Source organism: Meles meles, chromosome 1 (assembly GCF_922984935.1).
Source record: "Meles meles chromosome 1, mMelMel3.1 paternal haplotype, whole genome shotgun sequence".
Classification (NCBI taxonomy): Eukaryota; Metazoa; Chordata; class Mammalia; order Carnivora; family Mustelidae; genus Meles; species Meles meles.
Genome location: NC_060066.1, coordinates 17,084,559 through 17,228,737, shown reverse-complemented (window position 1 = coordinate 17,228,737; position 144,179 = coordinate 17,084,559). Strand labels below are relative to the sequence as shown.

Here is a 144,179-nt window from a genome sequence, read left to right as displayed (position 1 = left end):
CCAGACCTGGCTGACCAACTATTTGGCATGTCTGTAAAATGGATGGTAAACCATTACTCCCCGTGGAAATGTGTGTAGGAATAACAGTTATGGTCTGAGGTACAGTGTGTACTGTTCCATTGAATTGTTTTCTTCTGGCCTCCTCTACCTCCTCGGGAGTCCAGCTGACACCATGTTTTAGGCGTTGGGCTGAAAACCAGATCTTGATCTGTTCCTCTGTGTATTTTGCTTGAGCGGAAAGAACAGTAATTTCTGACATTGTTGGGTAAGGGAATTTGTTGTAGGTGTTGAGCAAAAGGGGGTTGTTATCCAATGCAGCATTGTAGGTGGGAATGCTATTAACAGGGATTAAGACTTTGGGAATCAGACTGGAATTCTGCTGAGCTGATACAGCAGTTATCACCTGAGCTAACCCAGGGAGAACTGCCGTGGGGGTCACGAGTGTGCTGGCAGGATTCGGATGTATTCTGTTTACAATGGAAGTACTTGTATTAGATTCAGAAGCCGAAGAACTTGGGTTTTCCACAGTTTCTTCACGGTCTGGTTTGATTTCGTTCTCTTTGTCTTCGGGAACGTCCTCAGCTGAGTTGTGGTGAACTGTAATCCGTTTGTTCTCCACTTTATTTTTCATCATTTTCATGATCGGAGTTTTACTGATAGATATTCCTGAAGACGCAACTTCTGCAGGTTCAGCTTGCTCTGAATTCTCCTCTTTAACAAAACTACCATCAAAAGTCAGATCATTTATTGTCTGCTCAAAGATTGTCTGGTTATTTCGTTTCACCATAGTCAACTTAAAATTCTCTTCTCCTGGGTGATGTTTCAGATTATGCTCAGAAAGTGCATCATACCTTTTGGTAAGAAAATTGCATTCAACACAGACATAGGATGAATTTAGTACGACGTTGGGATGTTCTGAATCCACATGGAAAGTAAACATATTTAGATCTGGGGTTTGAAAAGTACAATATTTACATTCATAGCCACCTTCAACTTTTTTATTTTGCTGATTGTCAGAGTCCACAGATTCATGAATTTCATCACTTGAGACGCTCTCTGCTCTGGTGTTTTCTACAGGTGTCAGTACAGGAGGGCCTTCATCCAAGTCTGATATCAACTCGAGGTCCGGATCCTGTTCACTGGCAAGGACCATGCAGGGGGTTGTGGATTTTCGCCTGCTTGCCATTCTGATGTTATGAGGAAAATCTCAGCAGTGATTAAAAAGCATTGAGGCTTAAAATTGTTCAGTATTCTTCATTTGAAAACAATGGCTTTTGGTTCTTCAAGTCCATTTTTGTGTTCAACAAGTTTCATTAGCAGCTTTTTCATGGTGCAATCAAGTAAAGAGCTTATTCTTGGCAGATAAGATACTGTTGAACTGCTGAAATTTTTGAAGCCCAACTCCAAACACCTATATTAGAATAAAATTAAAAATGTTTTCAATGCATGATTTTGATCTTGTAAACAAACTGCAGTTATATTTCACTTACCTGAAGTTGTTGGATAGCTCAGTTATAAAGATCTAGAATAAGACCAGAACCAGGAAAAAAGTCCTCTAGGAGCAAAATACATGTCTCCAAGCCAACTCACTGAAGGTCACGTACTGTACTCACGGTCAGTCCCCAGGCCTGCTTACTTGGATTTTCAGCCGGCCCTATATTGACAGGGAAATGGGAGAAGGGTTGGCTTTGGCAAGCACACTATTATCATTGTGAAATGATAATGTGTTAATAAGGGAGGAAACTTAAAACTATAAAAGGAGTCACAGGTACTCAGAGACTATGGCCTCTTCCTCCTACTGGTCTGTTTTATCATTCCAGTAGCATAGCCACGTACGACAGGAGCAGCAAAGATGGATATGAATGATCGAAGTTTTAGAAACATTATTCTTAATCCTTTTTCATGGTGTTACCAGGATTTATAAAACATATCTGATCCTAAGAGTCTCCTGATTTAAAGTTTCCCCAGTACTGGAAGAATGAAGCCCAAACTCCTTGAGCCACAAGCAGTTCTCTTCATACCTGAACTCCGGTATGAAGAGAACTTCCTGCCATCTTTCTCCTGACTCTTATTTCTTATGCTTTGGGCACAGCAGACCCAGTTGTTGTTCCAGGGGCACACAATGAGGCTGTTCCCTGTGCCAGGAGCCTTGTTTGGGCATGCACTATGATATCTTTGTTTGCCCTATAGATCACGTCCTCCCTTTAACTTGGATCCGACCTCCTCCTCCTCAGTCCATCTTTTCGTCTAGTACTTACCGTATTGTGCCAGAGTAGTATTACATTTCTGTCCCACAGCCTATCCATACTCCTGGTCTCCTTACTATAGGTGAATCTCATTCTTCCAAGGACCTTTGTATCTTCAGTCTAATGCTCTTCTAGCTCACCTATCCTGGCTGACTTCTCATGCATTTCTGTATCCCCTCTGCATACAAAAAGCCTAGAATAAGGGACTCACTAAATATTTATTAACTTGAACTAGAATGAATAGGAAAACAGCCCTATGAAATTCAACATGCCCTGCCAAATTATGGAAAGAGCCCAAATGTCCATCAGCTGATGAATGGATAAAGAAGATGTGGTATATATATACAATGGAATATTACTTAGCCGTCAAAGAGAATGAAATCTTGCCATCTGCAGCAATGTGGATGGAGCTAGAGCTATTATGCTAAGCGAAATAAGTCAGTCAGAGAAAGACAAATACCTTATGATTTTACTCATATATGGAATTTAAGAAACAAAACAGAAGAACACAGGGGACGGGGTGGGGGAAGAGAGGGAAGCAAACCATAAGAACTCTTTTTTTTTTAATTTTTAAGATGTTATCTATTTATTTGACAGAGATCACAAGTAGGCAGAGAAAGAAGGGGTAAGCAGGCTCTGGAGCCCAATGCAGGGCTTGATCCCAGGACCCTGGGATTGTAACCTGAGCCAAAGGCAGAGGCTTTAACCCACTGAGCCACCCAGGTACCCCCCAAACATAAAAACTCTTAACAATACTGAAGGTTGATGGAAGGAGGTGTGGGGCACATGGGCTGGAATGGGTGATTGGGGTTTAAGGAGGGCACTTGGTGTGATGAGCACTGGGTGTTGTATTTAAGTGAAGAATCACTACATTCTACCCCTGAAACTGATATCACCATATACATTAACTATTTACATTAAAAAATAGAAATAAAGAAAAGAAAGTCAATAAGCCCCGAGAGCATCACAATAGAAAACCATAGCTGAAATTCACAAGAATGACTGTGACTTATCAAGAAAAAGTGAATTATGCTCATATACACACATTTTAATAATTTTGTACCCAAATACTTATGCTACACCAGTGAAAGGTATTGTGCTTCTGAAGTCTAAACCAAAGGAAAATGAATTAAATGAGTTAAGTGGTTTATTCTCTATCACAAATTAGAACTATTTTCATTTATTTGTATAATCCTTGTCCTAGCTGAACTGAGGAGAAAAAGTTTACTTCAAATACTATAAAGCAAAACCTGGTCTGTATGAGGAGATGTACTGAGTTTAGGAAAAGGAGAAACATTTTTAGGAAACAGAACTGTCCAAAGAGAGAGAGTGCCCTGCCTTTGAAAGGGGCAAGATTCTCCTTACTGGGATTATTTAAATATATACTATATATCCATTTGATGGATCCAAGCAATAGATGGGATGGCCTAAATGTCCCCCATTCCCCGATTTCCCATATTATAAAGTAAAACGCATCAGATTAGTAGTAAGAGTATCCTATTTTCAAAGAATCCCGGTTCTTGAAGGTGTCATTTTCACCCCCACCCCCGCCCGCCCTGGAAAAAGCCTTTGATTTCTAAGGGGATATGAAGAAATCACTTATATTTAAAACTATTTCTTAACTGAATATTTTACACTAAGCTAATGCCATCTCTCCCATTCAATGCAGTAGGATTTTAACTATTTCGTTCAAGGGCTAGTGCAGCGGTTTGATCATTTCTTTGTCATTAGAAACAGGGAATTCCTCAAATAGCTTGAAGTAAGGAAGAGTAACAAATGAGCAGCACCCACATTTTTGGCAGTGAAGGAGAACTGTTGAAAAGCAGGGGAGTAAGCTATTTTATAACTGTTATTCTCCTAGAATCTCTGATTATATTTAATTGGGAGTATACTATAGTTAGAAATCAAAGGTAGAAGGTTTTTCTTTTTTTTCCTGAAACTACTTTTCCTTAGTGATGGTTTTCAAAACTTTTTGTTGTAAGCAGCAGAGCCCCTTCTTCAAACAAAATTCTATGAGAAGCCTTGGGGCAAAACAGATAAAAGAACAGCTGTCTGGCTGGAGAAGGAGAGAGGCAAAACTACTTCCTGATCCCATCCCATGGATCCTACAAACCCTACTTCTACCTTTGAAGGGTTCTGAGATGTGTCTGAAAGCCTGTGCCTTAAAAACTACTTTCAAGACAACGTATCAGTGTCACCAAAAATCCTTCTCGGTTTATCACTACTGAGACATGAAATTTGAAAACTAACCTAAACTGAATTTAATGTGTCCTTCAGGTTGTTTCACTGTAAAAGGCAGGGCCTGGACAGCCAGGGGTAGAACAGAGTAGCCAGGACTATTAAGAGATACAGAAGAGAAACTTGAGGAGCTAAGATACCTTTATTATTTTGGCTCTCTAGGTCTTATGTTAAACTGCTTATTTTTCATTTTGTCTTGCTTAAAAATAGGAATTTGCTAAATTATTATTTTTATTTCTCTTCCTTATAGCTTACTAGCTCAGAAAGATCAATTCATAAGAACTTACGCAGATATAAACAAATTTTAAAAGCTTAAATATTTTTTACTAAAGTCATAAAAATTACAAAATATTCATAGGTTATTTTACAATCTAATGATGTATATGCACCATTGTGTGTTCTCCTTTGGAAGCACTGGTTTTGCAATATAAACTTAAAACAAGCTACTTAAATGAAACTTTTAAAAAATAAGTCTTCAATAATGCGAAAGACTCAAATCTGATTATCTTGGTATTAAATACAGCCTCAAGCTCAGGTGACTTCTACACTCAAATACACAAAAAACACTCTGTCCACTTTCCTCCTGGAACTGTTTACATTTACCTAACAAAACCAGAGTCACTGTACTGTCTAACATATTTCTAAAGGGAGATTGAGAGTTCCCAAAAGAACCTCAAGATTTGGACCAGTGGCTCAGTTCTACTATAATGTATACAGTTCAAAAACAGGCCAAAGTGCAAACAAAAGCACCTTCAGGGTCCTGATTATATAAAGTCATGATCTGGGGGGAAGCAGGGAACTCAGTACAAATACCCTGTTTTTCTGGCAGAAGAAACCCAGGCCCAGAGGAACACATTCACAGAGGCACTGTGATATAGGATCAAACCACAGTTTCTGGAGTCTCCTCTGTCACTCAGTGGTCCAGTGACTGTAAAAGTTACTCAGTATTGACCTCAATTTTCTCACCTATAAAACCAGCATTCTTCAATTCAACAAATTCACACAACTATTTGTTGACTGTCGACCATGGGCCAGGCACTGTGTTAGGCACTACTGTAAAGCGATGAGTGCAACAGATTGCCTTACGTCTGTCAGGTACTGGCAGTTGAACGAGAGAAACAGGCAGTAAATAATCACTTAAAATACTGTGATCAATGCAACAAGGGGAAGCATCAGGAACTCTACGAGCACACTGCAGGAGGTTTCTAGAAAGGAAGCAGAACCAGCTGCCCTGGAGAAAATAAGAAGGGTGCTATCCACCTGAGAGGCTGATCAAATAAAAATGCTTCACACACTGTGATACACAGGGGATGCCTAATTAGTGTTATTTTCTAGTCTCTGAAAAATTCTTTTGGGAGATGAAGAAATACCACTTATCTAGTATTATTGTCTCTCTCTCTGTATCTCAACTTAATCAGCTGACAAGGCACACAAACTGAATGAAAAAGCAGAAAGGGTAAAAAGAATAAGAATGTCTTTGGGGTAGGTCCAATTTATCTCCTTTTATCATTAAAGTGCAATGAGATAGGAAAATTGCCATACAGAAATCGCTATTAGCTGACAGGCATCTCATCCTCTACTTGAAGGTCAACTAAAAACAGAGCTCAAAATTTGGGGAACCTGGCACTACTTACCTGTAAAAAGGGGGTAGAGTTCAGTTGCACAACTGACTAGTTAACTAGCTAGGTGGTTTTGCAATTAAAACACAAAGTGAAGACCGCCAATAAGATAAAAAGTTATGGGGGCGCTTGAGTGGCTAGCCTGTTAAGCGTCTGCCTTTGGCTTGGGTCATGATCCCAGAGTCCTGGGATCAAGCCTCACATCAGGCTCCTTGCTCAGCAGGGAGCCTGTTTCTCCCCTGCCTGCTGCTCCCCCTGCTTGTGCTTGCTCTGTGTCTCTCTAGCTCACTCTATGTCAAATAAAGTCTTTAAAAAAAAAGATTAAAAAATTATGCTCTAAATGCATCCAGCACTGTAAATATAATTATATTTGAAAGCTATTTCAGTTAACTTTTCGGTAGAAAAATGGAAACAAAACAAAACAAAACAATCCAACCTGATCAACTAACTGTTATATGATCACTAAAAAATGGTAATCAAGAGTAATTAAAGAATATGGAAAAAAACAGCTTCTCGGCCTTTTGGCTAAGATCAAGTGTAGGAATATGAAAAAATATTTATTCATTTACTGTTAAATTTAAAAAATCAGAACAAAATCTACATATTAATTATAAAATAACTATGGGAAAATATGTAGGCATATGGAAAAAACTAGATGAGAATATAAAGAAATGAAATTTTCACATGATATTATGGGTGAAATTTTTATGAGTGCTATTTACAAATTTTCTTTAATATTATTACAATATTGCTTTATTATAAAATACAACAAACAAATAATTTCAAGGCCTTAAAATTGCAAATAGACTAGAATATTCTGATGGTCATTTGGAGCTGGAAACAATATTTACTTTCTATTTTTAAGGCAAAAACATGTGCTACATAAAGGTTTTTTTCAGGGGAAGCAGAAATCCCTGAGTATGTAAAACATTCAAGTGTATTCCACACATTTTTGAGAGCTGCTCCATGGTTTGAGAAGTCAAACTAGTTCTACAAACCCTCAAGAGTACTCAGAATCTGCAGTGTATGGATCTAGGTCAAGCCAATTTCCATAGTTCTCTCTGCATCTTGGCTCTTCTCCTGAGGGTAGGATACCCCTTAAACAATTCATGATTCTTAATTCATCAAAATAATTACAACAAGGTTTCCCTACAGTAAAGCATTTCATGAAAGCAAAATTCATTGTATCACAATATAAAAATTGGGGCCAATTCTAACAGCAGTTCTTAGGTGAAAGAATGTCTGCTTAGCTCTCTACTATATATCCCCAGTGCCCAACACATGGCCTATCAAGGCCTCATTAATACTTGCAGGAAAAAGAAAACTTTTAAAATTGTGTATTATAATATTTTACTTCATTAAACACTCATTTATAGAGGAGTTATAAAGAACAACTGTGTTTACTTTATAGTAGATTACTTCCAATGGTAAAATCCTTACTAATAAAATTACCTTAGCCATTAGAATATTAAAACATCTTTATTTATAGAACATTCTATTTATTAAAATATAGCAATGAATATGCAACAAATATTTACCAACATCTATAATTCTGTTGTAACAAATCAGCTTTATGTATGAGTAGTATATGTTTAAATTTGTGGACTATTTAAGAATGAAACAATGGAGATAAATTCATTCAAAGAATTAGTCCTGTGGTGAAATTTAGGAGAAAAATGTTCCTGTAAAAACAGCAAACACAAATCTCAACTTAGAATCATTATTTTTGTTCCCAGAGAAAACTATACTCTAATGGTGTTCTACATTTTTAAAGAGATTAAAAAATAAGTTCTCAGCGTAATACACTATAATACTACATTGTTTCAAATTCTATGCTTAGAGCTACAAAAAGTCTAAAATTTTGTATAGTTAAGCAGAGCCATAACTATACTGAATTTCTATGCCTCTGTTTCCTTGGCTGTCTCATACTTCAAATTAAATACTTAACAGACAACAATTTGCCTCGTTAGCCACAAAAGCACATTATATTGGTAAGACTTTATGTGAATAAAAACAACTTTCATACCGATTCTTAGTCAAATATGAACACATAAAATAACTATAATTTTTAAGGATTATGTTAGTTTTGAGACGGTACCAGCTAAAAACTGTTCTCAGGGTAGCTAAAACATAAACTGAGAATCCTTTGGCATATATATTCATACCTATACTGAGAATTCTTAGAACTCTGTATTCTATATAGTTTCACTTCTTATTCTCTGAGTCAGAGTTCTGTTTAACCTGAAAATACTTATTTTTATATGTTTGTATTCAAACTAAAAGTTAAAAATCCACCAAAATCACAGAATGCATGAAATAGTAATAGAAATAAAGAATAACAGGGTCAAATTAAAATAAAGAATATCCACCATGGTAAAGAAAAAAGTGTCTAAGAAGACGCTTTCTTTAATTTAAAAAAAAGGCCATTTTCAGGCCATTTTCAAAGCCAAAATGTAAAAATACTTAGAAACAATGGTTAAGTTCCTTAGAAAATTAAATGAGAAATGTGACAACCTAAATTTGTACCCACAGCAAATGTTTTTAAGAATTATGGTAGCCTAGAATCATTACCTAAGAGATATATCTCAAGAAAACTGACAAAATGACAAGACAATCAAAATTTGAGTATGAAGGTATACATAGACAGGAGTAAATGTGATAAAAAATGAAAGCATTGAAGAAACTGTGGCCAAAAATCATCTAATTTCAGAAGATCCTTTTGCTAATGCTAAACTAAGGCTTAAGGGTGTAGAAATTCTATCCTCTACCTGTTTTTTTCCACCTGAGACAGCCAACCTTAATACTGCTAAAGATTAAAAGAAGAATCCAAGTCGGACAGATTTCTCCTGATAAGCACTGACCCCAGATTTGAGGAGTGAAATATCTTTTTGAAGTGTCTCTACAACACTAACATCCTGTTTTTCTGCCTTCTGCTGGCATGTAAGTACGTATGTAAATACTGAGAGTGATACATAAAAAAGTACTATAAAGAAATCTCCTATCTTTATTATTAAAGTTTGTAGTATTACCCCAAAGTAATTTTTTTGCTGGAAATAGTTTTCCCCTCCTTTTCTCAAGGAGGTATGTTAAATCTTTCACAGACAGTCTTACACAAGAACACTATTCTTGATTACAAGTGAGATTATCATTAAGAGGCTGAAAAATCATTTATCTGTTAACTTCCCTATTTATAAAATAACTGTTACATGTTTCACTCAAGATATAATCATTCAATTACTAAAAAAATACTTGGAGAGATAATTATGTCAGCTTGTAAGGACTCTAACAATTTTTTAAAAAATGAAAGTTGAACCACCACATTAATAGCTATGGAATCCAGGGCTCCTTGGTAGCTCAGTCCATTAAGCGTCCAGCTGTTGGTTTCAGCTCAGGTCATGATCTCAGAGTGGTGGGATCAAGCCCCGGTTTGGGCTCCACACTCAGTGGGGAGTCTGCTTGAAGATTCTTTCCCTTTGCACGCACCCCCTGCCACTTGTGTGTGCACATGCATGAGAGAGAGTTCTTTCTCTCTCTCTCTCAAAAATACATAAATAAGCCTTTTTAAAAAAAATCTTTCCTAGTATGTTCTGGAATTATCTAAAATAACAATTGGACCAGGGACGCCTGGGTGGCTCAGTCGGTTAAGCGTCTGCCTTTGGCTCAGGTCATGATCTCAGTGTCCTGGGATCAATTCCCACATTGGGCTTCTTGCTCACCGGGAAGTCTGCTTTTCCCTCTGTCTGTTCTGCCTGCTCTGCCTGCTGCTCCCGATGCTTGTGCTCTCTCCCTCTCTCTCTGACAAACAGATAAATAAAAAGAAATAAAATAACAATTAGACTAAAGTGTAACTATTTCAACACTACAGCATGTGATCTAATGCTTCTTATAAAAGCCAATTTATGTCAGTTAACTAAAATATAAAATCATATGCTTAACCTAAAACAAAGTACTTAATCATCAATATCCTAATTTTTAGAATTATAATTAACTATTATTAGTAGACTATATATTGGAAATATATTTTCAGGAATTGTTCTTTTGAAGAATTTTTCTGGATACAGGTGAAAGAAAAAACAGTAAAATTTCTAGATCAGTTACCCCACAAAAGTTCTCTGCCTTCATGACCTTCATTTGTCTTATTTACCACTGTTATCACTCCACCAGTACAGTGCCTGACACACAGTGTATTTCAGCAAATATTAATTGAAAAATCAATTATTAATATACCCACAGATTTATCATGAATTGTGATGCTGCTTCCTTTGACATTAAAGCAGCCAATACTCCTATATCTTTAAAGTTTAAAAGTATACTTCTTAACAAAGCATCAAGACTAAGTGCTGCTTTTTTAAGGAAAGCTTTTAAGACATTAGCCAAATATAGTATCATGGGATCTAAAGTGAGCATATTCAGAATCTGAGTTTCACCATATCCTATGAAACACATACTTGCCATAGCTTCTTCAGCATTCTGTTCTTTGACATGGAGGGTGTCCCTTCAAATTAGGTGTTTAGCTCAGGCCATCATTACCAACAGGTCTGAAGTACCTATCTGCCATATCCTACAAAAAAAAAAAAAAAAATCATTTGAATATCCTGGATATAATTCAGTCTTAGGACTTTAAAGTTTATACCTTGGCTTTTTAAAAGTAAAGTAATTTTTAAAAGTAAAGTAATTTCCTCATAAAATTGTAAAAGAATCATTTAAATGTCAGACTCAATATTAATAAAAAACACAAAATTTAAAAGACTCTCAAAAATTCTATTTATATTATATAAAACAATCAAATCCTATTTTCACTATTGTATTATTTTCAATAAAAATTATCAAAATGTGAATATATGCAGGCTGTAGTATAAATGCTGAGATAAAGAAATTGGGAATTGTGAATATTAAGTACACAAAAGTTATGAAAGACAACTTAGTTAAACTAAGAGGTGGGGGGAGATGTATATTCCATATATTTATACATAAACTCATTGATATCTGTATCCTAGTTTACAATGCATTAATTGGAATGGAGTGGATTATTAATGCTGGCAATAAGCCAATACAACTTAAATAAACTGGTGGTACTCTACCCCAAAACATGTAGTATCTAATAGAATGACCTGTGTTTATTTCATTTTTGCAAGAAAGCTACTACCAAATGGCATTTCAATTGGTGTGTTGAGAAGCAAGAGATTATACAAACAAACGAAAATCATTCTCCAAAAATTGAGATACATGTCCAAAAATGTGGCATATTATTCAGAGTACTTAAACCAATCAGGAAAATTTAATGAAAACTATGATTGCTTCTCTTAGTAAATAACAGTAAATAGTGCTTTTGAAGGGTTGAAGCATTTTAGCTGTTGTTCTTTAAGCACTGAAACTGTAAACCAAATGAATAAATATTAAGGAAGATGATTTCTTCCAAATACCTTATCCTGTGATTCTGCCTGTTATTATACACACGTTCATGAAGAGGCTCTTAAGAAATAATGTAAATACCCCAAGTCTTTAGTAAAATACTTCTACGTTAAGTTAAAGCTTGGGCTGAATGGCTACAGTATTTTCATGAAAAGGAAAAGAGCATTTTCCCAGTAGGCTCAGTGGAGCATCCTGTGATCTGCAGCCTGGGCTCCTACAGTTTCATTTCCTGGTATCTCCTTGTTTGGAAACTCCTTTGCTATCCATCTACAGGATGTGGACTAGAAGAGAAGATAAGAAACAGCTGCCAAGGAGGGGAAGTTATTTTCCAAAATGAATTATTAATACTATAGGAAATTGGTAACCTATTTGAATCCATTCTTGAATCACACAGTAATTGCAAGATGTTTTACCGAACGAGAGTCTCTTGAGAAGAGCGGCTGAGACAAGTAAGGGCACAAGGCAACTAGAGGAGCAACAAATGAGCTCCTTGATACTTCTGGATGGAAAGCATACTTGCCTGATGTTATTTCAGCTCCTGATACTGGCATTATTTTAAAATACTTCTCTCTAACTGAAAGTATTTTTGTTTAATTTTAAGATTAGAATGAACTTCAAAAATTAAAGAACTCATCTCAGCTATATACATTCCATAATAAAACAGATGAGTTGTTTTGGCAGAAGATGGACTGTAAATAAAGATGAAGAGCTTGGGCTCTGGAACCAGACTGCATGGATTCAGATCTCAGATCTGTCACTTACTAGCTCTGTGGCCTTTGACAAGTGACTTGCCCTGTCTATGACATCATCCCTTCATCTAAAATGGGGGCCTACTATGATGTGTTTAAACTAACTCATGTAAAGTGTCTGGAATATTTTCTGGCACTAGTAACCCCATAGTTAGATTTCCCTGACTTTTATTTAAGGCATTTAAGTTATACAATGAAGGAAGTCTTCACATAAACTTTGTACAAAATATTTTAAAGCTCTGGGCAGCAATCAATCAATTTTATTTTCCATTTCATACCTTTGAATATATTAAGAAACACTAGAATAAGTTGGCTTTAACAGGTAGACATTAATCAATCATAATTTATATCCCCCACCCCAATATACACACACTTCCTCTGACCTTAACTTCAAGGAGAATCATTAATGTACGACACATTTGAAAAGGTGTTTCATAGTACTAACGAAGTTCTGACATAAATCATCTTCTTGTAGTCATGAAGAGAAATTGTTCTCTTCTCACCATGCCCTCATTTTCAAATACAGTCCGTGTCCAGCAAAGTTTTCTTTCTTTTTTTCTTTTTTTAAAGATTTTATTCATTTATTTGACAGAGAGCGACAGTGAGAGAGGGAACACAAGCAGGGAGATTGGGAGAGGGAGAAGCAGGCTCCCCGCTGAACAGGGAGCCTGATGTGGTGCTCACTTCTTGAGCCACAGGCAGACCCTGAGCCAAAGGCAGACACTTAACTGACTGAACCACCCAGGCGCCCCTGCCCAGCAAAGTTTTAAACAAGCTTCTTTTTGACAATATTTGAAGGTAAAAAGGAATAGACTTAGCATAGAAGAAAAACACAGTTATGAATGAAGTGCTTAGAAATATCAAAATCTGGGGCGCCTGGATGGCTCAGTGGGTTAAGCCTCTGTCTTTGGCTCGGATCATGATCTCGGGGTCCTGGGAACGAACCCCACATAGGGCTCTCTGCTCAGTGGGGAGACTCGTTCCCCCACCCCTCTCTCTGCCTGCCTCTCTGCCTACTTGTGATCTCTCTCAGTCAAATAAATAAATAAAATCTTAAAAAAAATCAAAATCTTTCTATCTCTTTTCATTCCTCATAATAACCAAAAAAAAGAGAAAGAAAGACCTTCAGGAAGGGGGAAAAAAGAGTCAGAAATTCTATGGGAAATATGAAATCACTAAAATTTAACAAAAACAAAATTCTTTTATTTAAAATAATATGCATATATAAACTAATTTTTGATTTTTCCAAATAGGCTTTGAGAATACTATTTTTTAAAAATCTAAATCTAAAAACTGAAAACAAAATCCTGCATAAAAATTTTGATACATTGGGTGCCTGGGTGGCTCAATTGGTTGAGCGAGACAGACTCTTGGTCTGGGCTCAGGTCTTGATCTCAGGGTTGTGACTTTAAGTCCTGTGTTGGGCTCCACACTTAAGAAAGCCTACTTTAAAAAAATAAAAAATAAAAAAATAAAAAATGTTGATTGTCTTGAATAAATGTCATTCTTAACCTGCTCATAAAACTCCTTTTCCGAAGTATATCATCATATTTTTATTTAGATCAAAGGTATAAAAGACCATCTTACTACCTCTTGAGTACATCATAGAATAGTGATTGTATAAACTGCAAAGATTAAGTGTCCTTTAAGGTCAAAACCTGGTAACTATAGAAACATTTACATAAATACCGTAAAAATTAACTCTATGGAATACAGATTTTCAACATGTAAACTCAAATGTATATCCTGATTAGTAATCTAAATCAGCAGCTTTAGCCATTCAAATTTGGTTACTCACAACCACAAATATATCAGAGCAATAAGGATATAATAATATAAGATCAGTAATATTATGGAAACATTGGCTATTATTGAAAAGATAGCATCACAGTCTATCCCCCCTTCAATTAAATGTAATTTAAATTACTTTTGAGATTACATAGGATGATTTAGAAGGATTTTAAGTTAGAAGAAATTTAGAAGTAAAAGTGAATGTGTTACACCGGCTACAGTACAATAGATATTTCCCAACAGCTCCCTAAATTAACGAATATGATATTAGATTAAAACGTAGGTTAGGCACTGGAGTTTTAACACTGCTAATATTTAAATAAGTAGAGGTCTTGAGCCCAAATCCACATGATGCAATGTACATAAAAAGGTTATTTCCTCAGCTACATTTATAATCATTTTAGTAATTTTAATAGTATTTCCATTTAAATATAAAGCCATGATTTACAGCAAATTAAGTCCCAAATAACCCGTTTCTGTGCCCAATTAACATTATAAGAAAGAAAATATAAATGCCTGATAACATCACCTTTCAGTCTTAATGTAAAATATAATACAAAAGGGAGAGAATCTCCAATATGAACCACCTCACCTATGCTATTAAGTTCACTAATAAAATAACTGTAAAACTTTATTCACATTTAATGAAAAAAAAACTCACAAATATCACCAGAGATGAATAATTGCTACATCATTCACGAACTGTCCTCCCAATCCAGTGAAATAATAAGCTCGCTATAAGCGAAAGACATCTACTCTTAATGAGTACAAGCATAGCACAAGCGCATTTATGTTTTCAGCCTTAGCATATTTTCACACCATCTGGCATCAGTGCCACTCTGGTTGATCCAGCCTGATCTGTTCAGAGTTGAATACAGAACTGGAGCTACATGCACTTTGGGGAAACGTAAGAATAGCTCATATGTATAATAATACTCCAAATGCACGGCCTTCAACTAGTTTACACTTGAAATGTGTCTGAGAAGACATTTCCATGAAAGACAGGAGAGCTCTTTTAAAAATACTAGGATGGTTCAAGAAATCTGTATGAATCATAGCTGTCATCAGGTACCCAAGGCTTACTTTTTTTTTTTCTCATTTTAATCCTGATCATTAAATGAAGCATTTGAAGAGGTACTTCTACAAAAAGATTCACTAAGGGAAATGCTATCATTTCTATATTGAAACAACCCAAGACTTTACATTTTATTTTGCATAAAGATTAGTCAGCTTTGCCCTAAAATGCTTAGAGTAAGGAGAGACGGATTAAGAGGAAAAAATATTCATGAGGGCCCTTTTACATCTTGTTAGTATTACTGGCTTTGGCAGCACCCACATTTCTTTTGCTTGAAATAAGGAGTCAGAATTGTTACTTAAGAAATTCTTAAAAATCTATATCCCTGTTAAAACCAATTCCCGTTCATCCTCCCTGATGGAATAAAAACAAACGACTTTTTTGGGGATAATTTTTCCGAAACGAAGATAATTCGTGCAACACCATAAAGCACAAGTTAAAGCTTCCAGACAAAGACTGAGATACAATGACCAATACCAATGACTCTAAAGGTGCGTTTGGGTAGGGGGGCACACACATGCACTGCAAACCCACAAACAGGCAGTCTTCTGGAGGGAAAGCTGCTGCTTCCTCCCTGGGAACCCTGTATCTCCCAGTCCTGTCATTCCCCCTTTTCTGTTATCCTCTTAACCTCCAAGGCAAAGGCTTTTTCAAGTTACGTGGAATCCCAACCTAGTCCCATCACAAACTATCAGCTTTTTCTTTTTTCTTTTCTTTCTTTTTTTTCTTCTTTTTTTCATTTCCCCTCCAGAAAGATTAGCTCCCTCTCATGCTTTTCCTCAGCTCTGGGGAGCGATGACAGTAGAGCGCTGTGGAATTCCCACTCTGCCCCCTCTCTCCCCTGGATTCCTTCTCGATCCCCCTCTTTCTCCGCTTCCTACTTCCCCCGCCCCAGTCTCCCTCGCTGAAGCCCGGCCAGAGCTCGCTGCTCCGTTAACCTAAACTAAGGATACCAAGCGGAACCTTTCCTTTCTCTGGGGTTTGGCTCTTTCCTTACTGTTACCTACAGAGGGGAGAGGTGGAGGCAGATGCACAAAACAAAGAATTTCAAGTCCCTTTACCTAGAACTTCGGTGTAAATCCACAGGGAAAGGGCATCCGCCAGGGCGCTTCTTCGCTGCCGGGAGAGCCGGCTCCCTGGGCCGTCACACCTCCTTCCCAGCCCTCCATTCCCCGCCACGAGTAGGACAGTGCTCCCGTTAGGCCCCACGGCTCGGAGGAGTCCCCGGTCGGCCTCCCTTGTCTCCCTTCTGGAAGGGACGGACAACGTTTCCATTCTCCTTAATTAACTTCTAAGTCCCAGTCTTCCTCAAAACGCAATACAGTTCTTAAGGACTCAATTCGGAGTCTTGCCCCAAAGTGGAGGAACGGCCTGGCCCCGAAATGGGTGCTTAGCCTTCTCTGCAGTGGGGGTCAGCCCCCCCCCCCCGGAAGGTTTCCCGGGGCTCCGACCCCAATGCCAATGCGTTCAGCTCTAGCAGGAGGATGTCTCCTTCCCGTCCGGGAGGCAGTCCCCACGAGGCCACGCGCCCCCTCAGGGCAGGCCTTCCGACCTCCTCCAGGACCCTCAGCAGCGCTGGGCTCCTCCGTCCCTGCGGCGCCCCCGCCCCAGCCCCCGGAGGCCCCGTCTTCACTCCCCTCAACAGTCCCAAGTTACTCAGTGCTCTTCCTAAGGACTGGGGCTGAGATTTTCCCCTCACGGAGTCCACCCCCAGCTCTTTCCACCGCCGCAGACACCCCGAAAGCGCGAAGGAGCCTCAGGGGCCCTCCCTCGGTGGCAACTCCCCGGTGCAGGCAGGCCGGGTCCCTCCCCTCGGACGCCCCGCGCCGTGGCCGCCTCGCCACCCCGCCGCCGCCGGCGCGCTGAGTCCCCGGGGTCTCTGCCCCGGGGCCGCCCTCCTTTGGCCGGCCCGCGAGCCACTAGCCTGGCCCGGCCGCCGCGCCGCTCGCGGGCTCAGCGCTGCCGGTTCCCCCCCGCAGTCCCCGGGCGTCCCGGCCCACTCGTCCCGGAGCCGGCTCGCGCCGCTACCTGCAGGGGCCGCCGCGCCTCTCAGCGCCCCGCCGCCGCCATCTTGCATTTCAAACCGGCTGCACTTTTCAGGGAGTCAACTCTGACCTGTGAACCCTACACCCGGAACCGCTCGGCGGGCCGGCACACGGCCCCGGCAGCTCGGCGAGGCCCGCGGAGCGTGGAGGGTCGGGGGTGGGGGTGCGAGGCGAGGCGCGCTCCCCAGCGGCCGACCGGGAACGGGGAGGGAGGGAAGGAGCCGGCCGAGGCGGGGCCCTCCCGCGCGCGCGCCGTCCGCGCGCCCCCACCCCGCTCCGCGCCAGGCTCTCCACTCCCGGACCCCGCTGCTCCCTTGGGGTTCGACCCGGGCCTCTACCGCTGGATTGGCCCGCTACGAGGTGGGAGCCGCCCCGCCCCTCTGTCAACAGAAGCCCCGCCTCGGCCCGCGATAGCCCCGCCCTCTGTCAGCAGAAGCCCCGCCTTCCCCAGGTCTGGAAGCGGCCCCGCCCGTTGCCGGAGGTAGCTCCGAGAGCAGGCTCTTCAATACTCAGATCAGTCCCCGCCTTCTGTCATTTGTGGCCCTGCCCTCTGGGCGCTCCGCCTTGCTAATGTCACCACGGGATCGCAAGAAACGCCCCTTGTCATCCTAAGCCCCATCTCTTGGTGGCAGTCCACCCGAGCCCCGCCCCTTCCTCCGAATCCCCGCCCACTGTCAAAAAAAGCCCCGCCTCTCCGAGACCTGTCTGGATTCCAGCCCGAAGCCCCACCTTCTGTCAACCGCTGCCCCGCCTCTTCTCGCCTTCGGGTCTTTACTCCAACCCAAACCGTAGCTCCACCCGCTAACCCCGAAAGTTCAGTTCAGCTTCACTAAGAGCTGCCGTTGAAGATGGAGCCACCCTTTGCTCCCCGAAAGCCCTCCTTTGCCCCTCGCGAGCCACTCTGCTCAAGGGCTTTCTTTTCAAGCCATGGTCTTCAAATTTGGACAGTTTCCATGGGAACTAGTCCCGCAGAGGGGGCCCGCCAAGGACCCAGGCTTTGGGGAAAACAGAACGGCGTCACCGCCCCTCCTCACCCTCCCCTCACTTTCAAAATTATGAAACTTGCAAATCAAAGCGCAGAGAAACGTCTCACCCTCCAAGCTACTCTGCACAGATTCATGGGCCTGGACGCTGGACCCTCTGTGCTTTGACAGCAATGCTCCCCTGAGCCACGTTAATCCTAAAACGTGCAGTTGCTTAAAGTGAAAGCCTGATTGTTGAAATTCATGTACACCAGCTTCTCTATTTTTATGTTTCACTTTAGAATCCTAGAACTTGGGGAAGCAGAAGCAAGTCAAGCTTAACGATCCTATAAAGAGAGGTACTCAACCCTACTATACTAAACATCCCTTATTTACAACACAAATGTACCACCACCACTTTAGTCTCCTGGAATTAAATTCATAGATAGTGTAAACTACGCAAATAAGTTCAATAAACCAGTGTAATGTTATAAAGGCGGAAAAAGGGAAAGTCGTTTATTCTAAAATACTAATATCAATAAGAATAATAAAATACGTTTTTCACTATGTAAATACTCTGGCCCCAATGTGAGAACTACAGAACAAAAACTGCCCCTACCAAATTTCAGGACGCCCCCTAGGGGGCAGTACTGTGCCCACTGAGACACTGCTTAGGACTTTCTCTGAGGAAATGCTTCAGATACAGAAATTGATTCTTTTGTTCATGCACTTAACAGCCAGGTTTTTGAGCACCACCATTCGCCAGGCACTTTGGGAAATGCAAAGCTGATTCAGGCAATATTTCTGTCTTCAAGGAGGCTACAGTCGAGTAACCAAGTGAAAAACATGAGCATAAAAACATCAATCAAGGTGAGAGGGGAGAAGAGATCATGATGGAATCCAAAAAGAAATCCCTTTTAAGGGTATGGACTGATGAATGTAAATCTCACTCTCTCTCTGCCTTTTCCCTCTCCTTCCCTTCCTTTTCCCCCTTCTTTTCCTCCTCCTCTTCATCTTCTTTAGCACCAGTTAACAGAGTCACCTCCTTCTCACTATAAGCTGTCTGCCTGGTTCACTGCCCAGTGCCAGCAGCCCAGAGTCCTCCCAGTTTAGGGCCATGCCCACAGGGCAATTCTGTCCAGGAAAACAACTTCAATAGCACAGTGCTTAGAACAGTGTCCTTGCCTGAATTGCTGCCAGTTATTTGGTATCCTTGTACAAAGCAAGACTGTTATCACCCTTAAAAAAAAAAAAAAAAAAAAAGCTGCTTGCAGACCCAAGCAATATGAATATATGTTTAGCATAGCAGATTGTGCTAGCCCACATAAATCTGTTTAGAGATCATGCTCACAGAGTAACTTGTTTTTATTAAAATAAACTCATTTGTAAAAATTGTAAATATGACTGATTTCAACAGCTGTGTGGCTCCAGAAGTAAGTTTTGCGCCATGGATTGGCACAATTAGAAGAGTCTAGATTTTTTATGCATATGTTTTGCAGTTTGTCATACACAGTCTGGTATGGCAAAACTTCAGTGCTGCTAGAGATGAAAAGTTGTCCAGCAGGTTTTTAAAAAGCACAGCACTTTTGCTATTCAGAGCTTCTTCCGTATTTGGAACAGTGAAAAAAAATATTTGTAGGAAATGAAGAGCTTTGAATCAAAAGTTCTAAGCTCTGGTGTCCTCTGAAGAGGAATAGGCTTCCAACAGGCCTTTTTTGTAGTAGTTCCTTCTGTTGTTATTTTTCCTTTTTCTACTTTTGGTGACAAAGTCTAAAAAACATGATACTGTGAAAACAGATCAGCCAAGAAGACGTCAAACGAAGACACTTTACACTTTTAATTAAAGGTAGGTGAACTCAAGAATTTAGCCGGAGTGAAATACGCCCACAGTTCTCTCCGATGGCTAGTTCCAAAGGTAAACAAAAACGTTCTGGCTGAAACTGGTTCAGACTGAACAAACTTTCAAAGTCAGTTTAGGGTCAAGTCATTTCCTATTCCTCTGAATGCATGCTTTGTGAAAATAGGAATGTTGTTGATAATAACAACAGTAAAAACAAGGTAATATTCTTAGTAATGCTCTCCCCAGTCCCTTCCTCCCCTGTTTCTACATTTAACATAAGATTATACATACAGGACTATGGAACTACAGATGCAAAACAAGAAAAACAGGAAAAACTGATTTCCCAGTATTTATTCAAGGAGTAACATGTTGATACACTTTTTTTTAAAAAAAATCATGACATCATCTGGGTTGGTTCAATCCTTGCTATGTATTTTATTTTCACCAAAAAGTTAGTGGTTAGGTCAGCACTATCTCTGAAAAAAAAATGGTGCCAATATTATCTTTTTTGACCTAAAATTTTAGGACATAAGTAACCCTAGAGGAACACCCAACTAAAAAGCAACTAAAGTGAGAAGATGAAACCTTTCACTGTATTTCAAGGTCTTAGCAGAGGAGTCTAGGGCAGCGACTCTTAGACGTTAGTGTGCGAGAATATTACTGGGAACTTCATTTAAGATGTAGATTCTCAGACTCTGCTCCTGGAAGAGTCTAATTCAGTAGGTCTGGGACGAGGCCATGAATGTGCCAGGCAGCTGGTGACGCTCAGGTAAGGGACGTGTAGGCTTCACTTTGAGAAATCGTGATCTAGAAAAATGCTTATAATTGAGGAAAAGTTATTGCATTCTTGTAGAACTAAGGGTTACAAGCCATCAAAGGTCATTATCTCTGAGACATGCATTCCTACACCTGTCAGGTGGTTGGACATCAACACTGAAAGCAGAATCCTACTTCAGTCTTCATGAACTTTTAGACCCATTGCAGACGTCCATCTTCCAGGAAAACCCTCGCGGCACACTAAACCCTGGGCCTTTTAGATATACTATCTCATTTTACCTCCTGGTGTCTCTGCAAAGTAGTTGCTATTGCTTGAAGGTAACATAATGAGAATGCCAAGGCGTGGAGAAGTTAAGCTGCTGGTCAGTTGCCCAGTTACCTACAAGGTAAGGGGTTTTGAACCCATCGTGACCAATCCTACAATCTAATGAAGATGCTACATGTACTCCTTGTTAGAAGGGGAGGAAGGTATTGCCTTAGCCCGGCTACAGTGTGCACAGGATTTAAGAGCATTCCTGGGTGTTGAAGTCAGACAGTGTTCCATTCAAGTCCCAGATCTTTTGCATCAGCAGCTGTCGCTTCATCCCAAACCTATAAAACCTTAGTGGCTTGAAAGCTCAAGCAGTTAATTTAGCTCATAAGTCTGTGGGTCACCTGGGTGGTTCTGCTGATCTGGGCCAGGTTTGGTTGATCTTGGCTGGACTCACTCATGCACCGTGGTGAGCAGATGGGTCGTCCGGAGGCTGCCTGGTCCAGGATAGATTCGTTCGTGTAGCTGGCAGTTGGCTGATGGTCAGTGGCTCATCTAGGTGCTGACTCATGTAGAATGGCCTCGGTCATGGGCCACCTATTTCTCATCTTCCAGGAGAATGTAGCCTGGACTCCTTTGCATGCACAGCTTTCGAAGCCAATTGAGAAGCGGTGTATAAGACTTCTTATGGCTAGCCTCAGAATGGACACACGGTCATTCCTGCCACATTCTACTAGTCATAGCAAGTCGCAGGACTTGCCCAGATGCCACCTCTCTTATTATTATTTTTTAATTTTTACTAATTTATTTGATAGAGAGAGATCACAAGTAGGCAGAGAGGCAGGCAGAGAGAGTGGGGGAAGCAAGCTCCCTGCTGAGCAGAGAGCCCGATGCGGGACTCAATCCCAGGACCCGAAATCATGACCTGAGCCAAAGGCAGAGGCTTAACCCACTGAGCCACCCAGGTGCCCCAGATGCCGCCTCTTGATGGGAGCATCTGCAAAGTCACACTTCAAAGGAGGAGGTTACAGGAAGGGTAAACGATTGTGACCACTTTTTGTAATCGACTTTCCACAATCAACTACATGACTCAAGGCAGGTTTCTTAACTTCTACTTCCACTCATCTTCAAAATGGAGATAATATTACAATTGTTACTTTAATTTTTCAGAAAATATTGGCCAAGATAATGCTGATGCTGCCCTCTAGGGTCTTCCTAGCCTGAAAGTCTTATGAATGTGCATGGCAGAGAGAGAGAGAGTAGGCGGATTTTTTTGGTGACCTCTTAGGGCAAGATCTTGGCCCTGATTTTCTCTGTTGATTTCATGCTGTTCCACTTAGTACTCATCGGGCTGTGGTACAGAAACGCATTCAAGATAGCTCAAGAAAAGAAGCCAAAGCTACTGTTTGCTCCTGCATGTTCACGCCATCCTCTCCTCCCTTGACTCTCCTTTTAAGACTCCTCTAGAACATGCCCCAGCCAAGTGGCCTGAGCCCTGGAGTCTAATATGTCTGTTCAGCTTTGTTCATTAGAGCTAAATGGCCTGGTTCTCAGTGTCCCAATTCCAAAATCTACAGAGAGAATCTGCTTGGTCCAGCACATCTCTTCTTAAAAGGTCAGTTCAGTCTAATCCACCATGGCGGGAGGGGTGGGCAGTCTTGGGGTGGGGGAAGGGGCAGTTTTATGTGGGCAACAGAGACTGGGAGCAAAAGCAGTTCCTTTAGGAGATGGCTCTGAACCAGCAGACACAATGATTCACATTTCCTGGAGCCAGGCAGCCTTCTCTAATATTTTAAATTACCTTCCCATCAAACAGTTGAAGTACACAAGTTCAAGGACTCTATAAAAATCCATCTCCTGGGGCACCTGGGTGGCTCAGTGGGTTAAGCCTCTGCCTTTGGCTCAGGTCATGATTCCAGAGTCCTGGGATCGAGCCCCACATCGGGCTCTCTGGTCAGTGGGGAGCCTGCTTCCCCCTCTCTCTCTCTGCCTGCCTCTCTGCTTGCTTGTGATCTCTGTCTGTCAAATAAATAAAGAAAAATCTTAAAAAAAAATCCATCTCCTTTCTGAACATCTCTAAATGAAGGGGACGTAGGTGGCTGGGATCTGTTCTAGGTTTCTCTCTTTGACTTGCGGATGGCTGTCTACTCCCCAGGTCTTCGCGTCATCTTTTCTCTGTACTTTTCTGTGTTCACATTCCTCTCTTATAAGGACAACTATCATACAGGATGAGGGGTCGACCCTAATGCCCTCATTTTACCTAATTCCCTCTGCACAGACCCTATCTCCAAAGCCAGTCACATTCTGACTAGGTTAGAACTTCCAACACATGAGTTCTGAGGAAGACACAGTATTTCAGCCCATTTTAGCCTGTTCTTTCCATTGCAACATCACTGCGCTTATCTCCAGTTCTGCTTATCGGAATGCCCTTCGGTTCCTGAGAGCATCCAGTAACTACTGACTGACTCTTTTCATCTGTCCTTTATAAATATGCCTTCTTTAAAACTCCAGCTCTGTGAAAAAGCGGCCATACAGTGTACTTTTTGAAGGCATTTTTGAAAAAATTGTTATCAAACAGCATTTTGCTTATACAGTGCCTAAGAAAATGGTTCTCAACCCGGCATAGACAGTAGAATCATCCGGTGCTTTTAAAAAACAGCCCCCTTCAACCATTCCTACCTCTAAAGATCTGGTTATTTGGTTTAGGTTGGGATATAAGCACTGATTTTTTTTTTTTTTTTTAAAGCTGACCAAATGATTCTAAAGTAAAGTGAGTGTTGAGAACCAGTGACTTCAGATCAAACATAGGGGAGGAAAACAACTCTTATAAAAGCACCTCAACCTGCCAGGCCCTGAGCTAAAGTGCTTTGCTATGTAGTTTAATTTTCAAAACAACCCTATAAATATTAGTACTACGTCCTCCATTTTCCTAGACAAGAAAACTGAGGCTCGAGAAGGTTACCTTACTCAATTCCCATGAGCTGTAGAAGCAGAGGGTTTAAATACTGGGTCGTAGAAGCCTGGCTAGAGCAGGAGGTTGGTCAGGCCTTTTCCATTGCAGAGACCGTCAGCACAAAAAAACACAATAATTTTGGCCACTTAAAAAAACACACACGCAGATCTGGGGGTGCTGGATGGCTCAGTCAGCATCTGCCTTCAGCCCAGGTCATGATCTCAGGGTCCTGGAATCAAGCCCCGCATTGCGGGGGGGGGGGGGGGTCCCCTGCTCAGCGGGGAGTCTGCTTCTCCCTCTCCCTCTGCCCTTCCCCCCACTTGTGCACGCTCTATTTCTCTCTCTCAAATAAATAAAAAATTTTAAAAAAAACCAGATCTGTCTTACTTTCACACTGATTTTTCCATGGCAAGACTCAACCACCATCAAAGGATTATATTCTATTTGTCAGAACAGATGAGGCTATGCTGCTGTAACAAATGCATGTAAATCTTGGTTTAACATATCGTGATTTATTTCTCATTCATCAAGTTTCCTTATAGCTCTCAGTACCTCTCTGGGTCACTTCCTACCAAATGGTTACTCACTCGGGGTTCTAGGCTGCTCCCTCTTTCTGGCTATACCTTTTGGAATACTTGTCTTCTAGGTTGCTCAGGCAGGAGGTGGGAGAGTGTGGGTAGGAGATTTCTACGAGCTATCAAATATTTCGGTTTACAAGTGACACAATGCCCTTCTGCATAGAGCTCTTTGATCAGCCCTGATCACAGGAAATGTGAGGGAGCATGAGGACATTTTGGTGAGCAGCAAATGTCTCTGTGATGTTACCTTAACAAAAGGCATCTTTTTTTGGAGAACATGTTCAAGAAGATTGAAACCCATGTTTGACTCCACAGGCCATCCTTCTCCATTCCACAGTGCAACCTACAATCCATTCTTCTGTAAAGGCAAGCCTAAATTCTTAACTGAGGTATGAGGCACTTAAGGTGTGTTAACATGTAATTTTACCATATTATACATTTCTTAGGGGGCAGAGATCATATCTCATTTTTCTCTCTTCTGATGCACACAGTAGGTCCTCAATAGTATGTATGTACACATAGACATAAATTCAGCAAATGTTAATTGGGCAAGACAGACATAGTCTCTGCCTTCATGACTACAATTAAAATATCCTAATAATAACATACTGGTTTTATGTCTTGTCATTAGTAGTATGCTTTATACCATTATCTCATTTTAATTATGAATGTCATAAATTAAAAATATAGACCAATTAGCTTGGGCTTCTCATTAATTTCTCAGCTGTTTTGTTAGATATTTTATTACCTACCTACTTACACACTTCTTTCCTTCCTGTTTCATAGCTGGATGAGAGATGTATGTCGTTTACAGCCAACAAGGTGATATAATGCTATGCTTATGTTATGCATGTTATATACCTCTTTTCTGATCATGCAGAGATATGTAGGCTCTTAATAACTTTTCTGAGATATACTTGCCCAAAGACAGTTGAGGGACAATACAAAAATATAAGAAATACATAATTTTTCAGTTTAGATACACGAGGATTTTTTATTTTTGCCTGCCTTTAGATAGCTCACATTTCATAGTTAAGAATTATAGCTTAGGGGTGCCTAGGTGGTTGGTTCAGTGGGTTAAAGCCTCTGCCTTCGGCTCAGGTCATGATCTCAGGGTCCTGGGATCGAGCCCCGCATCGGGCTCTCTGCTCAGTAGGGAGCCTGCTTCCTCCTCTCTCTCTGCCTGCCTCTCTGCCTACTTGTGATCTCTGTCTGTCAAATAAATAAGTAAAATCTTAAAAAAAAAAAGAATTATAGCTTAAAAGCAACTTTAAAATTTTTATATTTTCATTACCAAAGGAATATAATCACTTTCAGAAATTTAAAAAACAAAAACAGCGGTAAGAACCCATCTACAGTTCCCCTAACCACTATTAGCATTTTGGTGTATTTCCAGATTAGCTATTTTTAGATGAAAGAAAATACCTTATCTTTGTTTTTTCTCCTGCAAGTTTATTTCATGTAAGAAATTAGAAAACTGTCATTTTGGATAGACATTTTCATTTAGCTAGTATTTTAGTGATTATTATTTCATGCAACAGCTGTGAGGTGAAGGTTCAGAAGAAACCAGGCAATTCATTTGAGTGATGATGGTAAATTACATTTTCTCCCTAGTGGGGTGCGGAAGGAGACTTAGGAAAAATTTGCGGAAGACACAGAAGAGAGACATATGCTGTGGTCCTAAATATAAAACATGTAAATTGAATGAAAAAAATAATTACAGAACATAAGATTGGGGTAACTTATTTTTCTTCCTAAATAATTAAGGCAAAAGCTTGTGTCTTTTTTTAAGACCCTGATTTTCCTCAATGTTCACCACGGTAAATAGCTGCAATTAAGATTCATCACACGTAATCAGTTTCCAAATTATTTCATGAATACATTATCTACAGCAACAGGCCCCTCCTTTTCTCCCCCAAGTCAATCTTTAAGCAAGTTGAAGTTTCACAATGGTCTTTTAAACCAGTATTTGTAGCTCGCAATGTCTGCATGTCCAGGGTACCCATGTTTGGCACTCTTTGATCCAGTAACAGTTTTAGTCCCATATATTTTGGATGTTTAAATCACTTTGGTTTGGCATGCGGTCTGAAGGTAGTGGTATTCCAAGAGCCCTCTCACTGCATGTTAAGTGCTGTTCTCTGACTCTCAGCCAGAGCTCGGATGTTGGCAGGGTTGACTGCTCAAATGTAGTGATTTCATTTCCAACCTTTGCATACTAAAATTACATAGCCCAAACATGAAGCTTCCAGATTTTTCCTCTTGAAAACAGAATAGAGACATAATTTAACATTGCTACAAAATAATTAAGACAATCTGTGAAATGGGAATGCATTTGAAAATTGTTAAGCTGTCACAATACTGAGGAAATTAATGCTGGTTTGTGAGGTTCAATACTATCTGAGAAACAAAAAAAAAATGTGTAGTTGTTTAGGGAATTTTGTATTTTTCTACTTTTACTTTATAAAGGGAGTGTCATAGATTCAGTTCTCCCTAAGGTAGACCCTGAACAAAGGATGCAAGAGCAAGTGGTTATTTGGGACGTGGTGCCAAGAAGTACGGTCAGGGGAGAGAAGCAAGACAGGGAAGGAAGCCACTAGTAGAGACTGCGGTTTCAAGATCTAGGGCCCAAGCCCAGTGGAGACTAGCGACAAAGTGTAGGGGCAAGGGAGGTCGGGTGTTATTATTCATCAACCTCTCTGGTAGCTATTCCCAGGGATGTTGTAATTTCTGTCACTCCGAGCCAACATCCAGCACGGCCCGTGAAGTCGCCTTCAGGTGGGGTCACAGGTGTTGGCAGGAGGTTACCAACGGCACACACCAGAAGGCTGAGTGCCAAGACCGTATGAATAGGGCACCACAGCGTCTGGTTAGGGGAGGTGCTTAAATAGGTTTCAATGACACACACCTAGTGGGGTCCTGCTTTTGCCACGTGTGTGTGAAATTGAGTAGATTACCTCATCTATCCATTTCATTTGTAAAATGAAAATAATACAGATTTTTACCTCCTAGGGTTTTTGTAAGGATTAAATCAGATACTGGGTATATACTACATACAACATGAAAAGTCACCATATGTATCAAAGGATGGACCCAAACACAGATTAGAAATTATGTCAGTAAATTGTGACTTTGTTAACCTGTATGACAGACAACTCTTGGGGTGCCTTCTGGTTTTGCCCTTCCTTGTCATGGCGATTTTAACAATGTCGGAATCATGTGGCCCTGGCCTCTGGCCATGGCTAGGGGGAATATCAAAACCAATTCAATTCTTTGATGGGGGGCACTTTGAAATCTGAAATGGAATTGGGATGCCTGCATGGCTCAATCAGGTGAGCATCAGACTCCTGATTTTGGCTCAGGTCAGGATATCAGGGTTATGGGATTGAGCCCCTCCCCCCCATGCCTGACTTTGCACTCAGCGGAGAGTCTGCTTCTCCCTCTACTTCCACCCCTCCCCCTGCTCGTGTTCTCTCCCTTCCTGAAAAATAAGTAAATCCTTAAAAAAATCAAATGGAATCAGTAAGCATGGTGTCTTTGTTGTGTTACATTAATTAATAGAGACTATTTTAAGAACTGCAAAAGCTTGGAGTAGCCATGATTCTCTCCACTGACTTTTGGTTGTTCTGACCATTTGTGAGGTAACTTAAAACATTTTAAAAATATGCCTTTTTGCTAAAGTTAGCCAGAGAGAATTTCTGTTGCTTGCAACCAAAACAATCTCAGCCAGTAAAATCCATCTGTTCTTAATTCAACACTTTGATCCTGCTCTCTCATCAACATTTATATATAAACATAATTTTAAAATACACATGAAACAATTTAATTACATATAAATGATATATTTTCATGCATGAATATAACTCTTATTAAATACGTAAATATTATTTTATATATGTAAATGCCCCAGAGCTAGTGAAAAACAAAAAATGAAAAACCCCACAGCCTTCCAGTCTCTCCACAGTCATTGTGCTGATGACCTGGAGCACCAGTTGCAAAGCTGAGATACAGTCCTTAGATGGGTTTCAGTTCCATGAGAATGCCCACTCTGTGGACAATTAACTGTTAGCACACTGAAGTGAAAAATCTCTTTTCACTTTTTAAGATTTATTCATTAGAGAGAGAGAGAACATGTGCAAGCCACTGGGGAGGGGGCTGCAGAGAGAGAATGAGAGAGAATCCTCAAACACACTCCTCACCCATTGCAGAGCCCAATGCGGACTTGATCACATGACCTTGAGATCATGACCTGAGCCAAAACCAAGAGTTGGGATGTTTAACCAACTGAGCCACCGAGGCGCCCAAAAATCTGTTCTTTTACAGTCCTGGAGCTGTATAAATCTAAGAGAAGCGGCTTCTAAAAATATAATCAGGAAGATTTTGTATCTTTTTAAAACTTAGATGCTGTTAACTAGACCCTACTTTTTCTGAGGTATGGGGTTCCCTTCACTGTAACCCCCACAGGCCTCCATTTTCTGTCAACTTCAGATCTTCCTATTCAGCTCCTTATCTCCAGATTTCCTTTTCCATCGCCCTGGCATTTGGTCAACTGATATTTATTTAGTGTCAGCTGTGCACATTATGTAAATGCTGGATCTATGATCATAAAACAAAATGGGGCGCCTGGTGGCTCAGTCAGTTAAGTGTCTGCCTTTGACGTGGGTCATGATCACAGGATCCTGGGATCGAGTCCTGCATCAGGTTCCATGCTCAATAGGAAGTCTGCTTCTCCCTTCCCTCTGCTGCTGCTACTCTCTGTCTGTTAAATAAATAAATACTATCTTTAAAATATATATATATGGGGCACCTGGGTGGCTCAGTGGGTTGGGCCTCTGCCTTCGGCTCGGGTCATGATCTCAGGGTCCTGGGATCGGGCCCTGCATCGGGCTCTCTGCTCAGCAGGAAGCCTGCTTCCTCCTCTCTCTCTGCCTGCCTCTCTGCTTACTCGTGATCTCTCTCTGTCAAATAAATAAATAAATAAATAAATCTTTAAAAAATATATATATATACATAAAAAATCATAAAACAAGGGGCGCCTGGGTGGCTCAGTGGGTTAAAGCCTCTGCCTTCAGCTCAGGTCATGATCCCAGTGTCCTGGGATCGAGCCCCGCATCAGGCTCTCTGCTTGGCAGGGAGCCTGCTTCCTCCTCTCTCTCTCTCTCTGCCTGCCTCTCTCCCTACTTGTGATCTCTATCTGTCAAATAAATAAATAAATAAATCTTTAAAATAAATAAAATAAAATTATTAAAAAAAATCATAAAACAAAACAAATAGTTCCTGACTTAAAAAGCCTATAATCTCGGGGCACCTGGGTGGCTCAGTGGGTTAAAGCCTCTGCCTTCGGCCCAGGTCATGGTCCCAGGGTCCTGGGATCGAGCCCCGCATCCCTGCTGAGCAGAGAGCCTGCTTCCCCTCCTCTCTCTCTGGCTGCCTCTCTGCCTACCTATGATCTCTGTCTGTCAAATAAATAAATAAAATCTTTAAAAAAAAAAAGCCTATAATCTCACGGTGAGACAAAATGTTAAGTAAACAATATAAAATACATAGTTACAAATTGTGAAAAACATCATGTATGAATATTGGGGATTAAAAATGGAAGAGTAAAATAGGAAATCTCATTTACATTGAAGGGCATCAGGAAAACTTCTCTAAGATGATAACTTTCATGCTGAGAAATGGAGGATAGGAGTAGGAGTAAGACATGCAGTGGTGGAGGGAAGGGCATTCTAGACAAACAGAATAGCATATGAAAAAGCCCAGAGGTGGGAAAAAAATAACTGAAAAAAGGCTAAGAGTGGCCGGAGTGTTGTAGACCAAGAGTGGGGAGATGAAGCTGAGAGGTAGGCAGGAGCCAAAACGAACTGCGATGGGAAGCCCTAATGAGTAGGAGCAAATGATATCCCAGATCTAAGATCCTTGAAAGAATATTTGGACTACTGAATGGAGAATGGCTGGTAGGGGCAAGAAGAGAAGCAGGGCCAACCAAGAAGCTCTTGCAGTAGCATCGTGACGTGATTATGAGTTGAGAGAGCTAGTGGGAGAAACAGAGAGAACTGAGAGGTATGTGGGAGGCAGAAAATCAGGGCTTGGTGATGGACTGGAAGCTGAAGAAGGAAGCTTTAGGTTTCTGGCTTTAGCATTTGGATGGACGGTAGTGGCATTTTATTGATAATGGGAATTCTGAAGGAACAGCAGATTTCAGGGAAAGATCAAGGTATGTTGTTAGTCTGTAGTTCAGGAAAGTAATTATGGACTGGAGGTACAGACTTGGGAGTTGTTGAAATACAGGTAGTATTTAAAGCCTTAAGAGCCGGGAAGGAGTGTAGAGTGAGAAGAGAGCTGAGGACCAAACTCTGGAGAAAAATATGAAGGTCAAGGATAGAGAAGGGCCATCAAAAAGGCAAAAGGCAAAAATAAATAAAAAAGCAGTCCTGGAATCTGGAGGGAAAACCGTATGAGTGCAGTGTTACAGCAGGCAGGAAAAACAAAAACATAAACTGTTTCAGGAAAGATGTGCTCCATGGCATGGGACGGTGCAGAGATGACAAAGAAGTCCATATGTGATTCAGTGAAATGGCAATCATTGGTCCCCTCAGTTAAGAGTAAAGTATTTTTGCAGGCGCCTGGGTGGCTCAGTTCGTTAAGCCACTGCCTTTGGCTCAGGTCATGATCCCAGGGTCCTGCGATCGAGTCCCGCATCAGGCTCTCTGCTCAGCGGGGAGCCTGCTTCTCCCCATCCCCTCTCTGCCTGCCTCTCTGCCTACTTCTGATCTGTCTGTCAAATAAATAAATAAAAAATCTTAAAAAAAAAAGAGTAAAGTATTTTTGCAACCTATGTATGCCCTGTTCCAAATGTGCCCTAACCCCTGATCAAAAGCCACAAGAAAGCAGAAACTATTCTTTTTGCTTTGAAACTTACACTCCTCCCAGGCGAGAAATTCCTCCCCCTATAAAATTGATTCAGAACCCCTCTGCTTTCCTTCCCCATCCTACTCTCATGACAAACTTATTTCCTGAGGAAAACTCATCTCAAGGAAATATTCTTCTCACCATCGTTCCTTATAGACAATGACATCACCCCTCCAATTCTGAAGGCCAGAAATCCAAAATCAGGACCACCAGGCTCAAATCAAAGTGTTGGCAGGGCCGCATTCCTCTGAAGGAACGAGTGGAGAATCTGCTCCTTGCGTCTTCCAGCTCCTGGGGGTGGGCTGTCAGCATTTCCTTGGCTTGTGGCCGCTTGATGCCAGTCTTTGACTTGATGGTCACATCTTCTAAGATCTTCCAAATTCTCCCTCTGTTCTCCCTTCCATAAAGATACATGATTGCATTCAAGGTTCAACACAAATAATCCAGGACAATCTCCACATCTCAAGATCCTTAATTACATCTAGAGACCCCCTCTTTTTTTGTTTCAGAGAAGGAGACATTTACAGATTCCCGGGGTTAGGATGAAGCTATCTTTTGGGTGGCTGCTTTTCGCAAAAGGTATGACAAGCAGGGACGACAAAGGCTGTATTCCTTTCTGCCTCCTGGCATCCCTACCTGAAAACCAAGTTATTTCCAACTGTATTCAACTCATCCCTAAAACTGACAACTCTTATTGTCAATATAAAAAAAAAAAATCCCCTGGGAGTTCATCTTTACAACTATGGAATTATCTTTAATGTGTGCCGTATTACCAAATAAGGCCTAAGCCTTCTTTTGCCTCTGAGAGCTTCTTTTAGACTCTCTTGCCTCTAGCCTGTCACTTTTCTAGACCATCTAAGAAAATCTTTCAAGTTCACTTGATCATGCCACCTGTGTACTCAAGGACTCACTGGCTCTATTTTTTTAAGCTTTCACTTCCTATGAGCAGCAAGTCCTGATAAGACTTTTTAAGACCTTAAGCATCGAAAATATTAATGTCCCCGATTCTTTATGTATCCTGTATGCCTTTGCTGGCCAAGAATTGCATTCCGTTATCAATAATAGAGACCCACCTAACAGGAGTTTAAACAAGAAAGTGTCTTTCAATTAAGAAGTCCAGATGCAGTTAAGAACTTGAATCACAATCCCCTGAAGTTATTATAAGCCAGGTTCTTTCTTCGTATACTTTCATGAAGTAGGGCATGGGTTCCGTCACCTCATAGTCCAGGACAGCTTCTGGAGTTCCAGCCATTTTATATATATATATAATATTTACACATAAAAATATATAATATACATTATACATATATATTTCTATATTTTTATTATATACATACACACATACATACACATATATACATATATATGAAATACACACACACACACTAGGCAGCAGGTAAAAGAAAGCACAGATAGATGGAAAGTGTTTTCACCCCCTTCCTTCTCAGCAGGTTTCCTAGAAATTGTGCACACTTCCCTTTGTATCTCCTGTGGTCTCATAGCCACATTTTGCTGCAATGGAAGAAAATGTAATTTTCCAGCAGGACAGGTTGCTCAGGGTATTGCTCTAAGGAATGAGAGAATGGATATTAGGAGTCCAACTGACTGTCTTTGCCTCCATGTCCTAATACAGAGTGAGTTTTTAGCCCCACAATATCCTTTGGCAAGAAGTGGACTCAGTTGCCTAAAAGTACTCTGTATGTGTGGTTGGGACAGTAGTGGGGAGAAGAGAAGAAAATCTGATATACCCTCAATTAATCCCACAGTGTATACCTATCAGGATCCCTGATAAAATCAGATTAAAAGAAAGGCAGAAGGGGGAGCAGAAGAGCTTCCCCATTCTCGTGAGTAGGCTGTGCACAGTGATCTTCCAGAGTGCGGTAGACAGAGGGAAGGGAAAGCGATTCTGCAGTGGAGAAACCGGAGAAACATAGTTCTGCCAGGTGATCAAGGTCAGTCAACAGCCATAAATCACATCGGTAGTACGCAACCTGACAGAACACTTCAGTTGTCGTCCTCCTCCCCCAAACCCATAATCCCAGTCGAATCAAGAGAAAAACAGACGAATTTCAACAGAGAGGTATCTTCCAAATACCTCAAAATTGTTAAGTCATCAAAACAACCCTATTTCTGTTACCTTTTGGTTGTTGAGCTTTAATAGTCCTTTGACAGTATTTATAAAAGAGGACTTTTCATTTTGATGAAGTCTTATTTATCTACTTTTCCTTTTGTTGCTAATGTTTTGTGTTGTTTTTTTTTTTTTGCCACATTTAAGAAATCATTGCCAAATTCAAAGTCAGAAAGATTTACCCTTGTTTTCTTCTAAAGATTTTATAGTTTTAGCTCTTAAATTTAGGTCTTTGATCCGTTTGCGTTCATTTTTGTATATGGTGTGAGGCAGAGGTCCAACCGCATTCTTTTGTGTGTGGCTAGCCAGCTTGCCCAGCACACCGTTTGTTGAAGATGCTATACTTTTCCCATTGAATGGTCTTGGACATTATTTTAAAAAATCAATTGACCATAGATTGATGGATTTATTTCTGGACTCTCAGTTCTATTGATCTTTTATCTATCCTCTATGCCAATACAACACTGTTTTATTGATGTAACTTGTATAACTTTTAGAATTGGGAAATATGAGTCTTTTAACTTTCTCTTCTTTTTCAGGACTGTTTTGGCTATTCAGGGTCCCTTGCAATTCCATTACGAATTTAGGAATGACTTTTCCAAATCTGCAAAAAAAAAGCCCCTGCGATTTTGATAGGTATTACATTGAATCTGCAGATTGCTTTGGTGGATATTACCATTGGGACAACATTAAATCTTCTAATACATGAATACAGGATGTCTTTTCATTTCTTGAGGTCTTAATTTCATTCAGCAACACTTGGGACCATTAGTGTACAAGTCTTAGACCTCCTTGTTAAATTTACTCTAAGATGTTTTATTATCTTAGATGCTATTGTAAAAGGAATTACTCTCAATTTTCCTTTTTGGATTGTTCATTGCTATTGTACAGAAATACAATGGATTTTTTTTTTAAGATTTTTTTTTATTTTATTTATTTAACAGAGGGAGATCACAAGTAGGCAGAGAAGCAGGCAGAGAGAGAGAGAGAGAGAGGAGGAAGCAGGCTCCCCACTGAGCAGAGAGCCCGACGCGGGGCTCGATCCCAGGACCCTGGGATCATGACCTGAGCCGAAAGCAGAGGCTTTAACCCACTGAGCCACCCAGGCGCCCCCAGAAATACAATGGATTTTTATGCTGATCTTATATCCTGCCATGTTGTTGAATTTATTAGTTCTAACAGATATTTTGTGAATTCTTTAGGATTTTGTACACATAAAATCATGCCATTCATGAATAGCTTTACTTCATTCTTTTCAATTTGGATGCCTTTTATTTCTTTTTCTTGCCTTAAGTACTATAGACTGATTGCACTTTTAAGCAAAAAATGTTAAACATTCTTGGCCTGCAATTTCAGCATGATTTGGAAAGTCTACACAGGAAATGTACACATACTACTTCCATGTCTGTAGACAGTACATCATGAAAAGTACAGGAAGCGCACTCATCTTTGCAGCTAATGAACATATACATATCAACATTCCAGTGTCAACAGCATTTTAAACTATGCACAGTAACAAAACAGATTTTGTATTTGTTTTGCACTGGGTTATCTTTAGGATATTTTAAAATAATGAAGAAATAGAAACAAGTTTGAGGGTGCCTAGGTGGCTCAGTGGGTTAAGCCACTGCCTTTGGCTCGGGTCGGGATCTCAGGGTCCTGGGATCGAGGCCCGAATAGGGCTTTCTGCTTGGTGGGGAGCCCGCTTCCCCTCCCCTCTATCTGCCTGCCTCTCTGCCTACTTGGGATCTGTCAAATAAATTAAAAAATCTTAAAAAAAAAAAAAAGAAACAAGTTTGAGAAGCAATTCTCACCTTTAAAATTTATTACAGAAGCTGTACATACAAAATGAAACCCTAGTTACAAAAGATGTATCTGGAGTTATAATCTTCAATAAAAATGAGTATGTGTGTATATGTAAGTACAGAAATACACACCTTAAGGTTTTTCAGTACTCCATTGCTTTATGCATTATGTAAGAGAATATCTATTAATTAAGGTATCTAAATTACTAGGTTCTGTAAGGCTTTAAATACAATATCCAGATAAACAACAACAAAAGGCAACTGAACTCTGAAACGATGTTAGAATCCAGAATCTCTCATATGAGATCATTATCTCCTATTCCCTTTGAAGGAAGTTTCCAACTATTTTACAAACTAATTTTAGAATATCTCTGTGAAAAAACAAAACAACAGAATATGCATGGCAGTGAATGACTTTATTGCTTTAAGAAAGAAATGTATTTTTGGTATCATTAATACAAAATTTATAATATTTATATTTATATAATTATATATAAAAGCTATCTATAGAATATAACCTAAACACAAATTTAGAAAGATATAGTTTTCAAATATAAAACCTTTGTGCTATTAAAAAGATATTTAACAAAATAGTTATTAATACATTTGCTGCATGTATAATCACAAAAATAAACCAAAAAATATTTAAAATCTTTATTAACCCAAATTAGAATCATAAAAATTTTTATCTAAATTTTGACATTCAAGTACACAAGTTGTTCAGGGGCCTTCCCACAGATGACTTGAACCCTGGCTTTTAAGTAAATGGGGAGAGAAAGCTAAGAGCAAATGGGAGATGGACACTAAAAAAAGGACAGAAGGATGGCAAAGACAAAGACACAATGCTTAAGTCAGTTTTTAGTCTGATACAAGACAATATTTTTAGGAAGGAAAAACCTTAAAAGTGCTTAAAACAAAAAAAGGTCAATGTCACTAATTACTCTTAAGTGCCATAAAACATCAGTTAGTAAAATAACTTTTATTAAGAGCTGGCCATACATTTCAACTACTAATACGCTACAGAATTACTATTATTACAGTGCCTTGTTCAATCAAACTTCCAATATTTATCAGCTATAGCTGTAATACATCTTACACATGTACATAAATACCAGGAAAGCTTAAATATTTTTATTTACTATTTTAATCTTTTCCTTAAAGATGCAGGATTTCATCTTCCATCAGTTATACGGACATGACAACGGTGACTTAAATAGCAACTGAATATAAAGAATATTCAATACCAGGACATCATGATCTGGAACAACTAAAGTTTTCTACCTCTTGCTCCATTTTCTGTATAAAGGGCAAAAAGGAAAACAGTAACTTTCAGTATGAAAAAAGTTAAAGAAACACTACTCTATTGCTTTTTCTTTTTTTACATCAACAACCTCAAGAATATTAACCCATGTATATATCTGAGAGTTAAAATAGAAATTTAGGTCAGTATTATAATTATCACATAAACTGATATCACCAATGGGACTTCATTATTTAAATCCCTTTGAAATAAGTCTGAGATACATTCATTAAGTTCAAATAGTTATAATCAAGGCACTAGTGTATTTCTAGATACTAATATTTTATATTTATAGGTGTTAATATTACATATCGTACCATGTAGGTTCCACAGTATACTTAGTAGGCATAATAATTACTATGTATATACTAGTAGGTACATTAGTAGGTACCTACTAATACATTATACTATAGATACATAGTAAACATATTATAGATATGTTATACTACATTGTTACAGATATATTATACTATACTGTTATTATCCAATATCTATTTTTAAAAATTAGTATTAATGCCCACTACAAAGCAAGATTAAGTAGAGACATAGGTCTGTCTTAAGTCTATCCTGAAAAAGAGGTGTGTATCTTCATTAACACACACACAAATTTTTTCATAGTCTACTGATACGATAGTTCCAATGTTTTTTGAAGAAACACAACATAGTGAAGTGCTAGATTTAAAAAAGTACAGAACTTAGTTGTATCTAGAAATAGTCCACAGTCCATATATTAAAAAATGGTCTTTAAAAATTCCAATCATTTTATAATTTCTTATACAGATGACTTTACCTGGATAAGTGTTGTTTTGTCATAGTCCATGCGATGCTGATAAATACACTGGCTGATAACTGCATATAAATTTTCCAACTGAAAAATATTGTATTCTTGACTTTTTTTAACAACAGTCTTCAAAAGATTCTAAAAGAAAACATGAGTGTTTACACATTTGAGAGATAAATTCCACAAGATATTTTAATTTTGAAGATTTGGGCAATTTTTAGCATATAAACCAGAGAGAGGGGAGACCAATTATTTGATGAGACATGGTGACCTCTGATATACTTAGCAGTAGCTAACTTAACCATCATCCTGTGGTCCTGGTCTCTGCCCTAGGTAACTCCCAACCTAAAGACCATAGCTGAGGAGGTAGTCAATCTCAATTTTAGCCATAAATCTCTAGAGACATATTAAAATATAAGCTCAAACTAGATTAATAAGAAAAAAAGCAACATTTTTGCAGGGTATTTTATGGCAACGCAAGTATATTATAATGTGAAACAAAGGAGACAGTACATAAATGATGAGCCACCTTATTACTCCTTTTTTTTTTTTTAAGGACTTATTTATCTATTTTAGAGAAAGAGAGAGGGAGAGAGAGTGAATGAGTGAGTGAGGGGCACAAAGGGAGGGAGAGAGTCTTAAGTAGACTCGCTGCTGATGCGGAGCCCAAGGTGGGGCTTGACGTGGGGCTCTATCTCAGGACCCAAAGATCATGTCCTAAGCCAAAACTCAGAGCAGGACACTTAGGAGACTGCCACACAGGCATCCTGGTTCTTTTTCTTATAAAGGGTCTTCCATCTGCTCAGTGTTTAAGGACTGAAATGGACTCACTAGATTTCTGTGATTCCTTAAGTCTGGGCCTACAAGGATATGCCATTACCTCTCAGTTAACAACAACAACAACAACAACAACAACAAAAGTCACTATGATTGAGTAAAAACCAGCTAAATGGTCACTGGTGATGGTCAAAAAACAATGCATATGGGCAGGGTAGCTCAGTTGGTTGAGCATCTGACTCCTGGTTTTGGCTCAGGTCAGGATCTCACAGTGAGAATCACAGGATCTCACTGTGAGAATGAGCCTGGCGACCGGCTCCATGCTCAGTGGGGAGTCTGCCTGAGATTCTCTCCCTCTCCCCGCCCACCATGCTCGCCCTCTGTCTCTAAAGAAATTAATTTTAAAAAATGTACAGGATCAGTAATGCAGATAAGTATGTTAAAAACCAGAATATCAACACAGTAGACATCTCCAAACACTGCTTTTATGAAAATTATTCTATACCAAGTTCATCTTTTTATTAAAGATCATTATTTACTGCATGTCAGATTGATAAAACGTTCTATCCCAAGTTCATTTTTGGTGGGTTCTGTTATTAATCTGCACAATGAAAGCATTATAATTTCAATTTACATACTTTTAGTCGTTCATGGTCCACAACAAGCGAGGGTGTAGGCTGGGAAAGAATTGCCAAAGCCTTTTCAACACTGATGAGCTGCTGTTGTTCTACTTGGGAACGTCTGGCTCGAGTCATTCGCAGAACACACATTTCTAGAATGAAAAGTTTAGTAACTATTACATGGTTCACAGACATTATGTTTAAAGTACACATTGGGCAGGACATGTTTACTAAAACATAATCACCAACTCTGGTTTATCGGCTCTGCTGTAAGGTTAAGATGCTACCACTTCTACTCTCAAAAAAAAAAAAAAAAAAAAAAAAAAAAAAAAAAAAAAGAATTACTTTTCAAACAGAGTATTTCAAAGGATCCTCAGCAGGATCCTTTGCACTAAATTACTTTGGCACAACAGTCCTAGAATGTAAAAGCTGGAAGGGACCTCAGTAAACTAGGAGGTGCAAACTGCCATCGATAGGCCCAATCTGCCCTGCGGTAAAAAGTCTAATTAGAACACAACCATGCCCATTTTACATGTGTGTCAATGTGGCTTTTCTAACAGGGTTGAGTAGCTGGAACAGAGACTGTTATCACTGAATATTTACCATCTGTTCCTTTACAGAAAAAGTTTGCCTATCTCTGATCTAGAATAATTTACTCACTGATAGTAAGGAAAATAAAGCCAAGAGAGGTGAAGGGACTTTTTACAAGATCAACGTACCTAATTATTACAAGAGCTAGAACAAGAACCCAAATCTGCTGATATGTAAACAAATACCTTTCCCCCTTTAGTGTCCTTTTAAAAAAAATAATGATAGAAGAAAAATAAAACAATTCCGAACCCAAACAAAACATACTATACAATCAGAGGATTAAGATTTAAAATATCCACATTGAGGGGCGCCTGGGTATCTCAGTGGGTTAAAGCCTCTGCCTTTGGCTCAGGTCATGATCCCAGGGTCCTGGGATGGAGTCCCACATCGGCTCTCTGCTCAGCAGGGAGCCTGCTTCCTCCTCTCTCTCTGCCTGCCTCTCTCCCTACTTGTGATCTCTGTCAAATACATAAATAAAATCTTAAAAAAAATAAAAAAGTAAAATAAAATAAAATATTCACATTGAAAAGGCTATACTTTATGTCTATTCGGCTATGATTACTCAAACACACTAGAACTCATTTCAAGGAAGTCCTTGAAAGAGAACTGCCTATAATTATTAAGCCACTGAAAAAACACCAGTCTCATCATCAATACTTATTTCTGACCAAAATAAATTTTTAACTGTTACTCTTCTTTTTGCTTTGTACTTGTTTGACTTTTCCAAAATCCAAACAAATCTACTGCTAAGGATCCAAGAAGATCCAGACAGAAGACAATTCTAAATGAAAACCTTTGGTGGAAGGATCATTAGAATAAATATAAATAATCTTGGACTTAACCTACAATAGGAATAGAGCAATGATGGGGGTGAGTAACATTTGTTCTATACCACTCAGCCAGAACTACAGAAAACTGCTGATTTTGCTTAAAAAGAAGAGGCTATCCTGCCAGTTTTTGAAAACTGTATAGCCAAGCACTTTGCTACATGCTTTAGATGGATTATTTTATTCAAGTTTCAAAATATTTCATTACCTGACCACTATCTACCCCAATTTTGCAGAAGAGAAAACCAATAGTGATTGGTCAAAACCTTGTCCAAGGTCACAAGTTACTAAGTAGAGGACTAGGGCTCAAATCCAGGTCTATTTGATGGCACCTTGTGCTTTTAACGACAGTGATTTACAAGTTCTATAGTTATTAGGTAAGGAAATTGCTATTTTTCCTAATTAACACCTGCATTCTGAAAGACAAGGAAAAATAATAAACTGAGATTATAATTAGTCATTTAAAAACTCTGAGTTTTTTTTTTTTTTAAAGATTTATGTATTTATTTGAGAGAGAAAGGGAGATTATGAGCGGGAGGGGCAGAGGCAGAGAGAATCCCAAGCAGACTGAGCTGAGTGCGGACCCACCTCACGAACCTGATATTGCCACCTCGGGCTGAAACCAAGAGTCAGACACCCAGCAGACTGTGCCACCCAGGTGTCCCAAAACATCTTTTAAAATTAAAATTAGTAAGTTGCTTAATTGAGAAAGACTTACCTTTTGCTTCATTTTCATCAGAAATATCTATTATCTGAGAACCAGAAGCCTCTCCATTGCAAACAATTTTATCTTTCCTCACTTCTGTGCATGTTGTGGTCTTCCCAGATTCTTCAAGTTCGTTCTCAATACCACAAATACTTGAATTATTATTCCCCAATTCTATTTTGCTTTCAGAGGCATTTTGGTGTTTCTCATTTTCTTCTACTGAGGACTCTCCTGTGTTTCCAGTCTCATTGTGGTCTACACTTGTATCTTGATTTTCCTCTGTATCACTCTCAATTTTGTCATCTGTGACATTCTGGCTCTCATCTTTCACCTGTGAAATCCTCCTTCGTTTTGTTATGGTGCCCAAGTACCACTTTGACTTTTTGCGGATTTTTCTCTTCAGCTGAGCTTCAAAGAATTTGAAGAAAAAGGATAAAAGAACATTGGACAATTGGACAATTTCCTAAGGTCTAAGCAAGTGGGGGGGGGGGAATACCTCTTGCGATATAAGAAGGTAGAGAATTTGAGACACTGCCATACTTTTTTTATGGCTGGAACACAGCAAGAAGGGTAGCAAGTACTGTGAGAAGGCAGGCGATAACATGTGGCAATACCGTGTCATTCTAAGGAGTGTGGATTTTATCCAGGATAACTTTAAGGAGGGCGATGATATGAACTGTCTGACGACTCTATTACAACAATCGCTGTGGCGGGAGTATGAGGAAGGAACTGGAGGAACAGCAAGACTAAAACTGGCCTACACTTGTGTAGGACCACATAGTGGGGACTCTTCCCAGCTCTTTATGCCTGTCCCGACCCCCTGAAATTTCACTTTCATCTGATCGGGTTTGCTACCATTATCAACATTGTTTCACAGATGAAGAAAACGAAGTTGAAACATTCCGCCTGGACCAGATACAGAGTAACTACACTGTGATACTCTGTTTGGGAGATTCACCCACACTGTTGCATGTGCTCGCATTTGAGTCATTCTCACAGTTGTATAAGAAATCCATATTTCCCCATTCTATTGTTGATGAACATTTGGGTTGGTCCCAGTTTGGGGCTATTATAAATACTGGTTCTAAGCACATTCTCGTACATGTCTTTCAGCGAACATAATGTATGCAGTCCTGCTGGGTATACAGCTAGGGATGGACTGTTTTAAAGGAGACAATTTCCATGTGCTCAATTTCCATATCTATACACATGCTCAAGGCTGATCTGACCAAGAGTATCTGGTAGTACAGGTCTCTTGCTCCTTTGCCCTTCTCATTCGCCCTTTCTCAGCTGCCAACTCCCATTTTACAAAAGAAGGGCTTACTCCACCAATCTCAAACCACTTATCCCAGGATGGACAAGCACGCAATACGTAATGTTCCAACCCTAGCAAAACCATGCGCTCTGGGTTAATGCCCTCTGGAGTTATACCCTAAGAATAAGGAGGAAGAGGAAATAGACTAGAATTTATAGAAATGAAAATCAATTTCAAATCAGTCAATCTGCGGTTAGGTGATATTGAACTGGGACCGCAAGCGGTGTATCATATAAACCTGGATTTATTTCAAGACTGCAAAGTTGCCTTAACATTAACAAAATCAAGGTAATTTATTGCATCGATATAAGTAGAGGAAACTAAGGAGAAAGTAAATGACATCAGCAGAACATAAAGGCTAGTTTCATTAAGTAAAAGCTACCCGAGGGCACTTACCAGGAGTACTGCAAGCCACAGGAGTACTGGTTGTCTTGAGTTTTTCATTCTGCTCTGGATCTGGTCTTTTATCACCGGCAGAGGTGGAGTTTTGCTTTGGCATCACATGATAGTAAGATGGGGCGTACTTGGAGGAGCTACAACCTTTGTAAGCAGATATGGGATATCAAGTCAAATGTCCAGATTTCAGAATTCTCTGAAGGGTTAATGTACAGGACTCAATACACTACATCAGAAGCACATCATTTTCCTACCTCTCTTCTTCCTAGACTCCTGAATTTCTTCACAAAGCTGCTCAAAGTCTTCATCAAGTTCCTCTCTAACTATTGCATAGGCAGTGTCTCTTAAAGCACAGGCTCTATGCCTAATAAGGCGATCTGAAAAATGAATAAAGAATTCAACTTTAAAATCGCTTTTAATAATTTACCAAAAATAAACTCAACACGCTGAGCTAAGATTATAGTCACTAAAATTCCTTTTTTACTTTTACCATGCATTGTGTCACTGGAATTGTATCATTCTGTTTTTACTGTTACTCTAATGTTCTGGACATCTGATTCGATATAGCAGAATAAACCTGAACAATTTTATTGCTCTGTCCTACCTAGCTCCCTCTGAAATATCATTTATAAAAATATTTAATCGACAGCGAGACTATACAACAATATGATGACAACAAAAACGGCAAGGAAGGCTACTGGTGTCATTACTGAGCTAGAGATGTAAAGGAATTTTAGAATATAGGATGCTATTGCACTGACAGAGAAACTAAACAGACAACGGAACAGCAACCTGACACAGGAAACACTGGAAACGCCCCTCTACTCAAGAGCCCAAGCACTGTGAACTGGAACATGCTTTGAGGCCGAGGGCAGGTAATGGGTGAATGTAAAATTGCTTGAACAACTGGATCGGCTCCCTCCCAGGGCAGCAGGCTGCACTGTTCACACCCAGCTTAGCGCTGGCAGCAACAGCTGTCACATCAGAAGGATTCTTCAGGGGATTTCAAACATGGCATTTGGGCCTGAAGAAAGGCACAGGCAAAAGTCTAAGCCCTGGTTCCCCAGGTGTGGCAGCATCAGCGTCACGTGGAAACTTGTCAGAAATGTAAATTCTCACGCTCTACCCTACATCTACAGAATCAGACACGATGGGGATGGGGCCTTGCAAGCTGCATCCTAACAGGCCTGTAAGGAAAGGCTGACTGCTGCTACAGGCACGCCACTGGTCTCAAGTAATTTTAGACTGTCACCAGGACAGGAGGAGACGTGGCAGCAGCATGACCGCCATGATACAGCCTCCAGCATAAATGCTTCCTTCTTTCTACTGTTAAGGGGTGTTCTCAGGTTGGTAGCCTGCTCCCCAGCGTGAACCTACAGACCCTGAACTGTAGGGAAAAGCCTAGGGGAGGTGAGGGCAGAGGCCTGGGAGCAGAACAGTGGGCTTTTCAATTGTCAAAGAAACTTTCAGTAGGTCCCTATGCTAATTGTCTAATTTATAAACACTACCAGCTAGAAAAACAGGAAGTCAATGTACTCAGGGAAGGAGTTAACACAGCAAACAGGACTATTAAAAGAATTATCCACTGAGACAGTTAAGGACACTATCCATAAAACAAAAATAGTAAGCTAGGAAAAAGAAATATTCTAAGAAATATTTTGGGATGCCTGGGTGGCTCAATGGGTTAAAGCCTCTGCCTTCGGCTCAGGTCATGATCCCAGAGTCCTGGGTTCGAGCCCTGCATTGGGCTCTCTGCTCAGCGGGGAGCCTGCTTCCCCCCCAGCCTCCGCCTGCCTCTCTGCCTACTTGTGATCTGTCAAATAAATAAACAAAATCTAAAAAAAGAAATATTTTAGAAAAATTTAAAATTTTATTTAATTATATTATATATTAATATAGTTATAATAAGTATAAATATATTCAATATTTATCAATATTTAATATTTTAAGAAAAATATTTTTGGATATGAATAAGTTTATATCAAATATATAGTTGACTATATCACTATATATATGAACAAATAAATCAATAAAAATCCCTGACTTTATAAATTTTATTTTTTTAATAGATTGCATAGGGGAGGACAGAATAGGTATAGGTATAGGAAAGGTCTAAAAAGATATCCCCAAACGTAACAGTGTCCACCTTTGGAGAGAGGAAATGAGGGACTTATGAAGTATAGATGACTTACAATATTATATTAGTTTCAAGTGTATAACACAGTGATTCGACATTTATATACATTATGAAGTGATCACCATTAATAAATCTGGAGGGTTTAGTTTTTAAAATATTAGCAAGTGGGGGCGTCGGGGTGGCTCACTGAAGTGTCCAACTTCGTTCTGGCTCAGGTCATGATCTCACGGTCCCGAGATGGAGCCCTGCATCAGGCTCCATGCAGCGTCTACTTGAGACTCTGCCCTTCTCATTGCTCCCTCTCTCTAAAATAAATCTTAAAAAAAAAATTAGCAAGTACTCTATATTACTTCTGTAATAAAAATCGCAGTGGTCTTAACTAAGAAAACTCTTTTAAACCTTTTTTATTGCAGAGTGTTTATTTTCCACTTGGAGAAAGAGCGCCGATAAACAAAGGAAAGAAGCGAAGTTGTTGTGCAATTTTGTGTCATTAGAAGGTAGGCCATGGAACTGTAATTACAGGTATTCTGTAGTCAAAGAAAACTGCATTCAAATTCTGCCTCTGCCACTTCTTGACAGTATATCCCTGAGTTTGTTTGTTTTTAAAGATTTCATTTACTTATTTGACAGAGATCACAAGTAGGCAGAGAGGCGGGCAGAGAGAGAGAGGAGGAAGCAGGCTCCCTGCTAAGCAGAGAGCCCGATGCGGGGCTCGATCCCAGAACCTAAGCTGAAGGCAGAGGCTTTAACCTACTGAACCACCCAGGCGCCCCCTGAGTCAATTTTTTCACTTCATTTTCGTCAACTGTAAAATGAGAATAACGTTGTACTGAATGGCACTGTGAACGTAAAATGTTTATAATATGTCACCTCACTACATGTTAGCGGTCCCTGTTCCACCCCCCCAGGGGGAAAAAAACCCACTAATGCTCACCTCCAGGATCTCTATCTGGATTGTATTCTAAAGCATTACTACAGATTAGATCAATATCACTCAAATAGTCTTTCACAGTCAGATACTTGTGGAGATCAATTTTACTGATTACAGATGAAAGGTCCATTGGTTGCTTTATCACAGTGACATAATCAGGAACCTAAAATTCAAGCAAATGACCAAATCACTAAGTTAACTCCGAACAAAAAAAAATCTGAGTCCAGTTGCTCTGCCAGGCAATACAGGGGAGAGAGAACAAATACATAAGAAGTAACGATAATGTATTAATATGAAACCTTTGACTCTATTTAGAGCTGGTTTTGTTTTGTATTTACTTCTGTTCTTGGGCACTCATATCTCCAGTAATATCTTATTCTTCTTTCCTTATCCAAATGTCATCCATCCTTCAATGTCAACTTAAGACTTCAGCTTCACTCTCTAGCTCACTCCAAACCGTGTAGGTCACAATAATATTATGTAGCATTAAGTCAATCTTAAATCACGTCTAGAATGTTTGGGTTGGCAGAGAAAGTTAACTGACTACTCTTTAGAGGAAAGAAAAATGCATTACACATAGCTATGAAGCCTCCACGTGGTTAGGACACTACTCAGTATATTCTACATAAAATAAGATCAGAGAGTAGACAGGGAACCATATAAAGAATTCAAATATTCTCTAGTTCATTATAGGTTAGAACACATTCGAGCCAAAGATTGAATCAATACCTCATCAGGGTCAACAGGTTTAGTAAATACTCGGAATCGCTTGTCAATAGCAAGTCTGTGTGTAACATTCCTCAGGAAAATCCTCAGTTCTCTAAAGGTATCTTCTTCTTGTTCTTCGAGTCGTTTCACTTCTTCTACTGTCAGCGGTCTTGGCTCAGGTGGAGGTGCTACAGGGAGGACCTCCAGGGCCTGCAAAACTTCACGTGAATGCAAGACTTTAGTTACCACTCTCCCATCACAACAAGAGTGACAAATGATTCAGTGGTCAGGCTTCAGGGGTTATCCTCCTTACATCTGCCGGGATTCAGAGAATTTGAAATACTCAGGTGCTACCATAATCTCTATCCCTAACTCCCCTCCAGCAACAACTAGTAATTTGTAATTTTTAATGTTAATTCCTAGGTCATTACCTCTTTTCCATTTTAAGATCATTTAAGAGGCTATTAAAACTTTGAAAATGCATTATTTCCAGCACAAGACAATTCTATTAAAAAAAACCTTTTACTAGTTAATTTCTGAACTAATAAAAAATTGTGGTATGTTTCCAATGTAGTAAGTTTAATTTTGTTTAAACAGACATGCACTGAATACTCCGGATAAAAGAAGCCATATGAAGAGTGCTGCCCCAACAAATTGACAGTCTTTTGAGGGGGTAAGACAGTATCACATCACTAATGTCGTATTAGTAGGATGAAAAAAAGTACAATGAGTCATATTGGTAGAAAATTAATTTTGCCTAGCTGTGTTAAGGAGGAAAAAATGAGTTATAGTAGAAGGACAAGCGGTTCCTTAGGCAGAGATAGGCAATGGCGATAGAAGCATTGATGAAGAGAGCAAGCATAAATGAAATTATGAAAAGACAAGAATATGTTGCAAGTAGTCTAAAGACAGAGTGTTTTGAGAGGAAAGAGATGAGGGAAGGAGGGGAGAACAAATGTGCCAAAAATGGGCCTGGGAAGACAGGCTGGAGCTTTATTATGAATTCCAGCTCAAATACTCCACGGACTAGGACTACTAGGAAAGGCCTTGTACACTTTAATGGGAAGCTTAGAGCAGGTAAGCAAACCTAATGTTTTCAGTTTCTGTTATTAGAAGATGATGATGCCATTAACATTTTATTCCCACTTTCTCAAAATTACTGTATGTCAAACTTTGATAAACTAACCTGCTTTCTTCTTTGATAAAGGAGGCTTAGCGGCTTGCTTTAGAATTAGATCTTCAAAAAATTTTGTTCGTTCTTCTTTACCAGGTAACTGGACATTGAATATTTCTCCATAATCACGGATAAATAATTCTTGCACCTTAAAAGAGAAAATATATGCATTACATATGTGTATACACAGTACTATGTATATATCATTCAAGCAATAGTAGGTTATTACACATATATTTTTAATGACCTGAACCGTGTAAGAAAGAGATGTTTTTGAAACACACATCTTTTATGTATGCTGGAGTTACATATAAATAACGTATGCAACAGATTAGGAACTAAAAGATATGAGATCTTCTTTAAAATTCAAGATTCCAACGTATAATTCATGTGGCAACTTTTCTGAGGACTTTTCTGAGATCAGTTGATTCACTTTCACAGCCCAAGTGAGAGACCCTGGCTGGCTCAGTTGGTAGACCATGCAGCTCTTGATCTCACAGTTATGAGTTTGAGCCCTACCATGGGTGTTAGATTACTTAAAAATGAAATCTTTAAAAAGAAATTTAAACATAATGAAGGCTAGAAAATAACAAGTGCTGGTGAGGATGGAGAGAAATTAGAACCCCTGAGCTGATGGAATGTTAAAATGGTGCAGCCTCTGTGGAAAACGTAGAATTACCATGTAATCCAGTATACAGATATGAAGTGCTGGAAAAAAAAAAAAACAAAAAACCGGGGCACCTGGGTGGCTCAGTGGATTAAGCTGCTGCCTTGGGCTCGGGTCACGATCTCAGGATCCTGGGATCGAGCCCCACATCGGGCTCTCTGCTCCACGGGGAGCCTGCTTCCTCCTCTCTCTCTGCCTCTCTCTCTGCCTGCCTCTCTGCCTACTTGTGATCTCTCTCTGTGTCAAATAAATAAATAAAAATCTTAAAAAAAAAAAAAAAAAACACAAAAACCCACCATTCAAACACATACTTGTATACCAATGATCACAGCAGGATTATTCATAGTAGAGACAATCCCAATGTTCATCACCAGATGAATATAAAAAATGTGATATATAGGGGCGCCTGGGTGGCTCAGTGGGTTGAGGCCTCTGCCTTCGGCTCAGGTCATGATCCTAGGGTCCTGGGATAGAGCCCCGCGTCGGGCCCGCTGCTCAGCAGGGAGCCTGCTTCCTCCTCTTTCTCTCTGCCTGCCTCTCTGCCTACTTGTAATTTCTGTCTTTCAAATAAATAAATAAAATCTTAAAAAAAATATGTGATATATACATAAAATGGAATATTATTTAACCTTAAGGAGTGGAATTGTAATGCATGCTACAACATGGATGAATTTTGAAAACATGCTAAGTGAAATAAGCCAGTCACAAAAGGTCAAATACCATATGATTCCACTTATATACAAGGTATGTAAAAATTCAGAGAGACAGAAACTTATTATAACAGAGGTTACTAGGGGTTAAAGAAAGGAGGGCATGGGGAATAACTGGTTAACAGGTATAAAGTTTCTGTTTGGGATGATGAAAAGTTCTGGAAAAAGATAGTGGTGATGGCTGCACAACATTGTGAATGTACTCAATGCAATGTGTTTGAGGTCACTGAATTGTACACTTAAAAATGGTTAAAATGGTAAATTTCATGTTATGCATATTTTACTGCCAAAAGGAAGGCAAAAGAGATCCCAAAAGGATGTTTCTAAACAACCTCTTGACCTTTTCCAGTAGTTTTTACAAAGGTTTTATTTACTTGACAGAGAAGAGAGAAAGTGTGAGGACACAAGCTGGGGGAGGGGTAAAGGGTGAGGGAGAAACAGGCTCTCTGCTGAGCAGGGAGCCCGATGTGGGGCGATCCCAGGACCCTGAGATCAAGACCAGAGCTGAAAGCAGACACTTAACTGACTGAACCACCCAGGTGCCCCCTCTTTTATTCATTATTATTGTTAAAGGAAAATAATGTTTATTTCTTGGGTGATGCTTATGTACTTCGTTTTGGGTATCTCTGACATACAGAAGTTTACATTCATAGCTTTTGCATCACCTCATTTACAGGGTCTTCCATGCTCCCGTATAAGAAAATGTTCCTGGTACGTTATATGAAGCCTTTCGTCCTATTATCTCAACATCATTTATGAAATGTCTCTATCTTTGCTAATTCATTTACTCATCGTTTTTGTAAACAAGAGTCTAATGGATTTTATTATGTTAATTTCTCCATGCCAACCCAAATTTCAGAGTTTTAATGTCTAATTTTGAGGTATGCTTTAGTATTTGGTGGGCCAAGAACCTCATTGCTTTTTTAATATTTTCTTGGAAATTCAAGCACTTTTTTCCTTCAACTCTGAATTTTAGGATCCTAGCTATTTTGCTGGGATTTTTCTTGGAATTTGTGCTTCTTCCCCCTTTCTGGTGGCCTGGAATTTATATGCTCTATTTCTATCCTTTTGTTATTCTAAGTTTTAACAGATGAAGTTAAACTTTTTCAATATCTACATATCACAAAAATCTGAATGTTAATCAGTATCTACACATCACACAAAAATCTGAATGTGCTTTTACTTCCTTGTTCTCCTCCGCTATGCTCTTCCTGGCATTATCAAATTCAGACAAGACCAACTTAGTTTCATATTCCTTAAACATTTTTTTCTATCACAATTTCGTGACAGTAAGTTTTACTGTTTTCTTTGTTCACTGCTTATTTCTATAAAATAAAGATCCAAGAGAAATTTCTAATCCTTTAATAATTAATTCTTTCAGTCAAGGGTTTAAAAGTAACAGATTCCTAGGCATTACATATTCAAAAATGTCTTTTGGGGTATCTGGGTGGCTCACGTGGTTAGAGGCATCCAACTCCTGATTTCAGCTCAGGTCATCATCTTAGGGTTGTGAGTTTGAGTCCTGCATCAGATTCTGCCTAACTTTGTTGAAAAGAAAACTATTTTCCTTCAAAACTCTGGAAATAAATATTGCTCACTTGTCTCCTTAGTAGTGTTACCAATGAGAAGGTAGAAGCAATTTGATTTTCAGTTCTTCCTAGTAATATTTTCTCTCTTGGTAGATTTTAAAATTTTCCTCTGTACTTCTGAAATCCTGAAAGTTTATCTAGATATGGGCCTTTTAATATCCACTAGTTAGAACACAGAAACTCTAACATCTGAATTTAAGGTATTCCTTAACTATAAAATGTTCTAGTATGTGAATATTTTCTCTTCTACATCTATTTTCTCTTCTCATAAGGCCCAATAAATGGTTGTTAGATGTGAATTGATTGCCTTTATTTTAGCTTTTTTCCTCCCTTTTCAAATCCCTGTTCTTTTGTATCATACACCATAAGAATTCCTGGTCCCATGATGTTCCATTTCAATAATTCATTCTTCATCTGTGTTTGCTCCTTTTCAAAAGCTTCTTGGAATTTTTTTCATTTGGGAGGGGAGTTATTTCATGCATAATATTTCCAATTGGTTCTTTTCTACAACAGTCTGTTGGTGATACATGGATATGATTATTCATTGAACTGTCTTTCTCAAATACTTATTTATAGCTCTTCTTTGCCTTTGAATTCTTAACTACCCATAGATGATGCTTCTGTTTATTCTAGCTTCTACTTCCAGTGATTATGATGAAGGCTGTCTATCCTGGAAATAGAGTGTACCTGTAATTTGCTTTCTGGGCAACAGGGTTTCCCCATTCTTCCTGATATTAGCAGCCATAGATAGTCCCTGCTCTAACATGGTAGTCTTTGGGCCCATCCTCACTGCTCTAGCTAAGGACGAACGACTCTGGTGACTGCTGCTTGGCATGGAAGAAGTGAGGTGGAATGAAAGCAAGTTGGAAAGCCATCTGATGAAAAGGGGAAAGTTCTCTCAGCTCAAGTGTCTGGAAAGACTACATGGGGGATGATAGACCTGAATGTAGTCATCTGCGTAGTATAGTTAAGTGAACAAGAAATAAATTTCTGTTGTATTAATAACACTAAGGAATATACCCTATCACAGAAGAAATGTTTAGTGTGAAGAAGCCTGGGTCAGACTGGGGAGATACAAATAAACAGAGTAATCAAATATACAAAGAGTTTTTATGATGAAAACAGACTTAACAGGTTCTATATAGTACCCGGAAAATAGAGATTAAGATAAGGAAACCTTTCAAAATAAGCTGATTTTTTTTAGAAGTCAGAGCTAACAAACTGAACAGTGAAGAAAGTGTCTCAACAAAGCTGAAATATCCATATGAAGAAGCCAATATAAAGGAAGTGTCCAGAATCAGATTAACTAAACTAGAAGCCTTTGAGCCTATAACATACATATGTTTATTTCCTGGGTTATTCAATTTTCAGTTGAATAATTCACAATCAACTATTAGGACAGAGGCAACAGGGACATCATCTTGTCCTCTGATAACTTGAGCTCATTTCCTTCACTCTGCTCTTCACTCACTGCTCTGGCCACCCTGGTCTTGCTGTTTCTTCCAACACACCAAACACACTTTTGCTTCAGGGTCTTTGCACTTCCTTTTCATCTGCCAGAAACCCTTGTCCCTCAGATGCCCAACTGGGTTACTCACTACCTTACTTTTTTCAGGTCTTTCCTCAAAAGTCATCTTCTTAGTGAGGTCTTACCTAAGACTGTTTAACATTGTGACCCATCACACTCTTTTGGTATTGCTTAGCTAAATTTTCCTCCATAGCATTAGGTTAATATTATATATTTTATTTCTTTTTCTCTCCCCCTACAATTAAAATGTAAGCCCTAGGAAGATAGAAATTTTTCTATTTTCTATTTTCTATTTTTCAATGCTGTATTCCCAGTATCTAGAACAAAGAGTAAGTACTCAATAAACATTTCTTTAATAAAAATCTGAATTTATCTTCCTACTCACAGTCTTAAAAAAATGCAAACCAATTTTGTCAAAGGTATGGAAAAACTTATTCACAATAGAAGCCTACGATATGCCTATTATGGACTCTGATAATTGAAAGGTGTTGGGGGGGGAAGTCTTTACTTCATGTATTTTACACTCTGCTAGGAGACAGAAAGGCAAACAAATATTTAATGGTAGGCAGTGATAAAAACAAAGTAGAGTCAGGGAAAAGAGAGTGATGGGCAAAGGAGCTAATCACTATAACTGAGAAACTGATGAGGGAAGGCCTCTCTGAGGTGATAGTTGGCAGAGACCTGAGAAAAATAAAGGGTCATGCCAGGCAAATATCTAGAAGAGTATTCCAGGCAGAAAAAGCATGAACTTCTGTCACTGGTAGTTGTCTAGATGGGCATAAACTCAAAAGACAGTAATTTAGTGCCATCAAAAATTTTAAATGAGCATACTCTTTACTAAGCTACAATTATTACACTTTTAGGAATGGACGCTAGAAAAACACACACAGTAATGTTCATATAAAATAAAATCCAGTAGCCCAGTTGACAGTCCAACAGAAAAAAAACTAAAAAACTACAAAAACATCTACAAACAGGAATCTGGATAACTTTTGGTACATCAAAATAATGGAAAAAGCTATGCAGCTTATCGAGATAATGGAAAAAGCCATGTTGCTTTTAAAAGGAATGAGACTGTGTCTCAAAAAATACATTATATATAGATAGATGCACATAGACAGCAAATTGCAAAATAGTATACAACAAATAACTCCTATTTTTGTAAGAGAAAAAAAATTATAATGTAGCCCTACTATACACATACACACACATACATACCATCCTGCCCAACAAATCTTTATACCAGATAGTTAACATGACTTTTCCGATAAAAAAACTTTTCCACATCCTATTATTCACCTCTGTAAACTTGAAATTTTTACAATAAATTTTTAATAAATCTCTTTTTAAAGTATAGTGATTTTTCCCCCTCAGATTACCTCTTCCGGCAGAGCAGAATGGGGTTTGTCAGAAGTTGCAAGTAGTAAAACTGGAGCGAATGAAGGAATGTTCTGTAACAATGTAGTGAACGTGGCTTTGAGTGTTGGTCCAACTATTTCCCACCACAAGTGGATATGAGGAACATATATTATACTTGGTGCTGTTCTCTTAGCTTCACGAATCATCTAGTAGAGGGAAATAAATTATATTTAGTTAAAGTCAGTATATTAGTAATGCTTGCTTTATTAGTCTGGAACAATGTTTAACTTCCTAGAATTATAATACAAAACGCTCAAGTTTTTAAAATGCTTCCCTAGTCTCATAATCTTATGTTTAAGTGTTTTGTAAAAGTCTCATTTTTAGGAAAACATGGTTGCTTCAAGCAATTAGAAAGAAAATATCTCAATCAGTTTAGAAGATTTGTGTTAAATATAAAAATATAAAACGTCTACATTTAAAAACCAGGAAAATAGCAAAAACAGAAACAGTGGAAAATCTGAGTATACACCACATAGCAGTTACTATTTTAAGTACTTTATTCACTTAATTCTCACATCAGCCACACAAGGGTACTATTATTACCTCCAGTTTGTACAAGAGGAAAACAAGGCAGAGATCTAACAGCTTCCCTAAGGTTACACAGACATTAAATGGTGGAAACGTGATTTAAATCCATACTCTTTAGTGAGTAGGCCATTACCTACAATTCTTTTTTTCTTTTTTTTTTTTAAAGATTTTATTTATTTGACAGACAGATCACAAGTAAGCAGAGAGGCAGGCAGAGAGAGAGAGAGGGAAGCAGGCTCCCCGCTGAGCAGAGAGCCTGATGCGGGGCTCGATCTCAGGACCCTAAGACAACGATCCAAGCCGAAGGCAGAGGCTTAACCCACTGAGCCACCCAAGTGCCCCTACAGTTCTATTTCATAAACCTGGAGGCAGAAATCAGAACGACAAGAAAACCCAGTTCAAAAAGGGTAAAGCAATTCTAGATTGTGTCTCTGGAAGACTGTTCTTACAGGTTATTTGTCTGGGCAACAATGAATTTACCTGAGCACATGTTTCTTCAGGAGATGTAGCACTGACTCCAAAAAGAACAGGAATGTCTAATGTATATACTGCAAATTTTTCCAAAGCATGGATGACAGCTGGTGCCAAATGAGAACCTTGCCCAAAGCCTGGTTCTCCCACTATCAGTATTCTTGGTCGAAAAGACATAGGTTGATAACACGCATTTCTGAAAGAAAGTAGCTGTATTTCAGAAAAAGCAAAAATTTAAATTTTTCCTCCCAAATTACCCACTTTTAACTCTCTTAAGGTAAAAATTTTTTGACTATGCAGCTTGTTAATCCATAACAACATGGTTCACATGGTTTCTGGAAAATATTAAGCTTCACAGATTTTAGGATTACTTTATTCAGTGAAATTTCTACTACAGTGACAACTGTGATGATAAAAATGTTTGATATTTTAACTTAAAAAAAGATCAGCTAGTATCTTTTATTCAGTCACCACCTTTTAGTTTTAGGGAATTTATACACCAAAAAGCTATATACATTCATTTGCAGGGGAAATATACCTATTCAAATGAAGAAAATTAAAATTTTCTTTTGCCTTATTTAAGGATTTTTGAGAAAGGCCATTCTCATACACAGATGGAACTTCATCATCACTGTATGCCAAATCACTTTCTAGCAGAGGACATGAAATATCTATAAAACAGAAGAATTGTGCATTAGTAACTTTTCTGGATTGCAAAGTTTATGTAATGTTTTAGTTATTAACAAATCAATATACGTGAAATGTATAAGAAAATTTAAGAATATAAAATATCTGTATAGACATGAATAAGAAATAAATATAAAAATGCCATTTCAAACTTAAAACAGATTTAATTGAGGGCAATCTGTGAAGTAAATTTCCTTCAACTACCCAGGCAAAACATGACTAAATTCCTTTCAAGAGGCTCTTTTTATTATTATTTTTAAAAGATTTATTTACTTATTTTGAGAGGGAGAAAAAAAAGAGAGCATGCATGTGAGCAGCGGGTAGATGCAGAGGGAGAAACTCAAGCTGACTCCGTGCTGAGTGTGCAGAGCCCGACACAGGCCTTGATCCCAAGACCCATGGCAAGATCGGACCTCAGCTGCAACCAAGAGTCAGATGCTCAACTGACCATGTCACGCAGGTGCCCTGAAGAGGCTCTTTTGTGAAGACACACTTCGGGGTGTAAAACATTTAGCTTTACTGATTATGAAAGCTAACTTTAAACGGTCAATCAAGTTACATACCTGAGTCCAGTGCTTTATTTGCTTTGATTTCTGCATGTGGAAATACTCTGTGCAGAGCTTCTAAGATCTTGTGAACGGTGCTTTGCAGGAGTGGTTTCACAACAGTGGACAGTGCCTGCCCAGGTGACGTCACAGCTCTCTGGGCAGCTGGTATCATCTTCTGCATGGCTACCTCAAAGTCCTTAGCGGAGATGTTAATTGACGAGAGATCCAGCTGTAGTTTCTCACTAGTAGTATAGATCTGCGGGTAGCGTCGACGCAGAGCACATAAAGCAGCCTCAGAGCAGATCGACTTAATATCTGCACCGCAGTATCCTATCCAAGGCAACCAAAAAAATTTTTAAATGTAAATCATCACCCTATTAGCACGACCATGGTTAAAAGAAAATTAAAACTCCACCTAGCAATATACTGGAAAAATACTTAGAATAAGGCTAACATTTCTCTTTCACCCAGTGAACTTACAATGGTAGTAATAACCGTCAACAAATCTAGCAACTTTTGCAAGTGAAATGTACAAACACTAAATACACAAAGCATTCAAGAACAAGAGTTTTAAAATCAGACAGACTAGGGTGAAATTCCAGTTTATCATTTACTACATGTATGATCTTTGGAGGAAAATTTATGCTCTCTCAGCCATTTCTACATCTACATAGGGATAATGCTACCTACTTCACAGGACAGATGTGAGAATTTCTTGAAATAATATATGTAGAATGCTGAACAGAATGACTAGAAAAATGTGAGGAGCAAAAGATGGCTGTTATTATTATTATTACTGTTTAACTTGGCTTTCAAATTCTGCAACAGCCAATTCATCAAATATCTCTATTTAATATCCCGGATTTTTTAAGAAGAAAACATGCCACAAGTAAGAGATTAGAAACAAACATAACCTGTATTTCTTTAAACATAATGATGCAAGGCTACAACTTGTTTCATCTCTGAAACGCATGCATTTTATCTTTTAATGCGTAAAGCAATGTTTACCAACACAGTTTTCTGCTAGTTCTTCTAGAAATATGTCCAGTGGTTTAGGATTCCAATCTCTTGTGTGAATCTTAAGAATTTCTTTTCGAGCCTACGAAGAAGAATAATTTAACTTTTATTTTTTTTTTTTAAATATTTTATTTATTTATTTGACAGAGAGAGATCACAAGTAGATAGAGAGGCAGGCAGAGAGAGAGAGAGGGAAGCAGGCTCCCTGCTGAGAGAGAGCCCGATGCGGGACTCGATCCCAGGACCCTGAGATCATGACCTGAGCCAAAGGCAGCGGCTTAACCCACTGAGCCACCCAGGCGTCCCGAATAATTTAACTTTTAAAATAAGGTGCTATTCAGATCTGAATAACTTCAGTTTAAAATAATTTTATCTAAAATCATAAAGAAATCAATACCTATTATAATAAAAAATATGAAAGACTAAAAATGAAAAGATGATGTTATTTGTAAGCATTTAAGGAGTTTATGTTAAAGAATATTTGCATTTATAGTGCTCAAGTTCTAGTCACCATAAATGTGTATGAGACAAATTAAATAATGATGGGACTAGTCTTCATTCTGGTACGCATTAAAAATTATGCTTTTTAAAAGATTTACTTATTTATTCCAGAGAGAGAGAGAGAGCACCCGTGGGGAGAGGGGCTGAGGGAGAGAAGCAGACTCCCTGCTGAGGGCAGAGCCTGATCTCATGATCTGAGCTGAAATTGAGTTGGATGCTTAACCAGCCGAGCTACCCAGGTGCCCCGAGAATTGTTCTTTAGAGCACTGGCAGCTCTACTCATATTTTCCTGCTTGGTTCTCAAAAGATTAAGCAGCTTTAAAAAAAAAAAAAAAAAAGATTTTATTTGAGAGAGAGAGAGAATGAGAGAGAGAGAGCATGAGAAGAGAGAGGTCAGAGGGAGAAGCAGAGTCCCTGTCTAGCAGGGAGCCTGAGGTGGGACTCAATCCTGGGACTCCAGTATCATGACCTGAGCCAAAGGCAGTTGCTTAACCAACTGAGCCACCCAGGCGCCCAAAATATTAAGCAGCTTTAAAATAACTCCGTAGGATCATATGGTAGTACCCATGAAAAAGTCAATGCTAATAAATTGGCTGATTCATTAGGCCAAATGTTTTTTTTTTTAAGATTTTATTTATTTATTTGACAGAGAGAGATCACAAGTAGGCAGAGAGGCAGGCAGAGAGAGTGAGAGGGAAGCAGACTCCCTGCCGAGCAGAGAGCCCGATGCGGGACTCGATCCCAGGACCCTGAGACCATGACCCGAGCCGAAGGCAGCGGCCTAAACCACTGAGCCACCCAGGCGCCCCAGGCCAAATGTTCTTAAGCAAAATAAAGTTGTATGGTAACAACCAAAGGCCACGCTCAAATTGAGAATTTTTTAAAAGACTGATGGATTGATTTGAGAAAGAGTGAGAGCCCATGAGTAGGGGAAGGGGCAGAAAGGGGATGGGAGAATCTCAAGCTGACTCTGCCCTGAGCATGAAATGCGCTGCAGGGCTCGATCTCGCAACCCTGAGATCATGACCTGAGCCGAAATCAAGAGTTAGATGCTTCGTTGACTGAGCCACCCAGGTGCCCCTCAAATTGAGAAAATTTTAAGAGTATTCTTTGGGAAGGCATTATTTTATTTAAAAAAAAAAGAATTAAAAAAATCCAAGTTCTTTTCTTTAAATAAAATAATGCCTCCCCAAGAACACACAGATATTTATTTGGATGTTAATCACTTATGACTTTTGCTTCAGAATATACAAAACTCAATTTTCAAATTTTCACTGTGCCAAGATTTGTCCATAAAATGGACAACACATTCTGTCAAAATCTGAATAATGTTAAATTCCTACATCTTTGTCAGGTAGGCTGAAAAGGAATTCTCTGTCAAAGCGACCAGGCCTTCGCAAAGCAGGATCAATAGAATCCAGTCTGTTGGTCGCACCAATGACCACGATTTCTCCTCTGCTGTCCAATCCATCCATAAGTGCTAGCAGCGTGGAAACAATGGAACTAAATGTAAAAATAAGAGAGCAGAGATTAAACATATGATGCTGAATGTGTTATTTCTTCTTTTGCTAAGATTTAATAGATTAAACATGTGAACAAATTTTCTCAGAGCATGTCATTACTTCCAATAGATTAAAAACTGTAAAATAACACACTAAATGGCATACAGAGATTATAATCAATGAAAAACATAAATGGCTTTTAGAATGCCACAAATGGGTTCTGTAAGACATTTTGTGAAGCATAACTTCACATAGGAACATGAAAGTCACCCAAAAAGGATACAATATAAAAAAAAAATACTGGACAAACTTTATGTAAAAAATACTCCATTGTGTATACATTATCAAAGAACCCCCAAATAAAATGAAATATACATAAATCATAAAAATAGAACGTTACATTTTAATTATGGATAGAGAATAAAACAATCTCCACATCTTCCATTACCCACTTTCTTTCCTTTTTTTTTTTTTTTTAAAGATTTTACTTATTTATTTGACAGACAGAGATCACAAGTAGGCAGAGAGGCAGGCAGAGAGAGAGGGGGAAGCAGGCTCCCCGCTAAGCAGAGAGCTTGATGCAGGGCTTGATCCCAAGTCCCTGGGACCATGACCTGAGCCAAAGGCAGAGGTTTTAACCCACTGAGTCACCCAGACGCCCCTTTTTTTTTTTTTTAAGTTTATTTAAATCTCAACACCCAACATGGGGCTCGAACTTACGACCTTGAAATCAAGAGTCATGTGCTCTTCCAACTCAGCCAGCCAGGCATCCCTTCATCACCCACTTTCAACAATTATCAGTGTCCTTTTTTCTAACGTAATCCAACAGTTCTTTGAGGAAGAAAACCCAAAAACTTCACACACTTCATTTAATCTGTACACATTTCATATTAAATAATGTATTTATTTCTGGGATAAGGACTGCAGAACTCCACAGTACTAGGATACCAATGGAAATGGCAATAATCCCTTAATATCACCTAATATTTAATTTTCCTGATCGTTTCAGAATATCTTTTCACATTTGATTTTTTTAAGCCAAGACCCATGTACTACACTTGGTCAAATGTCCCTCAAATCAAGAATTTCCATTGGATCTTCCTTTTTATTCTTTTATGCCATGTATTTGTTGAAGAAACTGGGTCATTTGCTTTTAAAATTTTCTTCCCATATTCTGGATTGGGCTGCTTGCCTCCTAATAGGGTCATTTAACCTGTCCTCTATCTTTCATATTTTGTATGAACTGGCAATTAAGATCTAGAAGCTTAACAGATGCAGGCTGAACTACTTGGGATAGCATATATCGTAGGAACATACCATGTACTTGCTATTGTATGTGCAGGAGGCACATAATGCCAGTTTTCCCTTTAAGATTAGCAAACTGGGTTTAAGTGAGTTGTTACCAGTTTACTACATTCATCATAAACTTCACTATCAATCTTATTACTTGTTTTTATAGCCGCTGATTGCTTAGATCAGGGTTTCTTAATCTTGGCACATATTAACATTTGGGTTAGGTAACTCTTTGTTGTACAGAGCTGTCCTCTGCACTGTAGGATGTTTAACAGCACCTGTGGTCCTTACCCACCTCCTCTAATTTGTGACAATTAAAAATGTCTCCAGACATTTGACCCATGTGAGGGCGAAGAGGCAAAATCCACTACCAGTTGAAAACCACAGGCCTAGATCCACTATTTGCAAAATGGTAATTTTCTATTTCAAAAATTTTCCTTGCATTTATAAACTATGGCTCTCCTATAAAGAATAATGTTACTCCATTAATTACTAAATTACTCTGAATCATGGCCTGAATCATAGTAACAGGATAGGAAAAAGAAATGCTTGATTCATTTTCTTTATCAATTTTCAGAGTAGTGAGTCACTATTTTAAGCATCCTCTGGAGTGACCAATTAGGTTTTTATTTTTAAAAAATCATTAAAAACTGACAGTTTTTATGTATTTGATGCTATTCACTCTGTTTCAGTCATTCTTTTTGATGCTCAAATTATCCCGTCTTGGTTCATGAAACTCCTTCAAAATTTTTTGACTATGTCATTTTGATGTGACCCCGGTAGTTTTTGTTTTTTTTTTTTAAAGATTTTCATTTATTCATTTGACAGAGAGAGATCACAAGTAGACAGAGAGGCAGGCAGAGAGAGAGAGAGGGAAGCAGACTCCCTGCCGACAAAGAGCCCGATGCGGGACTCGATCCCAGGACCCTGAGATCATGACCTGAGCCAAAGGCAGCGGCTTAACCCACTGGGCCACCCAGGCGCCCGACCCCGGTAGTTTTTGATTGCCTCCTTGCTTCCAGGCATTACATGATATTCCAGGCTTGTCTTATTTCCAGACTTATTTCCATTATCTACCATCCCTCTTAAGGGCTGTAGTATTTAGAAACCACATTTTGGGTACCAGGGGTACGAATTGCTACTGGATTGTAAAAGCTTCTAGGCCTTTTAAAGTGTCCAGAACTAGAAACTATTTTTTCTTCAAAAAATTCATTGTGAGTTCATACTTATACTCCCAATTCAAAGTAAAGATTTTAAGGTTTTAATGTAACTTATTTTATATTTAATCCTCTTTCTCTTAGGCTAAAAATCATATATTCTAAGGCATTCACAAGTTTGCTTATTTGCATTATCTGACTGGTATTATTACTAACAAATAAAAAATACAGTTTAATTATGTAACTTTTATTTATTTATTTATTTTAAAGATTTTATTTATTTGACAGAGAGAGAGAGATCACAAGTAGGCAGAGAGGCAGACAGAGAGAGAGAGATCACAAGTAGGCAGAGAGGCAGACAGAGAGAGGGGGAAGCAGGTTCCCCGCTGAGCAGAGAGCCCGATGAGGGGCTCGATTCCAGGACTGAAAACATGACCTGAGCCAAAGGCAGAGGCCCAATCTGCCGAGCCACCCAGGCGTCCCTAATCATGTAACTTTTAAAAATTCTTATTTAACAAAAATGTTTATGCTCAGATTGTTTAAGTCTTCGGTTAAAAAAAAAAAACAACAAAAAACAGGGTGCCTGGATAGCTCAGTTGGTTAAGTGAATACTTTTGGGTCAGGTCATGATCCTGGAGTCCTGGGATCATGTCCTGCATTGGGCTCCCTGCTCAACAGGGAGTCTGCCTCTCCATCTGACTCTCCCCTCTCTCATCCTCTTTCTCAAATAAATAAATAAAATCTTTAAAAAACAACCCCCCCCCCAAACTTGCACACCAAGTTTCCCATATATATATATATTTTCCCATAAATAAATAAAAATATATATACACATATATTTTTTTAACGTAGCCACCAGGTGCCTCGTTAGCACAGTAGGTAGTGCTCAGCCTCATAAAGCGTAACCACCTGGTTTTCCCAATACCATTTATGGAAGAGACTGTCTATCCTATAGTCTTACACACAATGTCCTCATTGCATATTCTTGCCTCATTTGTCACAGAGTAATTGACCCTGTAGCGCAGATTTACTTCTGGGCTCTCTATCCTGTTCATCTATTTTTGTGCCAGTGCCATACTGTTCTGATTACCATAGCTTTGTAGCACATTTTGAAACCTGGGACTGTGCTCTGTAAAAGAGCAAAATCTTTGCTCTTTCTCAGGACTGCTCTGGCAATCTTTGAAATTGGACCACTTTCTTTCACCATTCACAAAAATAAACTCAAAACGGAATAAAGACCTAAATTTGAGACCAGAAACCATAAAACTCCTTAAAGAAAACATAGGAAGTAATATATTGGATGTCAGCCTTTGCAACATTTTTCTAGATGTGTCTCCTTAGGCAAAAGAAACCAAAGCAAAGTTAAACTTCTGGGAATACACCAAAATAAAATGCTTTTGCAAAGCAAAGGAAGCTATCAACAAAACAAAAAGGCAACCTACTGAATAGAAGATATTTCCAAATGATATATCCAAAAAGTTGTTAGTATCAAAAATATATAAAGAACTTTTACAACACAACACAAAAAACCCTCAAATAATCTGATTAAAAAATGGGAAGAGCACATTCTTTGAAAGGACATTTTTCCAAAGAAGACATATAGATAGTCACACAGGAAAAGAGTCAACATCACTAATCATCAGGGAAATGCAAATCAAAACCACAATGAGATATCATTTTATACCTGTCAGAATGGCTAATATCAAAAGACAAGAAATATTAAGTGTTGGCAATGATGTGGAGAAAAGAAAACCCTCAAGAACTGTCGCTGGGAATGTAAGTCGGTACAGCCACTATGGAAAATAGTACAGAGGTTCCTCAAAAAGTTAAAAAATAAAAATACCAATCCCCCCATTTAATCTAATAATTCCACTATTGGTTACTTACTGCCCCCCCCAAAAAACCCCCACTAGTTAAAAAATGTATATGTACCTCTGTTTAATAAATCATTGTTTACAATAGCCAAGATACGGAAGCAACCTAGCTGTCCATCAATAGATGAGGGATAGGTAAAGATGTGCTATATATGTATACAAGGGAATATTACTCGGCCACAAAAAATAATGGGATCTTGCCATTTACAACAACATAGACTGACCAAAAGGATGTTATACTAAGAGAAATGTCAGATAAAGACAAATACCATATGATTTCAGTTATACGTAGAATCTAAAAACAAAACAAACAAAAACCCACAGAAATGAAACCGTAAACATAGAGAACAAACTGGTAATTGCCAGAAGGAAGGGAGTTGGATGACGAGCAAAATGGGTGAAGAAGATCAAGTGGCACAAACTTACAGTTATAAAATGCATCACAAGGATGAAAAGTACAGCATGGGGAATATAGTCAGTACTGTAATGGTGTTGTATGGTGACAGATGGTAACTACACTTACCCCAGTATGAGCATAGCTTAATGTATAGAATTGCGGAATCACTAAGTTTCACACCTTAAACTAACAACATTGTATGTCAACTATCCTTCAAATAAAAAACATATGTATGTATTTGAGATAGAATGTGCTTCCCAAACTGCGCTATAATTTTTGTTGCTAAAATTTCTCCAATTCCTTATAGAACTGTTGCAGAACACAGTAAGCACTCAATTAGTTCAACACAATGAATGCAGCATGGCTGATGATGCCGACATGTGCCATGTATAAAAAGTCTGTATGATTACTGGTAGGGTATTACAGACACAATTTTTATCATAGTATTTAACATTTTAATTTACTAACAGCAACAAATGAAACTGTGTAGCATCAAGTCAAAGAAGGCCATGAGACTACAGTAAATAGGTATTAGAAAAATAAAAACCTATCTATCACTCACATTACTATGTCTTGCTCCTCTTTATATTATTTACAATAAAAAGACAATGCAATACTGGCATATATGAAGGCATTCAAACATCTGCTTTAGGGCATCCCAAATTAATTAAGCAGTTACAGATAATACATGAGACCAGCTGAAAAGAAATTCTGAAAAACTGAAGAACTAGGATTAAAAGTAGTTTAGATTCAAGTTGAGGCTGGGGCGCTGAGGACAAGGGCCCCACTGGGACAGCCAGCTTATCACAGGGGAGGTGCAATTTTCCCATCCTGAAAATGAAAAAGTTGACCCAATCTTTCAATCTCCAACTAGTAGTCATATGCAAAGACATATATTGTTTGGCTAAGGCAGTGTCTTAAAAAACCTTAATTAGCTGGCAACATTTAAAAGATACTTAACACAAAAATTTGAACTAACATTTAAGAAAGAGAACAAATTCATTTTTCAAGTCTGAGTCAGCTTCTGCACTTCAGTTAAAGGTTGGAGCTAAAAATGACTTATGATTAGATGCTCGGCCACATTCTCAGCCGTGGCCCTACTCTCACTATTGGCCTGTCTCACTTATTTCATTTGCTTTACACCTCACTGGCCCATGGGCTTTTAGGTTTGTATCATGAACTAAACCTGCATCATGAACTAAATGAATATTTTGATACTGTGCTTGTGAAAACCTTGCCATGCAGAAATGGTCTATTTTATCTTTTTGTACTATATATTAGGGTCTACCAAAATAAGGAAACTATTGCTTTGTAGAGTATCTTTCACCGTTTAACATTCTACTCCTCATGCAACATCAATATAGCTCAGAAAACAGGAAGAAAGGCAGAGGTGCCATCAAGCAAAGTTTACCTGTGAATCTGATCTTGCCTGCTTGATCGTACTGGAGCCAGACCATCAATTTCATCAAAAAAAATAATGGATGGGCGCATCTGATAAGCCTAGAAAACAGGTCCAGTGGTTGCATGTTATCATGAATAACTTCAAATATATAGACTTAATATGAGCCATTTTAATACACTTTCATTCCAACTTGCTTGTAGAATTTATTTATAATCCATAAAGCTAAATGTAAATCCCAGAACCAGATTTTAAGAATCCAAACTAAAATATAATATATATAATTTAATTTTACTTGCATTCTCAATTGGAGATATTCAAAATACATACTCCCCTGACCACATACCTCAGGTTTCATATAGCTATAGTTATTGGGACACATAAAATGATCTATTCAAGACCAAGTGTTAAAACAAAACAAAGACCAGAAGACAATGATATAGCCTTCTTCCAGGTCAGGATGGGAAAACATTAAGCAAGATGCCATTGTTTTTTTTTTTAAGTCTGCTTCAATAAAGTCGAAGAAACTCAGTGAGCTATATAAAAAGATTTAAGAGCATTTGCAGCAATATGCCTCAGTAGATCAGAATGTATTATCTCACAATGTGCTATCGATACAATCTGGGATATGAAACTGAAAGTCTCTAGGGCAGAACTAATCTTCAGCTCACATACTGAGACATCTCACTATGCTAAGAGAGACTGAAACTCTCTCTAGATATAAGACTTAAGACTCCAAAGAACTTAAGATTCAATCATTTCTTTGTCTTTTTCCTATAGAACTGTTCATCATAGGTCAGTATTATCTTGACATACAAAGGAAAATAATCCATAGAGTATATATTTGATCTAATTCTTCTGAGTTTATTTCTATGAAATATGATGAAATACAAGACTTATCAAATCCTCACATACTTACATTTACATTGATTATAGGTCTACATAGGTAAATAAATTTTAATATCATACCTGATCAAATAATAATCGTAGCTGTCTTTCAGACTCTCCTACCCATTTACTCAGACAATCAGCACCTTTCCTCATGAAGAATGCTACTCTCTTATCCCCTTGACTGCACTCATTGGCAAGTGCTCTAGCAACCAGAGTTTTTCCAGTTCCAGGTGGACCATAAAACAAACAACCTCTATAACAGAATAAGCATTATTTTAGTATTACATTAGAAAGCAGACTAAACAAAATTAGAAATCAATTTCATGAATGCAGTTAATTAGTGAATAAAAAAGTAAGGCAAATGAAATGTTGCTTCAATCCACAGAGCACAATTTAAAACCTGAAAATATCAATACTACAAAATTGAAATTAATAACACCCTTTATTTGAAACATACTTTCTTTTATTCACTCATCATGCTCATTATATTATTTACCTTGCACAGAAGTCAGGCTTAAACAGGCTTTATAGTTTACTTTTGTAACATTATCAGGGGAAAGAATAGCAGATTTTACCTACAACTCTTGGTTTCAGTGCCAGTAACATAGTACCAGAAGTTTTGTATGAAAACATGATGGGAATGAATAGAAAAGAAAGATAAAAGAAGAGAGCTTAAAGAAATAATAGGTGGGGGGACCTGGGTGGCTCAGTGGGTTAAGCCTCTGCCTTTGGCTTAGGTCATGAGCTCAGGGTCCTGGGATCGAGTCCCGCATCGGGCTCCCTGCTCAGCCGGGAGCCTGCTTCCTCCTCTCCCTCTGCTACTCCCCCTGCTTGTGCTCTCTCTCCTTCTCTCACTCTCTGTCAAATAAATTCTTAAAAAAAAAAAAAATAGGTGTTTCAGTGGTAGGGACTAGGACAATGTAAATAATTTGAAATCAGTCTTGGTGATATCACTGTAGTGGGGTAATCTATGGTTTTTCACATATTTCCAAAGTTATTCATTGCTCTTTGGATAGAATTCCCCCCAAAATGGATTGTACTCATAATTCTTATTAGAAATGTAAAAAGGATATAGAAATAGAACATGTCAGGGATTAAGTGCTACTAAAGTAACATGAAATAATCAATTTCAGATCATCATATAACTGCTCTTGAAAAATAACATTAAGGAAGATTCCAGAAAAGCAAAAATGACAAAATAAGAATTGTGGGGGAAAACTCACACGTAATAGATGAAATCTATTAAAAGAGTAATATATTAAAAAAACAAGAAATGGACATGATCAAATGCAGATAGAAAAAATAAAACTGTTAAAAAACACACCATATGGGGGTGCCTGGGTGGCTCAGTGGGTTAAAGCCTCTGCCTTCGACTTAGGTCATGATCCCAGGGTCCTGGGATCGAGTCCCGCACTGGGCTCTCTGCTCAGTGGGGAGCCTGCTTCCCCCTCTCTCTCTGCCTACCTGTGATCTCTGTCTGTCAAATAAATAAACAAAATCTTTCAAAAACAAACAAACACACCATATGAAAACAGTAGGTTAACACAATTATATATTTGATATTATAAGGGGAAATATATGTTACAAGGACAGGGAAATGAGAAAAAATTAGGAGAGTTGTTTCTTTTTAAATTTGCTAATTAATTTTTTTTTACAGTATTGCAATATTTTATTCTGTCCATTAATAACTAAAATTTGAGAACATTTATAATATTAATGGAACTTTAAGAGAAGTTCAACTTTTTTTTTTTTTTAAAGATTTTATTTATTTGACAGAGAGAGAGAGAGATCACAAGTAGGCAGAGAGGCAGGCAGAGAGAGTGGGAAGCAACGGTTCCCCGCCGAGCAGAGAGCCCATCTCCGGGCTCCCAGTTCAACTTGTTTTTTACACTTCAATATTGGGTATTGTAAATGGGTCAAAATACAGGGCTGTTTTGGTGGCGCAGTTGGTTGAGTGTTTTAGCTCATGTTTTGGTCTCAGGGTTCTAAGACTGAGCCCTGTGTCAGGCTCTATGCTCGGGGGGAGTCTGCTTAAGACTCTCCCTCCCTCTGCCCCTCTGTCCCACTCTCACTCACTCTCCCTCAAATAAATAAATTTCTAAAAAACAAAAACAAGGGGTGCCTGGGTGGCTCAGTCAGTTGGGCATCTGCCTTCGGCTCAGGTCATGATCCCAGCATCCTGGGATTGTGCCTCACATCAGACTCTGCTCCCAGGGAGCCTGCTTCTCCCTCTGCCTGTCACTCCACCTGCTTGTGCTCTCTCTCTCCAATGAATAAACAGAATCTTTAAAACAAACATACAAACAAAAACAAAATATGGCCAAATTACATCAAAAACTTATAATAAATGCTTGGTATTAGTCTACATACTATTCAATTTTTGGCATAAAGTTCTTGGGCTGCAAGGAAGAACATTTGGTTTACTTCACTAATAGGAATTGCTCTGTTTAGTGCTGGGATGGCCTCTTCTTGGTATCTCTTCTGCTGTTGTTTTTAGCATAATTACCTGTGATTGTATGAATGGACTTGAGGGGACAGAGGTACTCAAATAACCAGTCACTACAGTAATGAGGAGACAGATAGGCAATGCAACTGCCCTATATTTTTAAGGCCAATAGGGTTAGCCTAAGGAGGTTAGCTAAGATTCAGGAATAAAAGCCCACACAAAATGTAGTATGAAGCCAGACTGGGAGCTTAAGAAAAGAACAAAGTCATAAATTGCTCTTTGTGGCAATGGGGACGGTAAATTTTCCCCCATTTTCCTTTGGCTTTAGACAGTCTTGGGTCCTTGAAATGCCCACTCATGCTCCTCCCGACAGCTCTGCCACCTCAGCGGGAAAACACAGTAGGGGCAGAGAGCTAAAACTGAGGGAAAGGCTGGGTCATAACAGGTCTCCCCTCCCCAGACCCAATTTACTAAATTAACTAGGTACTTCCAATACTTCTCATAAGCAGCAAGTGCTCTTATTTAATATTAGTATCTTTCTCATTAAAAAAAGGTTTAATTCACCAATGTTTAACTGTATATGGTACATAATTTTTATAATGGGAAAGAGGAAAAAAGCTTACTAATTTAAAAAAAGTTTACTTAAATCAATGTTTCCATACAGGATGATTCAGGAAGAAAAGTTTCGTAAGGAAAAAAGAATCAGGGGGTAGGGTTTAAAAATGGGTTAATAATGTATAAAAACTACAAGAAAAAGGAAAAAGACTAAGTGTGTTGATATGAAAACTAAAATAAAGTAGCTCCCAATAAGAAAGCTAATTTGTGGGGTGCCTGGGTGTCTCAGTCAGTTAAGCATCTATCTGACTCTTGATTTTGGCTCAGGTCATGATCTCAGGGTTGTGAGAATGATGGTGTCAGGCTCCATGCTAGGCAAGGAGACTGCTTAAGATTCTCTTCCTCTCCCTCTGCACTGCGACCTCCATAGACCTCCCTCTCTCTTAAAAAAACAAACAAAGAGGGCGCCTGAGTGGCTCAATGGGTTAAAGCCTCTACCTTTGGCTCAGGTCAAGATCCCAGGGTCCTGGGATCAAGTCCCACATCAGGCTCTCTGCTCAGCAGGGAGCCTGCTTCCTCCTCTCTCTGCTTGCCTCTCTGCCTACTTGTGATCTTTGTCAAATAAATAAATAAATAAATAATCTAAAAGAAAACAAACAAACAAAAAAACAAAAAAAGAATTAATTTGCAAAACACCTCTTGAAATTTAGAGGTAATATATCTCCAGGCAGGAGAGAAGGGTTGGGTTGAAGTTTGAGGAGGATGGAATAAGACATTATTATTAAAAAACGGTGAGACCATCCCTTTCTTTTACCACTCTGTGCAGGCAAATTGCTTGGCTAATTTTTTTGCCCGTACAAGAAAAGATGAGATGCTGCAGAAAGTAAGTTAAGAACTCCATGCTGAACAGTGTAGACTACTAACCCTTTCTCAGGCCTACTGCTAAAATGCTGGCAGCCAGACTCATAAGCTTCAAACAGAAAACTGGAAGATTTGTCTCTGGTGGGGAAAAACATGTATAGATACTGACTTTGAGGACTTCTGGTAAAAGAATCACCACCCAACCATCATCCTAAGGTGAGGCCTAGAAATTAACAAGCTCTACAAGTGAACTTTTAAAAACGTGCTCCATTCTGGGGGTGCCTGAGTGGCTGAGTCAGTTGAGAGACAGACTCTTGATTTCGGCTCAGGTTATTGTCTCAGGATTGTAAGATTAAGCACCATGAGGGTGCTCAGCAGTCTGCTGGAGATCCTCTCCCTCTGTCCCTATACATGCCTGCATACGCACTTTTAGTCTCAAATAAATAAATCTTAAAAAAAAACCCAACAAAACCTTCACCTTTAAATAGTAACAAAGAGCCAAGGATCACTAGACACTTAAAAGGAAATCCCCACTAGACACTTAAGGAAAAAAGATCAAAAGAGATGGAAACAAGAAAAAAAGTAGATTAATCTAGAAAGTCCAACATTCAACTGACATGAATTGAGGGAAAAGAAAAAATGGAGTGGAAAAATTACAGAAGAAGTGATACAAAAAAACTTTCCTAGAAATCGAAGGACACTTTTCCATACCGTAGAGGCATAGCACAATGAAAGCAGGAGGGGAGAAAAGACATCAACAGACTGTGGTTCCAAGACCATTCTCAAAAATAAAATAAAAATAACCTCTCTTCCATTCTTTTTTTCAGGATATTGCTGGAATACCCCATCAAAACACAGCTGAAAAAAAAAGTCTTAGGGGTACCTGGCTGACTCAGTGAGTGGAGGGTGAGACTCTGCATCTTGGGGATGTGAGTTCAAGTCCCATGTTAGGGGTGAAGATTACTTAAAAATTAAGAAAAAAAAAATCAGGGGCTTGGGTGGCTCAGTGGGTTAAAACCTCTGCCCTCGGCTCAGATCATGACCCCAGGGTCTTGGGATCGAGCGTGGAATCAGGCTCTCTGCTCTGTGGGGAGCCTGCTTCCCCCTCTCTCTCTCTGCCTGCCTCTCTGCCTAGTTCTGATCTCTGTCTGTCAAATAAATAAAATCTTAAAAAAAAGAAAAAAGAAAAAAAAAATCTTAAAAAAAAAAAAAGTCTTAGTTGATTCCAGGAAGCAGGGAATCCTGAAAGATAAAGGAAATCCCACTGATTATGATGAGAAGTCCCAAAGCTTAGTTGTGCCTAGAACAATGAGGAGTCAATAAATTATTTGTTATGTTTAACTGTACTGAAGAGTTTTATTACTGCATGAACTGACAAGTACATATAAAACTAATTACAAAAACCCTAAAGAACAACAACAAAAAAAGCCCACCCACAGGCAAACAATATTAAAGCTGATGGGAAAGAGCAGGGTTGGAAAAGAGAAATGTAGTCATAATATACTATATATGGCTCAGCTGTAAGAAATATTTACAGAATCACAAAGAACACACTTAAAATTGACTCAACAATTTTATATGTGCATAAAGAAGCTACCAGGAGCATATGAGGACGGGAAAAAATGTATATGTATGGAGATAAGGGAAACCAAAAGAGCCTGTTCATGTTATAAGTCCAGAGATTCTAAAACAGACCAAAAATTACAGCATAAGCGTATTATTTAAATATGTATTTAAACAGATAAACAAGAATGAAAGTAGTTGGCTCTGGAAAGTGGGAGGAGGAAGAGTAGAGAAGGAACTACAATCATTTTTTCCTTTGTAAGACTTATAGTGCAATGCGACTTTAAAAATTATGTACATGTATTACTCTGGTATAAATCTAAAACTAAAGTATAAAAGTGAAAGAAAAAAGTAAAGGATACGTCTGGGAAGAATTTCACTAAAATGTATGAAAAGCCTTGGAAACTATTTTTCTTTTAATAGAGAATCAATTTTGAAACCATTTTTCAAGTTAAACTTTAAGAAAGTAAAAATATTCAAAGTACCCAGGAAAGCATAATAGATTACTGTAGGCCTAAAAAAATTCAACAGACAAGTGTTATCTTTCTGGACAATAGCAGCATAGCCCAGAATTTGGCTGAAATAAAATGTACAATTAAAATTACCTTGGAGGTTGAATTTTGAATTTCTCAAAGACTTCTGGATAAAGTAATGGAAACACCACCATCTCCTTCAGAGCTGCAATATGACTAGACAGGCCCCCGATGCTGTCGAATCGTACCTGACAATGGAAGGGAAACACGGACACTCTCAGATTTGGAGTTAGTTAAAATGCCATTCCATCCCTAAACTGTACTCAACCCATACACAGTCAAATGAGTAACAGCATTTTAGTTGCAGCCTGAAGATTTGAAAAAAAGAAAAAAAAAGTCTGTAAAGTTTCCGATTTCTAGAAAATTGGTTTATTTAACTTTAAAACTAAACTGAAGCACACAGTCTGTGTGTTCAAGCATACAATTCAAGGTAGTATAACTCACTGAAGAATCCAGTTGCATTGGATCAACATCTGCAAGACTTGCTCCAATCTTCATTCTATCTTTATAAATTCCTTTTAATTCATCTTTCCGAAAATTCAGCGGGAGGCACCTATTTAGAAAAGATTAAAAAAAACCCACCCCATTAGTTCACTTTTCTCCCCCAAATTCCATGTTAAAATATGGACATTTTCCTCAAATTATTTTAAAAAGGTTAAATTTCAATCACAGCCATTGTGAAACTATGTACTTCAACTTCCTCATTTTCTTTATATAGGGTGAGAACTTCAATGTTAGAAATATTTGTCCCTGGAGTTTATCATTAAAGATATTATAGTCAAATGAAATACCAGTGTTCAAGACGCCACAACAGCATAAAGTAATTCGTGTTTGTATCAATATACTTCATATTGACTGTGCTTAACATATACAAAGTATTTGCTATTTTCCAGGCTGTTTTAGGCGGCTTTACATGTAATAATTCATTAAGTCCTCACAACGGTCTTATGGAGGAGGCATTATTAGTTCCCCTATTTAAAAAAAAAACTGAGGCATAGAAAGGTTAACTAAAATGCTCAAAGTCACACAAAGTGGCAGATCCAGGACGCAAACCAAAGCAGTGGGCCTCTAGTCCTGCAAGAATTCTGCCACAATACCTGTCAGCGAAACAGTCTCACGGTCCACCAAGCATTTGGATCCACATCTATCCTCTCAAGCACGAATGAATCACTGCTTTCCTAACTACTTTCAAAAACAGTTATGGTAGATTACGCAGAGCACACCTAGAAGCTGCTTGTTTTACAGATGGAGAATGCAAACTGCTCTTGCTAGAGGCTGAGACACACCGTGATCTAAGATGGACACGTTTTCAACCGTGGCTTCATAAAAGGTGTTTTTTTTTTTTTTTAAAGATTTTATTTATTTGACAGATAGAGAGCACAAATAGGCAGAACAGCAGGCAGAGGGAGAGGGAGAAGCAGGCTCTCTGTTTAGCAGAGAGCCTGATGCGGGGCTCAATCCCAGGACCCTGAGATCATGACCTGAGCCAAAGGCACCTGCTTAACAGACTGAGCCTCCCAGGCACCCCTTAAAAAGGTATTTCTTAAACAATTCTTAACAGAAGTGTAACTGCATGCTATAAAATGCATAGGATTCGATGCACATTTCTAGGAATGAAGCCAAAGAAAAATTCAAGTAGTCTAAATAATACAGGTTGTGGATGATTTAGTTCACTGCTGCCAACGGAAATGAAAAACAAGTCAAAATGTAATTTAAAATTTTGTTTTAGACACACTAAACAAAAAAGTAAAACTAATTTTAACAATATATTTTATCTAAAACATACCATTTCAATGTGCAAAATAAATATTTACAAAATTGGGATATTTTACATTCTTTCTTGTACTAAGTCTTTGAAATCCAAGAGTATATTTTTTGCAAAAATTTATAGTATTTCTCAATTCAGATCAGCTACGTTTCAAGTGCTGAAATAGCCACATGTAACCCGTGACTACCACATTAGGGCAGATCTAATGTTATAAAAGAATAGAGCTTAGGATACAAAGAATGGTTGGTCTGCATATCCCTTCAATTATTATGTTCTAATTGTTTCATCAAACACTGTTTTCTACTCTATAAAAATATTATTTTATTAGGATACAAGCACTGAATTTTTCACTCACTCAACCACATCTGTAAAATGGGAATAATCCTTGCTATGAACTTACAAATGCACTTATACTATAAAGAGTTACAAATAAAATAAAATAAAAAGTTTATTTCCTCAAATCAGTGCGTACCAAGCACCATTTTGAGTTATACCCTGGTTGTGTAAGAAAACATATGTTCTAATCCATTACTAGTTTTAAATACAGATATTTCAGAAAAAGATGGCATTTTGGTTTATACATTTACCTCTTACGTAATTCTTAAATTTGGTCAAGCTGTATGTATTCCCAAATTATTCAGCCTTCTCACCACTTAAGAAAAAATAGCTTGTAGTTTTAAAAGGCATCAGTATGACACTTACCTGTTGATAGCTCTATTACGGCTCCTTTTTCTTCGCCTTTCGAAGTGCTGCTCGTCTTCAGAAGAGGAAGATGAAGTAGAGTCACTACTGTGGATTGCATGCCTTCGCCTAAAGTAAAGAGGAAAACTGAAATCATGACGGAAGGGGAGCAGGAAAAACAGAGGAGTAAGATGCCAACATCAGAAATACCTAATGATCCAAAAACGTTTATCCTAAAACTAATACATTTGCTGAACCCATCACGTAGGCTTTGTTGGTTGAATCTTTTGAGAAGAATACAAGTCCTGGATAACTGAGAGGAAGGGAAAAAAAAAGATAGACAGGAGGCTGGGGTAGAGCTGATAATCAAATGTTCTTTATGATAGGAATGGTTCAGGCAGAATGACTTCTTAAGTCTTGATATAAATCAGTTATCCTCAAAGAGAAAGGTGGGAAAAAGAGGGTATTAGACTCTTTGGGACTAATTTCAGAAAGTATTTTCAATATTATACTATATATAATTTCGCATTTGGAAGGGAATTTTGAAATGTCAACCTTAAAAGGAGAACACAAGAGTTTTCATGTAAACCAGAAAGAATCAAGTTGTGGAGCATAACAAATGACATGGAGGACATGGGGAGATGGAGAGGAGAGGGAGTTGAGGGAAACTGGAAGGGGAGGCAAACCATGAGAGACTATGGACTCTGAAAAACAACCTGAGGGTTTTGAAGGGGCGGGGGTGGGAGGTTGAGGAACCAGGTGGTGGGTAGTAGGGAGGGCACGTATTGCATGGAGCACTGGGTGTTGTGCAAAAACAACGAATACTGTTTTGCTGAAAAAATAAATTAATTAATTAAAAAAATAAAAAAAATACTAGGAAACAGTGAGAAATACAATGTCCTTTATCTACAGCATATCACCAACTGTAAATTCACAATAGCCACTTAACAGCTGTGTAAAATGTGGATGAGCTACCTAACCCATATAAGCCTTAATTTTCTCACTTTCAAAAAAGGGTAAGAATATAATCAACTGATAACATTCAAATTCTTAGGCTAGTTGGTAGGATGAAATAAGATGCCAAGCGCTACAAATATTGAAAAAAATTTTAAATCACTTCTACCTTTGCATTGTTGCAAAGGACCCAGAGGAAAGACAAAGAATCTAGCTGGGAAAACCTTTAATAATCATTCTATTGGTCAGAGTCAAGCACTTTTCCTGAGTTAGAGTACTATCACAGTAAGTAGTTATTTCCAAAAATATAAAACGTTCACAATCTATTATCTGCATAACGGAGGGTCCAGAATCTTGTACTCGGAAAATAAGTTTTTCCACTATTCACGTACCAGAATCTGACATGTCAAAAGGCAATTCACAGTCACTATTTGTCCCACTTACTATGATTATTCCTATGTTCTGCTATAGAACACATCTGACTAGGCATTACTGGCCCAGACAGCCCTAGAGATGTTAATGTTGCACATTACCTTTGTGACTCCCCCACCCTTCCCTCCAACCTGAATTCTGAAACACAAATGGCCCTTAGGGCTTTGGATGGGGTTATGGAAAAACAGATATAAATGAGAAAATGATCCTCCACTCACCTCCCAAACATGCCCAAGACTGTTTTTGTGATGAGCCTGAAACTAAAACTATCAAGCACAAGTCTGCAATTTTACATGAAAGACAAATTTGTTTAATACTCCCGTTAATATTATGAAAAGATTAACTTGTAAACATATAATTCACATAACTGTGTGTGAATTCAGTATGTATTCACATAATTAAAACCAACTTCACAATTAATAAAAAGGACTAACAATTATTAAGTGCTCCTTGTACCAGTTAGTAGACATATTATCTCATTTAATCTTAAACTTTGGACAAGTACATATGGCATGCTCATTTAGAGTTGGGGCCAATGTGGCTGGCTCACAGCTTAAACAACTTGCTCAAAATTTAAGAATAAGATAATGATGGCATCAGAATTCAAACCATTGTCGTTCTATTCCCAAAATCCCCATTCTATATACACTGGTGATTCCCAGTTGTTAATTTCATGAGCCAAAAGAGTTATAAGCAAACAACAAAACCTGTGGACTGACAAATTTTCCATTTAAGTTGCAAGGTAGGATTTTTAAGCAATTAAAATATACCAAGATAACAAAAGCATACAGCACTCAACGTAAGCCTGATAGTATCTTAAATGCTTTACATGCATTAACTCATCTAATTTTCACAATACTGTGAGATAGGTGATCCTGTCCTCCTCATTCTATCGGTCAGAAAGCTGACACAAGAGAGGGGAAATAACTTGTTGGAGGTCACTAATAAATGGAAAAGCTGGGCTTGCAACCTGGGCAGTCATGGGCCCAGGTTCTTTGTAATTATACTGTAGAAAGGACATTATTTCACTTTTAAAAAGATTCTAAACACACATGCCCACATTCACTCATTTTTTCCCCAATTTGCTTTTTAAAAACATCTGAACTTTTGGCACGGATAAGCACTGGATCAGCACTGTGAATCTAACCAGTGTCTAGAGCTGCCAGTTTTAGCGCCTTGACAACAGGTATGGAATACTCTGGAATACTGGTGAAGCAACTGTACTCTTATGTTACCTTTGCATTCAAAGGACTAGGCTTGTTCCAGAAACTGCAGATTGAAGCTAAAGAATAAAGCTTAGGTGAGTAGAGGTTTGTAATCATAAGAAAGAAAATCCTGCTTAAAGGCAGCAGTCCTGAAGCTCGGCTGTAAGCATGCCAAAGACCCCTGCAAGATCCTGTCCTGTGGGTGCAAGGTTTCTGGATCATTTGCCATACTAAGAGCAATGTTCAGACAATTCTCTGAATGGGTGCTTTATTTCCATGCCTAGGCAGGTGAAGTAGGACATGAACTACAAACAGAAGCTGGTCTCTTCAAGAAAAAGTAAAAAGGCTGAGCAAAATCACCATTAAGGTTGTTAAAAGGGAAGAGATGTTTACACAGCCTTGGCTAGAGTGTTATCAAAAAAAAAAAAAAAAAAGAAAAAAAAAGGGCTATATTCAAAAGGTCAGATAATAGTAAGAGTTAGTTAAGGCATCGAGAAATTGGAACTCTCATACATTGTTTGTGGGAATGTAAAATAAAGCAGCCATTTTCTGGAAAATCATCTGACAACTCCTTGAAACAGTAAATAGAGTTAGCATTTGATTTAGCAATTCCACTTCTAGGTACATACTTAAGAGAAGTGAAAACACAAATTCACGCAAAAAGTTGTTCACAAATGTTCATGGTAGTATTCACAGTAACCAAAAAAGTAGAAACAACCCAAATGTCCATCAACTGATAAATGGGTAAACAAAACATGGTATATTTATACAATGGAATCTTATTTGGTAATAAAAAGAATGAAGTACTGGTACATGCTAAACGTGAATGAACCTTGAAAATGTTGTACCAAGTGAAAGAAACCACTCACAGAAGAGTGCACATAAATGAAATACCCAGAATAGGCAAATCTAGAGAGACAGAAAATAGATTACTGGTTGCTTAGGGCTGAGGGGGTGGGGGATGCAGGAACTGGAGAGAACTAAAGAGGACAGGGTTTCTTTCTGAGACAAGAAAAATGTTCTAAAATTGTGGTGATAGCTGCACAACTGAAAATACTGAAAGTCCTTGTACACTTTAAATGGGTGAACTATATGGTACGTGGATTATATCTCCATAAAACTTATCAAAAAGTAAAAATCTTTACAAGGCTATTAGAACCAAAATCAAAATCATTAAGTCAAATAATGTGACTCGGGTACAATTTAAATCTCTTAATTCATACTTTAATTTAAATGGGTCAGAATATATAAACAAACATAAAGCAAATCAGACCTATACAGAGAACTGATGGTTGCCAGACAGGGGGTTGTGAGGGGGGATGGGCAAAATGGGTGACCAGGAGTGGGAGATACAGGCTTCCAATGATGGAAATGATTAAATTACAGGAATTAAATGTACAGCATAGGGAATATTGTGAATAGTATTTCAATAGCGTTGTTATAGTGACAGATGGTAGCTATAGTTGTGGTGACCATTGCATAACACACAGCTGCTGAATCACTATGCTGCATAATTGAAACTCATGTGACATCATGTGTCAACTACACTCAAATAATAAACTAAATATATAAATAAAAAATAAATGTCAGAATCTCCCCCTAGTCAATGCGACCCAAGGGCCGGAATCCTGACTTAGCCATTTTTATATCCATAGTGCTTAGCACATGGCAGAACTCAAAACATTTGTTAATAATTGTAGTGGGGGAAAAAAAAATATCCTCTACCCAAAGAGCTATGAGACACTTTCCATAAAGGGTAGATTCTGCAAACCAGATATGAGAACTTGAGTGCCAAACAGGCAAAAAAAAATTCCTACCTGCTCTAGAGTAACACTGTAGGTGGCGACTACAGAGGAGTCAGTAATTTAGTGGGTTACTTCCAGAAACATATATCCGTTAAAAGCGAGAAAAGAAACTAAATCTCAAAGTAAGTGCCAGCCTTTCACTTCTGTTGGATCTAATAGAGGTTTGTCCTTTAAGTCAGGCAACCAAGACAGGTGCCCTGGGCCTTGTGATTGGTGGGGATTCCAGGAAACACTACACCTTATGCTGCTTTTCTGTAGATCATTTCACCACCAAAATACACGTCTTTAACAATATTCTGTTGTGTGGTCTCCTTCCAAGTGCAATTGATCATGGGCAGCCCTGACAGGTTACCCTCCATCCTTCTGGGCTCTGGTTTTATGTAAAGGGATGACGAAACAGGAAATCTAGATATATACTTGTAATTTTTGACACTCAGAAAATGAAATGAAAAGACCCAGGGACATAAGTCGTATTTCATATTTTTCCTAGAAGAGAAGAATTTGTCAACAAAATTTGTCAACAAAACTGTTGCTTTCTGTGATCAGATAGTCTGTTTCAATGAGCAGACTTCCAAGAACTGTTTGAATAGTTGAAGTCTTGTAGAATTTCAGTCTTACCTCTGAGCAAATTTATATTAGGAAAAAGAAGTGCCATTTCCACATCAATGTCTTTTTTGGGGGAGGGGAGCTTCTTTAATCTTCACTAACTAGCTCTTTCATTCATGAACTACTATAATGTTACTGTTACCCAAAAAATTCTAATGAATCAGAAAACCTTTTATTACTTGGGAGAATGAGAAAATAAAAAGAATTACCCTTTTGGACTTAAAAATGACAGACAATCAACAAATGTTAGGATGTAGAAGGGGAAAAAAACCTACAAATAATTTGAATGGTCAAAGAAAATGAATGCTTCCTACTATATGAGAGAAACGAATTTTAAGAAATGCAAGTAAAACTTGGAAAAATACCCAGATGTATAAAAGGATAGTATCATGAAAAGTCTAGAAAGTTATGTAATCTAGAATGTTTGTCATAGTGAGAAAATAGGTCTGTGATACCATGTGAAGACAAGAGTACACCTACACTTGAACAATGTGAGGATTAAATGAAACAGTCTATGTAAGATGCTTAACACAAGCCAGGAATACAATAAACACTGAAGCAAAGGTAGCCTCTATTATTAAAGTGTGGAACAATGGATAAACTACCTTACCATGGTAGTTATTAAGAATTCCTATTAATGCAAGCAAAAGCAAAAACCAGTCAGTGGTAGTAAGGGTAAGAGCACTATAGGCATAAAGCCAACTCTCCCAAATATATATGATTCTAGAATTCTATTTGGATACAACCAATCCTAAGACTCTAGAATCCTACCCTAACACAGCCATAATTATATTGTCATAAATCAATCACTACTTCAGAACCAAACCTGTTCATTCGTTTACAATAAGGACTTCTTGGTCCAGCAGAAGATAGTCTATATCTTGGTCTTGCAGGAGAAGCTGGGCCACTATAAAATATGTTGGGCTTTCTCTGGTGACGAGGTTCTAAAAAGAAGAATTATAGGTATGTGATATAGAAATATGTATGAAGATAATTTTGCTCTTCATCTAAATACTCACAAAGGTGCTGTCTTCCGTGAAAATACTAGTACGTCTCTACTATAGACTGTTTAACTGTTCACGTTTTAAACCATTTACATCTGCAGCGTGACTGTTGAAAATATGTATAGCACAAGACACCAACCAACTGAAACATACACTGGCCATAAACAACCATTATGATTATACTGATGCATAACAGCTGGTTACCAGCCCTGCATATATACGCTCATAAGTCCTGAGGCAGAACCTTAACATAAATGAAGAAAAGTCCTATTTACACAAAGTGGCAAAATAAACTAAGAAAGCTGTGAAATCTAAATAAATAAATAACTCTAGAATAAAGACAGACATGAAATTTCAAAATAGCCCAATTATTTGCTTTGTTCAAGGCTAACATCTAACTTTCTTGAAGAAATGACTTCTTGTGCATTTAACATAGTTTATGAAAGACAACAGCCATGAGTATTCTGTACAATGAAAACATGAAAAATAAGAATGACAGAGAAAAGGCAGTAAAGATAAGTGTAATCTAATAACAGCTTCTCCAGGGAAAATATACATAAGCACTCACTTTCCAGTGGAGCCTGGTAGTACACAGTAGCTTTTCTCTGTCGAAGATAATATCGTTTCTGATTATCTTCTTCCCCATCCTCTTCATCTTCATCATCATCCTCATCATCTTCATCATCATCTTCATCTTCATCTTCACCATCATCTTCATCTTCTTGGTCTTCACCCTCTTCAGATGATTCTACAGTTAAGAAACATTTACTTTCAAGACAGTCACCAAAATGTTAATGAGTTTTAACACAGTGGAATTGAAATTTTTAGACCCTTGTCTAAAAATTTAGACCTAAAAATTTTTTTTACTTCTAGATTGTTCATAAAAATGATCTATAATTCTTTTGCAGCATTAAATGAAGATTTTAAAAAATGAAGTAAAATGCAGATTTAAAAATAACCAGAGGAAGGAAAAAAGGAAGTAGGGAAAGAAGTTTAAAGACTACTGTCATTAGTACTAAGCTAAAGCTTACGGTATTGCTGCTAATTTTATTAATACAAGTGACTATACTTAGGTTTCCAAGTTAATTTAACATGTTGACAAATTAGAGAATCCCCTTATCTAGCCTTTGCCTTTCATACTTAAGTTTTAAATTCCATCCAGCCCTTCTGGCTGTCACTGAGTTACATCGAGCGTAATTCAAATAACCTACTTATGAAAATGTGAAATACCCTCACCAAATATTTAAAATGCATTTGAGAAAACCGGTTTTCACTCAAGAGAAGTTCTAATAAATTACAGTACAACTTCTAAATAGAAAAGCAAAACTTAATTTTAATCACCTTTTAACAGGTAGAGATGTGTTGTCTGCAGATGTATTATATATGCAAACCAGGTTTGTTTGCCTTAGATTTGTTGATTTCAAGTACTTTCCCAAATAAGATCTATTATCTTTTAAAACACTCCCCTGCCCTCACTTTTCATTATGACCAGTCCTTTGACCTCTCACAAACTACCAGAAATGTCACAACTTCTGAATAAAAAAGCTCTCTCTTACTAACTAAAAAGTGCTGAAATTCAAACCCAGAAGTAGAACAAAAGACTAACCCACACTGCCTTCTTGATTGTCAGTCGTTTCCTCATCAGTTCTTTGAATACCTTTTTGTTTTCCTCTTGTGTACATATTAAGATTCCCCTAAAAATGTTTAAACAAAAGCCATTAACATTCAGTATATTAAAAAAATTCAGTAGGATCTTCCTATCCTGCTTAAAATGAAGGTATTTATAGCTACAAACTCTTACAACTACAGCAATTAACTAGTGACTGATCAAACAAATGCTGGACAGTTTAAAAATGTTGAAAATGATGAATAATTTAACCAAAAAATGGACAGGTACCATAGGAAAAAGGTTAAACTGGAGGTCATTAAATCAGCCCCTAAATGGAAGGCGACATATATATGTATTCTTTTTTACTGCAGTATAGTTGACACACAATGTTACACTAGTTTCAAGGCCGAGGAAGGACAGATTTACTTCTTCTGTTTCATTAAACACTCCCAAGTCTTCAAGTTCCCTCATTCGCTGTCTACGCATCTTCTTCATGTCATCCATTTTCTGAAGTACAGCTTCGGCAGTGCTTTAAGAAAATTTGACATAATATAAGTTAAAACTGTTAAAGAGTAGTACATTTGAAAAAACTTTGTCTTCCACTGTATTCTTTGAGTGCTGGGATTTTAAATATCTCTATACGAGGCACTGATTTACCTGCGTAAAAATATTCTAAAATTTCCTTCCGAGAATTTAAATACATATATAGAACTATTACAAAGCCCTCTAATAATTAGTCTCCTTTATGCTTTACACAGCTGAATATGCAAGCTAGTTTAAATTTAAATTTATGACCCCTCCCCAACAAAAAGTTTTTCCAGCTAAATCATCTTGATCTAAATAATTTTTACTTACTTCGTTATAAGTTTGTCAAACAGCACAGACTGGTTCACACTACTATAGCGACTCCTAATCCTGCAACTGCGGCGAACTTCAACATCACCATTCTCTTCGTGCAAGTGTTCTTTAGTTTGAACAATGTTTCTAGTCCTCAGTGACCGAGTAACTGGAATAACTTTGTCTTCAAGATGTGTACATAAAATGGGAAGATTTTCAGTAATGGCATTTATAAAACGATTCTAAAATCAACAACTGAATAGCTATACTTTCATATAACAAATCACAAGATCTTGAACTTACCGTTCTTAAAAATAATAGAAAACAAAAATAAAGTCACAACACACACCTACCATATGATCTAGCGTTCTGCTTTCCAGAGGAAAGGAAAGATACGTAATACAAAAATTTGTACACAAATGTTCAAATGTGATAGCCCCAAACTGGAAACAACTCAATGTCCACCAAAAGAGGAATAAACTAATTACAGGAAAAAAACCTAAGTGTTCCTCAATGGATGAATGGATAAAGACGATGTAAAATATACACATTATACAACAGAATACCATTCAGCCATGAGAAAGAAGAATACCCTGCCATTTGCAATAACATGGATGGACCTTGAGGACAGGATGCTAAATTAAAGAAGTCAGAGAAAGACAAATATTGTGTAATATCATTTAAATGTGGAATCTAAAAAAAGCCAAACTCATAGAAACAGAGACTAAATCTTAGTTACCAAGGACCGTCAAGTGAGGGAGAAGGAGAGATGTTGGTCAGAATATAAATTTCCACCTATAAGACAAGTATCAAAGTTGCTAAGACAGTAGATCTTAAATGTTGTCACCACAAAAACGAAATGGTAATTATGCAACATGATGCTGGTGTTAGCTAAAGCTATGATAGTAATCATTCTGCAAGATATAAATGTACCAAAAATCAACATTTACTGTACACCTTAAACACGCACAATGTTACGTGTCAATATATCACAAGAAAACTGGGGGGGAACCAAACTGTGGTATATACATATAATGGAATACTTGGCAAGAAAATGCTACAATGTGGATGATACTCAAAGCAATTATGCTAGGAGAAAGAAAGCCAGACAAAAAGGATGCAACTGCATAATTTCATTTACATGAAAATGAAAATGAAAACTAAATTACAGTGATAGAGAGCAGACTGGTGATTGTTCAGGAATCTTGGTGTGTGGAAGGCCTGGAGAGGAGTTGGGGGAGTGATTATAAAGAGGCCCGAGGAAGTTTTTGGCAGTGACAGTTCTCTCCACTATCTTATTGTGGTGGTGGCTTCACGGCATACACTTATAACAAAACAAACAAATTACACACTTTATGTACAGTTTATTTTATGTACCTCAATATATCTGTAAACAAAATACGACTTACATGCTTTCAATCTGAAATGCCTTTAACATTACTTACCTTCTTTGCACTCTTCTTTTTTCTTATCAGCCTGCTGTCTGGCCAACTGCCTATATGAAAAAATATATTAAATAATTCAAAATAATTGACATAATTTTAAATCTTATATTTCATAATACTACAAAGTAGGGTAAAAAGGTATATAAGCTTAGAGAGTAAATACTCCTAGATACCTAAAAGCCTAAAAAACACCGGAAATTAAAAAGCTTTAGAGTATCTATGCTTATGTCAGCTAGGGCTAAACAAAATCTGAAAACCCTGTTGTGAAATGCAATGATATATATATTAATTCTTAAACAGAATTAATCAAATCAAAGTATCCGACTTAAAAAAAGAAATTATATCCTTAGCCTAAGTAGGTATAATGAACTGTAAGTATTGAGCAAACAAGACAATGTATTTTATATCACAGGGATATAGTGATCCCACATCCTTGAGATATTTATAACTATAAACAGAACTAATGTCCCTTAAAAATATGTTAATTTTCTTCTAAAAACATTTGCTGGCTACAATCTCTATATGACATGCATTATCTTTCATATGCCGAAACAATCCCATTTGTGAATCAGATATCCCAGTTACAAACTGGCAGACAGTATCTACTGAAATAGGAAAGAGTACTTCCCAAGGTTTAAAAAAAACAATTATCTTCCCCTCATCTTTTTTCCAAAACCCACTGAGCAAACAAATCCATTTATCTCATTAATTTATTTTTAGGGATTCAATTATCCATATTAGGATAGCTACATCTATTAAAGAACCCATGTGTCAAGCTTATTTCAAAGCGGGCTGGTTATACACATGTGATTTCAAATGTGACACTTTAAAATAAAATGGAACCATCTTATCTAGAAGAGTTAAATCATATATTCTTACAACAATGTAAGTCATCACTAATTATCTCTTTTGGTAAGAACCAAGAACAAAATAAAAACATGTGAGCAATGCATCCACAGGTCAAGGCCTAGTCTGTTCATAGGCTCATAGACATTTCTCATAAAGAAGCCCCCTCCCTCCATACCATGTAGTTCTACACTTCTATAAACAAGGCCCCTATTAAATGCTAGGAACACAATGATTAAAGCAATGTTTGTTCTTTTTTTCTCTTGCTCTCTCTCTGCCCCTCTTTACTTCCTTCCCTTCCTCTCTCTTTCCTTCTTGCCTTTAGGGGAATGGGGGCACCTTTCCCCTTAAACAGCTGGATAGTAAATATTTAGGTTTGCGAATCATACAGTCTCTTGTCATACAACAGCTTTGACACTGAAGACACTGAAGCAGGAAAACAGCCTTAGAACGAATGGGTATGGCTGTGTTCCAGTGAAACTGCTTATAGAAGCCTGGACTTTTGTTAACCTCTGTAAATTTGATAAAAGCTACAGATCTTTTCTACATAGAAAACTATATACACATATATAAATTTATACATTATTTCAGAGGTTTCATCACGTGCCCCCTGAAAACTACAATTACTGGACCCTAGTTAGGAACTCCAGAACCAAAGAAATATATATAGATCCTGCCCTCAGCTACAGTTACTCAAATCTTTCTATAGTATTCTAACAGTTTTGGTCTCCTGGTCTTTGAGCTTCAGACAGAAAACAAAATGGATGGAGGGACACAGAAAGGAAGTAAGTAGAGAGATTACTACAGTCAGGCAAACTAGCAACAGCAAAAAGGGTCACCCTAATAAGAAGCAGGAAACTACATAAACCAAAATTCAACACTGAGGGCCAGTTTATCTAAGTCTTATACAAACAGATCCTAATGTTATCACTATGTAAAACAACAGTCTTTGTAATAAAGATCTGAATACACAGATTATTTTTTAAGCTAGAAGTTCTTCTCCACAGAAGACATATAAATAGCCAATTAGCACATGAAAAGATATCCAATGCTATTAACCATCAAGGAAATGTAAATCAGAACCACAAAGATACTTTTACACTCACTAAAAATGGCTAGAGCCAAAGACTATGACAAGTGTTGATGAGGATTGGAGAAATTGGAACCCTCATTTGCTGCTAATGGGGATAGAAAATGGTACAGCTGCTTTAGCCAACTACTCAACAGTTCCTCAATGTTAAAACAGTTGCCATTTGACCCAGCAATTCACTTCCAGGTATATACCTCCAAACAATCAAAACCCTATGTCCACACAAAATTTGAACACTAATGTTCACAATATCATTCAAAACAGCCACAAAGTAGAAATAATCCAAATGTTCATCAACTAATGAGTGGATAAACAAAACATGATATATTTATGCAATGGAATCTTATTCAGTAAAAAAAGAATGAAGTGTTGATAGGTACTACAGTAAAATGAACCTTCAAAACATCATACTGAGGGAAAGAAGCCAGACACAAAAGGCCATGAATACGATTCCATTTACATAAAATGTCCAGAATAGGCAAATTCATAAAGAAAGAAAGTAGATTAGTGGTTTCCAAGGGGCCAGTGGGGAGGAAGGAGACGGGGGTGGGAGATACAGGGTTTCTTTCCGGGGTGATGAAAACGTTGTGAAATTGGACAGCAGTGACGACAGCACAATACTGTGAATCTTACGGTATATCAATTATATCTCCATTAAGTTGTTACTCAAAAACAATTTTAGAGGTGCCCGGGCGGATCAGTTGGTTAAGCATCCGACTACTGATTTCAGCTCAGGTCATATCTCAGGGGTTGTGAGATCGAGCCCTGGATCAGGCTCCTCACTGGATGTGAAGTCTGCTTAAGATCCTCTTCCTCCCCCTCCCTCTTCTCTTCCCTCTTTAATAAAAATAAAAATAAAAAATTTTTAGAAGACAACAATTCAATATATTTTAAAAGGAATCAAATTCCAAAATACCAAGTCACTCATCTTTAAATCTAGATTGAAAAAGCACTTATTTGGGCGCCTGGGTGGCTCAGTGGGTTAAGCCGCTGCCTACGGCTCAGGTCATGATCTCAGGGTCTTGGCATCGAGTCCCGCATCGGGCTCTCTGCACGGCAGGGAGCCTGCTTCCTCTTCTCTCTCTGCCTGCCTCTCTGTCTACTTGTGATCTCTCTGTCAAATAAATAAATAAAATCTTAAAAAAAAAAAAAAAGAAAAAGCACTTATTTTAACACTCCTCAATAGCTTTTGAGCATAAAGGCCAGGACAATGTTTCATAAACTTGAGTAAGATACATATACTTTTAAAAGTAAAGACTTTTAAGGACTTCCAACATTAAATTTTTAACATTCTTTTTTTTTAAAACATTGATTTATTAAAAGAAAATTTATCTATTTATTTGAGAGAGATAGTACATGTGAGAGTGAGCAAGGGGAAGGGCAGAGGGAGAGAATCCTTAAGGAGACTCCCTGCTGAGTGCAGAGCCTGATGCTGTGCTTAGATGCCAGAACCCCAGATCCTGACCTGAGCTGAAGTCAAGAGTCTGATGCTTAACCGAATGAGCCACCAGGTGCCCCCCCAACGTTGAATTTTCTATGACTATATACAAGCCAAACTAAAGAGAAATTCATTTATATCTTACACGAATAAAACCACTAACAAAAATATTAACATATGAGGTTTTGCTGAAATAAAATAGCCCTTTGTTGTATGAATGTGGTACAGACACACTATAACTGTGGTACAGTTTCTCTTGAGTTTGGTATGTTGTACATCATGTTTGTTGTGTATCATGACTCAACTCATACACTTCTCTTTATTTCGAGTGCTCCAAAATTTCATCTGAACAGCATGTCATGACATCAAATCCATGACTTCCTCTTCAAAGCATCATTTATGTGTCAAGGTCAGACTCAGATTTTACCTCATGAACCTGAGCTACTCAAGCAGTACTAGGTGGTGCCTATTTAGTCGTAAACACCAATGTAGGGCCTGAAATTTTGACTATTCTCTAGAAGGTAGCAATTTAGATGACCCAGAATGTTTATTTTTTCTTCAGATCATGAAATAAAGTTTAAAATTCTCACAGAAAATCCATGGTCCACTTTCCTGACCCCAAATCAGAAATATAGGGTAGCTTAAATTGTGTTTCACCAATTCTGTAAATCGTACACTTCCCTCCAATTCTTAACATCCCTGAAATTAGGATATGTCTTAAAACTGATGGAATATCTTAGTTTAACTTTCAGAGTTTTCTTCTTTTTTACTGTCTCATAAAACAATGAGTGAGTGTTTCAATTCTGCTATCTTGGATCCTGTGAAATACAGTAGTAAACACACCATAAATAATGGATGAAATGGGGGTGCCTGGGTGGCTCACTGGGTTAAGCCTCTGCCTTTGGCTCAGGTCATGATCTCAGGGTCCTGGGATTGAGCCCCGCATCAGGCTCTCTGCTCAGCGGGGAGCCTGCTTTCCCCTCTCTCTCTGCCTACTTGTGATCTCTCTCTCTGTCAAATAAAAAAATTTTTTTTAAATCTTAAAAAAAATAAAAAATGGATGAAATGATGCAAATTTATATAATGAGAGTATTTAAATAATACTAACAAAAAGCAAAATGCACGATTCACTTAACTGGAAAATGTTACACAAAATAATCAAGGTTTTAATTAAGAATAGGAGTGCCCTAGAGGTGCTTGGCTGGCTTGGAGTGTGTGACTCTTGATCTCAGAGTCATAAGCTTGAGCCCCACATTGGGTGTAGAAGATTATTTAATAAGTCTTAAAAAAAAAAAAAGTAGGAGCATTCCAGTCTTGTAAGTTACTTTCTTGTGAGAAATTTCTTTATGAGAAAAATTAATGTATAAAGCAATTATTTCATCAAAGAAACTTTATTCTAATTGGCACCCCTCACATTTCTGTCAGGCCCACCAAAGTGGGAGGAAAAGTGAACGTTTTTAGCTAATTGATTTAAATCTGTCCCAAACCAAACAAATCCAAGTTCCCTGGATTACCTAACTACCTAATTCACTGAAAATAATTCCTTAAATATTAAAGTGGAATTCAGGCCATCCAGCTCAGGGTTCTTGAGAAATGAAATTTACATATGTATAAATCATCTAGTCCCCTTAGACAAGTAAAAAAAAAAAAAAATCATGTTCCACTTCCTACGTGAAGACTGCTTTTAGAAGTGCACCAACACACAAATTCATAAATGACTCAGAACTGATGAAATATCTGATAGCAAATGATGAGAAAAATAACTACTGTTTTAAATAAAAGACTTTGTATTAAGTATGAAGCAGAACCACACATCATAAGCAAGTTGAAATCACAAAGTCACACAGATACTCAAGTAATTATCAGGCAACTTTGTCAGCTGTGCTCACACATATCACAAATATCGTCTTTGAACAAGAAAATAAAAACAAATAGTACATATTAAAATTTTAACTCAGTAATACTCATCTGTGGCAATTTCATTTCAAATTACATTTTACAACCCTGGAATCTTGATGATGGCGCAAGGGTACACTTAAAAGTTAATGCAAATCCTAAATTATTTAAAAACTATTTTGAATTAGCATTCAACCATCTTGTTTTACCTTGTAAAATGCCTTCCATTAGCATGTTTCTCTGTTATTTCCAAATTCTTATCAAAACTAGAATCTGAAGAATTCTGGGCATTTTTTCTCAAAGATCTCAAGGCACGTGTCCGGTGGTAGGTCTCAACTTCTTTAACTGAAGATGCATCCTTTAAGAAAAATTGAGAAAGGGATCTAAGTTTTTCTTCAGCCAAAATCCCCAAGTTAAACTCCTTCTGCAAGTTTGCTTTGATTACAAGTTTGTAACAACTGCTTTTTGGGCAACATCATTCTGCATCTCCCCAAGAAACTACAACAGTATTTAAACTAAATAATCATTTTTATGATAAACACGTATCAGCAATGTCTATGAAACAGCTAACAGAAGATTTATTGATGGCTTATAGCTCTGCTTCATAGCAAGCAGTCTAAAAAAGCTTTCCTTTTTTAGACTGACAAAAAGTTGTAACGGCTCATAACACTAAATACGCCTTTATTTTAAGGCTACAGAAATTAGAGAGATACACAAACCATTGCCTGCCATGCAACCCACTGGCAGCAGCCTTCAACTGGACCAGCAGAATTGTTCATTTGGCCTTGGATGATAAAAAGGAGTTATGACCATCTATTTCAGTTTCATCCGGATGATGCAACATCTGAATTCAAAGATTGTTTATGTATGTGTCATCTGCTGTAAAAACCACCGTGCTCTCTGTGACTTTATTATTGTTCAATAGACTAGAATTTCTTAGTGGCTACTTTATGAGCTACAGAGGTTCTGTCAGAAAGTATCCAAAAGTTCGCACATCTCTCTGAAATCATATAAAGGCTACTTTCTTTCTTTTTCTAAAGATTTATTTATTTGTCAGAGACAGAGCATGAACAGGGGGAGCATCAGGCAGAGGAAGAAGCAGGTTCCCTGCTGAGCAAGGAGCCCAACATAGGACTTGATTCCAGGACCCTGGGGTCAAGACCTGAGCCGAAGGCTGAATCAACCAACAGAGGCACCCAGGCAAGTGTCCCCATATAAATGCGACTTTCACATAAGAGAAGGTAAAAGTACCTAACACTCTGATTACATGCTGTACTACTCTGAAAATTGGTAATTTTAGAAAAACAGGCAGTATTTTAAAAAACCTGCAATATTAGTATCGCCCCCCCCTTAGGCTGGCTTTACATAGTCATTTCATTTTGTTTTATCAGGACATTTTGTCATTTAATTTTGCTTTGAGCAGAATATTTCACTGGTTCACAAGTAAAATAAGGATATTTAATCCACAAGGATTTGTGTTAATTAGACAGGTATTGGGGCGCCTGGGTCGCTCAGTGGGTTAAGCCTCTGCCTTTGGCTCAGGTCATGATCTCAGGGTTCTGGGATCGAGACCCCCACATCAGGCTCTCTGCTCAGTAGGGAACCTACTTCCCCCTCTCTCCTCTGCCTGCTTCTCTGCCTACTTGTGATCTCTGTCAAATAAATAAATAAAATCCTAAAAAAAAAAGAATTAAACAGATACTTCATAAAATATTAGTGATATGTATGGGTTTGTTACTTTTATCAGTGTACCTATATATAAAGATGTTTAAAAAAATACATAAGGATGTTTTAAGTAGGTGTATTATTTTTTAAATGAACACCTACATCTTAGATGTAATATAACAAAACTTTCTAAGAAAAATTTTATGGGAATCTACTTCCAGATTCTTAACTTCCCTATGTACTTTTTCTTAAAACTGATCTGCCTGAGTAGGCATCTTCTTTCATTTACCTTTCTCTCAATCTACAAAAGAAAGTCACCTCACTCACTCATTCTGAATCTTACTATCATGGACTGCCTCAAGGCCCTAAAAATCTTCCTAAAGCCAAACAATGAAAAACACTAGTGTTAGGTGTTAAGAAATTGAATGACCGCGATCGGCAATAAACCCTTTCCTTTGTGAGGCAGTTTCTCATTCTCTGCTTTCAACAAAATTGAAAGGACACCTAATCAAGCTAAAAGACCGTGAAAAATAATTTTGGCAAGTGTTTTTGGTATATAAGCCAGAAAAACTGAGTGGCACTGCTAAACTCCTTTCATTACTGCCTACTTATTTATATGAACAATGTTTCCCGGTGCTTACACATTTTAAGAACAATGGAACTGATGCCAAACACTGTCTTCAGCAGCAAGATTCCTCCACAGATATATGAACTAATTGCTGGGACTTCAATCACATGAAATCTTACTTTCTGTTTCATCATTTTTAATCAAAGTAAGTATGCTTTTGTTGTTTGCATCAATTGAATATTATAAGCTGTATTTTCTTAGAGAGTTGTGATCACAGAAAAGTATAAAAAAGTTTAAATTTTGTTTTACAAGTATGAAAGGATAATTAATAAATTAGTTTTAAGTATAAAAATACATCAAGATAAAATGCTGTGGCTTCCATGAATTAGAAATACAAATTAAAAGAGGAAAAAAAAGAATCAAGATAACATATCTGGTTGCTAAAGAAGCATGTTTATGTATTACGTTTTTAATGTTCCAAGACAGGTATCACATAACTATGGTTTTCAAATTTCAGTGGATAAAAAGACTGGTATAATAGTTTTATTTTTTAATGTCAACACTAAACAATGACTGAAATGATCTCCTTTCTAACTATTTAAACCAATGGGAATGGGGTAAACCTTAGATAGCAAAAGCATTTTAAAGGAAACCTTAAAAATGTACAAGAGAGAGGTGCCTGGGTGGCTCAGTGGGTTAAAGCCTATGCCTTCGGCTCAGGTCATGATCTCAGGGTCCTGGGATCGAGCCCCACGTCCCGCTCTCCACTCAGCAGGGAGCCTGCTTCCCTTCCTCTCTGCCTACTTGTGATCTCTGTCTGTCAAATAAATAAATAAAAATCTTAAAAAAAATGTACAAGGGAAAACGGAGCTAAAAATTTAGACATTCTTAGAAGAAGACAAAGGGGAAAACTTTCATTACATTGGATCTGGCAAAGATTTCTTAGATGTGATACTGAAAGCACAGATAAGAAAAAATAGATAAGCTAGACTTCATCAAAATTACAAACTTTTGTGCCAAGGACACTATCCACAGAGTAAAATGGAAACCCATGGAATAGAACATATTTACAAATCATGTATCTGACAAAGGATTGATATCCATAATATATAAAGAACGCCTATATTTAAACAACAACAACAACAACAAACAAAAAAGAGGCAGAAGACTTGAATTTCCCCAAGAAATTTATTTTCCCAAGAATATATACAAGTACATTTGTATATTTGTATACATTTCCCCAAGAATATATACAAATGGCCAATAAACACATGAAAAGATGCCCGACATAACTAGTCACAGCCAAATACAAAATCAAACCCAGAAATGAGATGTCACTTCACATTTGTTAGGACGGCTATTATAAAAAAGAGAAAATAAGTGTTGGCAAGAATGTGGAGAAACTGGAACCCTGTACATTGCTGGTGGGAATGCAAAATAGTGCAGCCACTATGGAAAATGATATGGCAATTCCTCAAAAAATTAAACACAGAATTACCATGTGATCCAGGAATCCTACTTCTAGGTATACTCAAAACAAATGAAAGCAGACATTTGTGTACTCCTATTCATAGCAGCATTATTTACAATGGCTAAAGGTAGATGCGATCTAAATGTTCACTGATAGATGAATGGATTAAAAAATTGTGGTACTGGGGCGCCTGGGTGGCTCAGTGGTTTAAGCTGCTGCCTTCGGCTCGGGTCATGATCTCGGGATCCTGGGATCGAGTCCCGCATCGGGCTCTCTGCTTGGCAAGGAGCCTGCTTCCTTCTCACTCTCTCTGCCTACCTCTCTGCCTACTTGTGATTTCTCTCTGTCAAATAAATAAATAAAAAATCTTTAAAAAAAAAAATTGTGGTACTTACAGTAAAATATTATTCAGCCTTAAAAAGGAAGTAAATTTTAACATACTGATACAATAAGTATGAACCTGAAGACATTATGTTAAGTGAAATAAGTCAGTTACAAAAGGACAAATATTGTATGTTTCCTCTAGGGTCCAGGGTAGTCAAAATCTTAAAGACAGAAAGAAAGGTAGTTGTTAGGTGCTAGGAGGAAGAAAGAATGGGAGTTATTTAATGGGTACAGAGTTTTAGTTTGGAACATAACAATTCTGGAGGTGGACAGCGATGATGGTTGCAGAACGAATGAGTGTACTTAATGCTACCAAACTGTATACTTAAAAATGGTTAAAATGGCACATTTTATATTATCTACAATTCATTACAATAAAAAAGAAAGTAAATGTCACTCTTCCTGGGAATAATAAAAAAAGTTTGTTTCCATAGGCAAAAAGGGGGGTGCTAACCACTGGGAAAAAAAGATTCCCTGAAAAACTTGGAAGATTTAATTTTATAAGTGGTATAAGACAATCTTTGACTTGCATAGTGAGTGGCTTCGTTCATACTCTCCAAACAAGTACTAGGCATCAAGAAAGCCTTTCCTTAACTGCATGAAAAAAACAAACAAACAAAACAGGCTCCTGGGGAATCACCTATATAGATGTACACACTGGGAAATTTTAAAATAATAACTTTCAAAAATACTTCTTAAAAAAGCAGTATAAAAATAAAAGCAAAACATGCCCATTATAATTGGGGGAAAAAAAGAAATGCACAAAGATGAAAACGTCACTCTTAACTCTAGCTACCCATGATAATCACTGTTCATCTTCCGGTACAGAAGAACTATTCTCTTCCTACGCAATCATATTCCCATGACTTTTAAATTGGGATATTATTTATGTTTTGTAACTTTTTTCTAGTAATACAAAACATTTTCCCATGCCATCAAATAGTATTCTAAAAATCTTTTTAAATGAATAACTAGAAGTGTCTGGGTGACTCCGTTAAGTGGCTGACTCTTGTTTTAGGCTCAGGTCACGATCTCAGGGTTGTGAGATCAAACACCACCCCCAATTCTGCACTCAGTAGGGAGTCTACTGGGGACTCTCTCTCTCCCCCACTTTGCCCCTCGCCCTGCTCACTCTCTCTCTCTCAAAATAAGGAAATAAAGCTTAAAAAATAAAATAAAATGAATGACTAGTATTCCAGCTATTACATGAATCAATTTAACAAACTGCTTAATGTATATCTAAACTATCTGCAATTTTTTGGTGTTATAAATACCTCTAGATGAGCGATTCTGTACACATCTGATTTCCTGAGGAAAGTAGCACAGTTATTAAACCAAGGTCACATTTTAATATGGCTTTTCAAAATAATTCTCAAGAGGTAAGTTAAATATCAACCGATGACAGTAATTAACACTGGATGATAGAAATGAAGACTTTCACTTTCTATTTTTTACATTTTTACAACTTGCATTACTAGAAAGAATTATCCTATGAAGTAAAAAACAAAAAGAAAATATACTTAATCTGAAAACTAAACCTGCAGATGTAGTGTCCTCATTGTTTTGCTAAAATCTACTTAAATACTGAGAGCACTGTTAGTTCTTCCAAAGTGAGTTTTAAAGGGGAAAAAATAAATTTTGATAGCTTTTTAAGTCTCTTATAATCTTGCAGAATCAGTAAGTTAGTATACAAGAAGCAACTACAGTAACAAAATCTTTTCCCCAAAGTAGACACAATTGTATAATAGAAATACACTAAGTAATATGTTGCTTTCCCACAAAAGAGCACGCTTATCCAAGCTTTAATTCATTACCAAAAGTATGTGGGTTAGTTGGCTGAATCAATTCAAATATCAATCCAACAAATGAGATATAAACATGCTTTAAATCACAGTTAAATAAGCATGCAGACATAGGGCTCCTTGAAAACCTCATCAGAATATTCTAACCCAGTATAGCTGTGATATCTCTCCGTAGCTTCATCTTTAAATATAGACGTGGTTAAGTCTTCACCACGGATCCATTCCAAAAGCTCCTGCAATTTGATTTCTACCTCTACAGCTCTTACAATAGCCCCAAAACGATCACCTGAAAGTTAAATCCAATGGCTTCTGCTCCACCTCACTGATTTCTATGCAGCTGATCACTCCCTTCTTTAAATGCTTTGACACTTTGGTTCACATGATACTCTCTTAAAAACATAATTCATCCTTTTCTCATCCTTAAAATATAGCCATTACTCAGATCTTCTTAAATATATTTCTGTTTTCTATTCACCTTTAATGACTCAACTACCAGTTTTATGTAGGTGACTCCCAAAGATATATAGTCTTAACCATTTTTTTTAAATTTATTTTTTTAAAAAGATTTTACTTATTTATTTGACAGACAGAGATCACAAGGAGGCAGAGAGGCAGGCGTTGGGGGGGCGGGGAGCAGCAGGCTCCCCGATGAGCAGAGAACCGGATGCAGGGCTTGATCCCAGAATCCTGAGATCATGACCTGAGCCGAAAGAAGGGCTTTAACCCACTGAGCCACCTAGGCGCCCCTATTGCTCACCTCTTTAGAAACAACACTGCCTTCCCTGTTTGTATCTAAACAACTCTCTGACCCCTTGCAGTACTGTTTAGTATTTTTTTCTGTTCCTTCTAGTATTACCTTAATTTAGCCTCTAGTTTTCTATTCTTTGGGCTATTGTGACAATAGTGTATCAATTAAGAGCCCAAACTCTTAATGACAGACTGCCTTGGATTGATTCTTGGCATGTCACTTAGAACTGTACAATCTTGTCCAAGTTACATAAGGTCTCTATGTCTTGACTTCCATATCTGCAATGGGGATAATAATAATAGTTGCTTAATAAGGCAAATGTATGTGTGTATCTTAGGTACCATGCCTGGTACACAGCAACTACTATGTAGTTGACAGCTATTAATATTATAATCTTTTAATTGGTTCTCCAAACTCCATATTTGTTCACTATAATCCATCACTTTTTTTTAAAGATTTTATTTATTTGACAGAGAGATAGAGAGAGCACAAGTAGGCAGAGAGGTAGGCAGAGGGAGAGGTGGAAGCAGGCTCTCCACTGAGCAGGGAGCCCGATGCGGGGCTCAATTCCAGGACTCCGGGAACATGACCTGACCTGAAGGCCACTTAACTGACTGAGCCACCCAGGCATCCCTCAGTATAATCCATCTTGAACAGTATTTCATCAGATCCCTGTTCTAAAAGTTGCAACTTTTTTTTAAAGATTATTTATTTGGCAGAGAGAGAGAGAGCCCGTGCTAGAGCAAGCACACTCACAAGTAGGGGGAGCAGGAAAGGGAGACACAGGCTCCCAACCAAGCAGGGAGCTTGATGCAGGGCTTGATGTCAGGACTTCAGGATCATGACCTGAGCCGAAGGTAGATGCCCAACCAACTGAGCCACCCAGGTGCCCCTAAAAATTGCAACTTTTAAGCATAAAATCAATGGCCAGTCTTTAATACAAACTGACAAAAACGGACTGCCTATCACTACATCAAACAAGTACACACTCTTGAAGTCAGAGAGCCATGTCACTCAACTTCAGGATGCAATAGTCATAGCAACACGACGAAATATTCCTGTTTATGCTTTGTGATAATTCAGTAAACGTACACTTTTCATTTTTCTGTTTTGTGTTATATATCATTTTTTTTTTAATTTTTAAAAAGATTTTATTTATTTGACAGAAAGATCACAAGTAGGCAGAGAGGCAGGCAGAGAGACAGGTGGGAAGCAGGCTCCCCGCTGAGCAGAGAGCCCGCTGGGGGGCCGGATCCCAGGACTCTGAGATCACTACCCGAGCCAAAGGTAGAGGCCCAACCCACTGAGCCACCCATGCGCCCCCATATACCACGTTTTAAAGAATCTTCCATATGTTGTACATATCAGTGTCATTCATAGTACTTTTCAAACTTTTAAAATAGACAACTTAAAAAAGTACCTTCTACATACTACAGCATATTTTATTTTACCTAACATATAGAAGAATAAAAAATGTACGTAAATACAACCTAAAAGTAATGCACACTCATCATCCCACTGCTATCCATGAGATACTATCCCCTACTATTACATGAGAACCCTAAATTTAGTATGAATCAAAGAACATCAGACCCGTGAAAGCACAGACATAGGCAATGCCTAGTCTGACTCTGGTAGAAAAAGAAACCACACAAGGGGCATCTGAATGGATGAAAATGCTAGATCTCATGATCCAATTAGGATGAAAATAAAAGTTGAAGAAAGAAAAAAATTTAAAACAAAACTTCAGGGAAACCATATAAGTAAGGAGGAAAAAAAACCCCAAAACAAGCAAATCCTTAAGCCCACCTGATTGAGATCATATTCAAACTGTAAAGGTAGAAAGAGGTTAATAAATAGGTGACTATAAGTACCTTCGGAAATTGTATATAAGGTCATCTTCTGAGCTGAGATAAAGGAAAATCCAAGTTAATAAATGTGAATAAATTTAATCATCTTTAAAAGTAACTTAACCTAAAAAATGACATGTCAATAAATATGTAGCTTTGCAGATAAGAATACCTAAAGACAATCAGGGTGATCAGGAGTTAAGTTTCTGAAATGCATGACTGATGTAAAAAGCAAGCTGTAATTAAGTCAAATGAATTGAATGTAAGACCCCAAATTAGAAAATATTCCAATCACAAAGGTATGTTTCATTTTTGGTATTGGTAGGCTTTGACATCGTGAATACATTACCGATCAGGGCTAACCATTTCTTTTGATCCAATCCCATGCTCAGTAACCCTTTAATTATAATTTGGTCTATGGGGAATTTATAGAAGATAGAAGTACTATGTCTCAAAAAGGTATAAACCCTAATGGAAATTCTAGCCTGGGGGTAAAAAAAATCCCTTTCACCCTACAAAATCCATCTGAGTGCTAACTGCTCAGCCACCACATTCCATTGATATGGCGGGAATGGCAAACAGTCTCTGTATATTGATGTGTTAGTTCTACTCTGTTAGACTAAGTTCCTTTAGACCAAAGATAGTTAACAATGAATATTTATTATGCCTCTACTACACTCTAGGTTCTGTTCTAGGTCCTAGAAATATAATACTGAAAAGGTCAAAATCCAGAACTGTATAGTTACATTCTGACTTAGGGAGAGAGAAAATATTTTAAAAAGTAGGAAGTTAATAGAACATGTAAGAAGATCATAAGTAATAAGGAAACATGAAAGAGTAAAGAGGCATGTCAATGAGAGTGATCTGTAGTTTTAAATAAGATGGTTAGGTAAGCATCACTGAAAAAGTGAAGTTTTAGTAAAGACTTGAAAGAGACAGATTCCTAGGTTCTCCTAGGTAGAACCTGGAGCTCTATCACTTATTATAAAGGTAAATGCGCGCACGTTATTTAGGTCTCTGTGTCTTGGTTCTCTCGCCTGCAAAACAAAGATGATCATATCTATCTCACAAGGGTAGGAGGACTGAGTTAGTAGCTACGAAATTCTTGGAAAATGTTAAGTACTATGACTTCTGAGATTTTTTTTTTTTTAATTAAAAATAAAAGGAGAGCCTGGGTGGCTTAGTTCTTAAGCATTGGCCTTTGGCTCAAATCATAATCCCAGGGTCCTGGGATGCAGTCCCGCATCAGGCTCCCTATTCAGCAGGAAGCCTGTTTCTCCCTTTCCTGCTCCCCTTGCTTGTGTTCCCTCTCTGTCAAATAAATAAATAAATAATATCTTTAAAAAAATTAAAAATGTAGAAGGTAAATTAGGAACAAATCATGCAGATATTCAGGGGAAGAGTATTCTCAACACAGGGGAGAACAAGCACAAAGGCCCTGGTATTCAAGAAGCAGCTAGACCAATACAACGGGAATAGACTAGGTTTTGCAAAAGGCAAAAATGGAAGAGGACGTCATCATGAAGAGAAAGGGGTGTAGGGCTACTCCCAAACTTTTCAACTGTCACTCTTAGAGATTTTTGAGCAGAGGAATGATCAACTGTTTCTAACTTTTATAAAGATCGCTCTGGCGGCGCCTGGGTGGCTCAGTGGGTTAAAGCCTCTGCCTTCGGCTCAGGTCCCTAGGATCGAGCCGCACATCGGTCTGTCCTGCTCGCCCCCCCGCGTCTCTACCTACTTGTGATCTCTGTCAGTCAAATAAATAAATAATTTTTTAAAATCTTAAAAAAGATCACTCTGTAAGCTATACTGAGAACTGACAGTTGTGGAAGGTGATCATTATATACAAGGGTGGAAAACCAGGAGGCCAGTCAAAAACCCCTTTTAACAACCTAGGGAAGAGGTAATGGCTTGGACCAACATGGCAACAACAGAGGATCTGAGAAGTGGTCAGATTCCATATATACTTTGCAAGTAGAACCAAAAGAATATGTTATTATGAAATGAGAGATGGGTCAGGACAACTCTCAGGTTTTTGGCCCGAAGAACTGGAAAGATGGGCTTGGGCATTAAAATTAACAGTGGTCTTAGTTGCTGACAATGACCGAGTCCTAACTATACGCCAAGTTTTCAGGTAATCTCATTACATGCATGATCACATTTAATCCTCACTATAAATGTGGTATTTTTTAACAAGTGGAGATTATTGGTAAGCTGAGATTCAAAACAGTTGTTTTAAGCGCCTATATTACTTACTGTTCAATACATCATTACAGTCATAGGATCTAGCACTGTACAGAAGATAATATTCAATAAATATTTATTGAAATCATATTTTCTGAACATAGGTTAGGAAGTCAAGGGACCCCAGAACAGTGCAGAAGTGTCTGGCCTCCTTAGATCTCAATCTCAACAAGTGATTGGGAAATTTTTTTTTTTTCAATTCAGCATCACAACTGCAGAGATGAAACATACTTTTTCACTCCCTTCAGGAGAGGAACAACCAGTACAGCTTGTCTTCAGAGGATACTGACAACTAATTTCATATAGTGATCACTCTCTTAACTATGTTTTGTCGCTCTCTCCCTTGGCCTCTCATTCTGACTTGCCACTTCCTAATCCTCTCTCCAGTCCTGTTTTTCTCAGCTCTTGCCTACCCTCCCTCAAAGAGAACTAGACTACTTCCTGCTGCCTTAACTTTTCTAGTGCTGCTTCCTCAACTTCTCCAGCCTTTTGTTAACGGGGTCTCCTCCACCTGCGCCCCTTTCAGCAGCTGCCGCAGGGAGGTGGAGGGACCGACTCTCCCTGCAGGCCTTACCTCTACAAAGATCCAATCTGTACTGCAGACCTAGAAAGAGAAGCAACTCTTTCAAGATTTCACTGCTCCACCCCCTTGGAAACATCCCCTATAGACATTGTTTATAACTGCAGCATGATATAATAGAGAAAGGTTTTGGAGGCAGAGGATCCAAGTTCCAATTTTAGATCTACCCGTCACTGGCTACTTTGAGTCCATTTTTTCGCCTGTAACATAGATATCATAACTATCCATTCTTACGGAACTGTTAACGAGGCTTAAGTGAAGAAGCTGTACGTGAAATGTTGGTCTCCATCGCTCCACATTATGCAACCTGGTACTATTCACGGCTATCTTATATCCGAGCCTCTCTAGATCACAAACGAAGGTCAGGAAACCTCAATTACAATCTTTCTATTCCCGTGGCCCCTAAAACATCTATCCTGCATCCAGTAGGGAGTCAGTAAACGTGTGCTGCGCTCAACAGATGCGAACCTAAGGCAGGGGCCCGGGCGCTAGGTTAGGGAGGTGTGTGAGACGGGGGTGGGGCAGCCCCACAAACCAAGATTCCGGAGGGCTTCGGTTTCCTCTTGCGTGAAATGAGGTAGTAACGAACTGCCTAGCCCTCTTCCACACTGCCCGATCTCTTGCCCTGACCCACACCCCTTGGGGCTCCGATGTTCGGAAGCCTTCCATTTTACTTGTCCTCGACAACACTCCTCCCAGCCCCCGCCCCCCACCAACTGCCACCCGGACCGCGCCGCCCACCCCCAGGCCCCACCCGGCCAACCGGCCGCGGGCAGTCCTACAGGCCCTGCCCGAGGGGCCCGCCCCAGGCCGGTACTCACGCTCGCGGCGGCCGCGGTGACCGCGGACTGTTCAGCGGCTCGGGCCGAACGGAGCCGCCTCCGGCCGATCTGCTCCAGGTTGAGGAACTCGTTGGACAGGTCCAGAGGGTCCGTGGCCGAAGAGGCGGAGTGGCTGTGCAGCTCCAGGCTGCTGCGGAGGACCACCATCTTCCCTGTCTCCTCGCCCGGCGTTCGCTGCGGGAGACGGGTCCCAGTCTGACCGGCAGCCGCTCAGGCTCTTCCGCGCTCCGAATTCTGGCGCCACTAGCTCCGCGCCAGCGGCCGCAGCGCGCGCACCCGGAATCCCTCCGCCGCCCGTCCCGCCCACGCCGCGTCCCTGCAACGGCGGGCTCGAAACTTTTCACCCTTCTGCCGGGCGAATGACTTCGGGTTGAAGTTGAGGAGGGCCTGCACCGACAGTGACCAGGGTCTGAGCGGACAGTGGCGGGAGAACGCTGACTTCTTTTTTTTATATAGTTCCGGCTCGCTGAGCTCGGCGGAGGGAGATGACGGGTAGCGGAGAGAGGTCCCGTTTGGAATTTTGGCGCGTGGCTGTCGGGGGTGGGGGGGGCAGGGAGGCTCCTGCCTGCTCTGATTGGCTAGCGAGGGCCTGGCGGCTCCGCCCAGCCCCGCCCTCCACCTGCCATCAGCTTCCCGCCACGCAGGATTCAAAAGCAGAATGCTGAGTCTTTGACTGTAGCGGCATAAAGCACTGGGCGTTAGGCAGGTTTTGACTGTGATCCTCAAGAACTTTTTACGGATAGCTTAACTAAAACAATTTACCTATCAAAAGAAAACAGAAAGAGACCTGAAAATGACCCCGCAAAGTACTGTAGTTGAGGGCGCAGGTTCTGTACCCATCGCTGTCCTATTCGTGTATATGATCTTGAGCAAATTACTCACCTTTCCCGGTCTTAATTTCCTCAACTTTAAATTAACTGTAATAATAGTAATAATAATGCGAATACCAACGACTCTAAGATTTTATACCTTAGAACCGGGTCTGCACCTAGTAAGAGCTCAATAAATATTTGCTACTGTTAAAGAATTACAGAAAACAGAGTCTCTAAGATACAGTAGTTACTTGACTACTTTGAAATAGACAACATGCTGAATGATCAGAATGTGAGAGGAGTTCTAGTGAAACTGAAATAAGTTTTATTGATTTGGATAACTATATTTCCTTAATTTGACATTTATTAAATGTTTATTGAGCATCTATTATGTACCAGGCAGTATTCTCAACACTGGGGATACAGCAGTGAATAAATACAAAAGTGCCCTTATGGAACTTCAATTCTTGCCGAAGGAAAGAGAAAATAAATGAAATAAATGTTTATCATCATAAGTGTTGAAGAGAAATATAAAGCAGGGAGGGGGAGAGGGAAGCCTTCAATTTTAGAGAGGATGATTAGGGAAGGTCTCTCAGATAAGTGTAAGCAAAGACCTAAAGAAGTTAGGTATATTTCGGATAAGAAAGATGCAAGCAGAGGAAAAGGGAGGACAGGGAGGCTAATGAGACTAAAAAGGAAAGAGCCTCCAGGAGTAGATCTTGCAGGGCTGTGGGTCACAGCTTTAAGGTTTTCTGTTTAAACATTTTTTTAAATTCAATTAATTAACATATAATGTACTATTAGTTTCAGAGGTAGAGTTTATTGAGTCATTAGTTGCAAATCATGCCCAGTGCTCATTAAGTGCCCTCCTGAATGCCCATTATCCAGTTATCCCATCCCCCCATCCGCCTCCCCTCCAGCAACCCTGTTTCCTATAGTTAAGTCTCTGATGGTTTGTCTCCCTCTCTGATTTCACCTTATTTTTTCTCTCCCTTCCTTTAAGATCCGCTGTTTTGTTTCTTAAATTCCACATGTGAGTGAAATTATGTAACTGTCTTTCTCTGATTTACTTATTTCACTTAGCATAATCCCCTCTATTTCTATCCAGGCTATTGCAAATGGTTAAGATTTCCTTCTTCTTTTTTTTTTTTTAATATTTTATTTATTTGACAGAGAGAAATCACAACTAGGCAGAGAGGCAGGCAGAGAGAGGAGGAAGCAGGCTCCCTGTGAGCAGAGAGCCCGATGTGGGGCTCGATCCCAGGACCCTGGGATCATGACCTGAGCCGAAGGCAGAGGCTTTAACCCACTGAGCCACCCAGGCGCCCCAAGATTTCCTTCTTTTTGATTGCTGAATAATATTCCATTATTCATTTATGTATATTTACATGTATATGGACATCTGGGCTCATGACATATTTTGGTTATTGTGGACACTCCTGCTATAATATAAACATTGGGATGCAGGTGCCACTTCAAATTACTGTTTGTATCCTTTGGGTAAATACCTAGTAGTGCAATTGCTGGGTCATAGGGTAGCTCTATTTTTAACTTTTTGAGGAACCACCATACTGTTTTCCAGAGGGCCTGTACCAACTTACATTCTCACCAGCAGTGTAACAGGGTTCCCCTTTGTCTTCATCGACATCTGTTTCCTGACTTGTTAATTTCAGCCATTCTGACTACTTTTTATTACAACTGAGGTGAAAAGACATTACAGCATTTTGAATACAGGATTGACTTTTTCTGACTTCTTCAAAGAATCCCTCTGGCTGCTGCATGGAGAACACAATATTTGGGTTTATATATACTAAAAAAAAAAATCTTATTTATCTGAACTTCAATTTTACTGGGTATCTTGTATTTTTATTTGCTAAATTTGGCAACGCTAGTTAGGAAGCCGCTGCAGTTGCTTAGGCAAGAGATGATGGTGACATGGGCCGGTGTTAGATCAGTGGAGGGAATAAATGGTTGAATTCTGGATGTGTTTGGAAGAAAGAGCCAAGTGCATTTGCTGATTAAATGGATTTAGGTGTGAGAGAAAGTGAGGCATCAAGGATGACTCTATTTTATTTTTTGGCTTGAGCAAATGGAAATGGACACTACACTTAACTGGGATGGAAGAGGTTACGGCTGTAGCAAATTTGGAGAGAATGTCAGGAATTCTCTTGATGCACATTTAAGACACACAAGTTTTTATATATATATTCTGTACTTGAAATGTGGCCTTTTAAAAAGTTTTCAAACATGTTATGCAGCATAATACTTACCGCAGTGTTATTTATAATACCAAAAAACTGAAAACGGGACCTGGGTGGCTCAGTGGGTTAAGCCTCTGCCTTCAGCTTGGGTCATGATCTCAGGGTCCTGGGATCGAGCCCCCACATTGGGCTCTCTACTCAACGGGGAGCCTTCCCCCCTCTCTCTGTCTGCCTCTCTGCCTACTCGTGATCTGTCAAATAAATAAATAAATAAAACCTAAAAACACCACAAAACTGCAAACAACTTGAATGTCGCTGAGTGAGACTTCACTTAAGAAGGATACTATATAGGGGTGCCTGGCTGGCTCGTTGACAGAGCATGCAACTCTTGATCTCAGTTTGAGCCCCACGTTGGGTGTAGAGATTACTTAAAAAAAAAAACTCTTAAAAGAAGGATGCTATACAGTCATTAAAAATTATGATGTAACTCTGTGTTTAGTTAAGAAACTACAAAGAAGTAAGTATCATACCGTTTCATCTTTGTTTTGAAAAAGTACATGTGTATACTTGCATTGGAAAAAAAAACCAGAATAAACTATAACAAAATGTTAATGGTTAATTTCTGGATTGTAATGCTATAGTTGTGTCATTTCTTTGTACTTCTCTCAATTTTTCTGATTTTTTTTTGCATTAAATATGTGTCATTTACAATAGGAGAAAAAAGCATTAAAGTGATTGTTTACCTAATATAAGTGGAAGAGGAAAGAACAATATGTAGGGGAGCATAGTCTACCCTTACGATATGTGCACTTTTCGTTATGCGTGTTATACTTCAAAAAAGTTATAAAAAGAACTTCTACCCAGAAAATGCATATGCATCTGAGATTTTGTTAGATATTACCAGATTGACCTCCACAGAAGTTGTAGCAGTTGTTTTAGTTCTTTTAAAATAAGACATAGAAATTTTAGAACACCAAGAGACAGAGTCAGCCAAAGGGTTTTCTTTGTCCCTTTATTTTCTCTCCAACAATATTAAGAATAACCACACTGACCTCAGCCTTTGGTTGGTATAGTGGGTTGAACTGTGTACCCCAAAGGGATAGGTCCACGTTCTAAACTCTGACACCTGAAATGACCTTATTTGGAAACAGGGTCTTTGCAGGTATAACTAAAGACTTTGAAATGAGATCGTCCTGGATTTATGGTAGATCCTAAACGCAATGACTGGCGTCCATATGAGAAAGGAGAGGGGTGTTTGACACAAAAAGAGATACAGAGAAGAAGGGAATGTGAAGATGAAGGCAGAAATTGGAATGGTCATCTCTAAGCCAATGAATGCCAAGGACTACTGGCAACTTCTAGAAGCTAGGAGAGAGATACAGAACAGACTCCCTCAGAGCCTCTAGAAGGAACCAACCCTGCTGACAAATTGATTTCAGACTTCTGAGTTTATTCTGAGAATAAATTCCTGGGTTTTCTTTCTCTCTTTTTTATTTTTTAAAGTCGCTTAGTTTGCAATAATTTTTATAGCAGCCTTAGGAAACTTACGGGTTGGTGTGGAATTGATCTTTAGCGAGTATTTCTTTCCTTTTAGTTTTAGCTATCGTAGATAGGAATTACTTGATTTAGGATAAAAGGGGTAGTGGAGGGGCGCCTGGGTGGCTCAGTGGGTTAAGCCTCTGCCTTCGGCTCAGGTCAAGATCCCAGGGTCCTGGGGTCGAGCCCCGCATCAGGCTCTCTGCTCACAGGGAGCCTGCTTCCTCCTCTCTCTCTCTGCCTGCTTCTCTTCCTCCTTGTGATCTCTGTCTGTCAAATAAGTAAATAAAATCTAAAAAAAAAAGAAAAGGGGTAGTGGAAACTGAAGTTCTTTCTCATTGCCCCAGACTGCTTGCAGAGAGGATCAAGTGTTTTTACCTCACATGTGACAGAAAAGAGGGCTGAGGTTAAGAACGAAGCATAATTCCATTACCTCATTTGAAATGAGGTTATAGGTGGGTCCCCGTCTGTTCTTTGGTAACAAGGTTAGAAAGTAAACATCAACTTGGACAGGGATTTCTTTCAGGAATGTTGTAAATGTAACCTTAAATACAATAGCTAATCTCACCGATTTCTGTCAAAAGGAAAAAACCATTCGTCACATGGAAGTTGGAGAGGTCATAGTTGCCATTTGTCATTTTTTAATTACTCTGAATTTAAACAGACATGTCTCCTATTTGAGAGATTTTCTTTTTTACTGGGTTTGGTTTAGGCAGGGTCCTACCTCCTTTGATGGAAATCCTGTAGGGACAGACTTCATTTCCCTGTTAACCTGGTAACCAGGGCTCAGGCACATGACCTCAGCTTTGTCAGTGCACCAAGTCACTGCCCCTGAAGGAGTGACCCAAAGACACAGATTATTCATGGAGGCAGCAGCAGATGGAACACAGAGGCAGTGACATTAATGGTGGCATTCCAGCCAGCTGATTCTTGGAATCTGGAGAATTAGATCAGTGGGACTAGGTTGTGTTTCCTTCCTCTCCTCCAAGCCCTGTCCAAACTTCCTCCTTCCTATCCTTCCAGTAAATTTGATTTCCTGGTTAAGTTAGCCAGAGATGGTTTCCATTGTTTGCAACCGGGCAGAATTCTGCCCGGTGTAGAGGCTTCAGGTCAAAGGGAAAGTTTTACCGGCGGTTTCCTAGAATGGACATTGACAAAAAGAACATCAGGAGGCCATGTGAGACAGATACCCCTTCAGATCAGGACGGAGGGCTAGGAGAGAGGGTAAGTGGGCACAGGAAGTGAGCTGGGAAGAGATGCCATCATTTTGTGATGTGGTTTTCAGACTTTCCCTCTTTATCAGCCTCCCCTGGATTTATTTCAATTCCTCAGTTTTCCCATGTAAGGTATGGTACACAGCCCCCAGTCTAACACCACAGATAAGGGCTGGCCCACACAGAGGGCCCTGGGACTACTGCCTCCCTCCCACCCCATTCAAAGTAGGATGAGTGATAACATTATTATATTCCAACCCAGCCCAGCTTCTCACCTCTACTGGCAAGGTGCTCCCCCACCCCCCCACCCCTGCCAGCTCCCATTGTATATTGCTATCTTAGCACTTTATATAGAAATTATCCCTTTAGGTGTGCCTGGGTGGCTCAGTTGAACATCTGACTCTTGATTTCAACTCGGGTCATGACCCTCCAAGCTCCCTCTGCCTTTCCCCCACACTCACATGCGCGCTCTCTCTCTAATAAGTAAATCTTTAAAAAAAAAAGTTTTCCCTTTAACACAGGGAAATAATGATCAGGTAAATGCAACTCAAAATAATAATGGGAATGCTAGGGTTTGGGGGTTTTTTTGCCCGTTTTTTTTTTTTTTTTTTTTTAAGATTTTATTTATTTATTTGACAGAGAGAGATCACAAGTGGGCAGAGATGCAGGCAGAGAGAGAGGAGGAAGCAGGCTCCCCGCGGAGCAGAGAGCCTGATGCGGGGCTCGATCCCAGGACCCTGAGATCATGACCTGAGCTGAAGGCAGCGGCTTAATCCACTGAGCCACCCAGGCGCCCGCCTGTTTGTTTTTTAATAAGAATACTCAATGCGATATTGAGGTACAGTCCCATTTCTTAAAAGCAATATAGCAATATGTATCAAGAGACCTGGAAAATATTTAAAACCACTGGCCCAGGAATTTCACTTCTAGGACTCCACCCTAACATAATAATCAGTGGCATGGGCCAAGATTTACATACAAAAATGTTAATTGCAGCTTTATTTATAACATAAGGATCTGAAAACTAAATCTACAAAACTAGGGGAAAAGTTAAGGGAATGATAGTCTGTCCATGCGGTTCTTTATAGTAATGTTGATAAATTTGATTTTTAAGAATTTTTTTTAATAAAAAAAATTTATTAGAAAGTAATACAGTTAACCCTTGAATAACATGGAGCTTAAGGGCACAACTATCCATGCTGTGAAAAACCTGCATATAACTTTTGACTCCCCCAAAATATAACTATGAAAGTTTTTTTTTTTTTTTTTTAAGATTTTTATTTATTTGTTGCACAGAGAGAGACACAGTGAGAGAGGGAACATAAGCAGGGGAAGGGGGACAGGGAGAGGGGGAAGCAGACTTCCTGCCAAGCAAGGAGTCTGATGTGGGACGCAATCCCAGGACCTTGGGATCATGACCTGAGCCGAAGGCAGACACTTAATGACTGAGCCCCTCAGGTGCCCCTCCAAAAACATAACTATTAATAGCCTAGTACTGACCGGATGCCTTAATGATAACATAGTCAATTAACACTTATTTTGTACGTTATATGTATTATATACCATATTCTTACAATAAAATAAGGTAGAGAAAAGAAAATGTTATGAAAATCGTAAGAGAAAATAGATTTACAGAACTATACTGTAAAGATTGTGTGTAAGTAGACTCGTGCAGTTCAAACCTATGCTGTTCAAGCGTCCACTGTACATGTAAAAAAGTCAGGCAGTACAGAAACGTAAAAAGTAAACGTATGAGTTGCTCTGTGAGACTGCTATGAGGAAAAGGGAGTTTTCTCTTTCCACGGGAGTTGCTAAGCCTGGAAAATATGAATATGGGGCTGCCAGCGGCCGTCCTCCCCACAGCAGGAAGTGAAGTCACCTGGGGATGAAGCCAAGCACTGAGAAGCAGTCTGAGAGCTGGGTAGAAAGAAGGTGGGGAAGAGGGCTATGCTTCCAGTCCCTCAAGACCCCGGTATCTGCAGCTCGTCTTTTGACTCTGAGAGCCACTTCAGCATCCTTCCCATTAAAGGAGCTAATAAACAGCCTTTCTGCCTTGACTTCTAACTGAATGAGTCATGACTAATACTGGGCCAGCTGCTTTGTTGGAATCAAATTATAGTGCTTGTGCTCTAATTCTATTCTAATGATCAATTAATTCTTCCAACAACATGAAATGAGGTCCATGCAGCATGAAATGGGTTTGGTAAACCGCTAAAGGCCCCTAAATAATCCCCTTTCTTCACGGTCACAAATCATCCTGGGAATAGGCATCTGGTTCACAGAATACAGCGTCTGGAACACGTTATTTTTCCTTTTTATGAAACTCAGGACAGCAAGTATTCGTATTTAGTCTTATGTCATCTCCTCCAAGAGACTTTCTCCAAGATCCAGAGTTAAAAGCTTTGGGGTCATAATCTACAGCACTTTCAGTATGCTGGGATAGAACTCATCTGGGTCTGAAGATTTTTAACCCGTTTAAGGCAAATTGGTGCTTTCTTCTGCTGCACCTATCTTGGCTTTAATTTGCTCTCACTGCTATCTCCCTTATTCTTTACAGCCTGAGGATCATTTTCTTTGATAGAGAAAAGAGAAAACACCATCAAAATAGACACTGGGCATTTGTTTCTTCCAGTTATATGGTTGCTTACTACATATCAGCTGGTCCCAAGCGACAGCATTATCTCTTTCTTTTTCCTTCTAGCTTTTAATATTGAGCGTTAAAAATACCTCTTCCCCCAATTAAAAAAAAAAAACCCTTTTGTGGTTAAACCTCAGTGTATTATGTGCCGCCTACTTCTTGATCTCCCCTTTCACATCTGTGGTCCTCTTTTATACTTTCCTTTGTTCTGTGACCTTTCTATAAACCCCAACCCTTTAACATCCTGATTTCACTGGGTTTGGGGTTCTTTGAGTGTACTCTTATTTCTTCTTCAACCAGGTCTTTGGAGTTTATAGGTCAGAATCTGTTTCTAAGCATTAGAACTTTATTCCTCTGAAACCATATACCTTTGTATAGTCTCTACTATGAAATCACATGCAAAAAAAACACAGTATTTTTTTGTTAAAAAATTCCTACTTATGAGAAAGTTTGAAGCATAAATAAAGTGTGTTATGGCAGAGATTGCTGGCTCTTCTCCACCCCCATCTCTGTTGTTTGCCCCACAACTTCAGACCACCTCCAGACTGGGTAAACCAGTGGACTCTGAAATCGGGTGGGCAACCCATGCCTACTCCAAGCAGGTGCAAACTTTCAAATTTGTCCTTGAGTACTCGTCCTTAGCCCTAGGTACCATATAGAGTTTCCTTATTTCTTTGGTTATACTTTTACTGGAGTTAATTTTTTAAAAGATATTATTTATTTGAGAGAGAGAACGAGATAAAGAGAGCATGAGAGGGGCACCTGGGTGTTTCAGTAGGTTAAGCCTCTGCCTTCGGCTCAGGTCATGATCTCAGGGTCCTGGGATTAAGCCCTACATCGGGCTCTGCTCAGCGGGGAGCCTGCTTCCCCCACCCCCCTGCCTGCCTCTCTGCCTACTTGTGATCTCTGTCAAATAAATAAATAAAATCTTAAAAAAAAAAAAGAGAGAGAGCATGAGAGGGGAGAGGTCAGAGGGAGAAGCAAACTCTCCACTAATCAGGGAGCCTGATGCTGGGCTCCCTGGGACTCCAAGATCATGACCTGAGTGGAAGGCAATTGCCCAACCAAGTGAGCCACGCAGGCACCCCTACTGGAGTTAATTCTTGGGATTCTACTTCCCTTTAGCAAGGTAGAGAAGGGGGCAAAGGAGAGCAATCACCAACAGTGGCATGGGGATGCCTTAGGAGCCTGGAAGCCAGTTGGAGTAGAAGGCTCTCAGAATGCCTAGACGGGAATGGTGGGGTTGAGAGAGGAAGGGGAGGCTTGGTGAGGGAACGACTGCTCAGTGTATGACTCTGGGGGCCACAGATAACTGTGCACAGGCCATTGAAGGGCCTGTCAAAGAAGTGTGGGCAGGTGGCTGCCTGCCGGCCTCACAGGACTCTGGTTTCTGGGTTACGAGGGCTGCAGGAAGCTTTTTGCCAAACCAAAACTGTACGATCACAGAGGAATCGGGTTTGAGCCTGTGACCGGGGCAGACCCCACGGGCTGTTCTCAGGACCACACTCCCAACTTTTTTTTTTTCTTAAAGATTTATTTATTTGACAGAGAGAGATCACGAGCAAGCAGAGAGGCAGGCAGAGAGAGAGGAGGAAGCAGGCTCCCCGCTGAGCAGAGAGCCCGATGTGGGGTTCGATCCCAGGACCCTGAGATCATGACCTGAGCTGAAGGCAGAAGCTCAACCCACTGAGTCACCCAGGTGCCCCCCACACTCCCAACTTTTGCACTGCCCCAGAAACTGCAGGAAGCTTCTTCCGGCACACTTTACTGAGAAGGCTTAACTCGGTGCCCACTTTGAAGGAGAAATGCATAAAAGGAATTCCGTTCTTTATCACAGAGCTTATACTTAAGTGTGTGTCAGAGCTGAGAGGCAATAACTGATAACACATTGATGACATAAGGACTTACGCTTGAAGTCTTTAGGATTTGAGGAGGTGCTTTCAAACTCCCGATTGCAGATGGCCTATAAACCAACTAAAAATTTCAGTTTTTATAATGGGAAGTACCCTGATCAGTTACGTATGCTCATTACAAATATAAAGCAGTTCAGAAGGCTCATAAGTATGAAGTGAAAGTCCTTCATACCATTCATTCATCAGAGACAAACAGTTTCAGTTATTTGGTTCCTTCCTTCCAGACTGCTGGCAAATAAATACATGACTAACACAAAATGGATGCCATGCGGGCTCCTCTTGAACTTTTAAAAACTTACTCTACCAAGGAATCACTCTATCTTTCTGAGTCAACACACACAAATCTATAAAGGCATGTTACAACACGGTGAGATTTGGGGTTGCTATCCCTCTCTAAAACCGCCTCATGCCCCCTTCCTCCTGGGTCCCCGCGGGCTCGAGGATAAAACTGCTAAAGCTTCGTTTTTCACATACAAGATTTTCTCCTTTCACTTGCACAAGTCGAGTCTTCCGCGTCCCGTCTGGGTCCTCCACGGCCAGCAACCCCTGCCCCGGCTTTGAAGAGGGTCTCAGACGCCTCCGGGAGACTCCCGAAGCGCCGTTCAGGGTCGGGCGGTTTCCCAACCCCAAGCGCTCCCAAGCCTCCTTCAAGCCACCTGCGGGCGACCTCTGACCTCTGCACTCTAACCCAGCCACGCTGTCACGGTCGCCCTGAGCATGCCCGGTCCCGCCCCAGCAGACCCAAGCTCCGCCTCCACCGCCCTGTACTGGCTCCACCCACCTGTCCGGGCCCTGCCTACCCGGAATCTTTCAAGCCCCCTTGTCCCAGGCTCCGCCCACTGGGGGGGTCCACACTGCTCACCGCTACCCGCCCACCCCCGGGATCCGCCCACTTCGCCTTGGCTCCACCCTCCCGGAACCTGCTCCGCGCTTCCCGCCCGGGCTCCGCCCACCGGAATCTGCGAAACCCGCGCAGCCCTTGGCTCCATCCACCCGGAACTTGCACCTCCCTCACGGGCTCCGCGCGCCCGGAACCTGCGTCGCTCGCTCCTCCCAGACTCCGCCTACCCCGTCCCTGGCTCCACCACCCGGGAACTGCACCAGCTGCCCCGGGCTCCGCCCCGAGGACCTGTGCGGCCCTCCGAGGGCCGGCTCCTCCCCCGAAGCCTGCCCGCGGGACGGGACTGGTCCAGTCGCTTCGCCTCAGGCCCCTGCCCTGGCCCAAAGCAGCCCGGCATGGAGGGGGATGTGCCCGCCGCTGCAGCCGCCCGCTACCAGCCGGCCAGCCCCCCGCGGGATGCCTGTGTCTACAACAGCTGCTACTGGTGAGGGGGCGCGGGTGCAGCCCTCCGCATCTTCCTGGCGCACTAGGTCTCGGCGTCGCAGCCGGGCCCCGCCTCCTCTCGGCCCCTCCCTGGGGGCGCTTTGGGCCTGGACTGGCGGGTTTTCCCGCTTGGGGGATGAGGGAGCGGGAATGGCAGCCCTGGCCTCTGGAGTGGAACGTAGGCATTTGGAGAAGGGGGAGGTGCGGAGTTCCCACGAATGGTAGGGTCGTGGTGCATTATTGATGCCCGGCGCTTTTCGCTTGGACATTTCTCAGCAGATCTCAGTGTTTGGGGGCCAGAAAGGGGAGGCGGAGGGTGGAACGCGGAGAAGCTTTGCAGATTACTTTGCTGAAGCCTTTGTGGTTTCACACTGTGGGGAAGGTCGTTTTAATTTTGGAAGAGAGTGGAGGAACGGAGATTTTGCAGTAACTTTCCCAAGGTCATCAGCTAACAGCGACCAGGAATCCAATTCAGGCTTTCTAGTACCAGAAACCATGATCTGAACCACCATGTTGTTATTATCATACCCATTACATTTACGTAGAACTTGCTGTATGCCAAACATTGTTCTGATTCGCTCGTGTAAACGAATTCATTTGAGCCCCACAATTACCCGACCAGGTGGGTACTTTTATTATCCCCGTTTTTAAAGATGAGAACACTGAAGCACAGAGGGGCGCAACTAATTTGCCTAAGGCCACATATCTTGTGAATGAAGAAATGGGGATTTACCTGGAGAGTTGGCTCTGGAGTCCACACACACACCACCCCTGTAGCAGGCCACCTGTGTGGCTGAATCACCCCTCCTACCTTCGTCTTTTTCACTCCCACACCTGAGTAATGACTTCTTCCCCAACCTCTGGTTGCAAAAGAAACCTCAGGCCCATCTAAAACTACCTTTTCCTCCTTTAGCTAGTGATCAAACCAGTGTGACCAAGAAGTTAACATTTTCCAGCTCTGACTACATATCAGGGCCGGTGTAAGTGTTTTCATCCATGACTGGGAGATAGGTTCTATCATTAACCTCATTTTACTAATGAAAAGAGGGAACCAGGGAGAGGCTGCATCCCAAGATCAAACATCTAGCAAGAGGTGATGCAGAAATTGGAACTTCCATAGTGCAGGAGTCTATGTTCCTAATGACTACACTTTATTTCTGCCTTACCTCTCACCTAAATTCCTTTAGTTCTCGTCTATGGTGTCCATTCATTGTTTTATTTATTCATTTGAGAAATGTTTAGGAGGCGCTTGGACTGTGTGATATCAGCACAGCTGTAGGCATTTTGGGATATAGCACAGCGTAGACAAATTTCCTAGTAAGATCTCATGGTTCATATGTTTTGGTTCAGGGAAAGCAGGGAAAACCAAGTAAACCATGTTTGGTGTTAAGTACTATGAGAAAATAAGGCAAGGTAAAGGATGGTGACTCATTATGTCATCATGATATTTAAGGAAAGCATTGTTGATAAAGTGGTATTTGCGCAGAGATCTGAAGAAAAAAAGGATGAGAGCTTTGTGGATATTGGAGGAAAATCATTCTAGATAGGGGAGCGGTGGTGCAAAGGTTCAGAGGGAAGCGTGCAGGAGTTCCAGGAACAACAAGGAGTTCCACCTCGTGGAAGAATGGTAGGGAATGGACGTCTCTTCAATAGATGGTCTCCTTTAAGTTCCTTCAGCCATGGGCCAGGCCCTCCTTGGCTGGCAGGGCCCTGTTCTAGTCCTTCCTTAGAGGCCTCTGCCCCGGTCTCTCCTATCCCCTCAGGTCCTGAACCTTAGCTGGCTTCACACTGCTGAAAGCTTTTCTAAATTCTTATGAGCCCTAGAATCACCTGGGAGCTTATAAAGCAAGCAGATCTCCAGAGAGTCTGGAGGTGTGGATGGTACCGTGGAGGAGTCTTAGGCTCGTCCACTGATCACACTTTCAGGAATACAGTCGAGGAGTCTTAGGCTCATCCGTTGATCACACTTTCAGGAATACAGTCATAGACAGTAAAGTCTATCTCCTGAACATAGCAAGTCATTTCAGATCTGGTCACCGTGTGTTTTTCCAGTCTCATTTTGAACCTGCCTTCTATGCAATAACCCAGGGTTTCTCAGCTATAGATCTTTATTGACATTTTGAGCATGCTAATGTGGTGGGGGGCTCTCCCGGGTATTGTAGGGCACGTAGCGGCATCCCTGCCCCCTACTCACTAGATGCCTGTAGCATCCTCACCCGATTTGCGACAACCAAAAACGTCACCAGATAGTGCCAGATGTTCCCTGGGAGACAAAGTCGCCTTTATTTGAGAACCAGTGTTCTGCCCTGTCCTAACCTATCAGGTAGGCACACCTTACCACACTTGCTCTCACAGCTTCGTGGGATGTGAAATAAGTGCCTCCTGTGTGCTGCTTTCAGCTTCTGTCAGTTGTTACCTGTTCGGGTCCAGCTGAATGATAATAGCAGTAACCAGTATTTGTGTGGCATAGGTGGTTTGCGGGGCACGTCTGATTCTATTGTAATTGTTTTGTACTCTTCGGTTGTTGGTTGAGCACCTGCTGTGTGTCAGAGATCCTTCCCTTCATGCTTCTCTGACCTCAGCCCATCAGCAGGAGCCCTTGCAGAATCTTGACCTTAATGCTGCTTTGTTAGTCTTTCTGCTACAAAATAATCAACCAGTAGATTGGAACATAGTTATAATCTCCCCCCACCCTCATTTTAAAGAGGTTCTAGAACTCACACCAAATCTGGTCCTTTTTATTCCCAGCAGTAACACTTGCATTTCTAAGAATAAACACCCTATCTCCCTTTTAGGCATGGAGCCCAGCATAGGGCTTGAACTCTGGATCCTGAGATCAAGACCTACGCTGGGATCAAGAGTTGGATGCTTAACTGAGTCACCCCGGTGCCCCAAGGCCCCCTTTTTTAAACATCAAATATTTCTTGAGATCCTTCTACATGATATTAATTGTACTCTTGAAAAAAAATTGATAAAAAAGGACTACAGATTCAGTAACTCCTTTGTTTAAAATTTTTTTTCTCTTTGTAACATTCTTACGCACTTGAAAGATAATAGACAAACTTTGTCCATTTACATATGTATTCAGCTTGCCAACAGGACTTGTGGTACACACGGATTCTCAGACTGTACTTGTTAACTCTTTGCTCATCCTTGGGACTGGGGGAGGGGGAACAAACCAGGAGAAACCACTGACCTCTACCTTCTCTATCTTCCCGTGTCCCTCAAAATTAATGACTCTCTCTTCTATGCATCTTTTATGGCCTTCTATGATGCTTGCTTATTTATGGATCTGTGTGTCTCCTCTCATTGTCTGTGAGCTCTCATTTATCATTACATCCTTCAAGCACTTAGCATAGTGCTTTTATATCACAGGCTCTTGAAGATGTCTGTGATCAACTCCAGAATGTCTACAGGTTGGACAGACAAGTGTCTTCTGATAACTTGGTCTTAGAACATCCAGATTTTGGGGCGCCTGGGTGACTCAGTTAAGTGTCTGCCTTCAGCTCAGGTCATGATCTTCAGGTCCTGGAATCCAGCCCAGCATCCAGCCTGCTTCTCCCTCTCTCTTTGCCTGCAGCTTTCCCTGCTTGTGCTCTCTCTCTCAAATAAATAAATCTTTTTAAAAAAGGAACATCCAGGTTTAAAAAAATTTTAGCTAACACCTATTTTATATCATAATGAAACAGTTCCTTTTTGTTACTCCCTACATATACTATGGAAGTAGTCAGTAGCAGTCTTCTGTTATTACCTCTACCACTACTTTTTCTGTAAGGTTTCTTAGGTATTTTAGAGATCACAGGAAAAAAGTACACTTCGCTTCAGTACTTTAAGTGTACTCATATGGAACATTTAGGAAGGTAGACAAGGTCAAAACCGTGCATTGAAAGTGTGTCTCCATAAACTGGTGATAGTCCTTAGTGCCAGGCGCCGCCTTACTTCATTTTCAGGTAACGTGGTTTAGATGTTTGGAAATTAGGCTTTGGCAGATTGAGTCGCGTATGAGCAGAGTGTTGCTGCAGCTCATTTTGAACGAAGGGCAGTGGTGGCTCATGAGAAAAAGATAAGAACCCCGAGGCTGAGCTGCGAATGCTGCCAGCAGACTGTGCCGGTGTGGGAGTGCCTGTGGCCTCCAGCGTGGCTGGGTTTGATGCACTGGGCATTGCTTTCCTAGCTGGTTCTGACTACTGCTTTACATATCTAAAGGCCTGTTGTAGAGAAAAGGAGATTGATCTAGGGTAGAAGTATAGGAAGATGGATTTCAGTTCAGCCTGAGAAAGGACTTCCTAAAAATCAGGACCTCTTTTGTATCAGAGGGATGCAGGGAATCCTACTCAGAGTCTCCCTCCGAAAGAATTCCTTGGCATATCATGTAACTGTCCCACGATCCTTTCCAGCCAGAAGCCCTCCTCCCCAACACACTCATCTTGCCCCTTTGCTAAGGGGAGCAATGAACCAATATTAACTAAGATTTATCAAATGTTTATAATACGGTACGATTATATCCATTTTACACATGAGAAAAGCAGATACTCAGTTCAAGATGTTCAAAGCTTACCTCTTACCTGGGGCAGGTAGCGAGCACTCTGGAGAAAGGTTCTTAAAAATTGGGTCACACCTTGTTGGGGAATGTTTTAGAGGAGGGTCATACATCCGTCAGTTATTGGATGAGGTGGTGTTTAAAGTCTCTTCCAACTTTTTTATGTCTTCATCAGTCTTCTGTTCAAGTTTGAAAGACCCACTGCTTAATTGTATTGATTAAATTGTTATTTTATTTCAGTGAAGAAAATATTTGGAAGCTCTGTGAATACATCAAAAACCATGACCAGTATCCTTTAGAAGAGTGTTATGCTGTCTTCATATCTAATGAGAGAAAGATGGTAAGTGGTGAGTGATTATAGAAAGAGAACAAAAGATTTAGGGTGACAATAGGAACTAAATATAGTATGGGTCACACTGCCCCAAAATGTGCTTTATAAAATACAGGAACATTTTAAAGTTTATTTTTGAATGAAGTTTTTTTTTTTTTTTTTTTTTTTCCTTTCAGGGCATGGTTGAGTTAGACAAGTTTAGTCCCTTATTTGTAGGTCAAGAAATAGATGATGGTATGCACAAAGTAAGTCCCTTCTCTTTGTGTATGAAGTTAGAGATTTTTAAATTGCGTAGGCTAGAGCCACATTCTTTCAGGTTTGAAATAAAGGTGTTTTTGTCTCTGGAGTTTAGTATGTGTGCTGCCAAAGCGAGCACTGTCTCTGGAGTTTAAATAGAATTATGGTAAACTTACATGAAGTATTAAAAAAGCAAGCCCTTAAAAACCAAGTATTAAAAAAGCAAGCCCTTAGAAAAAGTAAGTCCTTAATATTTTATAAAGCACTTAAAGAATATTTAAAGATTTATATTTTTAAGTAATCCTTACACTCATTGCGGGGCTTGAACTCACAACCCTGAGATCAAGAGTCACACATGCCTACACACAAAGGAACCAGCCTGGCACCCCCCTGTGAAGCACTTTTGTAAGTATCATCTCATTTGATGCTAATGGAAACACGGTAAAGTAGGCAGGGCTCAGACAACTATCTCCATTTTATAGATGAGGAAATAGAGGCTCAGGGAGGTCCTACAAATAATGTGGGAAAGCAAGACTTGAACCTACCAGGCCTTCTGATTCCCTATTGAGGTCTCTTTCTACTCTCCAAAGAACATCAGATGATTAATTTTTGCATTTTCATTGTTAAGAACACTTGAAAGGATTTAGATTTCTTCTTCATTCACCTTGATTGTTGGTTGCTTAGAAATATTTTTTATTTTATTTACGTACTACTTTAAAGAATCTAGTAGTGGTTAACTGAAGTCGTGGCTTACGAAATTGGTTGTATTTTGTAGATACCTATCTGGAAACAACAGGCAAGACCGGGAGATGGACCCGTGATCTGGGTAAGATGGTCAATACAGAGAAGTTCCGGAGCGTTAGTACTTGTAATTCCCGAGTGCTCTCTGTGTTTTGGTAAAGCAGAAATGATAGTGCAGTAGAGAACGGCTGTGATAATTATTGATAATTGACCTCTTGGAATAGATTTTATTTTGTCTAAGGTATTACTTACAGATATGTTTTTATTTAATTTTATTATTCTAGGAAAGATTTTATTTTTCTAATTACTATTTTTTTCTTTTAGTGAGCTCTACGCCCAATGTGGGGCTTGAACTCGTGACCCAGAATCAAGAGTTACATGCTCTACAGACTGATCCAGCCAGGCACCCCATATAGGAAAGATTTTAAATAGCTGATGTGGCAGATGTGTTTGTGATTTAGGCTGTTACCCATTTGACCTCCTGGAAGGAACTTTGGCCATATCTGGTCCAGCTGCACATTCGATTATCTGGATATCATGTTAAAAGTATAGGTTTCTGACTTAGTTTATATAGAGAAGGATTCAGGAGTTAGTGTTCTTTGCAGATTCCTGAGTGACCATGACTAACATTTGAAAAACCCGGATCTACTCCAGCCCTTCTGTTTTTCAGCTGAAGAAACAAGCCCGTGGGGGGCCTGGGTGGCTCAGTGGGTTAAGCCTCTGCCTTCGGCTCAGCTCATGATCTTAGGGTCCTGGGATTGAGTTCCACATCAGGCTTTCTGCTCAGCAGGAAGCCTGCTTCCCGCCCGCCTCTCTGCCTACTTGTGATCTCTCTTTCAAATAAATAAATAAAATCTTTAAAAACAAAACAAAACAACAACAAAAAAAACAAGCCCAGAAGACAGAGTGAGAAGCTCAAAGTTATCTAGCTGATCCGTGGCAGGACTGAGTCTCAGCTTGGGGTCCTTTCCAGTACACATCTATGTGTCACCTTAACCTGTCCCTCTGAAGAATTGTTTATGCTAATAACATGAAGATAAAGTAAAAGAATAACTCCATTTGTGATAATGTAGCAAGCATCTTATTTCTGATACTTATTTAAAATAAGTTATCGTTTGAATTGGTTTCATTCATTTATTTAATCTATATTTAAATAGACTAAAATCCCTGGTCTCACAGAGCACACGTTCTTGCTTCCTTTACCAGCAGGTGTTTTGCTGTGCTAATATTAAAGCCCAAATCCAGTTTTGGTGTTAAGTCCCAGTCCTCCTAGTGGTGACCCTATGAACCGGACATGTTATTTACCTTCTTTCTTCAGTGTCCTCCTCTGGCCAGTAGTGTTGCGAGTCTTTTTTTTTATTTTTTATTTTTTAAGATTTTATTTATTTATTTAATGGACAGAGATCACAAGTAGGCAGAGAGGCAGGCAGAAAGAGAGAGGGGGAAGCAGGCTCCCTGCTGAGCAGAGAGCCCGATGCGGGGCTCAGTCCCAGGATCCTGGGATCATGACCCGAGCCAAAGGCAGAGGCTTTAACCCACTGAGCCACCCGGGTGCGCCTGGTGTTGTGAGTCTTAAGTGAGATAACGTGTGTGAGACATTGTCCTGGTACCTGGTACCGTGTCTGGTTCTGGTGCTCATGCCTTTCTTGTTAGCAACAATAGCTACATAACCCTTGTTGCAGACTGTCCACGTGCCCTAGAAGTCATCCCCATGACCGAGCCGCTCAGCTGACTTTGAGTCATGGTCTGTCTTCTTGGTTTAGAGAAACTTGGAGGGAAAGGACCTGTGGTTATGTCCCTCTCACACAGCGTCTCATGGCAGCCCAGAATAACTCCTGTTATGGGAGGGCCTCCCACACCCGCCGGCAAATGTATCTTTGCCTCACTGCTGTCCTGTTGTAGGAAATGGGTACCCTGAGTGGAGAGAAACACCCAGTCCCAAGAAGCTGATCACCTTCTAGGTGGGTTTCCCTCCCCCTAGTCCAGCTTGGTTTCATCCCGGCATCTGGGTAGGTGCTGAACCCCACTCCGAGAGTGAGGCTGCTTCTGGGTCCGTATTCCTTGACTCCCTATCTGTGCCATAAAGGCCACTTGGAGTTGAGGCCTGCTTTCCCTTTCCTTAATGGTCCCAGCAACAGTCTGTGGTAACCAACGCTATGCTTATCTCCAGTTTATAAAAGAGGAAGCACAGGCTGGAAGGGGCAGGGCAGAGGTTTGGCCTAAGGGCCCTCACCTGGAGCCTCCTGCTCTCTGCCGCCATCCCACTGTCCTCAGCGCTTGACTGTTTCCTCCTTTCTGCTCCCCGAGCTCCTGGAGGGTCAGGACTTTCCTTTCTCATCTTTGCATCTTTATTTCAGTTACACAGTTTCTCACAAGCAATAGAGAGTGTGCACTTCAAAGCCACTGGAATAGGAGGTAGAGGAAGTCAAGCGGAAACAGATTTTGGATAAGGCAGGGACTGGCTGTGGTAGGAAGTGGGAGACTCCTGGAGAGAGAGCCAGCCCGCAGGGGGTGGCAGTGGGGAGAGAGGAGGAAAGCTCGCTGCGGAAGGACAGGACTAGTACTGACACGGCCAGTGGAAGGGGGGGCCGCTGGTCCATTATTTATCTGGAGGGTAGCGTGCATTAAGGGGGAGTGCAGGGCATAAGCATCCATTTCTGAGGCTGTTGCTGCCATATGAAGATAGCATTGGAGCCAGCGCAGGCTCTTTCGGCTTTGATGGCAGAGCATTTCCAGTCTTGATTAATCACCTTCCCCCTATCACAGGGTCGATGAACAACGTCCGAGAAAGTGCTCTGTAAGCCCTGAAGTCCTGGAAATAGAAGATGGTGGTACTAATGCCACACTCATGTGATTGAGCCTTTCATCTCCCAGTCCTGTTCTCTGGGAGGCGCCTTCATAACAACCCCTTCCCCCGGCCCCGTCCCCACCAGCCCTTCCAGCCGGTAGCTGGTGCTGGGCACTGCCCAGCGTCGGGGGCTCAGTGATGCATTACAGCCGAGCTGCACAGGAGAAGCTGTCTTCATCTTTCCTCCTTAATGGCTACAGATGGGGGTTGGCTGATTTAACAACAACATTTTAAAGTTCTTTCACATTCCTGGTTAGCCCAAGCAATCCCCTTGATTAATACTTTGGAGGATATCCTTGCACAGCTTTTCCTCTGTATTCATATGCATGCCTGTGTACTTTGGAATGCGTGTGTGTGTTTATACGCACATAGCTTTTTAAAATTTTTATTTTTATTTATTTTTTTAAACAATTTCGTTCTGTTTTTATTTATTTATTTATTTTCTAAAGATTTTATTCATTTATTTGACAGACAGAGATCACAAGTAGGCAGAGAGGGGGAAGCAGGCTCCCCACCGAGCAGAGAGCCCGATGGAGGGCTTGATCCCAGGGCCCTGGCATCATAACCTGAACAGAAGGCAGAGGCTTAACCCACTGAGTCACCCAGGCACCCCCACACATAGTTTTCAAAAAATAATATATAGGGGCGCCTATATATGTATATGTATGTATAGACATTTACATGCGTATGGCTATTTTTTTTTTCTGTAGGATGGGTTCCTAGAGGTGAAATTGTTAGGTCAAAGAGTATATAGTTAATGTATATGAATATTTCCCCTACCTACTTAGGTGTTCTCTGTGACTGGACATTTAGTCCTTTTTTAGGGTTTTTGTGTTTGCTTTGTTTTATTTTGCTGTTTTAGGAAGTGTTGTACTGGTCTTGTATTCATTGTTAATGATTATATATGCATTATTACTGTGACCTTGGAATTCACCATCATGAAGTAACTTGGTTAACTTCAGCAACTTTTTTTTTCTTTTTTTTTTTTTTAAGATTATTTATTTATTTATTTGGCAGAGAGAGAGATCACAAGTCGGCAGAGAGGCAGGCAGAGAGAGAGAGAGAGAGAGAGGGAAGCAGGCTCCCTGCTGAGCAGAGAGCCCGATGCGGGACTCGATCCCAGGACCCTGAGATCATGACCTGAGCCGAAGGCAGCGGCTTAACCCACTGAGCCACCCAGGCGCCCTAACTTCAGCAACTTTTACTTCTAGGATTACCACGTTGTCCTGCTTCATGTTTCAAGTGGAGGACAGAGCTTCATTTATGATCTTGACACTGTGCTGCCATTTCCCTGTCCTTTTGACACTTACGTGGAAGATGCCTTTAAGTCTGACGAGGACATCCATCCACAGTTCAGAAGGTGAGGAGATTCAGGATGGATTTACCTTCTTTCTGAAGTTAGACCTTGACAGTTGTATGGAGAGTTTGTATGAGTGTGGGTGTATGTGATTTTCTGGGGTTTTTTGGCATTTGTTTTTGCAAAGATCGCTTGATTTGGCATCACCATTGAGCTGATATTTGAAAATGATGTGTGCTATACAGAAGATTCAAAATGTTTTGAAGTTTTAGAAGTTGTCCAGCATAGGGGTGCCTGGGTGGCTCAGTGGGTTAAGCCTCTGCCTTCGGCTCAGGTCATGATCCCAGGGTCCTGGGATCGAGCCCAGCATCCATCGGGCTCTCTGCTCAGCGGGGAGCCTGCTCCCCCGCCCCCGCCTGCCTCTCTGCCTACTTGTGATCTCTGTCTGTCAAATAAATAAATAAAATCTTAAAAAAAAAAAAAAAAGAAACAAATATAGATTTAAAAGTTGTCCAACATATAAAAGGTTGGCATTCTTTAAAAAATGGATGTGATGAGATCCCAAACATTTTCTGAAAGCCATTTTGGGGATTTCTCTCATCCATGAGTGTGTGGGTGGGTGGCTGGGTGTGTGGGGTGTGGCCTTAATGACGAGAAAATTGAGAGGTCTGTGACGGCAGCACCTGAACTAACGTTGCCCTTTACTCCTGATACACAATCGAGTAAATAAAGGCCCCTGGACATATTTCTGTGCCTGTGTAGTTTTGGATTTCAACTGATTCTTTCTCATGGCTTCTTTAACACGTGATAAAACTACATAGATACTTGTATATTACTGATTGTACAAAAATGCCTCGGTACTTCTGTGCGTGTCCTAATGAGTCTGTATAAAAATCGAGTAGGAATTTCACTGTGAAACCTTCCTAATGTATATGAACGTTGCTTTATCTGCAGGAAATTTAGAGTGATCCGTGCAGATTCGTATTTGAAGAACTTTGCTTCTGACCGATCTCACATGAAAGATTCCAGTGGGAACTGGAGGGAACCTCCTCCTTCGTACCCCTGCATTGAAACTGGAGGTGAGCCAGAGGTGCCTTCTCCGGGAGGTTTCTGACCACCATGCAGATCAGCGTTGCCCCTTAACCAGGGACAAAAATGGTGTGTTATTCTTTGTATGACACTCCCTGAGTTGTAAGAAGGTCAGAGGGGGCACAGATGTGCGTGTTTATTAGGTTCAGGAGTTGAGGCCCAGAGAGCAGGACTGGAAAGTGTATGAGCTTGCGGAGAGGGGAGGTGCTCAGCAGCAGAACCACGAGACTTGCACACCACCTTGCACATCGCTAGCATGCTGGGTGTGCCTACTGCTGGGACACTGGGCTTTAGGAGGTCTGCGTGCTTGGGTCATTTAACAGCGGGACAAGTCGCACCTTGCCATGGCGGGGTTTCACGTTAAGGCGAAAGTCCCTAGGCATCCTTGCGTGATGAGAAATGTCATTTTCCTGGCTCTGTGAGAAAATCTGCATTAGAAGAAAGTGAGAGCTGGCAGGTTTTATTGTACCACTCACCACATTTATGTGCTTTTAGGCATCCGTCCAATTAATAATTTCCAAGAGTTAAGTAGATAAAGAGTTCTTCGCCCTGTTTCTATTGTTTGCCATTCACAGGAGCTTGAAACGTTATTGATGATTGTACGTAATTTGCAACGTTTGCCATTTCTGGGTGAGGTCATCCCGTCCCGGGGATGGGACCTTTTGCGTGCAGCTTGCTCTCTATCTAAGCTATACAGCACACCAGAAAAATAGGACAGTGGCATCTGGAGTTGAGCAAGGAAGAAAGTAAATCTGTTTGGTGTATTTGAACACTGAAAGAGGATTCAAACGGATTTTTGAGGTTCTCTGTGAAAAGCTCTCTCTCATGATTTTAAACATTTATACTGGAATTGCTTCTGGATCTGCCAACCTGCTTGCTAGCCTCAGCACTAGAACTGGGACAGCTCCTAGGTTAGGAGGGGGTGTCATAGATCTTCCTTTTAGTCTCAGGCAACCTGCTGTATACAGTGTGGCCTGGGACAATGTGCCTTCAGCCACCGCCCCTCCCCTTTTCTCTTTAGATGTGAGCCCCCAAGGCAGAGCCTACCATGTAGCAAGCACTCAGTAAACAGCAGCCTGTCAGCCCGGATCCTCTCTGAGTCATTCCTTTCAGTTTTGATGACTACTGCCCAGTAGATGCTATTTTGTGTCAGGCTTTGGTGCCGGCTGATTTACATAGTAGTTTAATAGAATTTTCTCCACAGCTCAGGCAGGCTTTATTTTCCACATTTGGGGGATGCATAAAGTGAGGGGCATGGAGATTACGCCCTTTGCCTCGGATGCTCAGCCAGGCAGGATGAGCGGGCAGCATGGGGCAGGTGATTTCTGCCTTGTGTGTGCTGAGTTCATCAGGGACCTCCTGAACTTGAGATTGAAACTGAAAGGAATCTGCTCTGAAGTGTCGGGTGAACATATGGGTTTCCCACATCTGAATGTAACCACACTATAACGTTTTCTCCTGTGGTGAACTCAGTACTTCAAATCCCGTGTTTGTCAAAGGATTATATTTGAAGTTAGGATAAGGGAGAGTTACTTTTAGCTAATTAGTGGTGTTTTATAAAAAAATGAAGGTTAAAAATGAAAAAAAATGGTTCAAGGAAAATATTGAACCTTAATGCCTGTTTCAGTTCCTTTAATAGCACTTCCCTGCGTCCCCCGCACTCTGTGGTGGGATTGACTCTTAGGGCTTGAATTGAGTGTATTTGGTATGTTGACTGTTAGGATTATATGATTCATAATTTTGGTGGCCATATGTCTGCAAGACCACTCTTTGGTTCAGCATTTAGTATCTCCCCCCACCCCTGGGGCCATGGGAAGGAAACGGAAATTTATTCTCGTATCACCTTGTCCTGAAGAGTCAGTTCCAGCACTGGTCTCTGATGGCTCAGTTTTCAAAGACATTTCCTAAGTCTTGGGCTGAACAGTAGAGCACACCAAATTTCCCCCTCTCTTTTCTGAGTCCTTTCCTGCCTTTTGTCTGCATATACCTCCCGTCCTCTTGCTTCCTAATGTATAGCAACAGTGGTTTATTTGAACCAAGCTGGAGGACCAGTGTTAGGTAAACAGAAATGTTACAGTCCCCCTTGGGTGAGATTAGAAGAGACAAATATTTATTTGTTATTACTTGATCTCTCTAAAATAATTTTTATTTATATTTTATTTTTGATACATTGATCTTTTTACATGATGAATGACTACAGATAGTAATCATTTTTTATTTAGTTATGTGAAGTCTTAGAAAACAAAAGAGAAAAGGGATGCCTTAGAAAACAAATACTGTATTTCAGAAGTTGAAATTTCTTTTTAAAGCCATTTGTTAAAAATTTTTCACAAACCTGCTGGCCTCTGTGGAGTCTGGCACCTAGCCAGGTCAGCAGGAACTCCCACCCCATCTTTTCTGAGAGGTGCCTGTCTTCCTTTTATTTCCAGTTACGTGGTGATCTGGCATTCCCAGCTCTCCGATGACTTTAACAAAAGTTCTGTGTCTGCTGAGTATCTAGCTTTTGTGTTAGAAGGGTGTTAGCAACTCTGTTTCTAGTTTTCTGCATCCTCAGTGCTTATGTTCCTTTTTGAAAGATACAGTTGTGGGGTCACATGTACTAGACCTACACGTTTTTGCTTTCAGTTGTTTAAGCGCCTCTCTAGTTTTCTGCTTGCCTGGGCTCTGATCTTGTTTTGTTACTCTGAGTGTTTTCCCCTCTCAGTATTTTTAAAGGTTTTTTTTTTTCTTTGTCACTAGTTTTTAGCATTTTGATTATGATGGACTGTAGTGTAGTTTCCTTCAAGTTGACTCCACTTGAGGTTTGTTTAGATCCTGAGATTGGTGGATTTGTAGCGTTCATCCAATTTGAAAACATTTGGCTATTATTTCCTTGCACATTTTTTCTTTTTTTTTTTTTTAAGATTTTATTTATTTATTTGAGATGGAATGAGAGTGAGAGAGAGTGAGCATAAGCATGGGGAGCAGCAGGCAGAGGGAGAAGCAGACTTCCTACAGAGCAGGGAGCCCATTGCAGGGCTCGATCCCAGTACTCCGGGATCATAATCTGAGTGGAAGGCAGATGCTTAACTGACTGAGCCACTCAGGCGCCCCTGCTTGCACATTTTTTTCTGACACCCACCCTCCTTTAAATTCTTGTCCTTCAGCTACACACATGTTAGATGGCTTGGTATTATTCCCGTAGGTCAGTGATGTTCTCTTTTTTCTTCAGACTTTTTCTCTACATGCTGCATTTGGAAATAATTCTTCTATTTTGGCTGTAAATTCATTGCTCTTGTCTTCTGCATTCAAGAATTTGTTGTTAATCTCATCCAGCACACTTTTTTTTCATTTTACATATTTTCTTTTTTTATGTCTAGAAATTCCATTTTGGATTGATTTAATATCTTTCATTTCTCTCTCTTTTCATCATGCTCATGTTTTTCTTTGCCCTTTTGAACATAAGGGGCGTGTTTATAATAGCTGCTCCTTGTCTGCTAATTCCATTATTTCTGTCATTTTGGTCCATTTCTGTTGATTGATCTCCCCCCTGGTTTTGGGTCATATTTTCCTGTTTCTTTGTGTGATTTGTAAAATTTGGTTGGAGGCTGGACTTTGAATTCAAGCTGTCAGTTGCTGGGTCTTGAGATCTTTTTTAAAAACAGTGCTGGCATGCAGTTACGTTACTGGAAGTCAGCTGGGTCCTTTCCATGCTTGTTTTTAAGCTTTTTTAGCTTTTTAGCGCTGGTCCAGAGCAGCCTTTCATCTAGTGCTAATTTAGCCCCAGGGCTCTAGTGCGGCCCTTCTAAGGACTCTACAAATGCTCTGTGCCTTACAAGTTCTCTCTCCCCAGGATGATGGGGACTGTGGAAATTCTGCCAGTTATTAGATCGATTACATTCTGGTGCTTCTTTCCTGGCCCTGAGAGGTCAGTCCCAGCCAAAGACTTGGGTGTGTGTCATGGTCAGTGTAGGGAGTAGTGGGGAGTAGTGGTGGGGGGTCTGCTCTGCACCTCCCTCTCCTCGACCCCCTAGGTCCAGCTGCCCAGGATGTCTGTCTTCTCACCTCAGGGAGACTGCCATGCTGGGTGTGTTCCCCTCTGTGTGCTGTGTGCCCTCAGGAAACTGCCCCTGAGGTCCACTGGAGGAATCCCAGGGCTCCCCTTACTTGCTTCTACTTCCTTAGGAATCCCAGGTGTGTGCTGCCTATTGTCCCACCACCTGGAAAGAGTTGCTAAATATATTTGCACGGTTTTCTGTAGGTTTATGGTGGAAGAGTAGTTTCTGTAGCAATTTTTTACTGGGCAGAAACAGCAATATGTACACACTTAAACATTTTCTTCAGTGTGGAGAATTTAAATCATGTACTGAACTAGACTAAATAGTGTGTCAGATTTTCAACAGTTACCAGCTAATGGCCAGTCAGTTCCCATCCACTTGTCTCCTTCTGATATTATTGTGAAGCCTGTCCCAGATATTACGTCATTTCAACTCTAAATGTTTCTGTATGGATCTCTAAAATAGATGGCTTTCTTTAAAAAAAAAAAAAAAGAAAGAAAAGAAAAGACCATTGTACCATTATTATATCTAAAAAAGTTAACGGCAGTTCTTTAAAATCATCATCTAGCTATCTAGCCAGTGTTCACATTCACAGTTATAAAGTCATAAAGTCATTTAAAAATTTTTTTTGATTATTTATTTATTTGACAAAGAGAGAGAGATCACAAGTAGGCAGGCAGAGAGAGAGGGAGAAGCAGGCTTCCCGCTGAGCAGGGAGCCTGATGCGGGGCTCTATCCCAGGACCTTGAGATCATGACCTGAGCTGAAGGCAGAGGCTTAACCCACTGAGCCACCCAGGTGCCCCATCTTTTTTTTTTTTTTAAAAAGATTTTATTTTTAAGTAATCTCTACACCCAGCATGGGACTTGAACTCACAACCCCACGATCAAGAGCTGTATGCTCTACCAACTGAGCCCACCAGGCGCCCCGTATCCTATTTTTTTTATACAGTTTGTTTATTTGAATCAATGTCCTAATGAGATCCCTACATTGTATTTGGTTATGTCTCCTAAGAGTCTTCTTAAGTATATAGATTCCTTGCGCAGCTCTTTTTTTCTTATAATTTATTTGTTGAAGAAACTGGGTCCAAGAGAAGCAGTCTAGATTTTGCTGATTTTATCTCTTTTGTAGCCTCTGAATTTCCTATAATTTGGCAGGTGAATCCAATAAACTGGTAGTTTGATTATTCAGGCATTTTGCAGAGGGTTAACCCACTGAACCACCCAGGCATCCCTTCATTTAAATTTTTGTTTTGAAATAATTTTAGACTTTTGGGATGCCTGGATGGCTCAGTTGGTTAAGTGTGTCTGCCTGTGGCTCGGGTCATGATCTCAGGGTCCTGGGATGGAGCCCCGCGTTGGGCCCCCTGCTGGGCAGAGAGCCTGCTTCTCCGTCTCTCTCTGATATTCCTCCCTCCTTGTTCATTTTCTCTCTCTCTCTCAAAAAAAAAAAAAAAAAAAAATTTAAAAAGAAATAATTTTAGACTTCTGAAAAATTTGCTTAAACACTTTAGAGCATTCCCATAACCCTTTTACTCTGATTTCGCTAATGTTGAATTTTATATAACCATAATGTAAAAACAAACTAAGAAAATGATGTACTTGACATAGAAGTATTGGTCTAGTCCTGTTGACTTACAGACCTTACCTAAGTTTTGCAAGTTTTCCCACTAATTTCTTTTCTGTGGTCCAGAATCTACCCCATGATACTACATTTAGTTGTCCTGTCTCCTCAGTCTCCTGCAGTCTCTAACAGTTTTTTTTTTTCCTTTCCTTTATAACTTTTACAGTTTTGAAGAGTACCGGTCAGTTATTTTGTAGCATGTCCCTCAATTTGGGTTTGTGTGATGTCTCTTCATGATTAGATTGAGTTACGCGTTCAAGAATCCGTCTCCATTTGAATACTTTCCCCTGCCTTTGGTCTTCTGGGTTGCTTTATTGTGTTTTCAACGGACATTTCTTTCATGAATTTTTTAGATTCCAAAATGAACCTGAATGATTTTATCAGTATGGATCCCGAGGTAGGATGGGGAGCTGTCTACTCCCTGTCTGAATTCGTACATCGGTTTGGCAGTCAGAACTACTGAACCTGACATCTGGATGTAGAACCATGGAGAAATTCTAGGACATGATCAGTCCATCCCTTCACTGGGGACAGCAAACACTATGGTACCTTTGGCTTGGAATTATACTTTCCTCTTTTAATTCAGTTGAGTTGAAACATGGGTGAACAAAAAAAAAAAATTAAAAAAAATTTTTTTTGGATATGTTAGGTTGCAACTTGATGTAGTGTGTATTTGCTAAGATAATCCAATGCTCATTTGTTAAAACATGTGATAACTTATGCCAGTAATTGCTTTTGTTATGATAGATGTGTGGACTTTGTGTCTGTTCTGGATGTTTCGTTTCTCTCCAGCTACACTGTAAGCTCCTTGAGGGCAAGGCTGTGGCTCATTGCTCTGTGACTCCCTCCAGTTCCCTCCAAGGTGCCCATAAAATGTTTGCTGGTAATTGTGCTGCTGCTTGAAGAGGGCTGGTACTGTGAGCTGAATCAGCAATAAGTAGTAGTCTTTTTGGACTATTATGTTCTTAAGAAAAGATTGAAGCCCTCTCAGGCTTGAGTGTTATTTGGTCTATTTATATATGTTTTTAAATAAAATTGATTTAAAAGTAATTTTGTTTTGAAGATTTTGTGTCACCCTTGATGATCTGAGATACCCAAGAATATCTCACTTGTAGATGGGAACCATTGCTTTAAAATACATGTATCAATCTTCCTTCTTGAAGATGTTTTGGAAATTTGGCTTTCATCATATAATTCCAAATAAAACATATTTGGCATTAAACCGGCAAATACAGTGTTAACTCTCACGCATGTCTTGACATGATTCTCCTGTAACAATGAGCAGTTTCTGACAGCAAGGATGTCTAGGCTTTTGATCTTAGATGAGTTTTCTGCTTATTGAGAAACTTTGATTTAATGTAGATCCTCTGCCTTGTGCTATGGCGGGACACCTGCAGTCGTTACTCAAGGATCAGTCAAAGGAAATGTCATATATCCGTTTGGGTCAGCTGACCAGGAGGATTCTGGGAGAAAGTGAGTGAACCTTTGGTAAGAGGAACACAAACACAACCTCTTAAGTTATTTTATAATTTAGAACTAATTATAGATCTCATACTTGCATATCTTTGTTGGCTTTTAGATGGTCATTTAAAAAGCATGCGGCTAAAACGAGGAAGATAAATTTTGGCAGGCTGTACTACGGAAATGCTTTGTCTTGAGCAGAAAGTTTCAGATGGACCAAAAGATGGCAATCTGATTTACAAACTATATTTTTGGAGGGTCTTTTTTTTTTTTTTTTTTTTTTTTTTGCCAATTTATGAGTAGGTTTCCAATCTGGTATTCATAATTGTGTCTAGTACAGATGAATCAGACAATGCATGTGTGTGTAAGTTTGAACTTGGCAGCCAACTTGTCTTGAAATTGAAAACCCCTTACATCTTGCCAGTGTAGGGAGTAAGGTTTATAGTTTTAAGCCTGTTAAAGTGTTCAGTGGTCACAATCTGGAGTTAGAAGCACAAGAGGATATTTGTTGTTTCTTTTCTACCTACCACTCCCCTCCTACAGCTCCTTTTGGGAACCCCTTCTTTGCATATGTAAAGGCGTTTGGCCTAAGCTGGGCCTGGGCCTGGAGCCCACCCCTGGACAAGTCTAAGAAAGACCTGTCACAGAGTCCTTTGGATTTGCTCTATTGACATTCAAGGATTTAAAAAAAAAAAAAAAAAAAAAAATCTCTCCATGAGGAATGCTAAACTAGAGGCCTGGGAGTTTGGGGCTTGTGGTGGGCATCCTGACTGTCTCAGAAGAGCGGGTGGCAGAATGCAGCCTGGCAGAGCTGAGAGCAGAGCAAAAACCCTGAAGGCATTTGTGAGTGCCTGGATCTTTCTGGATCTTTCTGTTGCTTCAAGCTGGCGGCCACTTTGGAACTTCCCAGTTACAGAAACCAGTGGATTCCTTTTTCTCTTCAGTTTATGTGACGTGGATTGCCGTTAGTTTTAACTGAAAGGTAGGTTCCCTTGTGAGATTTTTCTTTGAACGTTATTTATCAGAAACTGTACTTTTGTCTTTTCGATGCTTAATTTTTCCCTGAGGTCAGAGTTGCTTCTCTTTACACTCACCATGTGTGAGAGAACTGAATAAATACTGATAAATGCTGTCTGTTTAGAAAGAGGAACTTTCAAGAAAAACATGGGCCTAAAATAGAATTTGTGAGTTGACTAGGAAAAGAAGAAGAATGAGGTATTTCTGAGAATCTAACCTATGATGGAGCAGGGAAACAGATTCCACAATGTAAACCGGCTCCCAGGTCAGAGGAACTGACTCTGATGGGTGAGACTACCAGGGTATTTTATAAGCAGGGTTGGTTAGCAGTGGAAGTAAAGGCAAACTGTTTTGTGTATGTGGTTTTCTGAGTTTATTTTTAATTAATTATTTTAAAAATAGGTGGTGCCTGCACATGATGCAAATTCAAAATACATAAAAGTTTATGGTAAAAAGTCCTCCGTCCTTCCACTTTTTGATTTCTCTGTCCAGAAACAACCTGTCTTCAGTTTCTTTTATGTGCTTCCAGGAATTTTTTTTTTTAAGATTTAATTTATTTATTAGACAGAGAGCACAAGTAGGCAGAGAGGCAGGCAAAGAGAGAGAGAGGAAGAGAAGCAGGCCTCCTGCTGAGCAGAGAGCCCCATGCGAAAGCAGAGGCTTTAACCCACTGAGCCACCCAGGCACACCCCTCTTCCAGGAATTTTTTTTTTTTTAAGATTTTATTTATTTATTTGACAGAGAGAGATCACAAGTAGGCAGAGAGGCAGGCAGAGAGAGTGAGAGGGAAGCAGGCTCCCTGCCGAGCAGAGAGCCCGATGTGGGACTCGATCCCAGGACCCTGAGATCATGACCTGAGCCGAAGGCAGCAGCTTAAACCACTGAGCCACCCAGGCGCCCTCTTCCAGGAATTTTTATGCCCATGTTGGCATATAGGTATTCTAGATTAAGTCCATTTCCCCCTCCCCACACAAGTGGTAACATTCTAAACATTGTTCTGCATTTTACTTTTCAAAGTTAAAATACTTGGATATTTTCTAATCAGTACATGTTGAACTTCCTCATTCTTTTTAAAGGTTATGTTGTATTCTGTGGTGTGCATGGTCCATAATTTCAGAGTCCTTTTTAAGTTGTTTTTAGTTTTTTGGTATGACAGAACTGCTTGAAGGAATATTTTTGTCTATGTGTCTTTCTGACAGTTTCCGAGATAAATTTTGAAAGTGTCGACTGCTTGTTGTCCCGCCGAGTGCATGCTTTTTTCTTTCCCTGAAGAGGGAAATAGCAAATGTTTTCTGTAAAGGGCTAGATAGTAAATACTTTAGGCTTTGCATGCCATAAGGTCTTTGCTATAACTGCTCAACTCTGCGTGAATGTATGGCTGTGCTCCAGTAAAACTTGGCTTATCAAATCCGGGGACTCAAGGATTTGACTTTGGGCTATAATCTGCCGTCCCTTGTTCTAGAGTAAGAGCTGTAGCTGACATGTGGCTCTTGGGCCAGGGACTACAGTTCCCAGCCTCCTTTGTGGTGAGGTGTGGCCATGTGACAGGTTCCCCCCACTGGAATGTAAGGGGCTGATGGTGAAACACTATCTACCCAGTCCTTTACACCTTTTCCCCCTTGCATACTGATGAATGGTTGGGGACTAGCATGACCTTGGAAGCTGCCGGTTGAAGATAGCAGAGCCACCATCAGCCTGGACCCCTGAATGACCATAAGGAGCCGTCTTACACCTACTTGAAAGGTATGATGTGGAACCGATCCTCAAAGACAAAACCTGTGTATTTCTTTGGAAGTCACAGAATTATTGGGTGAGTCTTGATCTAGCAGTTTAGTCCTCCCTAAATAATACAGTGGCCATTCAGTCACTTGTGACAGGGTATGTTTTTGACTGGGTCACAAATTGTGATGTTCCTTGTGGAGTCAGTGCCTCTGTGTGCTTGTGCAAGCCAGCCCCTCGGTGTCCTGCAGTGTTGGTGGAATTACTGCCCTTCACAGAATATTCAGGAACACTGAAAAACAGATGCCCATTAATACCTCTTGCTTTGCGTAAGGTTAGGAGTCTTGTGGGAAAGATGTCAAATGAGCCCTGTTTCCATTTACGGTTTAGACATACTCAGGCCTGTCAGGTGGCCTAGGAGTCCTGGAAGCAGTCCTCGCTAGAGGAGAGGAAAACAGGGTCCTGAAAGAAGAATGACACCTGAGCTGGGGAGACATGTGGCCGAGTGGCTCAGACTGAACGATGACCGGAGGTTAGAGGGACCGCGGGTGGCAGTTACAGTGTGAGGTGTGCCTCCCCGTTGCTCCCCCTTCATGGGGCACTCTGACCCTGCCTCCTCCACCTTCATGAAAGCCCCGTCTTCTGGGAATGAAAGGAGGGGACTGTCAGTTGGCCCACTCTGTGGGTCTGTGGGAACCTTGGAGGGACCTGGTCTTGGGCAGGAGGAGGGGATCAGCATTCTGACAAAGGTTGCCGTTTCAGCGGTTGAGTAGTCGGCTCAGAGCCAAGGAGCAGGAGCGTGACGAAGCCTGAAGCTTCAGGGTTTCCTCCCAATCCCATCTTCTTTCATTTATTCCTTTCCCATCCCCCAAACTCCCGCATTGCCTCTCAACTTCCTCATATCAGGGAGATCATATGATAATTGTCTTTCTCTGATTGACTTATTTCGCTCAGCATAATACCCTCTAGTTCCATCCACATTGATGCAAAAGGCAAGATTTCATTCCTTTTGATGGCTGCATAGTATTCCATTGTGTATATATACCACATCTTCTTTATCCATTCATCTGTTGGTGGACATCTAGGTTCTTTCCATAGTTTGGCTATTGTGGACATTGCTGCTATAAACATTTGGGTGCATGTGCCCCTTTGGATCACTACGTTTGTATCTTTAGGGTAAATACCCAGTAGGGCAATTGCTGGGTCGTAGGGTAGCTCTATTTTCAACCTTTTGAGGACCCTCCATGCTGTTTTCCAGAGCGGTTGCACCAGCTTGCATTCCCACCAACAGTGTAGGAGGGTTCCCCTTTCTCCGCATCCTCGCCAGCGAAAAGATTACACTTTGAACAAACATGTGAGCCCAACTGAAGAACCGTCCTGTCATTACTTAAAAGGGCCTTGGAGGAAGGACGTGACTGTTGTAGCACAGAAGGTGTAGAACCAGAAAATGTGGAAATACGTGAAGATCCCTAGGACCAGGAAGAAGAGTGCAGCTGAGCCAAAATTATTCACTTAGCTCTCCTGTTGAGGGCTGACCAGCAGCTCTCTGGTGAGAGAGACTCGTTGGAGACGTGCTGGAGAGAGACTTGCTGAGACTCGCTCTGGGACCTGCTGCTTCTGTGTGTTGGGTGCACGTGTACCTGTTGAGTAGAGAGAACGCATTCTGGAGATTAGTGACAGTCTCTGCAAGCAAGTCCTTCTGGCACCTTCCCAGAGCACTGAGGTAACGAGGCTGTCCCGTTATAACGCAGTGAGTATCCGGGCCGAGTGCTGGAGCAAGTACAGTCCAGCGTCTGACACTTAATGGGGACAAAGGACTAAGTTGCCTCCCATAAGACAGTCTCTTGCAGTGTAAGGCGCATGGTGGCTGCTTAGTAAACATTTGCCGAGGGAATGAATGTATGTTTATGAGGATCTTTCCATGCGTTTCTGTTAGTGGTGGTGTTATAAAATCAATGAAATGGTGTGTGGTTGTGCCCCTGAGGCAGCTGTAGCCCACTAATGAGATCGAATTTGGTTGTGGGACACAACCGACACGACCAGAGTCATTTTGCTCTTGACGGAGAAATGACAAGAGTGCTCTGTGGGAGGGCGTCTCTCTGGGTCTTCTTTTGCCCTTTGTCTCCCCCTCTTGCTGCCACATTGTCTGTGCCAGTTCCGAGAGTGCTCACAGGTATCTCCAGCTAGTTAGAACATTCTCTCAGGAGATCTACTCCGTGTGCTGTGGCTGCAGATCCCAGAGGGAGGGGACAATATCCCTGTATTTCATACTTGTTGAAACCACAGAGTAATTTAGGGTTCTATGGTCTGAATGCTTGTGTCCCTCTCCCTGTCCCAAATCCAGATGTTGAAATCTTACCCCACAGGGGTGATGGTATTAGGAGGTGGGGACCTTTGGCAGGGGATTAGTTCTTGAGGGCAGAGCCCTTGTGACTGGGGTTAGCGCTGTCATGAAAGAGATCCTGTCTCCCCAACCCCTTCCCAAGTGAGGACGCAACGGTAAATGTGCAGCCCATGACCTCACTGCCCTGCGGGCGCCCTGACTGGACTTCCAGCATCGAGAACTGTGAGCAGTAACTGCCTGTTGTTTGGAAGCCGCTCAGTCTGTGGTGCTTTGTTAGGGCATCCTAAAAGGATCGAGACAAGAATTCCTAACCTGCAAGTCCCAGCACACACTGTGTGTGGTGATAGGAGCACATGTTTCTGGAGAGAGGATCCATAGCTTGTATGATCTATTTATTCATTTAAAAATATTTGTACTTACGTAGGGGCTACTCTGTGCCAGGCTCCAGGTTAGATGCTGGTAACTGAAACCAGAGTAGCACATGCCCTCCTGTTGGTTACGGGCTGACGGTAGGGACTGCTGTCCATCCAAGAATCATCCAAATGACCACACAATAGCAGCTGTGCCCCGTGCTATTAAGGAGAGGTAACAGCTCCGTGAGGTGGGAGAAGTAATCTGGTTAAAGGGGTGGGAGGCTTCCTGGAGGAGGTGTCGCATCTCTCCAACAGAGAGCTCCAACTCGGTGCCAAGCAGTGTTCCTGCCCCGGTGACTGAGCAGTGGAGAAAAAGCCCTTGTGCTCGTAGAGCCTGCATTCTGGTGGAGAGGACAGACCGTGAGCATGTACGGCATGTGAAAAGATGGTTGCCATTTATTGAGTTGGGGAAAGATTGTCGGGGGAACCTTTTGGGAGAAGAAGATTAGGAGTTTCATTTTGGACATGTTAAACCTGAGATGCCAGTTGGATGTCTTTGAGGAGATGTCAGATAGGAGTTGGGTAGAGGAGTCTGGGATTCAGGGATGAGGTTCAGGGTGCGAATGACAATTGGGACGCTTGGATAGTATTTGAAGGTGCCAGAAAGGGACAGAGGATGGAGGGGGGCAGGAGTGGGAGTTAGAGGATAAGGAGAAAACCAGGGAAGCCCAGGGGAGAAGTGATTTCAGAGAGAGAGGGATCAGATCAGATGTCATTGGTCAGTGGAGTCAGCTGAGGACCGAGGTGACTGTTGGCTTCGGCAACATGGAGCTTCTTCAGAGCAATTTCAGTGGAGCGATGGGGATGGAAGTGGTTGGATGCTCAATCCCAGGACTCTGAGATCATGACCTGAGCTGAAGGCAGACGCTTAACCCACTGAGCCACCCGGGCGCCCCAACAATGTCTTTCTTGAGCATTGGCATGGAAGAAAGAATGCTGGTTGACCTGCCGGGATATTTCATCCTTGGGCACTAGCCCTATAGGACTCCCGGCTTTTTTTCTGACTCCTCCCCACCTTGCAGTCTGTATCTCCACGAAGCAGCCAGAGTGGTCTCTAAAAATACAGACCAGAACACCTCACTCCCCTTCCTTAAAAACAACCACAAACCACCACCACTCCTACTCTATGGTGGCTTCAACATGAACTTAAGACAAAACCCACTGTCTTTACCGAGACCCTCCAGGCCCCATGTGGTCTGGACTGTGGCCGCGCCTGAGGCTCCAGCTCCACGACTCCCGGTGCGCTCCCCATCGTGCCACCCCCACGAAGATTCTGTTGTGAACCAGGCCAAGCCCATTCCTTCCTGAGGGATGCTACTTGCTCTGACTCACCCCTTTTCTGTGTCTTCTCTGGGCCGATCACTCCCTGACATTTAGGTCCTAGCTCCAAGTCCACGAATCCAAGCTGCCAGACCAGGCAAGGGCACATCACTTCAACACTTCTTTCCTTCATAGCAGTTGTCACTAATGGAAACGAACTTGTGTTTATGTTTATTTACGAGCCTGTTTGCTATGTCCCTCCAGCAGACCACCGGGGCTGGCTCCGCCTTACTCAGGCCAGCAGCATCCGTCTGGCCCTGTAGGTGCGCTGCAAGCATTTCTCGACTGTTTCACCAAGGATCGAGCCTCCCAGCCACTGGAGCTCTGGATAATGCCGGGGAAATGCTGCTCAGTTCTTGCCCGCTGGATTCCTCCCTCTGACTAGGTTCTATTCCTTTCCAGATCATACTGTCCTCATCCACGCAGCTTCCTCTGACAGACTCTCTGGCCTCCATTCTTTCCCTTCTCCATCGGGAGGACACATCACAGGTGGCTTCTGCAGGTGGCCAGGATCTCACGATGTGATTTATTAGTGTCCCCCACACTCTCAATGGGCTCCTCACCCCACAAACTACTCGGATAACACCCTGTCCTGTGTCTGACTGTGACGGTGGGGCTCACGGGTGTCACCCTTTCCTTGGAACTGACCGTGCAGCCAGTTCCGTGGATGGAACAGACCATCTCTTTCACCCTCCCAGCCACGGAGAGTGTGGCTTTGGCCGTGAGCTACAGCAGGCATCTGCTGGGGCCAGGCTTTTAATAACATCCGTTTGTTATCAAGTGAGCAGTCAGAGCTGAATTTCGCTTCGTGTCAACAGGCAGGCTTTCCTAAGGTTTCCATGGGGACCGGGAGTTTTAGAGCAATTTCTGGGAAGAACGTTGGAAAGAAATTGAGAGGCAAAATGTTAATCCAGTCACACTGTTCTGGCACACACCGTTTCTAGAATCATGGGAGATGGATGCGTCACTTCCCACTCGAGGCCTGCAGGGTGCAGCGCTGTTGTGATCTGTAAGTCCAGGTGCGGAGGAGGCCTTGTTCCTGCACTCAGAATACAAGGAAAATCAGGTTGTAGTCCGTAGTCCCCATTACACGTGGGCTTTTGCTCACCACATGCTGCGTTATCTTGAGGGGAATCCCTCAACCTCTCTGGACCTTGGTTGCTTCACTTAAGGTTATTTTGAGATTGTGTGTGTGTGTGTGTGTGTGTGTGTGTGTAAGAGAGAAGCTTTCATACTCTGAAAGGTAAAGTGTTTTAAATTGCTGACACTCATTTCATGCGTACTGTGTGCCGCATCTTTCTTTAAATGTCATTTTAAAGTGCTCCTTTTGCTTTCCCATCCTCTTAGTTCTGTCCCTTAGATGACTTTGTCACCCATTGGACTTGGATTCCTAGGCATCTTGGAAACTTAAAAACAAATCAATTTGGACCTACCTCTATGGAAGGTAACCCAGATACTTATCTTTAAAAATGACTTATAAAAATATTCTTTGACTTAGTAGTCATTCCCCACGTAGGAATTTGTCTTCTGGATTTACTGCTCATATGTAAGATACGGATGAACAAGTTATTCACTGTAGCATGGGGATAACCACACGAGATTGGAAGCCACCTGCAGGCCTGTCCCCCGGGGCCTGATGGGATGAACTGTAACCCACCAGGAGAGGAAATAGTATAAAGCTCTGAAAATAAATGAGCAAAGTTGCTCCTTAAGCTGAGTGGTGACGTTTTTATTCTTCTGTGTTAACTTACATTATATTCTTCTGTATCCGTTAGAGATTTAGTAAAGTGTAAAAGGCAAGGGAAACAGCATGTATTAAAAGAGAAAAATACATATGTATTTGCTTGTATTCGGACAGAACATCTAAAAGAACACCCAGTATCCAACAGAAACTGGTAATTTTGGGGGCTTCTGGAGACGAGAACCAGGTGGCTGGAGTCGGGAAGGGAGGGAAACTTCATTGTGTACCCTTTTCTGTTTTTTAAGAGTTGTGATCTCTGTGAATATATTACTTGTTAGAAATCGATTCAAAACAAACCACACTTTCCATCCCTTACACATTTACCCGCATAACTTTGTTTTTTTTAAACACACACACAGCTTCTAACAGGGCAGCTTCAGGTGCGCTCTGTTGGGACAGTTGCTTTGACCAACTGCGGGACCAGTCAGGGGTGTGAGGCGCACTTCACAGGACTGGGAGGTGATGTTTGCATGATGAGAGCCTCAGGACCGAGGAAACACGCCCCCACCTGTTCTTCCCTTGTACTGCTCTCGGCCTCGTGTTCAGTAGCTCTAACCGGTGGTTTTGCTGCGGGGAGTGAAGGTGGGACCTCCAAGAAGCAGAGGGGCGGCTTGCGTGCTGGTGAAGGACGGGTTTCTGGGCCGCATAGGGCCTGGAGCTGCGCTTTAAGTGCAGAAAGGGTCAGGAGGCCCATGAACTCGTGCAAAGAAACTAACCCTTCTCAGTAGATTACTCTTGTAAGAATCTTAACACCTCGAAGGAACCCATAACAATAGCTCACATTCACTGGCTACTTGTTTTGTACCCGGCATTGCTTAAAGCTACTTTCTGTATATAAAATTACTGTCCTTGCAACAACCTGATGAAGTAGGAATTAGTATTATCCCCAGTTTTCAGATGAGGAAACAAGCATGGGCACCTTAGCAAAAGGAGCACAGTTAATACATAGAGGAATGTGATTTGAACCAGAGTCTGGCTCCAGAATTACTACGACCTCACAAAATGAAGGTGCAGGCACGTTGGCATAAATCCAAAGGCAACATAAGGGCATGGTTCTCCGAGAAGCAGGGTGGATTCTAGAAGTGAAGACCTGCGGAAGGAACGGGGTGGCCTGTCTCGAACCACAGGGTGAGATTTAGGGCATCATCTTGGAGAAAAGGGGCCGTGGTGGCAAGCTCTTGAACAGCGGAGGGCTGTGGGAAGACTAGCAATTTGCAGTGTTCTTTGACTGGGGTCCTTGGCAGGATGGGGTTGGCAGAGGTGGGAGAGGGGAGACCGGGAGGGGGAAAGAGCCTCCACATGCAAACCGATGGGGTCAGGACTGGGGAGGGTGCCATGGACCTGGAAGGATGGATCTGCGCGATTTCTCCCCAAGGATTTGGTAGGGTTTGTACTAGTTGAAGGCTGAAGAGGAAGCAAGTAGAGGATAACAGGGTCAGCATACTCTGTCATGTAGGGATGGGTCCTTTTTTTTTTTTTTTAAAGATTTTATTTATTTGACAGAGATTGCAAGTAGGCAGAGAGGCTGGCTGGGGGGGGGGGGGGGAGAAGCAGGCTCCCCGCTGAGCAGAGAGCCCAATGTGGGGCTTGATCCCAGGACCCTGAGATCATGACCTGAGCTGAAGGCAGAGGCTTAACCCACTGAGCCACCCAGGCTCCAGGACGCAGGGACGGGTCCTTGAGGCGGTGTTTCTTCCTGCTGTACATTCTGGTGCGCTTAGTGCTTCTGCTGACTGCTCTGCTCCGGGCCTTTGTGTTCTATCACTTGTCTGCCAAAACAGTTCTCCCAGAGGACACAGCAGATGCTGTCAATCCCCACCTCCCCGATAGTTCCCACCTCCCCTTCCTCTTCCTTACCTAAGTGAAGCACTTGTGTGTCCATGGGAGGCCTTCCTTGGTCCTAACGTGCTTAGCTGGACGTGTGGCAGAACGAATCCGCCCCAGAGCTGCCTTCAGCAGCTGACGCTCAGGAACTGGAGGGGGAATGCTTCAGCTCTCCTGTTCCTCAGAGGGTACAACTCTTGAGGGAGGAGCTTCAGGTCTCCTGGGGTCCCAAGCAGGGTCGGTCCCCAGCTGCCCACGGGGCATACCTGCCTTGCACCTGCTCAGTAACTCACTTTCTTGCCTCTCCTGACTCAGCCCCTTACTCCTTGCTGCTGCTTCCCAGGACCCCCTCTCAGATAAACTACCTATACCACAGTCCCTGACTCAAGGTCGACTTTGGAGGAACCCAACCTAAGGCAGTTTACAGATGATACTGTCTAAGCCTGGAGAGGTGATTTTGGTTGTTCAAGCTCACAAATCTAGTCTGAAGCAAATCTAGGGTTTTAATCCAGGTCTCCTGAGCCCTTTGGGTTCTTGATGTTGTTTTCTGCTAGACCATAGTATCTGTTATGATGCCTCCCCGGGGCTTTTTACATGTGTGGGATTCCCTCAAGAGTCTAACTCTAATATAAACTCATAAAAGACAGGAACTATGGTCTTAATAATTTTGTACCCAAGACCAATAAGAACTGTGTCTTTCAGAGAATAGATGCTCCATGAGGATTTGTTGAATGAAGACATAGAGTGGGAGGAAGAGTGGGCAGTTGGGTGCATGACCTTGGGGAACAAGAAAGTGATTCTTCAGGCATCTTGACATGGGACATGAGAGTGACTTGCCTTGGAGGAAGCCATGATGAAAGTGTCAAAAACAGAAGACCCAGAGGAGTCTTATAATGGTGAGCAGAAAAATCAGTGGAGAACTTAAAATGTCCATTTTCTTGGAAATCACTTATGAGGAAAGATCACTAGTGAAATAGTCGTTTTGAGTGCATGTATCCCTGAAAGGGAGTTAAAAAAATTATTTCTTGTTTTCAGTATAATATTAGTAAGCATAGCTTTATAGGCAAAAAATTGGGTGGATTCTCACCAAAGATTAAAGTCTACAAATCAGTTCCCCCAGGGCAGTATTTTTCAAACTCTGCCCTACAAGACAGGACTTCCGAGGAACTCTCTTGGAAGCCTCCTTAAGAAGAGGTTAATAGATCATAACAATGATTAGTATATACTGGATCTAACTCTGAACTGGTGGGCCACGCCCTAGGCTATGTCTTGGTCTGCATTATCTCACTTAGGCCTCCCAGTTGCCCTTTGGTAATAAGTGCACTCATCATCCCTCCTTCACAGACCAGGAAGCTAATGCTCACAGGGGTCACTCAGCGAGTGAGTGGACAAAGTAGGATTCATTCCCAGGACTATTTGAGTCTAGAGCCCATGCCCTCCACAGACAAGACTATAGGTACCCTCCTACCCACCCCTTGGCTGACTATGCCTTCCGTCCACCAGGACTGAAACTCCAATTTTGACCCCCTGGAGAGCAAACCAGGGCCCAGGAACTACACTGTTGGTTGCGGTCGGGAGAGCGTGTACTAAAATGTGTCATCCTTTGACTGCCTTCTCTAAGTTTTAGGGTCTTGCTTCCCCATGACACAGAGGAGGTTTAAAGTGCATTTTAATGAAAGCATTCTGCTCTCTTGGTACACAAGGGGGAGCATTTAGCACAGGAATGGGAATAAGATCGCTGCAGAAAGTATCCTTGCTCTTTGTAGGAAGAGTTCTCTCTCTTTCTCACTCACAATTGTTTGCTGAACCCTTTGAAAGCAAGTTGCAGTTATCAGGAGACTGCCTATAAGTACTACAGCAGGATTTCCTAACAACAAAGTCATTTTTCTGTATAATCACAATGTTATTTTCATGTCTAGGAGATTTAACACTGAGGCAATGATATTATATCATACCCATTCTTTATTCAAAATTTTCCAAATATTCCCAAGATGGCCTTTTGTGCTTCCCCTTCCCCCCATCCCGAATTAACATTGTATTCTCTCAATATTAGAACATGGTCATTTTTCCAGAATATTTTGCTGCAAAATGTTCACAATTTTTACTGGCTATTTAATATTCCATGGAGCTGATTTGCCATGATTTATTAATAAATATCTCTTTGGTTATTCCTATGGTGTTAACTGGGGCTTTTCCTTTTTCACTTTGACTCAGGCACCTATTCGATAGTTATCAGATCCCACAGTAAGAGTGAGGTTGACCGTCATAATGGAGTTCACCAAGTGTCGAAGGTCAAGTTCCCCAGGAAAGACTCTGTGATGGAGATTTGCGTGTAGGAGGTTCACAGGGCAGTGCTTGGGGATCGACACCTGTGGGGGAATAGAGGAAGCAGGACTGGGCAGAGTCAGGGCAAAGG

The 144,179-nt window shown here is 40.2% G+C and overlaps 3 protein-coding genes and 1 pseudogene across 7 annotated transcripts in view; 1 reads left to right on the top strand and 3 right to left on the bottom strand.

Annotated features, from left to right (window-relative positions):
* ZHX1 (zinc fingers and homeoboxes 1) overlaps positions 1 to 17,526 on the bottom strand; it is a 23,030-nt gene extending 5,504 nt beyond the window's left edge. The window contains exons 1-5 of one of the 4 annotated variants that reach the window (XM_046014120.1): positions 17,159 to 17,526; positions 16,192 to 16,379; positions 10,552 to 10,664; positions 9,820 to 9,898; positions 1 to 1,411 (exon numbers count right to left, since the gene is read on the bottom strand). The exon at positions 1 to 1,411 is cut by the window's left edge and continues 1,436 nt beyond it. In XM_046014120.1, coding sequence (XP_045870076.1) covers positions 1 to 1,186 — 1,186 coding nt within the window. In that variant the 5' untranslated portion in view covers positions 1,187 to 1,411; positions 9,820 to 9,898; positions 10,552 to 10,664; positions 16,192 to 16,379; positions 17,159 to 17,526. The remainder of the gene's footprint in view (positions 1,412 to 9,819; positions 9,899 to 10,551; positions 10,665 to 16,191; positions 16,380 to 17,158) is intronic. The other 3 variants (XM_046014103.1, XM_046014112.1, XM_046014099.1) reach the window with 3 other exon arrangements.
* A 17,861-nt stretch (positions 17,527 to 35,387) lies between these two features.
* ATAD2 (ATPase family AAA domain containing 2) lies at positions 35,388 to 102,007 on the bottom strand. The gene is made up of 28 exons (XM_046026038.1): positions 101,523 to 102,007; positions 89,599 to 89,747; positions 84,120 to 84,169; positions 82,693 to 82,858; positions 82,264 to 82,366; positions 81,835 to 81,922; positions 80,797 to 80,976; positions 80,051 to 80,168; positions 74,244 to 74,351; positions 72,218 to 72,326; positions 71,846 to 71,961; positions 65,894 to 66,068; positions 64,937 to 65,025; positions 58,646 to 58,805; positions 56,793 to 56,883; positions 55,800 to 56,114; positions 55,088 to 55,220; positions 54,559 to 54,745; positions 53,511 to 53,696; positions 47,650 to 47,785; positions 46,485 to 46,681; positions 45,759 to 45,918; positions 42,942 to 43,064; positions 42,688 to 42,831; positions 40,989 to 41,384; positions 38,871 to 39,004; positions 37,465 to 37,593; positions 35,388 to 36,670 (listed from the first exon to the last, which is right to left on the bottom strand). Exons 1-28 carry the CDS (start codon positions 101,688 to 101,690, stop codon positions 36,626 to 36,628), a joined length of 4,155 nt encoding a protein of 1,384 aa, XP_045881994.1. The 5' UTR covers positions 101,691 to 102,007; the 3' UTR covers positions 35,388 to 36,625.
* LOC123954680 lies at positions 68,189 to 68,689 on the bottom strand (annotated as a pseudogene).
* Positions 102,008 to 112,920: 10,913 nt separating the features above from the next.
* NTAQ1 (N-terminal glutamine amidase 1) lies at positions 112,921 to 141,166 on the top strand. Of its 2 annotated transcripts, none has more exons than XM_046002713.1 (6): positions 112,921 to 113,182; positions 117,962 to 118,061; positions 119,065 to 119,115; positions 123,090 to 123,238; positions 124,130 to 124,254; positions 135,380 to 141,166. In XM_046002713.1, the coding sequence occupies exons 1-6, from the start codon at positions 113,094 to 113,096 to the stop codon at positions 135,415 to 135,417; spliced, it is 552 nt and encodes a 183-aa protein (XP_045858669.1). In that variant the 5' UTR covers positions 112,921 to 113,093; the 3' UTR covers positions 135,418 to 141,166. The 2 variants fall into 2 exon arrangements, with proteins under 2 accessions (XP_045858669.1, XP_045858660.1); XM_046002704.1 differs by lacking the exon at positions 135,380 to 141,166 and adding an exon at positions 130,278 to 130,974 and having other exon boundaries at positions 112,923 to 113,182.
* The last annotated feature ends 3,013 nt before the right edge of the window (positions 141,167 to 144,179 follow it).

Bases quoted from the DNA above. Each gene is read 5' to 3' on its own strand.
- ATAD2 (XM_046026038.1), bottom strand. From the start codon at position 101,690: ATGGTGGTCCTCCGCAGCAGCCTGGAGCTGCACAGCCACTCCGCCTCT. The intron at 45,919-46,484 runs GTATTGATTCAA...CTTGAATTTTAG, and splicing joins AACCTGTTGACCCTGATGAG to GTTCCTGATTATGTCACTGT. The intron at 36,671-37,464 runs GTAAAGTCATCT...CCCTTTATACAG, and splicing joins ACAAAACAACACTTATCCAG to AAAATGGAGCAAGAGGTAGA.
- NTAQ1 (XM_046002704.1), top strand. From the start codon at position 113,094: ATGGAGGGGGATGTGCCCGCCGCTGCAGCCGCCCGCTACCAGCCGGCC. The intron at 118,062-119,064 runs GTAAGTGGTGAG...TGTATTTTGTAG, and splicing joins TATCTAATGAGAGAAAGATG to ATACCTATCTGGAAACAACA. The intron at 123,239-124,129 runs GTGAGGAGATTC...CTTTATCTGCAG, and splicing joins ATCCATCCACAGTTCAGAAG to GAAATTTAGAGTGATCCGTG.